At 35.1% G+C, this 113,215-nt stretch overlaps 1 protein-coding gene across 3 annotated transcripts; it reads left to right on the top strand.

Moving 5' to 3' along the window:
- Nucleotides 1-40,835: 40,835 nt before the first annotated feature.
- Nucleotides 40,836-110,266, top strand: LOC150099319 (uncharacterized). Of its 3 annotated transcripts, XR_016549341.1 has the most exons (8): nt 40,836-41,023; nt 78,813-78,971; nt 95,089-95,253; nt 95,591-95,725; nt 99,289-99,515; nt 100,554-100,986; nt 107,611-108,010; nt 108,987-110,266. XR_016549341.1 is itself a non-coding variant. In XM_090403606.1 (7 exons), the coding sequence occupies exons 2-6, from the start codon at nt 78,830-78,832 to the stop codon at nt 100,983-100,985; spliced, it is 1,101 nt and encodes a 366-aa protein (XP_090259732.1). In that variant the 5' UTR covers nt 40,836-41,023; nt 78,813-78,829; the 3' UTR covers nt 100,986; nt 107,611-110,266. The 3 variants fall into 3 exon arrangements, 2 of the variants coding, with proteins under 2 accessions (XP_090259732.1, XP_090259733.1); XM_090403606.1 differs by having other exon boundaries at nt 107,611-110,266; XM_090403607.1 differs by lacking the exons at nt 40,836-41,023; nt 78,813-78,971 and adding an exon at nt 87,856-88,167 and having other exon boundaries at nt 107,611-110,266.
- The last annotated feature ends 2,949 nt before the right edge of the window (nt 110,267-113,215 follow it).

Here is a 113,215-nt window from a genome sequence, read left to right as displayed (position 1 = left end):
ATCAAGTGAATGTTTCTAATCAAAGAAGATCAGAAGTCTATGGCAAACTAGAAGTGCGCAAAGCATTCGTTACTATGGGTATACAAGAAATCATTTTATGTTCCTCTGATTATAATTTCAGAAACTAAAAATAGAATATTTTTCAAAATTATCACTAATTGCTGCCGCCCACCACCAGCACATCAAAGAATTTCAGAGAGTAGTTGAAAAGGCTTATACACTACTTCTGCGCCATTGGGAATTATTTTATCTCTCGTCAATTTAGTACTACGTTCTTGTGTTAGTAGCAGTGAGAGGCTTTCAGTTCATTAGTATTCTGGAAACAAATAATTTTTTCTGGTATATTCTGAAGAAATATATATTTTTTAAGACAGAAAAAATAAATCCGAAGAGAATATGCAACAGACAGTTAAATAAAATTTTTAAATAAAAATAAATATGGAAGAAAGAAATAAATACCGATATGAAATTTATCATGTGAGAGTGGGATTACGAGCCCCCCCCCCCCCCAAAAGCCATTAAAATGCAGATAATAAAACTTCAGTTCTTCGGTATCTTACTTTATGCCACATGCATGTGCAATTTTTTTTTTTTATTTTTATTTTTTTTTTTTTTTTTTTAACATTATCATCGACTCCAGTTCTCAAAATCCTATCATCTCAATGTAGTTCGAGATGGTAAAGTTTTCTTTTCTGTTTTTTCCTGTCCTAAGAAAACCAATCATGAAATATTGACATCAATTATGGATTATTTGGCAGTAAAGCTGAAGCAGCTCAGGTTAAATGCGAGTATCCACTCACATCCCTATTATCACCCTGTCATCACCTCCATCTAAGACAGCATATATCGTCAGTTAATTCAACAATATTTCTAATCAACTACATGATGAAACACTGGAGATTTCTGAAATAAAACCTTTATGCCTCTGATTAGGAGTTAACACTGCTTAAGCGACTAATTTCATAAGACAACATTATCGTCAGCATATATATATGAAGATGTATATGCTGACGAACACCCTGTATATATATATATATATATATATATATATATACAGGGTGTTCGGGATAAATTTGACATATTTATAATTAATTATATTTTTCCGTAAGTTACATGTATTAACACACTTCTCTTCATTTAAAAGTTTGGACCCTTCTTCATTCATATACAAGATGTCAGAAAGGATGGATAGCTGGAACCCACCTGAATCATGGAAGAGAATAACTTGTATCATGATGATTCGTGCCCGCCATCAAAATAAGGATATTACGACTGCTGCCCAATGCTCCCTGAATACAGTAAAAACAATCAGGCATGAACTAGAGACTTGCAATGGTGACTACGAGGATGTAGCAAGAAGAAAGATCCCTAGCAGACGATCTGATTGCGTTCGTACAGCAGAATTCCTCGCAAATCTGCAGGAACAGGTGTTGAAGAACCCTGGCATTGGAATTCGGGCTTTGTTCGTGGAGTTGCTAACTGTAGTCAAGCCCTGGATAACAAGGGTAGCCAATGGTAGGCCGTATGTATGGCAGCAGGATTCGGCCCCTTGCCACACCTCTGGGAAAAGTCAAAAATGGTTGTCTGAAAATTTCTATGACTTCACCAGTCCAAATGTTTGGCCTCCAAACTCCCCAGACCTTAACCCCATGGATTATTTTGTATGGGGCGCAGTTGAAAAAGACACCAATCGCACTTCCAGTAATACAAAAGCCCAGTTAATGGATAAAATTAAAACAGTTTTTGCGGCCCTTCCCAGGGAGACTGTAGCATCAGCTTGTTCGAGGTTCCGAAGCAGAATTGAAGCTGTGATCGATGCTAATGGTGGTTATTTTGAGTAAATCTTGTTGATAGTATTGTAATTAACTCTGCCTGTAATGTTTTTTTGTCAATTCATTAAATTTAATAGATACAAAGAAGATTTTCTTTTTCCTTACGAAACTGTCAAATTTATCCCGAACACCCTGTATATATATATATATATATATATATATATATATATATATATATATATATATATATATATATATATATATATATATATATATATATATATATATATATATATATATTTATATTTATATTTTGAACAGCATTAACTGTTTCGGCTTAATGTCAAATAATTCAACCCATGTTGATAGTGAAATTGGTATCTCCAAATATAAGCGACATAAAAATTATATTGGAATTCTGGATATCATAATCAGAATATCAATATACTATTCGGCGTTCTTTAATTACTTTATTTTTTGTATAAAATAAAAATAAATAAGTAAAGCCGCGCACGCCGTTTATTCCCTACATGGAGTAGGTGTGGCCGATTTAGCCCTATCTAACTTTGAAGACTAAGGAAATTCAATCTCCACCGGTAGCCAGTCAGAGATAGCTGTCCTAAGACTATCACTAATTATAAACGGCATCCAGTAAAGAGAGGAAACAAGTGCTGCCGTCTCGTGTTCCCTATTCGATAGTGTTAACTAAAATAATGTGGGGTGTAGGGTTGATTTTTTTTGAGTTTACCAAACGAAAAATCCAGAGTTTCCACAGAAAACCCACATGCTCATCTCCAAGATTCAATAACTCGAGAACAGGTCGAAGAAATAGTTAGAAAAAGTGCCGAGAACGGCTTTCTTCTGGCTGCCTAGCGCTATAGAAGCAAACATCACTTCCACAGGGCTACACAGACCTCATATTGATTTATTATATAAATACATTTTACAATAAAGGTGATTAGTCGTGACCAACAGATGAATGAATCTGCAAATCATAACACAATTGCCACCAACTTAACAAATGGAACGATATATATACTTCGACAAATAACGTCCACCGAGCAGCTACTTTCCTAAGTACATCCATTTAACTTGAAGAGGACATAAATCGCAATTTTTCACTCCACATTACAGCTTTCCAACGATCTACTGTCCAATTACAGTGGAGTAGACAGTTTGCAATGAACCCGAAAGCTCTTTGACTTGTAAATGATGTCTCGCTTGCAGTCAGAAGTCTTTTAATCGAAACTGAGGGTATTTATTGTTTAACTACGTTCACTTAGGATTCTCTCAATCTTTCTTATAGGGAATCCACTAATGTACTACCCGAGACACGCATAATCCTTTTCGGCACCCTTCTATCCCTTTAGTCAGTTTATGTGGTCTGACTGGGTTTCTAGTACTGCAATTATACGAATTGACTGGACTGATGGTATATGACAACCTATGAGAGTGGTTGACTGGAAGGCATTTAATTAGAATCTCACGTTATTTCTAGTCTTATAAAGTTCTTTAGCATATACCATTGTCTTTATAACATTTTATAAACCGAATGTGTATAAAATTCAGTATACAAAAATATGTGGTGGAGTTGATAAAAGTTTCGAAATAATGTATTTTCCTCGCTCATCAAAAGAAAGAGTTTGAACCTGGAGTCCCTTTTCAAGATAAAAGAGGAGTGGTATCGACCACTTTTTTAAATGATTCTAATAAAACATAACTTGTATTAATTTAAAAGTAAGATTCTGGTTTATATAAAATATAAATAATTTCAATTTCCGAACAACTAAGACGAGGAATTTGTTAAATGCAGCAAATTCATGTAAACCATACAAGAAACTAAAGTGGAGAAATATATGTTATATTATACGTATTCGTCTAGAGATAGCTTTAGTTTGAATTTATTTTTAAAAAAATAAAGAATTCTGCTGTATTAAAATAGGCCACTCCCAAAATAAAATTAATCGAATTAACTTGTTTATTTTAACACCAGATTTATTTTTTTATTAGCTACAATAATCTTTACAGTAATTTTGAATTTCGATGGAATTTTCAAATAAAAAAAAGATAATTGAGTCGGAAATTTTGAAGGATATCAGAAATAAGAACATTATTTGAAAACCACTTTATTTACCTCAGTGAAAGGGTTTTAAAAATGACTTTAAGAATATTTTAATGAATTTTCAAAGTTACAAAAGGCTGCGTGATGTTGATTAACATCTAAAAATTGTTTTGGAAACAGAAAATATCAATCAAATGGTCTGTGGTTTATACCGGACAACAAAACGATCGTTATTCGCATGCCCTTGTGGTACGTAAATGTATAAAGACACTCACGCAACGGGTATCTGAGCAATATTAAATCCTTAACGACACTTTTTACACTAGCGTGTATTGTTGGTGAACCACTCACGTTCCTATAACACAGACACCTCTCATTATGCGGTTCTCTGTTGTGCCTTTGCCGAAGCAGCCAACTACAATCAATAACTTATTAGGCTACCGCAAAGAATGTTCCAAGCAAAAGCGTTATCAGAAGAGGAAAGTTATATGGCGTTGAGGAAATGGCTTTGATATGTCGCAGTAACATATCGGGAGAATGCGATGATCGCCCTCGTAGATCATGAGGTTATGGAAGTTAATATCAATTTAGGATTTCTTGAGACATGAGGTCATAGAGATAAGTCACTTCTCATGACGCAAGATGATCCGGTAATTGTGGTCTGTTGCAGAAGATCCCGAAGCTAATGTTTCTACTGTCATAACTCTTTCCGATATGTAATGCAAGTATCACGTGTTAATAGAACAGGTGAATCACTTATATTCTTCCCAAGAAATAGTTTAGTTTAAAATTTTATTGTAGTCCTCTCCAACACAATCTTTACCAATACAGCAAGTACTGGTCTAAACAAGTTATAAATTGCCATAGAAAAGTATTAGTGTCATATCTAGAAGATATGGAATCAAGGCACAATTTTTGAACATATATCTGAAAAACTTGCATTTAGGACATTGTAAGCTTTAAGTACACGTATAAAGGACCGAATTGATCATAAGGTTTAATGTATTTCTGTTATATTTGTAAACATATATTTGTAATTTGCTCTTATTTTAAATTCTTATAAGATTAGCTATAACTTTAGTGTTTTCTTTATATGTTTGCAATGATTAGTATTAAACGAATAAAAAAAATACTTGTAAAATACCACAAATAGGTTTCCAATTGATAGACTTTAATTTCAAAATTGTTTTTGGCAGTGGTGGCGCTGTGAGGAATTGCAATTTACCAGCAGATAGAATAAATAGTTTTGAGTTGTTTCACTGTTTGATTTACAGAATTGTTTTTGCCGGTGGTGGCGCTAGAGAAACTGCAATTTACAAGTTGACAGTTGTGTTCGTTTGGGATATGATTAAACAGAAAATGCTAAATAAATAAATAGAAATGCTAAGTCATTCACTAAAAGTGTCGGTCCTTTGATTATGCTGTTTCACCAGTAAATGAAAAAGTATGGAATTAAAATTAAAGACGGTTCCAATAGTATATTTTATCAGTCGAGATTTCGGTTTGAATCTTTTCACGTAAGAAATTCTTTGAAGTGAAAAATCGGGATAATCCAAAATTTTGTAGGACTTGTGCAATCTTAAATTTGAAGCAATTTTATTTAAATAGTTCTGACGTTTCTAGAAATTTCTGGATTTATATAAAAGAGTATGATAAAGCAGGTTCAGTGCGGTTGCAGTGCCCATTCTTAAAATAAAATGTTACTGAAGCCTATATGAATTCTCGTTACGATGGATGCTTCAAAACCGATAACGTATTAGTGTCATATACGGAAACTATCGACCAGTTGTTGGTTGCAGAAAAATTGCATCAGGGTGGCTGTTCCAGAAAAAACAAGTAGATGGAATAAAAATAAGAACAATGAGGGAATTCGGTGGGTTTTAAATTGAATGATGAACGCAGGTACGGTAGAACAGTTTCTAAAAATACCTATAGAAATAGATGCGCAGGAATAGATATTTTTCATTGGATAAAACCCATGAAAATATTCAAACTATTCGTTGGGACTTTTTCATATTCTCAATATTAGAAAGATATCATTATTATTTAAAATTATAAATTATTAAAAATATTCATAATATTTTTTCAGAGAAATGGAAGAATTATTGTCATGTTTTTATATTTAAAAAAATTCTCTAAATATTGTATGCGCAGTTGTACCAAGTCTAAACGTAAAAAACACACACAAAAAAAAACATGTTTTTATGATAGTTTTGCTATCTGAAACAAAACTTGTAGTTTTCATATTCACTTTGAAAACAAACCACAGGCGAAAAAAAAAACTTTTCTAAGTTAGTAGTGTTTACGATGGATGGCATAAAGAACTCAGGAAAATACAACTAACAGAAGCATGAAGCGAACGTGCAACACATACAGTTCGACTCAGTGAACTTCCATACATGACCTTAAAAGAATTGAAAAGGTAGCTGAAGGCACGCAGAATAGAAGTTTCCAATTCCTTCGCTTGAAAAAAAAATCGATTTTAGGGTTTAGAAATTCTTGTCGTTCGCCACTTTTTAATATATTTTAATATATATATTAAAACTGCCAAGTTATAAGAGATAAATAGTGATAAATGTATTAGTAAAACATAAATATTGATAAATTGATTCCTGCAACTAGATGTTGGCTTTTTTTTTTTTCTTTTTGTAACGATAATTCCATTCATATGAAAAGATAGAAATCGAGTGAGCTAAGGATAATACCATAGTTTTAGAGATATAGTAGTTTTAGCCATTTCAGGCTTATTTCATCAAAAACCTTCTCAATGGTAGTCAAACGTTTCCCACGCGGTGGTTCTCCCCACTTAGGGAACAGATCGAAGTCCGTGATTAATGTCCGGACTATACGAGGTGGTGTGAGGAAGCATAATATCAGATATTTCATGTGAGACATGTGGACTTCATCCGACTTGATTCAGATTCTTCCTCCATTTTGAAGTCTTATTTCATAGAACAGGAACAGTAGAAAACCAACACACGTTTTTATGAATCTAGCTTATGAGAGACGTGAAGGTGGAAACTATTACGTCATCCCACTGATCACGCTTGCGCAGTGTGTAGAACCTTGAAATAATCTACGTACTAACACAGCGACGTGTATTAACTCTCTTATCATTGCATTAATAGTTCATATATGTATACAGAGCTATTCATTTTGCAGAAATACTTGCTTTGCATCAATAAGGAAAGTCCTCAAAGATATGTTGACGGCTCTCTCAATAATGTTTAATGACTATCGACAGAAATAACTGCGCTTATCTCACATGACACTTTTGACTTCGCATCCTATAAAACTTGCTTTTAATAAGAATAAAATAGTGGGAATAATTGCACGAAGAACACAGGCCAAAACTATCTTGTCAGCAATTTAAACTTTTATCGACTTTTCTTACGTTGTTGTTGCATAAATTTTTCTAAAGACTGAGTGTGTGTGTGTGTGTGTGTGTGTGTGTGTGTGTGTGTGTGTGTGTGTGTGTGTGTGTGTGTGTGTGTGTGTGTGTGTGTGTGTGTGTGTGTGTCTTATGATAGGGTGATTAATCCTATCTGCCATGCTGATAAATTGCGTATGTTCTTCTGCTGGTTTGCTTGTTTTTTTTTTTTTTTGGAATGAAAAACCTGCTAACCCGTATGAGACCGACTAACTCACTTTCAGTTGAAAAGCCCTGATAAAGTTCCTCGCGTCACTGACGGGAATCGAACTCAGGTTTTCCAAATCGAAGGGAATGAGGACATGAAATTACCAATAACATTTCATTAATTAATTTAATTAATTTATTAATCTATAAAGCTTTATCCTCCTGTTTTTTTCAATTAAAAATTCCACCACAAATCTGCTGAATATAATTAATATTAATCTACATGTCGTAAATCGATGAGTGCGTAAATATGGAAAAAGAAGAAAAATCTGCCTTATTATGACCGGTCTGTGGTTATAAATGCAGAAAGGCTTTAAAAAGACACTCAGTCCAATATCTGTTCGACATTTTTAAACGAGGAGAAGTATAAAGGAGAAGTTTTTGAGCACCAAATGAAGGAGAATATTATTAAAGTAATGTAACAGTGCCTAATTTATAGTTCTTGTTCAAAACATGGCAGAAATTATTCTTTTCATAGTCAGAAAGTTACGTTGAAGATTTTTTTTTTTCGATTTATTTTACAGTGTTTGGAAGTAAACTGTATATTGGGCACACATAAAAAATAACTAAATAAAAAATGAACAGACGAATGATCAGAGCGCCATCTGCATGACTGACTTGACAAGAACATTAAAAAATAAATCCATGCACGAACTTGCGATAGTGTCATTATAGACAAAATGATAAATCAGTTGCAAATTAGTGCATCTGCAACGTCTGCCTATGCACTCAACCACACCAGAGTTCACCTATCTTAAGTTTAGATAAATGGTGTTTTAAAACACCAGACACAAGTGCTTATATACAAAAAAGAGAAAATCAATCCACCATTAGAAACCACAGAGCCAGCGTTAGATTTTTATGCCTATAAAAATCTATCGCTGTTTTCTATTTATGTTTTTCCTGTTTAGTATCTTCCTATTCCATCTACTCATGAATGAATGTTAATAATTTTACTTGGTCTGGTTGGCCAAGTGGATAGTGTTAATGCTATCCACCCAGTAAGTTCGCGGTACGAATCCTGTAGGATTTTCGATTATCTTAGACTTAAAAATCTCTTACTCAACTCCTATACTAATGTACTACAGGTTCACAATTGTTTGCGAGTAGGATTCATACTGAAAAAAAAAAATCTCCAAATCAGATTTCTTCAAAATCCATTAGTTACTTTAAGTCCTAAGGATAGATTTAATGTAAACAGATCGTTTCCACATTAGGGAATTATTATTATTTTATTTATTTATTTTTACATTAGAAAAGTTTAAACAACGAAGTTACTGAGAGACAGACAGACAGGTAACACCTTTTCCATAGAGAACATATTAAATAAAGCATGCGATCTACAATAATAACACGCAAATCCGCTCTATCTGAGTGATATACGAGCTTAAAATTCAATATTCAGAGATGAGAGTCAGTGACATTACAGAACAAAACAACAAAAAAACATGGTCATACACGAAACCTTCTCAATTTATAAATAGTGATGAATAAGATGCAGTTAAACTTCAAAAACATCTCGAAATCATATAAAAAAAAAATCTAGTCACTAATTTTTATTTGGAAAGATATCGATGGAATACATCATGTTAGTATTAGTAGATGAAGAATTTTGCCATCGCCAAAAGATATGCATAGAAAATACAATGGATAATTCACTAGATTGCGAAGCCATTTATTTATTACCTTCGATGGGATTCAAATCAACAGAATTAGGCAGCCAGGGAGTGCATGGAATGCTTACCTTGCTTTATGACAGTGCGAGGCTTGTGATACTTGGGGGGGGGGGGGGTTGTCTTGCTGGAAGAGCTCAGATCCATTGGACCACATTGTTGCCATGTAGGACAATGCGATACCTAGTCCGAAACAATCCTCATATCAAAGTGTGTTCGATGGGGGATAAGAGGACTCAATGATGTCCATGAGAACAATCTCCACAACCGCCATCGGAATACCTGCCTCTTTCTGACCAACTGGGCAGTATGGTTGGCCTGATACAGGATCGGTGGTCATAATGTTTCAGCTCATTAATGCAGATTCATATGTCGATTGCTCAGGGAATTTATCCCATGGATGATTAGAAGGAAAAGAATTAAAGACAAGTTTCACATGGTGCAAATGACATTTCTGAAAGTAATTAGAAATGATAATAGTTATTCCCAGAGATAAACATGCCTCTCTCTCTCTCTCCTATATTTCCACATGCCTGTTATTAATAAATAATGAATAATAATTCCTTTAGATTACCAAGACACAGTAAATTTTATGTTAAGACTTATATGGTATGGCCTTTCTTGAATTCATTTAAATCGAAATCGTCCATGATAACAATATTAATAAAATATTGATCTTACGTTTCCTTTGATTTTGAAAACTGGTCTGTTTTTAAAAGTATGCACACCCAAGAAGGCCCAAAAGAAATGAGGGAAAAAAATCGGGTATCTCAAACCACGTAATCAGGGAGCTCCAAATTTATCAATCTTAATGTGTTAAAATCGAAATAAGGCTTCGATTTTTCGTCTTGCCTCAGATTCCCAAATTTCCACACAGTTCAGAAGAGACTTCTCACTCAAATAAATGACATTGTTTACCATCTAATAATCGGCAGGGGTGACTCGTGCATAGGCACTGCGGAACTGCAGCAACCCCAATTTTTATCGATATATAAATATATTTATTAATTTACTTATATTAGCTTGTAATATTAAATTTTATCATCAACAATCCTTTACAATTCTCTTATTTTGTACAAAAAATAATAAAAATCCATCTTGTAGCACTTAGGAGGGCGAAGGACGCTAGCAGCACTGGGTTTACCACAGTGTCGCATCTCACTATGACGAGCGCAAGCATATGCACGTCATAGTGAGATGCGAGCTATTAGCGTAATGCGGCACTGTCCACCGCGCAGTTCCACTGTTGTTTATATGCAGTTTGCGCCAGTAGTAGAGTGTTCGTAGTGCTTATCGTGTTTACTCCATCTCTTTAAATATTTGGACATTACAGTTAAAGACATAACATTTGTTATAGCTTATATTTTAGAACATTATTGGGGTTATGATAATGGGTTTTATTTTTAAGTAATTTTGAATTATACTAAACTGCATAATTTTATCGATAATAAACAATATTTTTTCATGTTTAATTTTTTTTTTTCAATTTTTACCATAATTTTGATATTTTATCCAAACACTGTACTCACAGTGTGTATGTATATTTCGAAATTTGCAGTATCCCCACGATTTCAAGCCACGAGCCGCCAGTGATAATCGGTAAACAAAATATTGAAAGATCAACTAGTAAACAACACACAACACTGAGGAAGGTTGCCATTTTAACGGAGGGAAGGAAAGAATAATAATAAAAAAAAAGGGGGGGGTGGAAAGCGCTGTTTTCCTTGTTCGTTTAATACAGCCTTTCTGACTTTAGTTTCTAATCCGCAAGGCGCTCCGGAAAAGGTAGAGCAGACGTGATTAAGAGGGTGTAATTAAGATTATTTGGGCACTGATACAACACGCACACACACACACATACACACACACACTGTAAGTCATATTGAGGTGGAAAAAAAAGGTTGATGCTGGAGGTAATTAATGTGTGCTTTGAACTACACAGCACTGACTTGGGAGGATTAGCAAAGATTGGCGGATCGAACTTCTCTCTTTGTGACATGGCGAGAACGCTTCGTAATGGAAGTTTCTTGTTGATTCCTACCTCGATCGATTGACGGTATCGTACCGGTAGAGGTAAACAATAGATTATCCTTAATAATGCCTTTAAATTTTGTTTAGAGAGTAGGGTAAAAGACTATCGCTTTACCCCTTTTAAATACACACACACACACACACACACGCACGATGTTGAGAGGCAAATACTAGTCAAAAGTGGGCGTTTGGTTAGATTAGTTATGACCTTTTGTACACGAGTTACGACACTAGCGACCTGATTTCCTATTGGTTATTGTCAATCCGTTTGCCACCCACTTGGTTGCTAAAAATAAACAGCAAGCAGCTAACGGAATACTGGCCTTACAATTTGACATATCAATCGGTTGTTAACTGGCAAACATGTGCAGTTACGAATGCTAACTCGGAAAAGAAATCGATGAAAAATGAACCGAAAGAGAAATGAATATTTCATGCTATAAGTTGTTAATAATCTGCAGCTGAAACTATCGAACTAATAAGTTTTTTCAGAATCCTATATCACGGATTATTTTTCCTGCACTGCACCATCCAACACCGATTTTGAACTTATTGCATCCCCCCCCCCTTCTCTCTTAACACATTCTTGCGATGTATAAATCCTATAATAAAGTGGAGCAGCTGCCTACGTCGACTACAAAATCATAAGTAGTCTGTTTGTGTGCACCATACCGCTTCCGTAGTTTTATAACCAACGTCTTATGTTGCCTAGCAACAAGACAGCTTCTGCAATAACACGTCTGCAGGCTAGATCGCATGTCTGTTGCTTTAATTTATAAGCTGTCGTACTGCATGCTGCTTGGATTATTATTGTAACAATAGATTTCGTCTCTTATATGATGAACTAATGGATTTTAGGCAGAAAAGTTAATTCGGAACTTGTATGGGCTTTCGTAATTCATCGCCTGCGGTTTTTATGTTGTTGATAAAGGTATTAGGAATCAGATTACGAATATATGGGGCTTATGCTGGATCATTTATCACTCTGATCGTAAAGCAGAAATCTTATTTTAACGAGATATGAACTTGGGAATAAAGGTGTTAAGACCTATGCTATTTCCTGTATTTCTCCATGCATACACTAGAGGGCGCTTCTATAACAACAAGCAGTGAAATATATTAGAAAATTCATATATTAGAAGAAGCAAATATCAAGCTACTAATATTGAAAATGTGATCATAAACATAAATTGAAGAATATAATTAAAAAAAAAAAGGACGTGCAAGGACATAAACTTAAGAATTTAAAATTAGCGAGGCTCGCCTTAATGAAAATGAAAAGTAATGAAAAATTCGATGACCGATTTATTGAAATAAAAGCTGTTTTATGGGTCATTTTGAATATCTTATCACCATGGCAGTGTGTCCGGTACTTAATATAAAACAAGAGCTCAGAGATGCTGTTCATTGAGATCCATAAATTTGCTATTTTTAAAACTGTTATTTTGTGTCACGAGGTAATGCATTTTTATTGTTCTGACGTATTTAGTAGAAGTTGTTTACTATGCCGAGAATTATACATTTACGAGGAGTTTTATTTTCTATTTAACGAGTAGCAAATGAAAATTAATGTCATGTAAAGCTAATAAAAATATGTAAATGTTTTCTGGCTTCTATTCTTTGTAACTAAAGAATTATTTAAAAATAAATCAATAAATAAAATATGAAAAATAAAGAGTTAATTAAATATTACAAAATAATTTATGAAAAAAAATGAATATGACTGTGTATATTATTTTAGGGTCAGTTTTTTTTTTTTTTAATAAGCTTTTAAAAATTTATTAGATCATAATGGAATTATAATGAATATCGGTAAAATGCAGATACAAATAATCCTCTAACTTATTCATTTTTACTTCATTATTTGTTTTCTTTTCTTTTTTTTTTTTTTCTAATTACCTATTTGATAGCCACCGAAGATTGTACAAAAAAAAAAAAAAAAAAAAATCGAACCGCCTGTGTCCAGTAAAGTGCACTGAATTGATTTTCGTTTTCGAAACTTCAGTGAACTTTATTTTGTCTGGAAAAGAAACTTTATTTCTTAGAGAAAATACATTTATCACATCTGGGAATTGTTCTGTTGGATTAGTGCCAAAAATCCATTGTTAAATTCTGGCGAGCTTCGGATCCTTTAATTAAACAACACTCAATGAAGTAGTCACTAGCCGAAAAATGCATTTGATTTAGTGTTGCGTGTCAATTCCAATTTGTAAGCTTGATTTATTTGAGAAGTAGTGAGAAAGAGAAATGGGCCTGCATTTCTAAGGTAACAATACGACGGATAAAATTATCTGGCTTTTGTCACACAATAAATAACACTTTTCAGATACTGAATAAAATTCGTACACTTGATGAAAAGAAGAAATGACAGAGCAACACTTTTTGTTGCTGTATTATTTCGAACAGAATTTTTTTTAATACTGTTATTACAAATTTTCTGAATAAACTAATTTGAATAAATTAAATTAGCAAAATTATTAATTAATAAAATAATAAATTCATATTTTGGACCACATTATATGTGAGCACAGTCTTTTATTTTTGACAAGAATAAGAAACCCTAGCAGTTCATCTAATGGAAGTAGAATTGTTAAATTTATTTTTATTTATTTATTTTTACTTAAGTATTTTTTACTATATTCAGAAGAAATACTGAACCGACAGTTCAGTATTTAATCGAGTAATTTATTGGGCATCAAGTATTTCGAGTTCTAAATTCCAAATCTAATCCAAAATATTCAATAACTTAAGCTTTTTTTAATACATTATAATGAATTAGCCTGTGGAAGCCTGTGTAGCTCAGTGGATGTGGCGTTTGCACACCACCGCGCTTGGCCGCACAAAGGAAGACTTCATTTCGAGTCTAGTCTGCGACTAGAGGAAAATTTTCTAAGCCTTTTTTCGACCGGTTTTCCCGAGTTAGTCGATCTCTGGCACGGGCAAGCAGGTTTTTCCTCCCGGAAACTCGGGTTTTTCGTCCTGTAAACTCAAGAAAATCGACCGTAGAACCCACATTATTTCAGACATTAAATATATTGTGTTAGGGTTAGGGACCACGAGATGGCGGCACATTTGAGCCGTCTCTCTTCACTGCGTACCGCTTAATTAGTGATAGCTTTGGGCCATCTATCTCTGATTGGGTACCAGTGGAGATTGAACTGCCCACTCAGTCTCCAAAAGTTAGATAGGGCTAAATGGCCTCGCCTACTCCCGTATACGGGAATAAAAAGGCGTTAGCTGATTTTTTTTAATGAATTAGCACTAAAAATGCTAAAATTTGAAATAATTGTCACTTAATTGCTCATTTTTCGAGCTATTGTGACTCACGTCGTGATGATTTGAAAAGGAAGGGCGCTTTAAACAAGTCTGAACTTGTCTTGCATCAAAGAGTAATGTAACACGAATTAAGTTCTCACAATGATTTATAGAAAACTAAAAGAATCATGTAACAGATTATTACTTCTGGATAACAAATGTATCAAGGTTCGCTATAAAAAATATAACCTAAATAACCTAAATATAACCTAACCTAAATTAGAACTTTAATCTTTTGATCTTTCCAGCGCCTATGCCACCATTACTGCAAGATATTGTACTCCCACCGAGCGTGGCAATGTGCCAAGAATAGTCAATTCATGCTGAAGGGGAGAAAGAAATAAAGGATGTCCGAATTGGGGAACAACAAGCAAAATTACGTGCTTTATATGTACAATTTTCCGACTGTTGTACAAGCAAAATAGTTACCACTTTAAGAACTAGAATTTTCATAAACGAAAAGCTAATTTTCTGACGTATAATAATACACTCATCCCACGAAACACATTGATTACCCTAATATCAGAATGGACTCTCCTTCTGACATGTGCAAAAGTGTCGAAGGGTCTCGCATCTGTGGGGGTACAGTATGTGGTATTGAAAGATGACGAATCTTTCGCTTGCAGTGTGGATATTAAGGCTTTATCAAATGTATGCATTTATGAAGTTGTCAACAAACCTTATCTCATTGAACACATGTCAAAGATTTGAATTTAAAATAAGCAATACCATAAAGCTAAGAATACCAAGTAAATTGTTTAGTTCAGATAGGGAAGAAATAAACAAAGCATTATATGTAGAGTTATTCTTTTATTTTATTTTTATAAAATTTGAGTTATAAAAGAAGTTTGCAAATTTTAAGATAATTTTAAATAATTCAAATATATCTAAAATTTCAAAAAATATATTTTTCAAAATTCACATTTTTGAGAAACCATTTCGTTTTAAAAATAATTTTTATCTAAATTTTCGCATTGAATAAGATAGCGAACGTACCCAACAGATTAAGTCCGCTATAATGGTTGCATCCTACCAGAAACCTGTTCCCAAGCCTGATCGTTTGCCTGAGGACATTATGGACCTGATCAGAGAGAAGAGCAGAGCTAGGAAGAGATTTCATAACACTCGCGCACCTCAGGATAAGACAGTGCTTAACAGATTGAATGGAGCAGTAAGAGATGCACTTAAAACACATAGAAACGAAGTCTGGGATAAAAAGTTAGCCTCTATCTCACCTATTGATCACTCTATCTGGGGCCTACTGAGAAATATCAAAAATAAAACCAGATCCCTCCCCCCTATAATCTCAAACCAGGGCCTAGTCCACACAGATGCAGATAAGGCAGAAGCCATACTTAAAAATCTTGAGGATCAGTGCAAACCTTCTTATAACAACATCGATTTCAATCATCTGTACAAAATCCACAGACAGGTTAGGCACGCACTAAACCAGTGCCGATCATATTGCACCCGCATCACCTGTTGAATTATATGATATTATTAAAAAACTTAAGAACAATAAAGCTCCTGGACCAGACAGCATCTCAAACAGGGTGATCAAGCTGCTGCCTCGAAAAGCTATAGTGCATCTGACCAATATAATAAATGCAATCTTAAGACTTCACTATTTTCCTTCCACCTGGAAAATGGGTGATGTGATTCCTATACATAAGCCAGGCAAAGACCCACACTTACCGCAGAATTATCGTCCAATCAGTCTCATCTCCAATCTGGGTAAGGTTGCAGAGAAGGTCATCCTCTCACAACTCCAAACCTCAGTAAATGACCTAGACATCCTCCCTAAAGAACAGTTTGGATTTCGACAACACCATAGTACTACCCAGCAAATCCACAGAATTGTGGAATATATCACCACCAGCTACAACTGGCGCCAGTGCACAGGTGCGGTATTCCTAGACCTATCTAAAGCATTTGACAAAATCTGGCATTTTGGACTCGTGCACAAACTTATCTCAGCCGGTATCTCACTAAAAATGGTTCATCTAATCCGTTCATATCTTCAGAATAGATCAATGCAAGTTAAAATTAACGGTTCTACATCGTCCCAGCGCCATATCTTTGCTGGAGTGCCGCAGGGATCTCTACTGGCTCCATTGCTGTTTTCTGTATACATGTCAGACATCCCACACAATCCGATGACTTCCATTTTAGCACTGTATGCGGACGATACGGCAATACTAACCAGATCTCTCAGACCCCACTTCGTTACTAGAAAGCTTCAAGAAAATCTTCTAAAGCTGGAGGGTTGGTTCTCCAAGTGGAGATTGGAAGTCAATCCCCTGAAAAGCTCAGCGGTTCTCTTCTCAAAAAGGCCAATGTCTCCTGCTGGAGATGTGTTACTATTCAATACTAAAATTCCCTGGCAGAAAGAAACAAATTACCTGGGTGTGATTCTCGACAAAAAGCTATCTTTCAACCAACATATCAAGTCTGCATGTGCAAAAGCATCTAAAGCCATAGCTCAGATCTACCCGCTAATTAATAGAAATAGCAAACTCAGCAACAGAATCAAATTGCAGCTATACCAGATGTCGATTCGTCCTATAATCACCTATGCCTCTCCAGCCTGGAGCCACACCTCTAATACTAACATTATTAAGATACAGCGAGTGCAGAACAAGTGCTTGAGAATGATTTTGAACGCCCCGTGGTATGTTAGAAACAGCCAACTCCACAGAGACACAAATATTCCCTATATTCTCTCTTATCTACAATCCTTAGCTGCCAAATTTTTTCTAAAGACGTCCACACATCCCAACGATTTGGTTCAACAAGCTGCAGCATACGAGCCAACGGACATATTTAAATATAGAAGACCAAAAACTATATTAGCCTCCTATAGCGATACATAATCTCCATGCCCATTCAGGGCGAGCAAACTGCTCGTAAATTTTACCCTCACTGTAACCACGACAGATAGCGGGGAATATGAAAAGCATCTTGCTTCACCCCTAAAGACATAAATGTCAATTGTCAATGTCATAGCGAACGTCGAACAGGGTGGTAGGAATCGACCCTGAGATGTGGTGATTAATACCCTTGGAGGGTAATGGATGGCAATGCTGTGAACAGTGAAGTTCTAACTGAGGCTCGGCTATTGCTGTTACCCTCCTGCCATGATCAGAGCTTTAATATCTCAATAACACCTTATCCCCACACTGTCCTCTACAGATAACGGGGAATACGAAAAGCATTCTTGCTTCGTCCCTTTAAGCCAGTCCTTATAAGGACTGTAAGGATATTCATGTTTGACCGATGTTATTATTAAAACATAGATTGTCTCCTCTGAGGTTAATTTTTAAATTAAAGTAGTTTTTTTAAAAAATAGAAATAATTTAGTCTAAATTGGGTAGTCCTATGGAAATGCCATAGAGTTAGGACACCGGAAGACCATTACAGATTCGATGAGAACTTTTCCTAGGTCTTTCTTCAATTATTCTGAATTATCGTTATTATTATTATTATTTTGAATTTCAATTAAATAAACTGAATAATTTAGCCTATGTAAATTAAGAAAATAATCTATAACATCAGAATTATGAAAATTGAAACGTACACGGATATAAAAGATTGTCTTCTATCTATTTTTCCTAATTTATTTATTTTATTTATTTATTTTTTTTATCGAACCAGCACTCGAGTTGGTCGCTTTGTATTCCATTTTCCGATGATGACATACTTGTATAATTTCTCTATATAGTTATGGATTGCACACAAATCAGTCATGAACTTGCGATAAACACGTCTGGTAAGTTGAGATACTAAGTCAACTCATGCTGAAAGGTAAGACACTTGGTCAACAATCAATTACATTCAAAATATAAGAAATATTTGCCTTATTGGTATAAAATAATAACTCACGTTTATTATGCTTTCTTAAAATAAACTTTACCATTAAGTGAATGCTATTTTGTCATTACATTTTTAATTTTGATTTACACACCTATATTTATATCACTTATGGAAATTTCTAATGCTTAGTCCAAGGTTTATACAGTATTCGAGGCTGCTGAGATGCGGTGATTAATTCATTCAATCCAAAACCCCTTGGAGGGTAATGAATGGCAATGCTGTAGCCAATGAAGTTCTAACTGAGGCTCGGCTATTGCTGTTACCCTCCTGCCATGATCAGAGCTTTAATAGCTCAATAACACCTTATCCCTACATTGTCCTCTACAGATAACGGGGAAGATGAAAAGCATTCTTGCTTCGCCCCTTTAAGCCAGTCCTTATAAGGACTATACAGTATTCGAGACGATTTCAGTTTTGATTCCAGATAGCTATCGCGGATTAGGAGTTAAGATTAGGATTAGCTAAGTCGTATAAAGCCTAGTGAATGTAATATCGTTTAGTTTGACGAATAATGTCTTGAGATTTGGTTTAGATTCGGTAAGTAATTTTGTTCAGAAAAAGTTTAAGTCCAAAATTTTGCTACCTATGCTGGTAGATCGATTTGATCTACGGGATATTTACATTGGGCTCTAGGACCCATTTCTCAAACTTTATTCTAACAGAGTTATTACCTCCTATCAGACATGTCAAAACCCCTCAATGAAAGCATATTCGAAGAAGTTTACAGAGAATTCCTAAGATTAGGAAAACTATTGAGCGACAACTGGCCAGAGAAAGTAAAGCTGTTAGATACATCCCCCCCCCCCTACAGCAGTCACAGAGGATAGGATGGATGATTTAAATGATGGAAGTATGTTGACTGAATCAGAATTAAGACACTCTACGAACATAGAGGATGCTGCATCCCTAGATAATACTCCGCAGTTTTTGGAAACCAACACAGAATTCCAAACGGTCAAAAAGAAAAGGAAAATTTCCTCTACTACAGATACACCCAAAACAGCGGAGATAGAACCAGATAATGAACTTAAAGAAAGGGTACCCCCAGTCATCCTAAGGGCCAAGGAGCACTGGACGTCCGTTGCATCCGCACTGAAATCTTCAGATATCACCTTCATGAAAGCCACAAACACAGAAGAAGGGATACGCATACAGCCTAAAACGTCATCAGACTATAGAACAATAACCGAACTTCTAGACAACAACAATCTGCCATACCACACTTTTGCACTCAACAGTGAGAAAAATTTAAAAGTAGTATTAAGCGGAGTTAAAACATTACAAATAGAAGACCTCACTGCAGACCTCCAATTTAAGGAATTTAGCCCAATTAAAGTCAGCCGAATGCGGAGAGCTGATAAAACACCCTATCCCCTAATTCTGGTGGAAATAAGCAAAGACCCAAAACATATATACAATCCCCAAACCATCTGTGATCTAGTCATAAAAGTTGAGGCATTAAAACATAAATCAACTACAACCCAGTGTCATAGACGCCAGAAGATAGATGCCAGAATGCTGAATTTCATTGGTGAAATGTGGTGGCAAATATGCATCAAATGAATGCCATAAACTCCGCACACTTCCAGAACAGTGTTCAAACTGGAGGACCACACCCTGCAAACTATAGGGGTTGTAGAGCATTTCCCCAAAACCAAAAGATACAACTCAAAACCAGTAAATCTCTTCCAGAACGCACGTCCTCCCATCAAACCATAGTCTCCACAAGATGGACGATCGTATGCTGAAGTTACAAGATCAACCTGCCAAAAAGATCCAAAACCAAATCAGTCACAGCAAACCAATAATCCTACTTAACATAACACGCCACTTAGGTGAAATGCTTGCTGAACTCCAACAAACCAACCCAACTCAGGATGCCAAGGATATCATCTTAAGGTACACACACAATCACTTTTTATGGAAATTCTTAATGGATAAGTCTAAAAGAAAACCGAAATCGTTACAAATTGTTTCATGGAACGCAAATGGTTTATTTATCAAATTGCAAGAGTTTGCAGCAGAAACCCAAGTAGACATCATCCTCATAAATGAAACACATCTTCGCCCAAGTGACAAAATCAGAATCAACGGTTATAGCACTTACCGTACAGACAGATGCTTTGGTAGAGGTGGAGGCACTGCCATCTTTGTGAAAAGAAACATAAAACATAATTCAATAGCCGAACCCCAAACAGAAAACATGGAAACTACAGGAATAGAAATACATATGGAAAACACCAGCAGCATTACGATATATGCAGCCTACAACCCCCCCAAATAAAAAACTCCTTGAATCTGATTAGATGTGACACTAAATACAGGCAGAGCAGTGATTATAACCGGAGATTTTAATGCCAAACATTCAGTATGGAACAGCAGAAACTCAAATATTAACGGACGAATACTAAACTCTTACACCATTTCAAGAATATAACAGTAATAGGTCCCAATGAACCCACACATTACGGAGCAACCGGACGTCCTGATGTACTAGATATAGCTATATTAAAAAACATAGCTCACAGCTATCAGATTCCAGAAATCAACGACGTAAGTTCTGATCATAATAACCCCATCATATTATAACTAGGCACCATACAAGATTTAACGGAAAACACCACCACATTTATAAATTGGAAACAACTTCTCTCAGCCTTCCAGGAAAACCTTGGTCCAATACCGCATATAAAATCTGCCGAAGATATAGAAAAAGCAGTGAAAACTCTTGAAAAACAACTACTGACAGATATAACACAGGTAACAAATATAACCAAATGTGCACCATCAAATAAACTCCCAGAGGATATAAAACGTCTTATCCAAGAGCAAAACAGATTAAGAAGACAATATCAGAGAACAAGTAGGCCCAGCGGATAAACAAGCAGTCAATAGAGCAACAAACCAGGTTCGATATGCCCTAAAGGACCACCGTAACCAACTCTGGAATAACAAAATTCATCAATTAAACACAGAGGATCAATCAATATGGAAAATGATGAAATCACTCCGTTCAAAGCGTTTTACATTTCCTCCAATCCAAGATGAATCTAATGTTGTCTACAACGACAAGGAAAAAGCTGAAGCATTTGCTGACAGTTTAGAAAAACATTGCAGCCCCAATTATATCAAGATATAAATTTCATAAGTAAAATTCACACCCAAGTCCGTAAAATAACTCAAAATGCCTCACTCCAATCCAATAACAAATCCGTGATTTGTTATTGGATTGGAGTGATACACCAACAGAAATATATGAGATTTAAAGAAAACTAAATAACAAAAAGGCTCCGGGTCCAGATGGAATGACAAACAAGGTACTCAAGTTACTTCCCCGCAAAGGGGTTATGCATCTGGTAGCTATAATTAATGCCATCCTCCGGCTAAATTATTTCCCACAGCGATGGAAAATTGCCGACGTTTTCCTAATTCCCAAACCTGGAAAAAATACACAGTTTCCTGAAAATTACAGACCAATCAGCCTTCTTTCATGCATAGGGAAAATAGCCGAACGTGCTATTCTCACACGGGTTCAAGAGGCAACAGATATCAACCATGTCATTCAAGATGAACAATTCGGCTTTAGGAAATATCACTCCACAACGCTACAAATTTATAGAGTTATCGAACATATAACTCAAGGGTATGAATGGCACCAACACTCTGGTGCAGTTTTCCTGGACATCACTCAGTCATTTGATAGTGTGGCATCACGGACTAATTTTTAAACTACACGAAGTTGGTATTCCATTACCACTAGTTCTACTTATCAAATCATATCTAAATAACAGAAAATTTAAAATAAAACTCAAAGGGGTCAGATCCACAGAGAGGAGAATCACGGCCGGAGTCCCTCAAGGCTCTCTGCTATCTCCCCTGCCCTTCTCAATATACATGGCAGATCTCCCCAAACTGTCCACAGCTATTACCGCACTGTATGCCGATGACACAATCATTATAGCCAGATCCCTCCGTCCACACCTGGCCACAATCAAGCTGCAGAGAGAGCAGTCAATGAATTGGAGGATTGGTACACCAAGTGGCGTATCGCAATTAATCCAAACAAAAGCTCTGCAGTACTTTTCACAGACGTAAAGCAGAACCGAATACAAGCATACAAATGTTTGGTAAAATCATCCCTTGGCGCAATTCTACCAAATATCTGGGAGTTCATCTTGAGAGACGTCTAAACTTCAAGTCACATATGGATAGTGTCGCCACTAAGGCAAGTCAGACCATAGCACAGCTGTATCCACTTTTGAATAGGAACAGCTTCCTAAGCATAAGCAACAAAATCCTTCTTTTCAAATCGGTAATCAGACCGCAACTAACTTACGCCTCTCCAACCTGGGGTCACACGACTAAAAGCAACATCAACAGACTCCAGATAATACAGAATAAATGCCTAAGAATGGCATTTAATGCCCCATGGTTCGTCAGAAACATCCAGTTACATCAAGAAGCCAATCTTCCAGATATTAAGACCTACATGACAGGAATTGCGGAGAAATTCTTCACAATCACGGATAATCACCCAAATCATCTAGTTCGATAGGCAGCGGACTACAAGCCCTCAGATCATTTCAAACATAAATAAAAAAAACTGAAATCCTACATCGCAAAAGAAAGCTGATACAGCCTCAATGCTCACAATGAGCGGGTAAATTACCCATAATAATCTCATCATCCACAATCTAAAATCCAGATGAAGGGATAAAGAGTCAAGGACTCAGTCCATCAACCAATTAAGTTGAAAGTTCAAATACAGTATTCGAGCAAGCTAAACATCAGAATCAAACTGCTTTTATACCAGCTGACGATTCGTCCTATAGTTACTTATGCTTCTCCAGCCTGGAGCTACACCTCCACTACAAATATTATCAAACTGCAACAGATTCAGAACAAATGCTTGAGAATGATCCTAAACGCCCCCTGGTTCGTCAGAAATCATCAACTTCACCGAGATACAAATATTCCTTATATCTTCTCCTTCCTACAAACTTTAGCTGCAAAGTTCTTCCTAAAGACGTCCACTCATCCCAATGATCTAGTTCAGCAAGCTGCAGCCTATGAGCCTACGGATACATTCAAACACAAAAGACCAAAAGCCATTTTAACTTCCTTCAGTGATGTATAATCTCCATACAAATTCTGGGCGAGCAAACTGCTCATAATATTTTCCCTCACTCTGACCATAACAAACAATGGGGAATATGAAAAGCTTTTCGCTTCACCCCTTAAGTCATAAATGTCAATTGTCAATACAGTATTCGATTTCGGCAACGATTCGAGTCATATTTGGTCTGTTTTGTTGATTAGGAGTAAAACAGGACTAAATTTATACAATTATGGAAAATTGAGGCGTTCGTTCTTTTCAATAAACTACTAAAACGGTTTGAAAATAATGACCAGGATACACGAACTTGCGTTCCTTGACATCTGCTACTGAAGACGAAGAAATTTGTACAGATAACAAAAACGTGAACTTGGTAGTCTCTCCCCTAATGGAATTCCACCAGTTGGAAACACAAGATGAACGTATAAACAGAAGACCAAATATGAACTCTCTCACTAGATCAAATAATACGATCAAACTTCTGGATAAATTAAATCTACAGAAGCAGTGCAGTTCAGTATATGAAAACATAAATATCAACTTTATTTACAAGATTCACGAGTATGTCAGATCACAAAGTCAATCCACAAACAACAGGAAGCGATTAGTCCTCCTTCTTCAATTGAAGTAACACGTGTCATCAAATATCTTAATAACAGAAAAGCACTAGGCCAGGATGGGGTCACTAACAAAATCATCAAACTCCCACGCAAAGCTGTAATGCACCTTGTCAACATCATAAATGCAATGCCAAGATTTCAGTATATTCCTCCACCTTGGAAAATAATTATAATAATAATAATAATTTTTTTAAAATTCTGTAATAACATTTTATTTATCATCATACAGCGTATTTACATATATACACATATTTACATATTGCATATACTGTATATATTTACAGTGAATTTCATACGAATTTTTGGTGTTTTGTATTCCAAAATGCGTTAATAATAGTTACTATGGATGGTAATGTATAGTTGCAATTGGATAAGATTACATTTTTTTAACAGGATTTATAGTATAACAGTAAATTCTATATATTTTACAATTTTTGCTTTTTAATGTTTTTCGCTGTAATTACAGCACTTCAATGTAATACATAATTCTTTTTTGTTGTTGATCTCGGATTAGATGTAGTGTCTCTGCTTGCATCCTCGAAGCTTTTTAATGAGCTTATCTGAGGATGATACCAGTTAGATATATGTATTTTTTTTATTGATTTGATTGCTGTGTTGGAAGTAGGCAAATGTTTGGGAGGTCAAATGAATGATCTGAAAGGTCTGATCAGAGTGAGATTGCTGGTATATTCTGGTGTTATTGCATCTGTCTTGGTAGTTCACATTCATTTTTATTGTGGTCTTCTTTTTGAACTAATTAGGAGACTTTTTTTTTCACTGTGGCAGCCTTTCTGTCTTGTCTTCTGAGCTTTTAATTTGTATCAGCTTTGAGGTCTATGGCTTCCTCATGAATATCTTGGCATCTCTGATCCACAAAAATTGGTAATTTTGTTCTGTTTTTGCTTTTTTTTTGGCTTGGTACAACAGATTCTGGTTGAATGGTGTTAAATATTCGGAGTCCTTGTTGTCAAGTCCTTGGCAACTGGTTTTTTCTGTCTACTGGCTTTTGTGAGATTGTCTCTTGTGGACTTGCTTGTAAGACGAACTATGACTGGTGAAGGTCGTGGCAAGCTTTGTTTTTTGCTCTTCCTAGGAATCCGATTTACGGTCTGAATATCGTTGAGCTGTAGGGGAATGTCAATTGCATGGCCTAATTTCAAAATTATATCTAGGCTTTCTGTAGGTGCAGTTTCAGGAAGACCGTTTATGATAAGATCTTCTTTATGTTGTTGCGTTTTAAGCTGATTTAAACGTTTGTATTGTAGTTTTAGAGAATGAAGTTCTTGACAGAGTTCGGATGTCTCTTTCATCAAATTGTGTTGCCTATCATTTAGTGGGTTAATGCTGATTTTGATGACTTTTAATTTTGCAACACTTCTATCATTGCTAAATTATTATGTTTGGCCAAATCTTCATATTCGCTAGATTTTTGTGTTATTTGTTCGTTCTGTTTGTCGAAGAGGTCTTGCACAAGATCTACCAAGCTGGTTTTTATAATCTCTAGACCATTTTCTATTAGTATATTTAAAGAGTTGAAATTATAGGACTCACCTGCATTTTTTTTTTTTTTTTTTTTTTGTCTGTTCAGTTCGTCATCTGATTTTGCCTCCGGTATAATCGGCTGCGTCGTAGGTGGCTGTCTTAGGTGCGTTTCTTTGTTCCTTCTGCAGATTACACACTTCCATTCCTCGTGTGTTGCATTGGTTTTATGTTGCCAGGTTGTTTCTGAAAAGCCGGCACATTTTAAATGCAGAATCCTACTGCATTTCGTACAGGTTATTTGATTTCCGTCGGACGAAAAGTCCTCCAGGCATTTGATACACTTCATGACTCATCCTTCTCGAGCAATTTGTGGCGTGATTGTAAAGATGGCGACGTCCTTTGTTCTTCGCTCGTTGTTGACCGCGGTCCTCTCTGTTCACTTTTCAACACTTCCAAAATTTGGTTTCTTCTTAGCCGTTTTCGGTGAATTTTATATCACTGTCTTAGGCGTGACTGGTAGAGTTACTTGGGAACACTTTCAAATTAAAAACAGGAGTTGGAACCACTTTAAAACTATAAAAAACGGTATCACCGTTTTTTATAGTTTTAAACAGCGATATTTATATATCGCTGTTTAAAATCCCGTTCGCATGCCAATACAGCGGCCTTTATAATAATAATAATTATTATTATACTTATTATTATTATTATGTATAGAGATTATTCGAAATAATATTATGTATAGAGATTTAATTTTTATTGAATATTCACTCGAATAATTTGAAACTAATTACTGTCTTTTGAGAACACATTTTAATTTAAAACAAACAACGAAACAGCCAACTTAAACGACACATTTTTTCTGCAATTGTCTTCTGCTAACCAATATCGACTTGCGCTTTGCTCTGAAGTCACCTGCTTCATGATGACGCCATTGTACTAGTATGTGCAACTAGCGATATTGGCAGAAAGTCAATTGCTGTAAGTCACACGCCGTTTTATTGAATTCTTTTTCTTCTAATTTCTTTCTCTTCATTTAATAATATTTTAGTGAGACAGATGAATATAACTAGTGACATGCAGTCAAATAAAATCTTTATATTATCATTAAACATTCAGGGTAAAAAATGGAAAAATATTAAAGCAATAAAGCCGGTTTTTCTAGAAAAAATATCCAAGTAATTTTATAAAAAATTAAAATGAAAAAATAATTTTAATTAAAAATGCAAATTTTAATTTTTTTAAAATAGGCTTTCCTAAAACGTAATTTTTTTAATATATGCATATTAATCAATGATGAAAATAAATGTATAATCATCATAATAAATATTTTAATTTGTAATTGTAATCATATTCTTAAACCGTCTGATGAATTTTGGTATTGGTATTTTGGTATGAAATTATACTGAAATTATCTAACAAGTTTAATTTTAGTTCACAAAGGAAACTTTCATTAAAATGTACGCACAGACTGGTCTATTGAGGATAAGTTATTTATTATTCATTCTTAAGTTCAGTTAGTAATAATTTATGTAATTATTTTGTATGCATCCGTTTTCGTAACTTTTTTTAATGTTTCTTTAATTTCCCTGGTTATCTGTTAAATATTATCATGGGGAAGCTATCAGTCTACGAAGATAGTGAGACTTGTCGACAATAAAATTCCCTTTATTATTTTTACTCAATTAAATTTATTGTGAGAACAGCCCCAACAAGTTACTGCTATTATTGTAAATGTTGCTATAACGTTACGAAAATGACTAAAAGTTGTTTATTTTCTCGGTCTCTGAGATGTGTAAATTTTATTTAGAAAAAGTAAAAATATTTTTCTGGTATTTCTGGCTAGAATATTTAAATAACTTACATACATGAATTTCATTGGCCTTTACAAGACGATTTATAATCGATTGATTTCTTCTCCCCAAAGTATGAGCGACACGAGTGAACTTTGACCTTTACTAAATACTTTAAAGAAATCAACCTGCGGAACGAACTATAAATAACGTATGTATAAATATATTTTAATTTCTTTTTTCTCATAACGTTTCTTTTATTCGTTTTGTGTTTCCTTTAAAGGTGTGTTTGTGAATTACTTGTAATCACTGTAAATGGTCAGAATCATTAGAATTTCTCGACTAAGGCTAACCCAGATTAATGATGCATGTAATTATTATGGAAGCCATTGGCTATCGGTCCGTTTAAAGAAGCGAAATTCTAATCACGCCTTTGCAGTAAGGAGTTGTCGTTAAATTTCACAGGTAATTAACCTTTATCAGTGGCTAGCCATCATTAATGGGTCTTCTATGATATACATGCAGTGTTATGTCTTGGGTATTACTTCGATTAATGATCCAAGAATCTCCAAACGAATTCGAACATTGAGAAATTCGCTGGTTGTTTCCTGATTGGGTTAAGTATATTCCTCAGAGATTTGAAAGTGCACAAGGGAAAGGGTTCTAGTAATATTTGTTTTATTTATTTATTTATTTGTGTGTGTGTGTGTGTGTGTGTGTGTGTGTGTGTGTGTGTGTGTGTGTGTGTGTGTGTGTGTGTGTGTGTGTGTGTGTGTGTGTGTGTGTGTGTGTGTGTGTGTGTGTGTGTGTGTGTGTGTGTGTGTGTGTGTGTGTGTGTGTGTGTGTGTGTGTGTGTGTGTGTGTGTGTGTGTGTGTGTGAGTCACACATTAGGCACTTCAGATCCGTAACGGATACAAAATACGAAAATTGAGAAACGTAATATTCAAAATGAAAGTGCAAATCCTCTATAAATTAAGTGGCATTTATCCCTTTGAAATATATCCGTATTATCACCAGTTTGTAATAATATCAATGGCCGAATGCGTTAGTGTATCCAACAAGCTGAGGGCTTGAAACCTGCAATGGCATGAATGTTTGGAAACTCATTGAACTTATTTACGAGGAGATATCCCCCCGTAAATAAGTTCGCTGCTTACTAGAGGACTTAAGTGACTCGGGAAAAAAAAGTACCATGCTTGTCTCTCTACAACAAGATTTCCATCTATATAACCATTAGCCCACAAACAGTACTTATAATGTAGGTTAACAGCCTCGTGGGTAAGGTGCAATATTAGAGCCACTGGTTTAACAGACAGAGTTCGTGATGCTCTATTGGGCTAATGTCTGTAATCAGTGCATTCTAGTCAAGTTTTTCCGTTATTAACCAAAAACTATACTACAACTGCACCTGCAGTATGACATTGCACATTGTCTTCTTAAAAGAGACATGGATCTCTGCCGTAAAACTGATAAGCAACATTGCATTATCCAAGTTCGTTGTATTTTCATCGGTGTTCGTTTTTATTACCATAACCAAAGATCTGAGTACATACTAGGAAGTAACAGCTGCAGACTATAACTGTTCGTCCATCGAACTTCCCCATTGATATCATGTCTTTAGGAGTAAGGCATTCTCTAAGCATCTGCCACACTCACACTCGCTTATTTAATCAGAAAATGGTATTGCGTGATTCTCTGTTCCATATCACAGATATTCAACAAACTAGTCTCAGTGTTCTTTACACCAATGCCATCTACGCTGTCCATTGCCATGCCTGACCATTGGCTAATGGGCAACTAAATTTCTTGCAGAAACCAAGACCATGCAGCTCTTTATGTAGTAAGAACCCTTGTAGATTCTTTGAACTCGTGGATGATGTATTCCTTGTTAGCTTAATGACTTTTCCTGCATTTCTTGTTTGAGGTGGCGCTTTCATATTTCAATTAGCTGAGTGTGTTGTCTACAAGTGGATTTTGGTTGAAGAAAGGTTTAACAATGTCACGACCGTAGTGATATGTCCTCATACGATTCCATGTATCATTTATATACAGATGTACAGCCAAATCTAGGGATGGTAGCTGTTTATATACATAGCCGTATGAAATATGCGTGATGGGAGGAGTTATATAATCAGTACGTGTTCCAATACTGTGAGTATCTGTGTGTGACTCCCACACATGAAAGGTTGTAAACGCATGTGCGGATAACATTTTTTTAAAAATTAACATTATATATTTTTGGTATTTTTTTTTTTTTAGGAAAAACTCTGCTCCTCCCTTCTGAGACCAGCTAACTCATTTGTAGTTGAAAAGTCCTGATAAAGGTGCATGGCGTCCTAGAACCCAGATCTTTCCAAGGGCTTCGTTGATAGCGACTGAGCTATGTTGTAGCTATGAGATTTCATTAAAATACTAGTAGAAATATCAAGACAGTATTCAATACCCGTCTATTAAAAAATGGAACGTAAAAATGAAATAGGTCATTAATATATTTTCCAATGATTATATTTTGTCCAGTTGTACCACTGAAACTATTATGTAAAATGTAGATGATACTTGTATATCTTATATTTTGTTCCTGAATACATTTCTGCATATAATATGCGTACTACATTAAATGCAAAAGCGAATGATAAACAGCTGCTACCATAGTTTCATAATGTTCGTTCTGAATCGAAGTGGAGAGATTTTACATGTCAGACCACGAGGGTAGTCTGACAAGTTCTCAGCCTAACAATGAAAAAACGAATTCATAATTTCAAATTTATTTTTATTTCTCAACATAACCTCTCTTAAGACTAATACATTTATTCCAGCGATGATCCCGTCTTGTAGTGGTTCTCAGTAAGATCTGCCAAACACCCCTCTACAGTTGCAATCACCTCTTGACTCGAAGAAAAACGCTGACCAGCGAGGAAGAGTTTAGTTTTGGGAAGAAATAGAAGTCAGAGGGAGTCAAATCTGGTGAAATAGGGTGGATATTCCAACAATTCATAGTGCAGATCCCTTAATTTTCTCATTGCCAAAACACCTTTGTGGGCAGGTGCATTGTCCTGATGAAAGATGATTTTTTTTCTTCCGCAAACCGGCTCTTTTTTGTCTAATCTGGTTAAAAGATCGGAATGATATTTCCCGGTTATTATTTTACCCTTTTCAAGATAATTAATAAGCAAAATGCCTTTAGCATCCCAAAACACCGATGTCATGACCTTTCCTGCTGATGGAACCGACTTTGTTTTCTTTGGCGCTAAAAAACCGGCTTCTGTCCACTGTTTTAACTGTTGTTTGGATTCTGATATATAATGGGGAATCCATGTCTCATCCATAGTAATAAATCGAAGCACAAAATCAGTTTTGTTCTTGTTAAAACGCTCCAAGCACTGTTCAGAGATTTTCATAGGAGTGCTTTTTTGGTCTGTTGTAAGCAAGCTCGTCACCCACCATCTTGCGCAAAGCTTTTTCATTTGCAATTTTCATGTAAAATATATCCTACACGTTCTTCTTAAATGCCTATACTCTCAGCAATTTCACACATTCTGACTCGCCGGTCATCCCATACCATATCGTGCACTTGATCAATGATTTCTGGTGGTGTTACACTTTTTGAACATCCTTCACCTGGATCATCTTCAAGGCTGGTACGGCCACTTTTAACCTAGGCAGCCCATTTCTTAATTGCGGTAAACGAAGGAGAAGAGTTCCCATAAACGATTATGAACTTCTAATGAATTTCTTTTGGCGTTAAACCTTCGTTTACGAAGAATTTTATAACCTCACGATACTCAATTTTATCCATTTCAAGGAATACAGACAACACATTTGCTTCAGAGAGCTGCATAAAACATGTACCTGATAGTATGACTTGCAATTTTACATGGATGCTTAGGATAGATGTACCAACTTAGGGAAAAATCTCTTGTCGACAATGTTGCCATCTGTGGTCGAGGCCCAGAACTTTCAAGACAACCCTCATATATATATATCTTAGTACCTCCTTTTGTCTGATGATTTCAAGTACAGCAGTATCCTGTGAATATATGTCTGGATAAGGTGATAGCACCAGAGATCTGCAGTCATAAATACTTGCCCTTAGGGGATGCATTAGAGGAGTGACGTCACGGTTGCATTAATACGACGTGTCCCCTAATCAAGGGACTCTACCCATCCTACATCCTAAGGGACGAATGGGTTGAAGAAGTAAGTGGTAAGGTATCATTATGTTCATTGTGGTGTCTATATATTTAATACTGGTAAGTGTAAGCATTAATTTATTTTGTAAAGAATTTCGAGACATCAGTTTGGTGTGATGGGTTCCACCCCTGCTTAAAATATGCTGTCTAAAGAAAGAGAGAGAGAGAGAGAGAGTTTGCGAAACCTATAACACATAGCGCCGTGTCATTCGAGACTGTGGAGACAGCAATTATGATTCCAGTAGAAAATATTTTACTGATCCAATCAGACCAAACGATTCGAAACGATGCAAAATTATACCAACAATAAATATATAAATAAAATACAAACATGCATAAACCGAAGGCATCAAAGCATTTTTAATTATTGTCCCTGACTATTTCCATAATTGTCATCCTCGGTTTTGCTGTTCTATCAAATATTTCTGATTATTACATTTTTTTAAAACTCTTCATTAAAAGACATAAGTTAATGTGTTCATTTTTCTCCATTACTTTTTTTTTTGTGAACCCACCCACAATACCTTGTAAATACGTGTGAACTATGGATTAGATAAACTGGAAGCCTTATAGATCAAATATAGCCTCACACCAAAACCGTCTACCACTTAAATCCACAATCTTCTATATCACATTTGAATCTATACACAATTAATACAATAAAAATTCATCTTAACGTAATCAGAAACCATGATACGTCGCGTTATATCCAACATTAAGAATTAAAAAAACTCATCGTATTCTCCATATATATTTCGCAAATCAAATATTTAAAAAAAGATCATGTAAATATCGGTAATACATTTTAAGAGCATCTTCAATTTCACTCTAGACTCGATAACTCACAAGACAACAAAAGAATAAAAATAATAATAAAAAAAAAAAAAAGATTACTTTCTCAACGCTCAACAGTTTCTCAGTCCCACGTGCTGATGAGACGATCATTAGACTCTTGGAGAGTGACTTTGTTTCTATTTCCGAAAGCTGTGCCTTTAAAGTAAAGAAGGCCCCAAATTCTTTCAACGCCTTCATTTTTCGCCTAAACATTGATCCAAAACGTAATGAGAAGCAGTGCACGAGTTTGTCAGTAATCTCAGTGTTGTCAAGGCAACAGTACCGATGTTGTTTGATTTTCTAAAAAAAAAAAAAAAAAAAATCAAATAAGAAAAAAAAATGAGAAGCAAGGAAAAGGAAGATGTATTGAAGTATGAAATGCGGGTCTAGGCGTGTTTATAAATTTATGACAAATGGAAACGAAGCTTTGGTCGACTTCTGTTTATCTTCAACGAACATAGTAATGAGATTTATTTTGGGCAGAGAAAGTTTTATGATGGAGTAGCATTCAGATAAAACGGCGAGCACATTATATCTACTTCATATACATATCTTTCGCCTCGACGTAATCAATTTACGTAACATTTTCATTGAGATAAAATTTCGCCATCCGATATAGTGAGTAGATTAGATTTTATCGTCTTGCTGATTCGTAGCGCGGATAACTCTCTTACTTCTGTAAATAAAGAAATTTCATTACACCCCACGACAATTCGATAATTTTTTTTTTAAATTACTTAAACCAATTGCCTAAGTGACTAAAACAAACAATGAAAATTAAAGTAACCCTCCCAGTTCTGCGAGGTTTTCACAACGTGCAAGAGATATGAAATTATTCGCTATTTTATAAAATATTTATTCTATCAAAGCGTTCTTCAATACTAACGAGTTGAAATTAGCTCGTCGATGATTATAAGAATGAAGCTTTCAATGAAATATAAATTTAAGAACAACAACAAAAAAAGTCATTGAGTAATTAAGATTTTTTTAAAATTTAACATATTATGTTATGAACATTTCAGAATGCACAAATGAAAGATGAATAGTTAACGTAGTTTTCCGCTAGATGGCGATACTGAATTGACTATTACGTCATTTCAAACATGGCGTCTCTCCACTAGAAATTAAACGAAATGCTGTGCATTTGGGATTCAAGAATATCACATTAAGAGACATTTATCCGCAGATCGCTCTTCTATATGGTAAAAAAGGTGAGAAAACCTACGGACAATATTTCTGCTCACATCATCTTGATTATATGTATTTGTTCTTTTCTTTATGAAACCTATTATTATTATTATTATTATTATTACGGGCAACTCCAAGGAGTCATTAGACTCATCGAGGGAGGCCCCAAATCATATTCATCACAACTATTCGACATTCATACAGTATCTATCATACCTCGCCTTAAACTCATTCACTGTCACAGCATTCACCACAGACTCTGGCAGCCCATTCCACTCATTCACCACTCTAAAAGTAAAGAACCCAGCTCTAACACCTTTACTAACCACACTTTTACAAAGTTTCCATGGATGTTCCCTAGTCCTCCTACAACCAGCCCTGTTCTCAAAAATATCTTCTGAATTAATTTTATAGAAACCCTTCAGTAATTTGAATGTCTCAATCATATCTCCCCTCTTCCGCCTATCAACCAATTTTTGCAACCCACAAATCCTCAACCTGTTTTCATACGGTTCATTCCACAGACCTGCCATCATCTTGGTCACTCGCCTCTCGATCCTCTCAACCTCCTCCCCATCAAGAAGAAACCTAGGTGACCAAATCTGGGCACAGTAGTCGAGATGAGGTCTTATAAAGGCTAGGTACAGAGGTACAATAACTTGCTTGTCTCTGCTTGTCAAAGTATTTTTCAATAATCAAGTGAGTTGATGAGCTGATTTACCCACTTTTGCGATGCGCCCCCTAAACTTCAACTCCTTATCCACCAACACTCCTAAATCTCGTGCCTCATCAATTTCCTGGAGTACAGTTCCACCAATGTAGTAAACTGCTGCCAATCTTTTCACCCCGAAATGTATAACCTTATATTTTGCCACATGAAATTGACATCCATTCTCCTTAGCCCAGACCTCCAATCTATCCAAATCATCTTGAAAAATTTTGACATCATCTGCATTCACATTGCCCTACCCAACTTTGCATCATCCGCAAACAAATGAACTGTTCCTCTCAGATCCTTTCCCTATCATTAATGAACAAATTAAACAGCAGTGGTCCAAGAACAGATCCTTGTGGCACACCACTAGTCACAGGCCGTCTTGTGGACTCTACTCCTGAATAAATCACTCTCTGATATCTCTCCTTCAACCACCCTCCTATCCATCTCAGCAACCCTATATCCATCCCCATATACTGCAATTTACTGATTAGAATTCCATGTGGTATCCTGTCAAAGGCCTTAGCAAGGTCCAGTAGAATCACCGTAAACCCATTACCCTTATCCAGTTCAGCCGTCACTGTGTTATAATACGTGAGCAAGTTACTGAGGCATGACCTACCCTTCACAAAACCATGCTGTCCCCGAAACAGTATCCCATTTTCATCTATCCAATCTTGTATTTTCCTCTTGACTATTTTCTCCAAGACCTTGATAATGATTCCTGTTATGCAGATTGGCCGGTAATTTTCAACAGCAGCCTTGGAACCACCTTTATGCAGCGAACTATTTTCCCCTCTTTCCACCCCCTTGGGAGTGACCCAGACCCGAGACTCAAATTAAACAAAATGGTCAAGGACACTGACAATTTTTTAGCCGCTTCACTTACGGCACGAGCTGGTATACCATCCAATCCCAGATGTATTGACATTGAGGTTCTGTAATAGACTAGTTACCTCAACTTCATTCATCACAATTCCAGTATAAGCTGTTGGTTCTTCCATTCCTGCAATGTCACCGCCTGGATGATATACTCTTGCAAAGTGCTCGCTCAGTAATTCCACAATATCGACTGATTCGGTTACCTCCCTACCCTCAGCATTTTTTAAGATCATTCTACCATGAGCATTTTTCCTTTTACTTGCAACATATTGAAAAAACTGTTTGGGATTCTCTTTAGCCTGCATAGCCAATTTTCTTTTGTAATCTGCTTTTTCTTTTCTTACCACCCTTGTTACCATCCTGGCCTGAGCTTTATACTGTTCCTGTGCCTGCTGGTCACCTTTCTCCTTAAATTTCCTTCACAATTGTTTCTTTTTTGTAGCTCAAGCTTAATATCGTTATTCATCCATTTAACCCCTACTTGATTTCTTATTCGGACTCTTGGTATACAGTCAACCATTGCCTCCTGCAAACACTTTAACCACCTCCCATGCACTATCAACATCCCGCCCTTGCAGTTTTACATGTCATGACAATGAGTCAAGCACACTCCTAAGCTTGTCATACTTACCAGCCCCGTAATTCCACATGTACCCTGTCTTAATTGTAAATTCCACTCCTTTAGCCACCTCCCAAGTCATGACCTTATGGTCACTCTCACCAATTGGTGGCAACATGGTCATGTTCGCTACAGCCACATTCTCAGTTGCAATTACTAGGTCAAGCACTCTCTGCCCCCTGGTATTTTCCACTACATGCTGTCGCAGATAGTTGCCCTTAATAGTTGCATAAAATCCAATTCCTTCCTCCCATGTGCCCTCTTTTCTTTCCAGTCAATGTTACCATAATTGAAATCACCCATAATAATTACCCTTCTTCCACTCATTTCTTCTATTTGCCTATGCATACTATCCCCACCATCTATTCCATCACCTGGTCTATAGCAGCACCCAATTGTATATTTTGTACTGCTAGATTATATCTCACACCAAACAGCCTCAAATGTGCTCTTTTCTCTATCCTGCAGTTCAACATCTATACTCCTTGGCTGCAACCCATCAGCTAGCATCAATAACACTCCTTCCCCCCCCCCCCCCCTTTTTATTCTCCCTGTCACTCCTGAACACGCTATACCCATCGCATTCAATCCCACTAGCTTTATCATCTTCTGTTAGCCTGTTTCACTAATACCAACAACCTGTGGCCTGGAAGTGCCAACAAGGCCAAAAACTCTTCCTTCTTGTTCCTAATACTGCTGGCATTAGTGTACATGAATTGCAGAAGCCCATTAGTCCAATCCTTACTTTGATGCCTTATAATAACTATCCTATTCTGATTTGTTGCCCTTCGTACTCGCTCGGGCATATTATACTCATTCATACACTCAACTGCCTCCCTAAAGTCTGCATATCTACTCCCCCCCCTCTTAATAAATCTAGTTTCCCTGAGTCTGTACATCCACTTCCACTACATTCAGCAACACTTTCTCAAGTCTCCTTACACCATAACCATTCAAATGCAACCCATCCATCTTATATAGATTCCTTTCGCCCATCGAACTCACTCCACACATCCACAAATTCACACCACTCGTCATACATAACCCACGCATAAAGTCATTCTCAATTATGGCCCTCCTTCTAAACACTTCACTGTCATAGTAAAACACTCACCATCCTAACTCTCTCACTCTTCTCTTTTGCTACCTCAAGTAATTCGCTCACATCCTCTATCATTTCCATTTTGTCTTCTTTCAAATCATTTGTTCCTTCCACGATTATCATCTCTTTCACCCTCTGTTTTTGCACTCGAATAGATTCGCTGACGTCCTTTATGTTCGCACCCGGCTGGTACGATTTCGTCAAACTCTCAACTATCACACCTCTTAATAGCGAACCTATGTGGTCTCTCTCTCTTGATATCTCATATGCGACTGTTGATTTCGACACCAAGGTTAAGCAAGAAAATAATCCCTCCATCTTGATGTGCGACCTCGCTTTTCATTTAAAACTTTTCTGAATTATAATAGTTGAAGAACGATCATAAAAAGACTTCAGTTCGTAAGTAATAGAAGTAAAATATTTATTTACTATAATAATGGATTTATAATATTCTCTAAATAATGTTTTAAAAATGTTCCTATTTGAAATTTCAACCAAAGGAGCTCCCTCATCTTTACTACACCTTTTAAAAATAGCAATGTGAAATGACAAATAATCATTCATAGGAACTTCCATTTAATTTATTAAACTTTATACTGAGAGTGCAGTATTACACATACAAATCTTACCAGGCCGAAGCCTTTACAAGAGATCACCCGATTCCTGCACGAGGCATCCTAATGGTCATACGCTGATGGCAGCCCCAAGCCACCAGTGTACCCTGCAGAGACAGAATTTTAAAGTCTACATACGACAGTCCTAACCTAATGAAGAGAGATCTTTATAACTAGCTGAGCACCAAACTCCACAAAAAGAAATAGTAGCACTGGTGAAGTGAGGAGTTGCCCCAAACTCCTCTTGTATTAGTCTTACAAGGTCTTGGTTCTGCTTGTAGTATTGCACCTTGTGTTAAGATGGCTAGAGATGAGTGGGCGCCCAGTACCCACTAACTGGGCATCAATAAACAAACTTCTTTTTCTTTCTTAATTATCAAATCTGGTTTCCTTATGCTTACCTCTGTACGGAAGTGAGGTTCTACCATGGTCTCCCAACCCATCGTAAACGGTTGTTTAATACGGAGACCACGGCATCATGCCTCTGTACACAGATTCCATGTACTGAGAGATGTGAGATAGAGTTTCACTGTAGCGGCAGCCAGCCCTACAGTTAATGTCATCTCTACCCCAGCGAGCGAGCTGTACGGACCCTCGTGGGCAGGGCATTGATTCTAGTCCTAATAAGATCTACATATTCATATCTTAGTACCATCCCTAATCCACCGATGTCGAGGGGGCACCTTGTAATATTCACAAAGAGAAGCGCCATCGACAGAGCCATGAAATAGAGATGCCCATCTCTTAGGCTTTGCCGATGCTGTCACTATCTGGGAACCCTGGTACTGGGTCCAACCCCTTAGTGCTTCTGTAATCATCTTGAATAATAGAACTATGGAAAGCCTCCCCTGCAGATGGACGAGGAGGAAGCTTCAAGCTTTGCTAACCGGATGAAATGCAGTTGGAGAGATGAAATGCCGAGCCCTCCATCCTTCACTCTAGCATGAAAATATGCCATAGGCGGAGCCAAGATCTCACCGCAAAGCGAACTTCCTTATCCATTCGGTATAGTACCGAAACGACGTGTTTTTACGAGCACCAAATTGAGGTAATACCTCGAAAGTAAATAGACAGAATAAAGAACCTCTGCTGTGGCTTAAGAGGAGCTTTCCTCAAAAGAGTAAGTCCAGCGACCAAGGGTGAAGAGACAGGAGACAGAAGACCTTCCTTTTGGAGTGAAGAAGATACCCAAGTATCTCCACTCTTCCAGGATGGTCAAAGAATGTAATGACCTATCGTGCAGTGAAAACTCAATGTTTTCGACCTTAAGCTTCTTGTCACGGCCTGAAGGGACAAGGGCTAAAGAGCAGAACTTTTCTACATTGATATTAAAGCCTCTGACATGAAAGAAGTCAACTGCCCAGTCGAGGAGTTCCAGCAGACCTACTTTAGCAGAGGTCACGAGAATGAGGTCGTTGACAAAGGCTATCGCATTAAACGAGTGTGCATCAATATGGTTAAGAAGAGAGCGAAGAAACTCATCAATGATGCAATTAAAGAAGAGGGGATAGAGGATCACCCTGGCGAACTTTCCGAACAGCGGGAATAGAGGTCTCGCTGGATCCTGTAGTGATAAAAAAAGTACAGCTCCAATACCAGAGTAAAACTCTAATACATATGAAAGAAAGGGGGTCTGGATATCCTGCTATATCTGTATATAATGAGCATAAAAATACTTCAATTCGTAAGTTAAAAAAAAATCTAGTTTGCGATGAAATAATAATGTATTTATAATATACTCTATGTTTATGTTTTTAAATTTTTCCTATTTGGAATTTAAACTAAAATACCTCCCTCATCTTTCCTACACCTTTTAAAAATAGCAATGTTGAATCTTTTTAAAACTTCACACTTTTTATTTATTATTCATATTAGTCATACTCGTGTGGTGGCCGGGATAAGAATAGTCCCAATGTAGCTCAAGCATGTCATACGAGGCGACTAAAATGGGTACCCTGGGAGGGTAATGGATGGCAATTCTGTAGCCAATAAAGTTCTGACTGCGGCTATTGCTGTTACCCTCCTGCCATGATCAGAGTTTTAATAGCTCAATAACACCTTATCCCTACACTGTCCTCTACAGATACTTTTTATCTTCCCCGTCTACAGAGACGGGGAAGATAAAAAGCATTCTTGCTTCGCCCCTTTAAGCCAGTCCTTATAAGGACTATAAGATTTATTAGTCATTTCTGCTTTCTGCAAATAAATATAAATATTTTTGTAACGTCATCATAATGAAAAATCACCACCAATTTACAAGATTATGGGGGGGGGGGGAAGTAAACAAGAAAGATATACGAGTATGTTACTCTAACCCTTGCAACTGCTTACAAATGATTTGAGTTTTTAAAGAAAATCTTCGAAGTGATATAAAATCAGGACTGTCTTCCTCGTTGGAAATAAAGCCGCCACCCCCTCCTCGCGTAGATTTAAGTATGGATAGATGAGTTAATTTAAAAGTCATGAAATTTAATTATTTAGAGTGTATAACGTATCTTAAAAGATAAAGATGTGGTTTAGAAAATAAATAAATTTCAGAAATCCTTCCGAATAATTAAAATGACTGAATAATTATAAAGCAATGGCCATTCCCACTGATAAGTTCAGAAATAAGGACTGTTAAAATGAAAAAAATAAAATAAAATACAAAAATGAGATGCTTATGAACACATGAAGACTACAAAATTAGATCTCGTAAAATCTGAAAATAATAGGCGAGATATTTAGAGTTTAAACGAAGAGATCAAGGATATAGAAAGAATTTCACAAATCCCTTGGTCGGTAGCTTTATTCAACTGAATTCTCTATTCATCAATATAGTCTTTTATTATGTGAATTTCAACATATTTTAAACCTGTACTGCGATTTCTGAAGTGATTGTGTTTGGTCACAATTCCAGCAAATAAACAGGTGCGAATAGTTCAATATTTGATGCAATAAAAGCAAAGACAGGAAGGGAGAGAAAAAAAAAAGCAGACAAAATCGAATACCATTTCATGCTTATTCCAATCCACACAAAACTGTCAAAAGGAGAGAGAACACATTTTTGTGTTCACATTTCTTGGTTTGTGTCTGCTTCGAGGCTAACACCCAGTGTTGATAGATATCATTGTTAGTGCAGCCAGTTCGTTGAGGCACGACATTCATCCACAGCTCTCTTTCCTACTCACGCACCTACACAAACACACATACGCTGCAATTCCTATCGATCGTTTTAGCTCTATATGACGTAGATGCGTTTGCGCATACAGAACTTATCGTTCGAAACTTTATTTTTTTTTCTTTCTTTCCCCTCTCGGCTGCCCATGTTATTTGTTTGTTCCGAAGGGAGAAAAGAGGCACAAATCTCATTGCTCTCTTGCGACGTTCTCGACGTAGGCGGAGTTTGATAGTCAGAACCAGCCAGCGAGGTTGGAGGTAGCGGCTTTCTTCATCTCGACTCCAAGTCGTTCCGCACTTGCCAACGGCATCTTGAACAAAGAATTGTTACCAAGGTCTATCAGAGTAAGTAGGCTTAAATCTTTCTTAAAGCGTAGGTACTGGCCATTTGATGGCGCTGACAACAGTAATTAATAGTCAATATCATTACATCATTACGTGCTTGAATCAAATTACTGATATAATAATCATTCCAAAAGATTTTAAAGGTGTGGGAAAAGAAAACATATCTGTTTCTTAATATATATTATTTTTCCATATGGCAGGCTGAAAACATGATCTAAATATGATTTTCATAAGAATTTTTAAAGAATAAATAATTTTTTTGTGAATTATAGTAAAATACTTTAAAACCACAATGTTGTACAGCTGGAATTTTAAATGTTTATAATAATCAGCATAGATGATAAATGACTCAGATTTTGAGTCTGTTTTCTTATCGTAGTTTTCATAGTTAAAAATGTTTTCGAATGGATTGTAAATGAAGCAATTTAGTAGCTTTTTAATTTTTGAATTTGAAAAATATTCAAATATCTGGAGTCGATTGTTTTTAGACAGGGTAAAAGGTCTCCAAATTTGGCTTTCAGATACGTTTAAAGATATTTTAAATAAGTAACTAAAAAAAGGTAAATGGGAAAGGTTACTAGTATCAGTAAGGTTATTTATACTAAGTATGACTGAAGGGTTATTTATCTTTAGCTATTTGCACGTCAGCTGCGGTCTTATCACAAAGGCTTGCGTGTCCTCTTTGCTTCCTGTCCAATATCATAGCCGACGAGCATCCCCCATTTGACAAGGGGGATGAATCTTATTCCCGAATCATATAGGTGACACAGAGGAAGACTTGTTATCATCACGTGACCACGAAGAGATACTTAAGCTATAACAGGTTTTATCCTTTTCAGTGAAGTTCAATGGGAAGTGTAGGATGCTCCGGATGACAGATGATGCTGTTGATTCTCGCACACGGCTTATCTTGGTTGTCTTCTTCTCTCTGCAGATTTATCAGTTTCTTTCACTAATGTTCGCCTTCTTTCAAGGTTCCATTAATTTCCTTAATGCTTGTAATTGTTCTCCTATCATTAATCTTTCTGGCTTACTCTTTCTATCACTTCTCCAGCTTTATTTGAGGAAACTCGGTGGGTTTATCAATCTCCAAATTTCTCTGTTCTCTCTTTCATACAGAGAGAGCTTTATTTTTAATCGCTAGTTCCTTTTCGTGAACATCTTTTCATGATGCTATTGGTATTTTTATATATTTTTGGTCTCAAATTGCTTTTCCTATATCTATCTGGTTTGTGTGTGTGTGTGTGTGTGTGTGTGTGTGTGTGTGTGTGTGTGTGTGTGTGTGTGTGTGTGTGTGTGTGTGTGTGTGTTCTTCTTTTTATACTATCTTTCTGAACTAGTAAACGACAGAATAGGGGAAAATACATCGACTGTTCCTCAAAAAATCCTCCTGTAACAAGGTTTTTTTTCGAAGAATGACAAAAAGAAAGGAACATATGGAAGATAATCCTGAAATAAAAAGACTTTTTAGAAATTTAGAAAAAAAGAAAATCACTGGAGTGTTATAATCACTTGGAGACCTGGCCTAAATATGTTCAAACCTTAACAAGAAAGGCTGATCAGTGAGACATTGTTCAAACTCTTCTTATCTTTTATTTATTTATTTATTATTATTTTTATTTATTTTTTTTTTATCAAACTGAAAAGTATTTAGTTGTGGGTATGTGAACATGTGATGATAATGGCATTGGAGGATATACCTCTACTCTCTGCAAGTAATATTTAAGTCCTTTAACACTTGAAATCAACAGAAGGACTGAAGATATTGGAATGGAGTCAACTTTAATAGCGCGTATACTGTCAGCGCCATCGTGAATTATTATCATTGTTGAATGTTTCATGTAGGAAATTCCAGGCCATGTTATTACAGTGGCATAACAACATGGTCTTCTAAAGTGTTTCTAGATTTTCTGACAGCATTAGAAAAAAAAGTGATAGAAAAAATATGAATGCCAAACCAAAAATATATCGAAGATGACCCTGATGATCTCGACGAGCTACTCTTGGACGAGTAATAAGCATCTATGTGCGATGTCCATAAACTACGTTGTAATGCTTGCGTCATCAGTTTTATCGATTCAAACCTTCGCTGATAAAAATATCACATGACGTCAACGAAATATAAACACATATTTCGCTGAAAAAAGAATAGTGTCACATTTTGATAACCAGTTATCGTTTCTAGTTTTCTACTTGGTTGGTGGTTAGTCTATTCATTCGCCAATTAATAGGCAGTGAGTTCGAATCCCTCGATGGGCATGGATGTTTGTGATTGTCTTTACGCAAGAGATAATTTTCATTGTTTTTGGACTCCGTAAAAAATACAAATAATATATAAAATAAATAATGAAAAAAAACAAAGAAAGTCCTTAGCCAGCCCATGGTACAAAAAATAGCAGGCTTCTTCAGGTTCAAGTTGGACGCTACAACATCTGAATAGCAAAAATGGAGACATGAAATATATTAAATAAAGATATATTAAATCATTTTCTCAGCTGTTAAGAAGTGAGGAAAACTATATATGGTGTCCGCAGTTTATTTTGATCCACACTTCTCATCCGAAAGTATGCATATTACGTCTTTTTTTGACACATTTTTATTTGGTAATATTTTTCGATTCTCTTTTTTTTTTTTTTTTTCATTTCGAAACTACCACAGATAATAACAAAATTTATTTACTATTTTATTTACTATTTACACGAACATTTGATGCAATGCGTAAGTGAAAGTTAAAAGCACGCAATAGCAGAAGACAATCTTCAAAAATGACACTAGCGATGTTCCGACTACATACGATAGGTGGCGTGAGTGTATGCTCGAGTCACCTATCGTTTTTGCTTTTTTTTATTATGCGTAAAATGTTTTTCTATCGTAATGTTTTTTTTTTTTTTTTTCAAACGTTACATACTTGAAATTACCCCCCCCCCCCCACCTTTCTTGGTAATGGAATGATGGTAATCTAAAAGAAATAAAACTAATTACTATAAACGATTAAAATACTATTATCGAAAGTTGATTGATTGAGTAGTTATTTCTTTCCTTTTAATAAATCCCATAAAGCATAGCGATAGATAACTAAACATCCATCCACGTACGCGGAAAGTAGTTCTAATAACTAACCCTAAAATTAGGGCAACTCAAAAACAAATAGCTTGAATATGTTAGCTTATTTTTTTGCTGTCTTGCATTTTTTAATGATGTGGATTAATTAAGTAGAGTTATTTGTATAATTTTATTATTGCGGATTTATTTGTTTTATTTTGTTTTCCTTAAATAAACCTGTGGTTTGCAAATCATAGTTTGGGTAGTAATTTTATAACAAACAATATTTCCACATTTACGATAGGTTTCTTGGATTTTTTTTTTAAAACGGTCTTCGATATTTGAAGATCAAAAGAAAAATAATTATTATATTCGTGCTCTGATCAGATGTACTAAATGACATAACTTTTTCTCCAAAACCATTTAAGGTTTTGGAGGTATGGACTATAAGATAAAAAGCACGCTCTTTTTTTCTTGAGGCCGAGTAACTTAGATCTGCCAGAAAAAGAATTGTAAAAAATTCCTTCATTTTTTTCATTATTAATTGGTATTTTACATGGTTTTTTCTTTCTTTCCGTTTTACTATTACACGTAGATTCACGCGGTACCATGCAGGCTTTCGAAACCAGATCTGATGGAATAGGTTGGTTGGTTGGTCCTTATTCCGGTCGTCTCCATGTCAGTATATTGCGTTTGTTCTGGTTTGCTTGTTTTGCGGGAAACACACGCGTTTCAGGAAGAAAAAATGTTTTCACCTCCCCCGTATGAGACCAGCTGACTCAGTTGTAGATGAAAATCCTTAATAAAGATTCTTCTAGAATCTTTATTAAGGATTTTCAAAAATCCTTAATAAAGGATTTTCATTTTTACAAAGGATTTTCATTTTGAAAGAATCTTAATAAAGATTCTTTCAATCCCCACCTCTAGGGGGGGATTGAAACCTAGGTCTTTCCAACTAAAGTGGATCCTCCAAACCTACTGTGGCCCACATGTACGAGTATATTGTCATACTTGTACTGTAAGTGTATTGATTTTATTGCATTGTATCTATTAAATTACTGCAAGGGAAAATTACACCCACACAGGAGTTAGCAAGGGAAAGTGCTCCCGAGTCTTCGACCATTTATTTCTTAACCATCAAATCATGACGCTTACACACACACACACACACACACACACACACACATACACGTGAATGTGTGTGTGTGTGTGTGTGTGTGTGTGTGTGTGTGTGTGTGTGTGTGTGTGTGTGTGTGTGTGTGTGTGTGTGTGTGTGTGTGTGTGTGTGTGTGTGTGTGCGTGCGTGCGTGCGCGCGCGCGTCATGATTTGATGGTTAAGAAATGAAGCGGCGAGGAGATTAGAGAGTATGTCATATGGCAACCGCGTGTGTTCGCCGGCAGGTTTGTTAATTCTTTAAGAGTAAAAATTCCGTCACATGCATATGGAACTCATCTTCAGTTGAGAGTTTAGTTCCATTCTACCTGAAATAACAAACCTATGTCTTTTTTTTTTAATCCAAGGGCATAGTCGTTCTTCTGTTAACTGTATTATAGAGCACAATGCAGCACACTGCCTTTAATCGAAATACAAGACAAAGAAAACAATCAGTTTGGGAATAAAGTAAATGCATTTCAGAATGATAAATGCCTTTTATTTTTTTTGCATAGTTATTCTTACAAAGCTGTTTGCACTGGTTGTTATTCCCACATCTTGCAGTCAAAGAGCTATGCGATGCTCACAACCCCCAACTGTTCAGTCTAGCGATAAAGCAAATGGCAGTAGCTATTAATATTAACAGCGATAATACAAACATGAGGTGATCTTCTATCTAAGAGTATTAACAACTAGGCTATCCTCGAGCCAAGAGCTCAGAGATGTCCCGTTCGACATGCTGTTAATCCCCTTTGTTTGTTTTTCTGGTAATCGCTTTGCCATATAAATGTTTCCCCTTGAACGTCACTCAAGTTTGGTTGCGTTCAGAAAAAAAAGTCTCCACCATCACTTGTGACGTCTTTATTCCAACGTAGCCTCTTGAGATTGACCTTCTTAACCTTGAGGCTCGTCCTTAGATCTTTCTTGCTAAGTACTTTTTTTTGTGTGAGTTGCTTTTGCTGTTCAGTTTCCTTGGGGATTTTTAGTGACAGTGACAACGTTCTCTCTTCTCTTGCACATCAAACAACATAATACAAATGACAGTAAAAATCAGATTGACATTTCTTTTCCAATTTTACTTTCTGGATGTTGCGATCTGAAACTTTGAAGTAGAGGTATTGTCTTCTGGTATTACTTTTCTATTTCGAAATCTGTTTACGCTATCGCTCTAGTTTAGTTATTGTTACATTTTACTGTTTTTCATCTTGTTTTATTCCACTTATAGAGTATTCCAACACACGCTTAGCTTATTTTTATTATTATATGCTTTTCTGTTCACAGATTGTGGGTTGGACGCACTGTGACCAGGATACCGGTGAAACCTTTTAAGTGGCAATCATTGGTCGGTGAAACCATCCCTTCTGTTTATTGAAGGTCTGTAATGGCTTAATTTTGCTGTTTGGTCTCTAAATCAAATACCTGGATTATTTAAATTTTCGTCCAATGCGAACGGTTGTAGGCCTATAGTAGATTAGTACAGTGGGTGGGATAAGAGTTACATAATCCGGATACCATGCTCGATAGATAAATAGAATTTGTTCCAGCTACTTCAGATGTCCAATAAGAGAAGATCTCAAGTTCGTTTTCCATGTAGACTCATACTTAATTTCGAGTAAAAGAAATCTTCAATTGACGACTGAGAGCCTTTGGACTGCTTTGCTGACTGTCAGGGGCGAATTCTCCATGCTTGCTGCTCAAGCTCATTAATTGAGAAAGAAGTAATATTTATTTGTTAATAAATGCATGCATTTATAAGAATTCCATTTAGGCTTTTATTTTTGTAGACAGAAGACGTCTTAAGCTTGCGCGGCAATAATTGAGTTTTGCGTTGTGTATCGAAGGCCGATGCTTGCTCGTCTAGTCAAAGCTACCTTGGCTTGCTCGGTTGTGGGAGCTTCCAGGTCCTCGCTACAGCACTGTGATTTCATGCGCGCGCAAAGCCATTTCACGTCGTCTCACTCTGTTGCTTAAACACAGGCCATACGCAGTCAACGTAGCTCTATCCAGTGAGCTTCAGCCAGCCTTTATAAGTGTGCGTGTTGCTTGGGAAAATAAAGTTACAACCAACTTTTTATGACGATGTTATTGACCAGTTCATAAAGAAGAACCGTAGGGTAGAATTTTGTATTCAAGTAGCTAAATTGAAAAAGATAGAATATCATTTGTAAAATAAATGTTTTATTTGTATGACTAAATGTACATAAATTTCTAAATATGTAGTTTTAAATGGTCAGTAATTTATTATTACGCTAATCAGACTTCAATCACACCACTCACTCCCTGAATGATAACAACAGCAAGCGTGAATTTCAAGACCAGCATTAGCCCCTGCTGACTGTAACCATAAAACTCCAAAATATTTAGTACAGCGATTATGTCCGTTTTTTTTTCGTGTAGTGATTTTTTTAAAAGAAAACATGAAGGACAATTCCTGAAAAAAAAAATACGTGCATGTATTATCCTCCGTATACCTAAGCCTTGTTAATTTATTCTTGATCTTTTCGTGAGGGGCATATTCGGAAAGTGCCCACAACTGATCAGAATAACCATAAAATCTTCTCTATCGGTCACCTCTCTAAGTTGGCCTTTTGTTTTTTATAGCCTATCAACACATAGGCTTACGAAACCATAGATGTAGTTGTAAATCAGGGAAAATATATTTTTAAAAGATCCTTTTAAATTAGATACTTGAGAGATTATTTTAAAACATTATTTATAACATCTGGTAACATCACCCAAACCTCACGGATTTTTTAAGAAATTAGGGATTTGGAATCTTTACCTAAATGTGTTGATTCATCTTAACACTAGTTTTATTGTTATTCCTTAAATTATGCAAATTATGTGCTATCCACTGTACTAAACATTTGAATAGCTGAGATTGCTTTTAGAATAAAACGTCACTAAAGATGCTGTCATTGGCCACAGCAGTTGATGAAATGATGAGACAATGGATACTTCCTCACCTGATAATGATGCTTCCTCTTTCTGGGGAAGTACTCACGATTATTATTAATACTCCATACTTTTAGATATTGATAATCATAATCACTTTTTTTTCATCAGTGCTACTCCTATAAAGCATGTATGGAAGAATATCAGAAACACTTGAAATAAAAGTTACCTGCAAATAATTTTAAAATTATTTTGCAGTAATAAATATAATTAACGTATAATATTCAAACCAAGGCTCAGTTTTCTGGTCTCAAAATAGGAGTCGAATTTCTTTTCCTTGAACAGTTTTAACCTCCTGAAATATTCAGACATCTTGGTCGTCTTGAATTATTTCCTTTAAAATTGTGTCTGTTCTTCTGGTTTGTGTGTTTAGTTTGTAAGCTGCAAAACCTAAGTTTCCAGGAGGAAAAATGTGCCATCTCCGTATGAAATCCTTCCACTATAAAGAGTTAAAGGTTCTTTGTATACCAAGAAGGGATTCGAACTCCGATCTTTCCAACCAAACGACATCATCGTCACAGACTAAGCTATCGTAGCTCCAAATAGATATTTGGTAGATATTTGCCAATTGCGCGTTCTCTGAGTGTGTCCACATTCGGGAATAAAAACTCAAGCTTTATGGAAGATGACAGACCAATTGAGAATATCACTTGGAAATATCATTTCGTCGAACTACGTTCAGGAGGCCTACTAAAATAATCAGCGAAATTCATTATATTTATTGCTGTATTAATTACAGGAGACTGTCAGTGGCTTATAAAATCCTCTCAGATTAATAGCATTAAAAATAAAAGTATAAGTCCTAAAAAGAAGATAAAGTAGTAAATTAATTCGATCGATTTTACTTCCCTTTTTAACCCTCTCGTAGTTCTCTGTTTTAACGAAGGAAGAAAACACACATGATGGACTTAGGTGATTTTCGTCAATAGCATGAGAAATACTGATATGAAATAAAATACTATTTTCAACGGAAGGCAGAGCCTGTCCTGTCGGAAGGATAAAATAAAACTTGAATTTTAAGATGCCTCGGAAATTACCTAGAACTGAAACTGTTGGCTTCTGGTTCACAGATATCTTAGATTACACTATTAGAGGGTAGATGGTTTGCTTATGTGAGTTGTTTTCATTATATTGTATAATGGATATTGCATAATTTTTTGTGTGGGGAACTGGAGATGTGCATTTCTATCATATTTCAAAACATTTATGTTTGTTTAGTACTTCAATTTTACAATAATCCTTAATATCATAAAATTAGCTGAGCTTTCCCTATAAATCCCTGCCCAGCAAACCTTACTTTATCAAAGAAAGCAAAATATAGGGTAGCATTATCTGAAACTGTTCCATATTTTAGGTGGTAGATGAATTTCTTTGTCAGGTGTGACACCACAGTCTCACACACGAGCGCCTGATGTGGTTTGAAATAGTTCCATGTTTGGTCTCCAGAGAAGGATTTTCGCACTATGTAAAAATAAATAAAAATACAATATATATATATATAATTAATAAAAATAGAAGAAACGGTTCTGTCTACCCAAATCTAAAAATTTTTGTGGGCGAGAGTTACATAAAAATATAGTAGGCTTACTTCATAGAGCAGATAATTATTTCAGTATACTTGAAAAATATTTCGCTAGTGGAAGATGCACTTTTTGTCCATACTCCACAAATCTTGCAGTAAGTCCTACTAGATTTTAAATGGGCTCCTTAAATGTTTCTGGGATCCTTAATCGTATGAAGATTATATAGTTTCTTTCGTGGTGTGATATTTATGCCACTGCATTGGAATAAAGGTAAATATCATTCAAATATACAGACGCAGTTAACAGACAACAATATTGTGTAGTGTAGACAGTGGAGTGTAGTGTTGTGGTTGAGTGTTTTGTAGCCTACGACGAGTCCTTGTATTCTATATAATAATAATAATAATAATAAAGGACGAAAAGTGCATCTTCCACTAGCGAAGTATTTTTCAAGTATACTGAAATAATTATCTGCTCTATGAAAACTAGAAAACTAATGACTATACATCATGGATTACATCCACGAAGTGATGTTGATCGGTTGTACCTACCGAGGAGAATAGGTGGATGGGGTCTGCTGCAAGTGAGACAGACTGTGGAAGAAGAAGAAATTAGTTTAAGAAGTTACATCGACAAAATCTCTGAGCAAATGGGTCAAGCAATTACACAAGAGGACTTTCTAAAAGCAACAGGAAACAAATCCGATTACAAAAAGGAACAACAAAATAACCGATATGTGCGGTGGAAAAATAAACCCTTGCATGGCCAATTTCTTCGAGATACTGAGGACAAAATTGACGTGAACAAGACGCGGCAATGGCTGCAATATGGATACATAAAAAAAGAAACAGAAAGATTTATTCTAGCCGCTCAAGAACACGCATTACAAACTAATGCAATGAAAGCAAAAATTTTAAACATCGATAATAACAGCAAATGCAGATTATGCGATCAGAAAGATGAGATTGTAGAACATCTAATCAGTGCTTGCAGCAAAATACCTTAAACTGACTATAAATACCGCCATGATCAAGTGGCTAAAATAATTCATTGACGTGTATGCAAAAAATATGGCTTTCCTACTCTGATAACTGGTGGCAGCATAAAATAGAGACTGTATTGGAAAACGAAACAGCAAAAATTCTCTGTGACTTTAGAATACAAACTGATCGGCATTTAGAATACAATAGACCTGACATCACAATTATCGAACATCAACAGGTTTGGATTATCGATATCGCAGCACCCAGTGATAACAACATCAACAACAAAGAACAGGAAAAAATTACTAAATATCGAGATCTGGCAATCGAAGTTGTCCGACTGTGGCTTAAACACACCAAACTCATCTCCCAATAGTTATTGGTGCACTTGGTGCAATTTCAAAGAAGCTATCCAACTATTTACAGCAATTAAACATCAACGAAGTGACCTCATATGATCTACAAAATACAGCATTACTTGGAACAGTCCATATTTTACGACGTTCCTGACGGACTATTCTTAGATTCTTGGGTAGAATCTGAATTTTTCTGTATACCACCAGTCAAATGTTTGTTTATATGATATCTTGTTTTGGCTGTGTATCAATTATTTGAATAAAATAAAAATAATTTCTTTTAATTAATTCACAGCCTTTTATAGAAGGTGGAAGATTAGGGCAACTTGCTGAGAAGTTAAAACTGATAGCATGTAAGCTCATGAATGAACCTCTTGCTTTTTTTATTATTATTATTATTATTATTATTATTATTATTATCATTATTATTACATCTCCGTGGAATATGAAGATCTCCAGGGAAGCTACAGTTCACTGCACCACACTACTCAATCGACTGTCTACCTACACTACGCATTTGTCAGTTAATCGTATGTGTGTCTTCCTTCCGGTTTGTTTGTTTAAAATAATAGATTTCTATATTAAAATTATAAATAATTGAAATTAAAAAATAAAATGAATGCAATTTTATTAAAAATTATACTAAAATTTAAAATTTAAAAAATAAAAAAAAAACATTAAAACTAAAATAAAAAATAATAACCAAATTAAAACTAAAAAGTCCTTGCTTATAGAAGATCTATTGCAAGCGGTTTTTTCACAGTTTTGGCTACTTTCATTTCGAACCCAATTCCTTAGTAAACATACAAAAGACCGAGTTCTTGTCCGATGGAATCCCTCGAATGATTCCATCAGAAACTCTTTCTCATAGTTTATTAGAGGGTTGCAGTTTTGTTCTATAAAAATCCAATGTGCAAGCGAGTTGTTTTTATTAAATTTTCACTGACTCTGGAATATGTATTTTGATTAGCGTTTTCATGCTAGTGAAACAGTTCACGCGCATTTTACAAAGACTCCTCTATGCCTTTACCATATCCTCTATGCCTAGCGCACTGTCTATAGATTCTCTTATCAGCGCCTATAATGCCTCCCACCTGAAAGCGTAAACCAAGACATTGCAGTAGCAGATTCTGGTCGCTGTAATGTCTAAAACATTCCGACTTTTCAATATTTCGTAAACAGATTCGTTATTATATTCGTTTGCACTCATTGGATTTAGTGACATCGTTATTTAGTTGTGTATTCCGTGAAATATTAAGATTCGGTAGAATTCATGTCTCCAACTCAATATTAAATTGTCCAATCTCTTAATATCTTTGTTGCAATTCTCATTACTGTGTGTTCAGCAATGTTAGTTTCTACGTCAGCTGTTTCTGTATGCTTTGAACCAACCAGGAGACTTAATGAGACGTCAACTATTCACCGAACGGGAGGGGGTGGCGATGGTAATAAAATCGAAAGCTGTCTAATGAATAATTTCCTGTCAAGTTTTTATCGCCGTGAAGTTTCGAGGCGAACGTGATTATTAATGATCAGAGAGAAAGCATCATTTGGATGCGATGAGCTGGCAGGAAAAGAGAGATTGGACTCATTCCAGTCTAAATGTGTTTAGCTGAACTTGATGAATTTTGCTCCATCGAATGCAGTGCGTGCATTAAAGAGAGAGAGAGAGAGAGACGGGAGAAGAGAAAGAAAGTAAAATAAGGAACGGGAAAAATGGAGACAATAAGAGAAAATAATAAAAAGGAACAAATAAAAAGTATAAGAAATGAGAACGTTTACAAGAATGAAAGAGAATAGGGGAGAAAGATAGAAAGAGAAAAACTAAGAAAAACAATAAAGAGAGAAAGAAAGAGAATTACGAGAGAAAGAAAGAACGAGATTAAAAAATTTTTATTTGCCCACAATTGTCTGTGAATTGCATTATTAATTGTATTTTATTAATTTCCATCAATTACAGATGAATTGAAATATTAATTATGTTAATTAACCACGAATAGAATTATTCATTCGTATTACGAAGATATCTGGAAGTTGATTATCATCACTAAACCAGCTTCTGATTACATTTTCTTTTTGTTCATAATGTATTACTGTATTTTTTAAAAAACAAACATGAACTTTATTTTGACAAATAAGCTCGCATACTTGGAATTAGTATGATGCACTAATTAAAAAACAGAAGAGAGATTATGTTACGGAATTCGTAGCGAGAGTGGTGTTTTCAAACGAAATCATTCTACTGTAATTATAATACTCCAAAAGCTCTTACCGATGCAGCGACTTAATTAACAATCGAACTCCCTTCTATAACGAGAAAAATTTTTAATTGTAAACTTATCCTTAATGCGTTCCACAAGAATCGTTTAAAAAAAACTTTGTTGTTCGCCATGTTCTTTTCTCATTTCGTAAAGGAAATTGTTCAAATCAGTGTCTTTTGGTGCACGGGAGCAAGCGAAAGAGGAAGGAGATAACAATTAACATTTTAACGAACTCTTTTCTTGATTTTATTAGGAGGAAGGAAGGTTAGTGTTTGCATGACAATACTACAGATTTACAATCATTTGGTCATCGGTTGACAATCCGATACTCATAAGTTATATGGATATTTTTGACTACACAAATCAACTCTTCTAATAATAAAAAAATTATGATTTGTCGTTAATAAATCATAATTAAATAACAAAACATTTTCACCGTAAAGATGTTTTAGTGGTGGTGGTGTGTGTGAGAGAGAGAGAAAGAGAGAGAGAGAGAGAGAGAGAATACATATTTATATTTACCCAGGTTAAGTATAATCTCTCTTTTGGTATTAGCTCTTTCTTAGCTCTGCCTATTTATGTTTTCTCAAAACGAACATTTTATTTATTTAGTTTCTTCTCAGGTAGGAATTTTTTTTCTACAATAAAAGAAGTTTTCCTTGCTGTAAAATACTCAAGCAGCGATTTTAGGAAAGCGCTATTATTTTCTATTCGTTAAATAATAAAAAAAAGGTCAGTAATGGCGTCTCTGCCGAATATTACATCATGCCAAGAAATACCATTCGACAAGCATGACGAACTTTACCGGTCGATGAAGACTTAACGTCACTACATTTATTCTTCAGCGATATAACTACAAAGGAAGAATGATTGATGACAAGCCAATAGCATAAATCTTGCCGAATGCAGTACATATAAGACCACTTGACGTATTTTTTTTTTTAGGTCTCCAGCAAGCAGGACATAGAGTTGCTGTTCCTTGGAGTATTGACATTGGGGAAAATATCCCTGCAGATGTACACGAAAGGACTTACAGACTTCTCAGGGTTTTTATTATTACGTGGTGGTGGAACGTACAGTCGCTCATTTAGTTTACTATTTAAAGGTCTTCAAACATTTAAAGCAGTCAAATATTTATTCAGTCACTTCTTCTCGCAATATGTTTCCTTCATTTTCAAAACAAGACATTTATTATTAAACAGAATACTACCGAAAGTTAAACTAAGAAATATTATCTTCCTGATTTAAGGACAAAAATATTTTTTTGCCCTCCAATTACCTTTGATCTTTCTCATAACATCCCCTTTTAATGATCCCTTAGTATCTGCTTTTCAGTAGAAGACCAAAGAAAGCAGCGCTAGCATCTCTTAACTTTTATCCATACCAAAATTAATTTAGTCCAAACAGTTTTTTTCGTGTCTAGTTAACTCTTGAAAATATTGCGTAAATTACCGATCGTATGTCAATCAAATCTTGTTATCCACTAGTCCAGACTTTCCCTCGATCTCCTACACTTTCTATTCACGCAGAGTTTCAATAACAAACTCTCCTAGAAGAAGCTTTATAACTGAGTCAGCCTTGTTATCCTTTCGTGGCAGGAGTTACCAAGCAACCACGAAGGCAGAAAGAAAGACAGAGACACGTCAAGATCAGCCATGTGCAATAAAGATACAGCACGTCAGCATTCACAAACAGGTCTAATAATTACAATTTCAGACAGTATTTCAATAAACAGTGCATGACAACTCGGTAATCTGTTTATCTACTGAGCATGATAAACAGCTCGTTATGAACCTGGAAATGTTTATGGAATACTTTATTAATTTCCATAAAATCTTGACAGGAGTGGCTATCACGAGGCATAAAGATGCGATGCTTTAACAGTTTAGCTGTTAAATAAATGTTTAAGTTTCTGAAATGGGTTTTATCTTAAATAATGTGAGTTATAACTTATTCTTCTGAGATATTTTAAGTTATGTTTATATTCAGTATACACTATCTGATCAAAAATATACGGACATCCCTTCGTAGTAATTGATATGGCTGTAAACATTACAACTATGATTCATACAGGTATAACCAGAAAGCACACCGTCTTGCAATCTTCATAAACCAACATTGACAGTAAAATGGGAAGTTTGAAGAGCGCAGTGACTCTTTTGACATGGAATTAGCAGCAACTCAGTTCTGAAATTTTCTGATATGCCGCAGCTGTCCCGATCAACTGTAAGTGACGATATCGTGAAGTGAAAACTCCTAGGAGCAACAAAAGTACAATCGGGACCTGGTAAGCCACAGAAAGTTATAGAATTCAGAGAGCTCAGTAGTCCTGAGCTCTTCAGCACTCAGGACCACTGCGAGCTGAAGCGCTTAGAGCGAAAATTGCTTGTCCTCAGTTGAACCACTCATTACCGCCTTCAGAAGTGGCTCTGCAAGCAACAGTAGTCCGACATCTTTTGTATTGAGCTGAAGAATATGGGTTTCCATGGCCGCGCGACCGCACATAAGCCTAACATCAACAAAGCCCACACCACGCGTCGGATGGAGTGATGTAAAACTCGTTATTATTGGACTCTTGGGCAGTGGAACCGCATTCTCTTGATCGATGAGTCTGGTTTACCATCTGGGAGTCCGACAGAATAGTTGAAGAGAAAGACCAAGAATTTCCTATATAAATAACTGAACAATAAGTGGAACTAAAACCTTAAAGAAATAAAAACGAGAGCACAGGATAGGACATTATGACACTGCTACGAACAACTAATCTTCAGATTGATGCATCGGAGAAGCCCAACAGAGAAGTCTGGGTTTGACGGATGCCAGGAAATTGCTACCTGCCTGAATGTCTTGCGCCAATCATGGAGTTTACTGGAAGAGGCATCATGATTCAGGTTGGGGGCTCTTAGTTCCTGTGACGGGGATCTTGATGCTATCGCCTATATTGATATGGTAGACAGTTCGGTGCTTCCAAATTATATTGTTTCAACCATTCTTATACAAACTCGAGGTCTGTGTAAGAATGGTTCCTTGGGAAAGGTGAAGAAGTTGACTGACCTGCACAGAATTCTGGTCTCAATCCCGTCGAATACCTGCAGAATGAATTGGAATGCCGAATTACAAGCCAGGCAGAGCATTAGTGAAGTCAATCAACTTCGGTGATTGACTTCACTAATGCTCTTTTGGGAAAATAGAAGGGAATTACCACAGAAACGTTCCAAAATCTAGTGGAACGTCTTCTCAGAAGATTGGAGACTACTATGGCAACAAAGGGTGGACCAACTCCACATTCATGTCTTGCATATTATTAGAGTAAAAATTGGAATGAGCAGATGTCCGAATACATTTTTATTTAAAGAAAAAAATAAAGATTTTGAAATAAAGGTAAATTTTATTGCTCAAGAATTCTATTTCAACTGTTAACTAAAAGTGAATGATTTTATTTTTGATTTCCTGTTTCTTTATAAAGCAAATAAAGGATATAATCATCGCTATCCTTTTTTTTTCAATGATGTCAGTTTTTCTCCTTTTATTATTATTATTTTTTTAACGTATATCATTCTCTTAGACCAACGCATCTTCTTCTGCTGCTAGCATGTTTTTCCTTCACTCCTTTATGGCTTCGTGCTTGCTTTTATCTGTTCATGAGTGCACGTCTCTAGTTGAAAGTGAATGCGTCGAAGTTGGTGCAATTAATTAAATGCCTCGTGTCCAACAAAGGGCCTTCTTTGTTCGAGGTGTCATCCCAAAGCGTGCAAGGTTTCGCTTTCCGTAGGGGTGTATTGTTCAGCCAGTTGAACAGAGTTGCTTAAGGATGACTGCGTTCTCAAAGCGTTCTATTTATAGAAAGAAGAGAATGAGTTGTAAAGATGATGCATCAAAAAAGTACGATAGAATTATAAAGGTATCATGCATGATGAGAAGAAAGAGAAATGAGATATTATTGGCAGAATTAGTCAAATTCATAATTTGACTTGATAGTTTGTGTTAAATTTCAGAACTGTAGCGTTATCACTCATATCGTAACAATTTTATACTTAAGTTATATGCATCTTTATGGGACATAAATTTACAGTCAACTTTGAGGGTGATTTTTGAGGGTGATTTTTGTTATTTTTCTAAGCAAAACCGAGTTAGCCAATTTGAAACAGAAGTTCTCGCGTATTTCTTTCAACATGACCAAAGAATATTTGCCCTTGACAAATATAACCTGCTGATTCAGGAGTTTCGATTACTCTAATATCCATACACTTTTTGGCAAATTCGTTTTAACAAATACCAATTACTAGGATACGATTTTGATAATTTCATGATTTGGATAAAAATAATAATAAATAAATCTCTTGACACATTTTATTTTGAACGGTAGTATGTTGAGGTCTTTTAGCTCTAACGAACTTTAGGAAGATCGGTGAGCAGCCAGCCTCCACCGTTAGTGATTACTGCTAGCTGAGTTCAAGACTCTCGATGATTTCATTTGTGTCAGGGAACTAAGTATGGCCAATTGTTACCATCTCGTGGTCCTAAAGATATATATTATTGTCCGATAGGATGAATTTTACGGTCTTTTTGAATTGCGAGGTTAAAACCCGAGTTTCGGGTTGGGAAAAAATACGGAATCCTGATTTGGGCGTGAACTTGATAATTTCAGGATTTGAAAATCCTAAAATAAATTAAAATAGAAAAATCGACGAGTGATTGTTCATAAATTTTTTATTAAATGCCTCCTCCCTTCGAAACAAGTATTTTTATTAAAAAAAAAATAATTCCATCCTTTTAATATATTTTACTTTGTCTTTTAAGATTTATAAATGTCAAGAAACGGTTGACGTCTGTATATATTGCGTTATGGGAACAATAAAAGCACTTTATCATGCTGTATATAAAATTTCGCGCTGTTGACAATAGTTAATTTTTATCCTAAAAGAGATTCCTGCATGGAATTGTAACTGATGGAGACTCCTTGCGGCGAGCTTTTGCCTTCTAATGAAAAAATCACGCCTACATATAATCCATTCTATTGCGTTCTATGTATTTCATTGTTAAAGCAATCCGATGCAAAGGTCAACCCTGTTTATGTTGTGTTTTTGTTTGTAATCCCAGTATTTTGCCGTAAGGGCTAAGGCTAAGTTAATTAACTTAGATGTCTCAGGTTTAGAATAAACTTGGTAGTCCTATTACCGTAGTCTATAACATCTATCGAATCTTAATGTAAAAAAAGATTTTTTTTTCATAAATACATTCACACGATTTTGCATAATAGGGTTTTGTATCTATGAACTAAAATGATACAAAAGCGGTTGATAATTTTTAATAAATATTTAAATTGAAATATCATTCAAATCCTTCAAGTGAGATCAGTTTTTTTATGTTCATACACATGGAGAACAGTAATATGGACAAATCGTCATACGAACTACTAACTGCAAACCATGTTTTTAAAAGAAATAGGCTTAAAAGCAATCAGCTATCTAAGCAAACATGCATCCAGGGATGCAGAATAATCACACAGAATAATGTATAGGTGAAATAATATATCAGCAGAGATTTTGTGAATGAGTTATGGCCAACAAACCATCCATAACAACCAGTAATGCTTAGCGATGATTGTAATGGTTCGGATTCTGCACGGATGATTGAATTAGCCTTAGTTAAGAGGAATGAGGGTATAGCTCATTACTACACGAACTGAGACTAAATTGTTCTTCCATTATTATTAAGTATCCGATGTAATACGCGCCCCGCAATGCACTTAAAAGATCCTTGAAAGCAGCAGGAACAATAAAATTGTCTGTTGACTCCAGTTCATCAGAAACTGACCTCACTGTCACTTTCAATACTATGAATTATTCTACGAGAAAGAAGGTTTTTTTTCCATTGCATAAAAACCTTATTACTTTTCACATAGGAAAAGTAATAAGGTTTATTTCTCATGCCAAAATCCTCAGATAATATCCGATGACTGTTTTCAGCAATCATTTAATTCAAAACTATTACAAGCACAAATATGTCGGATCTACAAATTAGAAGGAAATTTGAAGATGCTAACCCCCCCCCCCCAGGCAGCTACATTAAACGACTGTTTGCATTGCACAAGTCAATATGTGTGTATTTAGAATACTATTAAGCATAGACAGGGTGCAAAAATCTTCTGAATATCATTAATTCTAATCAAAGTATAAAACTGACCCACCCACTCCACTCTGCATCACACATGAAGTCTTTTACTACTTTAAAAGTGCTCCTAATTGATACTTCTAGTTCAACCGAAATCGCATCCATAATTCTTTCATTTGAAATTTGCCCACATAAGTGGATCTATACATATGCTAACTCCAAACCTATTAAACTAGCTTCTTTAACGTAATTTGCATTTTTTGTAAAGTCCTTCCACTTCTTTTTTTCCTTCATCTGCGGTAGCTCCTTTGGTAACGATGATCTTTGCTTTGAATCCCATCTTGAATGGAAAGAACCCTTTATATTGGCTTTTAAATTGAAGTCAATCTCCTACGAGAGTGAAGTTTCGCCTATGAATTAGCAAATATTGTCGATAAGTTTATTCTTTGTTCCTACAACATTCAAACGACTTAACACTGTAATAAAGATTCTGAAATCCATCGTGTCCTAGATTGAACGTATAATTATCCCTAAGGCCTCCCCCCACTACCAATAATGTGTTTTCTTTTTCGAGTCTTTTAGCAGGAATTTATATAAGAACCGAATTCTTTAAAATGTTAACAATTCCTTCTCTTTTTTTTTTATCAGAGTATTATTAACCAGAAATTAAAAAGAGTTTTTTTAAACTAAGTTCTTTAAAGTGAGGAGTAGCTCAATAATATTTTAACAAAAAAAAAGTAATTTTATCTAAGCGTGCTCCATTCCTTTAAAAACTCGTTATTAAAAAACGAAACTCAAATCTTCAAAAAAAAAAAAAATGCAAATTCCCTTGAAAAAGCGATTCAAGAAAACTAGCCGTCCACGGACGCTAAAAATTCCTTACGAATATATTAAAGAAATTTCCATTTTCTCGGCACAAAAGACTTCTTTTGTGTCTCACTCACTATTACGATATTATCGGATTTTAATCGGTGAAGGGGAGGGGGGGGGAACCGGCTCATTATACATGGCTGACATTCTGGAAGGAAAATCGAATCAGGGAAAGAATAAGTGTTACGGAAGAAACATTTTACGAAGTTATTGAGCACGACGTTGTTATGAATATCTAGGGAACGTGCTGAGATTTTGGCTTGACTTAATTATTTTGTTTGATACCCGAATCGTTCAGGTAAAAAAAAAGTTCGTCCATTGCAGAAGACTGTTTCTGACAGCCACATTAAATCTACAGCCACGTCTGTATAGCTGACTCCCCAGTAACAACAAAGTAGGCCTAGAAAGGCTTGTATTATAAATGAGTAGAAAGAAAATGGATGTAAACTCGCTTCTTAAGTACGAGACGGTGTTTATCATGTAAATGGTGGAATGATCTATGGCTTTAGCCTGAAGAATAGCCAGAGATAAAATGGGATTCTGAAAAGCGCACACTAATAAGTGTTTACGAGATAATAAGATGAAAAATGAACTTTTAAGAACTTTATTTATGCAAAATGGACAGTAAAAAATTAGAGGGAAGTTACGTAATATTAATCTCGTGTAGTTTAAGCTGTCTCTCTTATCTTACAGGTCTAAACAACTATTAGGAACTATAAAGACAAAAAAGTATTCCATCCTGAAGATTACGGTAACTGTAATCTAAATGAATCAACATTTTTTAGAAGCACTGATATAAACGCACATTTTTATGCCGATGGGCGATTGTAACGCCAACAGACACCTGATCTCTGAAATAATGAGGTATTTAAAGTGGTAAATATCAAATTACTCGAACTACTAAAAGGCAGTAAATTTTAAGAGAAGATGAAAGTCAGTATGTTGTTTGCTGTTGTCTACAATCGTGATTAATCTTGAATGTTGTCTTGTGAGCCTTTAAACTTAATAATGTAAAATTTCACGTAGATTATTATTATTAATAATAAATTTAGTTTAATCCTTTATCCAAGTGTAAGCAAATGAAGTTTGCGCCTGAAGTATTTTCAGGACTGAGGCAACTCGTAGTAACGGTGGACCAAGCTAATATCACTCCTTGTCTCAGTATCTCCCATAATGCAAAGCACATCTCCTTGCGGACATGTATACTGCTATGCATTAAGGGAAGGGACCCAGACAGGTTTCGACCTTTATTGAGGTCTCGTCAGTGGGAGCCAGACCCAGAAGTGGTGATACTAAGGCAGAAGCAATGGAGAGGTCATATTTACTTATACGAGTTGCCAAAAGGTGTACCGCCTTATTATTAAATTACTCTGGATTTAGAGAAAGATGTTGGAAGTTTATTTTCCACTTGGTTAGACTATAATAAATTTAGTTTAATCCTTTATCCAAATGTAAGCAAACAAAGTTTGCGCCTGAAGTATCTTCAGTACCGAGGCAACTCGTAGTAAAGGTGGACTAAGCTGTCATCACTCCTTGTCTCAGTATCTCCCATATAGCAACTCGTATAAGTAAATATGACCTCTCCATTGCTTCTGCCTTAGTATCACCACTTCTGGGTCTGGCTCCCACTGACGAGGCCTCAATAAAGGTTGAAATCGGTCTGGGTAGTGGCGCTTCCCTTAATGCATAGCATTATACATGTCTGCAAGCAGATGTGTTTTGCATTATGGGAGATACTGAGACAAGGAGTGATGAGAGCTTGGTCCACCTTTACTACGAGTTGCCTCAGTCCTGAAGATACTTCAGGTGCAAAATTTGTTTGCTTACACTTGGATAAAGGATTAAACTAAATTTATTATAGTCAAATCAAGTGGAAAATAAATTTCCAATATTATTATTATTATTATTATTATTATTATTGGTAGTAGTAGTAGTAGGATGCTATTTATTAAACTCAAAAATCTACGTGTTATATTTCTGAATAATTTTGAGTCAGTTTCATTTTTAGTTTATTTTTATTTTTATATAATATACCATCTTTAATTTAATAAATTTTATGGTCAAAAGGTAATTGTTACAGGAACGTAAGCAAAATAAATGTCGCGTAATAACTGCAAAGAAAGAATTTTAAAATTCCTTCACAATGCCTAAGTACCAGGGCGCTTAGACCACTTAACAATCCGCAGAGGCCTGCAGGTAATAAAAAAAACACACTAAGGAAACGAGAAAGATAATAGACTAAGTGGAACTCACGAGCAACCACAACGCTATAAATGGTACACATTAACAACGGTAGAGTCAGATGAAATCCTTTTACTGAATGACAAAGAAAAAACAAACAAAAACTGAGCTGAGTTCGTTTTTACATTCACAATAAAAGCATTACCTCTAAAATAATAAAGTTACAGAATAAGCTATCCATTTTTTTAATTTGTATTTTGTCAGAAAACTTTCTCCTATATTAGCTAATTTTGGAAAGTTACTTTTGCCAAATCTACAAAGTTTTAGTTTCTAATGTTTGTAGTATTTTCGTTGATTAGCGACCTCTAACGGAAATAAATGGAGAGCGAATATAAATTCCAAAATAAATTAAAAATATGTTGACAGACGATTTTAGAGCGCAGGTTGTTTTTAAATCATTATATATTGGTATTATAATAATTACAAAATACAATTTATGTAGCAGAGCCCTATAATTATATAGCACGGCCTATTAAATTATATACTCGTAATTTAAATTATATGGCATGATATATTTTTAAATCACGAGACAAGCATGGCATATGATGTTATATGCAATAATTAGCTGGATGAGCTAATTATGCTATTTTTATTAATTATTTAATATTTATAAATATTTATAAATAAATATGTATCACCGTCCTTTACATTTATTTAGGATTCCATGTATCTACTAGCACACACACACACCAATAACATTATTTTACCAAATTGATATCATTTTACCTTGATAGGACATATAGAAACAATAATTTCAAAGAATTGTTACTTGCGATGATTTCTTTGTCCCAGAAATCCATACCTTTAATCATTCTCTTGCCATTTTTTACGAAGGCTTATTGATTACGTGAAACTAAATTAAATTTTGGTATCTACTGGTCTGTATTAGTTTGATATTCTTGACAGTTTTCTATTCTACTGGAGTATGGCACTTGGTTTTCTTGGTTTGTCGATTCAGTCCACGTTCCTGTTTTATAGATTGGTGTAAGGGCATGAGCTGCTGATTGTATTTGGGCCGTGTTTAAAATATTGAGTTGAGAAAGATTGTGTCACTTAACCTTAAGTGGTTTTTCTTGGTTTTCATTGATCTTCCCTTGGAGCTTTTCGTATTGGCTTCGGATATGCACTTCTTCTGGCATAATGAACGAGAGGTCATCGACTATGAAAGAAATAGATTGTCGATTGTGTACAAGATTCAGGAAATGAAAAATTGCCGTTCTAAACATAATACCAAACAAGAAACTTTTTTGTTTACTTGGGTTAACCAATAACTATTGAGTACCTAAAGATATTCTGTGCTTACTGAAGACAGCTTCATTTCTCTTCCAGAACATTCTATCGAGAAACTTCGGAGTTCTTAGTTCTTTTCTTTCTTTTTGATGTGTACTTTTTAGTACTGTAGTGCATATAAGATTACATTTGTCTCGTCATCCATTTTTAAGCAAATAATTAGTTTTACTTTGGATGACAACGGATTTCTCTCTCTCTCTCTCTCTCTCTCTCTCTCTCTCTCTCTCTATATATATATATATATATATATATATATATATATATATATATATATATATATATATATATAAAGAATTGAATGACTAGAACCGAGATTTAAGTAAAAAGGTTTTTATATAAAAGCATGACTAGTTTCGGCTTGTAATAGCCTTCATCAGGTGACAATATAAAAGAAAGAAAAAACACTAAAACACTGAAGCTTAAATAAACTATGAACATCATAGAGAGTCTCTATACATAATTGACACTAAATCGTTGTGGTTGTATTTAAAGCTGTTCTTTCGTTAGTTGTATTGTTGGGAAAGTGCGTGCTAGTAGCATCACATGAACGCCAGTACATGATTACAGCTGAATGGGACTATCTGGGAGGTTGTAGCTCAAGTTTTTATTTAGATGAACAGGATTGAAGATGATTTCTCTAGATTCCACGATTTTTCTCTCTAGTTCGTCACTGCAACGGAAGATGTTAGTAGATTTTTCCCAGCAGACTTTGCGATTTTGGTTTTCATCATTAGGATTAGCCGAGAAAAGGATATGACTTGATAATGCACGGGTTCGCTGTCTCTTGTAAGTAATGTCCATCATGTGTTCTTCCATACGCAATTCGACAGATTTGTCTGTCTGCCCAAAATAAGGAATATCATAATCACACAATATTTTATATACACTAGGGTATTTGAGTTGATGATGACAAGGTTCGCTTCTGGATGACCCAAATGAACTTCTTACAGAAATAAACCATCTCAAAACTTCTTTCGAAGTTAATGGATATTCCAAGAGAATCATTGAAAGATTCCTTCTCAATCCTCCTAGACATCACTCAGAACAAATAGATTCAAAGGCAATATATCTATTCCTTACATAAGTACAGTTTCACATAAATTAGCAAAAGTTCTAAGAAAATACAATATCAGAACCTTGTTCACTCCACTTCCAAAGATCCGTTCCTTAATTAGCCACCCAAAACCTTGTCATCATCAAGTTAAATACCCTGGTGTATATAAAATATTGTGTGATTGTGATATTCCTTATTTTGGACAGACAGACAAATCTGTCGAATTGCGTATGGAAGAACACATGAGGGACATTACTTACAAGAGACAGCGAGCGAATGCATTATCAAGTCATATTCTTTTCTCGGCTAATTTTAATGATGAAAACCAAAGTCACAAAGTCTGCTGGGAAAAAAACTACAAACATCTTCTGTTGCAATGATGAACTAGAGAGAAAAATCGTGGAATCTAAGGAAATCATCTTCAATCCTGTTCATCTAAATAATAACTTGAGCTACAACCTCCCAGATAGTCATTCAGCTGTAATCATGTACTGGCGTTCACGAGAAGCTACTAGCACGCACTTTCCCAACAATACAACTAACGAAAGAACAGCTTTAAATACAACCACAACGATTTAGTGTCAATTATGTATAGAGACTCTGTATGATGTTCATAGTTTATTTAAGCTTCAGTGTTTTAGTGATTTTTCTTTTTTCTTTCTTTTATAATCTCACCTGATGAAGGCTGTTAAGCGGAAACTAGTCGTGTTTTTATATAAAAACCCTTTTACTTAAATCTCGGTTCTAGTCATTCAATTCTTTCTAAAAGTTATAAAACAATGAGATGACATGGTTTATTTAAAAAGATACTACTAGTTTACTAGTTTCGTTGAACGGATCAACTTCTTCAGGTATCACAATCAAAGAAATATACAAAAAATAACAGACACTTAAAAATTGCCTTAACAGAACTAGTCCAAAAAATAATAGTACATTTTGAGAACAGTAATGCGAGCTTGAGTTCCAAATAAAAGTTGACCACGTGCTGTCACGAGTGCGCCAGTATTGAACAGAGGCAATGTGTGCGTCAGAAAGATTGAAATATAGGGAGTTATTGATATGGGAAGAATTTAAGGCAATTTCTCTGGATTCGACAATCTTTCTTTCAAGTTCATCATAGCACACATGGATATTAGAAGTTTGTGTCCAGTCCACAATGTGTTGGCGGCGTTCATCTGAGCTAACGAAGAAAATAACGTGGCTAGAGAGAGCGCTGGCTCTAGTCCTGTTGTAGGAAATATCTCTACGGTGTTCTTCCAGACGAAGAAGGATGGATTTAGCAGTTTGGTCGTAGTAGGGCTTTCCACAATTACATAAGGTCTTGTAGACTCCTGGAAACTGAGTTGGAAGATGTTTCTCGTTAGGTTTACTAAGTATGGATCGAAGTTTTGGGAGTGTAGTGAAGCAAGTTCTGAAGTTAAATTTCTTGAGAATTTTAGCTAGTTTTGGTGAAAGAGAGCTGATGTAAGGCAAAGGAATAAAGTCTCTGGGGGAAGAGGGATCTTCAGAAGCAGTTGAGTGACGGAGAGAAAGAAAATTTGCAATCTTATTAGGAGAGAAACCATTATTGATAAAAGTATTTTTAAGAAAAAGGAGTTCATTTTCAATTTCTGTTTCTTCTGTTAGTAAAGATTTGGCCCGGTGTGCTAAGGCAGAAATATTACCAAATTTTTGCGGAGGGTAGTGATGGGAGGAAGCATGAAAGTATCTGTCAGTAGATTTTCTAAAACTTGAAATTTTAATACTTTCAGAACATTTGGTATGCTTCAGATCTAGAAAGGAGAGGCAGTCATCGGATTACAGTTCGAAGGTAAAAGAGATTTTTTTCATGAAACTTGTTTAGGTGGTCCAAAACTAAATTGAGGTTGTTGACACCGTCTTCCCAGATGAGGAATATATCGTCTATATAACGATACCAAAATTTTGGTTTAAGGGGAAGGAGTTAATAGCGTTTTCTTCAAAATCGTTAAGAAATATATCTGCGCGAATCGGAGAGAGAGAGAGAGAGAGAGTGGGCTGCCCATGGCTAGACCTAAGTTTTGAATGTAGATCTTATTGTCATATTTGAAGTATCCTGACTTTATGCAATGGAAGAGTCAAGCAAAGAGTTTTTTGGATAATTTGTTCTTAAGAAGATTGCGGACTTCTTGAGCAGGAACATTTGAAGATTTTCACATGAACACGTAACGATATATTCCTCATCTGGGAAGACGGTGTCAACAACCTCAATTTAGTTTTGGACCACCTAAACAAGTTTCATGAAAAAATATCTTTTACCTTCGAACTGGAATCAGATGACTGCTTTCCCTTTCTAGATCTGAAGCGTACCAAATGTTCTGAAAGTATTAAAATCTCAAGTTTCAGAAAACCTACTGATACTGGCAGATTCCATCATGCTTCTTCCCATCACTACCCTCCGCAAAAATTTGGTATTACTTTCACTTTAGCACACCGGGCCAAATCTTTACTAACAGAAGAAACAGAAAATTGAAAATGAACTCCTTTTTCTTAAAAAGACTTTTATCAATAATGGTTTCTCTTCTAATAAGATTGAAAAATTTCTTTCTCTCCCTCACTCAACTGCTTCTGAAGATCCCTCTTCCCCCAGAGCCTTTATTCCTTTGCCTTACATCAGCTCTCTTTCACCAAAACTAGCTAAAATTCTCACGAAATTTAACTTCAGAACTTGCTTCACTACGCTCCCAAAACTTCGATCCATACTTAGTAAACCTAACGAGAAACATCTTCCAACTCAGTTTCCAGGAGTCTACAAGACGTTATGTAATTGTGGAAAGCCCTACTACGACCAAACTGCTAAATCCATCCTTCTTCGTCTGGAAGAACACCGTAGAGATATTTCCAACAACAGAGTTAGAGCCAGCGCTCTCTCTCTAGCCACGTTCTTTTCTCCGTTAACTCAGATGAACGCCGCCAACACATTGTAAACTGGACACAAACTTCTAATATCCATGTGTGCTATGATGAACTTGAAAGAAAGATTGTCAAGTCCAGAGAAATTGCCTTAGATTCCTCCCATATCAAAAACTCCCTACGTTTCAATCTTTCTGACGCACACATTGCCTCTGTTCATTACTGGCGCACTCGTGACAGCACGTAGTCAACTTTTATTTGGAACTCAAGCTCGCATTACTGTTCTCAAAATGTACTATTATTTTTTGGACTAGTACTGTTGAGGCAATTTTTAAGTCCCTGTTATTTTTTGTATATTTCTTTGATTGTGATACCTGAAGAAGTTGATCCGTTCAATGAAACTAGTAAACTAGTAGTATCTTTTTAAATAAACCATGTCATCTCATTATCTCTCGATATCAGTCATTTAAAATAATTTATAATATTTTCTACCGAGTACAAATGAATGTTCAGAATATATATATAATAAACTTGGTTTTAATCCTTTTTCCCAAGTAAGCAAACAGAAAGGAAGTCAAATTTCCACCTGAAGTATTTTAAAGTCTAAGGCAACTCGTGGTAAAGGTGGAGTAAGCTTTAATGGCATTCCCTTAGTATCTTTAACTACAATATTTAGTATCTTAGTATTGCTTGGTATCTTTAACGTATAGTATACCCAAGGTAAAAAAACTTTCTACATCTTTCTCTCATCCTGAGAGTTTCATTTAATAAGGTCAAGAACCTTGTAACAACTTGTATAGGTAAAATTTATAAGTTCTGCATTACTTCAACCTTGGCACTCAGGGTCTGGCTCCCACTGACGAGACCTTAATAAAGGTCGAAACCGGTCTGGGTAGTGGCCCTTCCTTTAATGCATAGCATTATACGTGTCCGCAAGGAGATGTGTTTTGCATTATGGGAGATACTAAGGGAAAGTGATCAGAGCTCCACCTTTACCACGAGTTGCCTCAGACTTGAACTATTTCAGGCGCAAACTTGACTTACCTGCTTGTTTGCTTACTTGGGAAAAAGGATTAAAACCAAGTTTATAAAATTGCTTGGTATCTTTAACGTATCGTATATACCCACGTGAAAAACTTTCTACACACACACACACACACACACACACACACACACATATATATATATATATATATATATTTAGGATATATATATATATATATATATATATATATATATATATATATATATATATATATATATATATATATATATATTTATATATATATATATATATATTTATTTACGGATTTCTCTCTCTCTCTCTCTCTCTCTCTCTCTCTCTATATATATATATATATATATATATATATATATATATATATAGAGAGAGAGAGAGAGAGAGAGAGAGAGAGAGAGAGAGAGAGAGAGAAATCCGTCGTCATCTTGGATCACATACTTTGGGAAACAGACAAGTTGTTAAAAGAATCCTGTCTGATCCGAGTTAATCAGCCTCCGATGAGGGGGTTCAAATAGTTTTATTCTCCAAGAAACTCAAAAAAGAACACAGTTTATTTTTAAAAAGGTTTGTTTAAAAAGTTTATACTATTTCGAGAATGAGAGCCTCCTTAGCTTAGTCGGTTTTCACGAAGCTCTTTACTTTGAAAATTACGTTGGAATCCCCGTTGATTTGTTATAGAACGCGCCACCAGTTGGTTTGTGTAGATTGCAAAGAATTTTTATCAGAGCTTTTCAGTGGAAGGCGAGTTCGTCGATTTCATACGGAGATAGGGGTTTTTCCTTCCGCATCTAGGCAAACCTACCAGGAGTACGCTCGCCATTTATACACAAAAATATATATTTAGGCATAAAACTAATCACTTTATCCTAAAATTATGATTAAAAGCCAATCTGAGCAGATCGGTGGGCCTTGTATCGGGAATTATTATTATTATTATTATTATTATTATTATTATTATTATTATTATTTCAAGAATATGAAGATGAAAAGTAATCGAACCTTCTTTTATGTTAAAGATTTCAATATTACGAGGATTAAAGATATTCGGAACGCTACGACTGTTTGGTGTTAATGTTATGTTAAGCAAATCATAGTCTATATTCCAGTTATGAGTCAGCAGTTTGAATTGAAGGAGGTACAGATAACTTGATGTTAAATCAGGCGTGAGATAAAGGTGCACTGTGTTATTCGTCATCCATATGGATAGCATTATGAAAGTGGCATTAGACCAGATATCAAAAGTGGAAATGCTAATCTCAGTAAATCGTTTTATTCAAATGATGTTGCACTACTAAATAAACCCAGTACAAGTCTGGAGGATTCCTTAACTAATTTGAATAACTGTTGTAACAAATTTCATATGAAAATCAGCAATAAAGAAACAAAGATTACGAAAATAGACAGAACTGAAAACATTAGCTTCATCCTGAATGGGAAACCTATAGAACAAGTAAAATTTTCAACTATTTAGTCAGAATGTTTTAGTGAAAATGGTAAATTTTGTGAAGACGGTAAAACAAACAACAGAATAAGCACGGATGGTATGCGATGAATCAACTGAATACATTTATATGGAATAACAGAAAAATTATTCATAAAATGAAGCGACTGTATAAGCACAATGATCGAATCACTTTTAAATCAGAGTTGGGTTAGAAATAAAACAGTCAGTCAAAGACTGTAGACCACAGATATGAGAGTTCCGAGGAAGATTAGTAGAGTGAACAGATGACATCAATGGCAGTATCATATTAAAAATGAAGATATTAGGAAAGAACTGGACATTGTTAGCATTCTGCAAAATTAGATCATGTAAAAATAAATAAAAAATAGAATAAAGTATAAAATTCATAAATCAAACAAGACAGAAAAAAAAATCCTTATCCTACGCGGTACTACGTAATATAGGTTTACAGCCTATCGTGGGCAGGAGACGCATGAAAAATTCAGAAATGTAGGGGTAGATCTGATGTCAGGTGATATGGTCACTTAAACACAGAATGTAGAGGAAATATTAGCAAGGTAGTTGTATTATGCCAATATGACAGGGAAAAGACCCACAGGAAGACCGAGATCTAGGTGCATTGATGCATCCAGAAGTGCCTTAGAAGACTGAAATATAAGATCTGACTATATCGGAGTCCTGATAATAAAATACCAATGTGGAGGAAGATTGTTGGTAGTAAGTTAATAGTAATGTAAAAGTTTCATGTAGTACTTTCACTGTATCCTACACTGTTGAGAGAGAGAGAGAGAGAGAGAGAGAGAGAGAGAGAGAGAGAGAGAGAGAGAGAGAGAGAAAGCAACGATTGACCTGTTTCGGTATTCATGAACATGATGTACTTAATAATGCAGTAACATCAACTAAAGCAATAACTTATAAAAAATTCTGCTAGTTATGGTTCACTACAGAAAATAACAACAATAGACAGGACAGGTATTAAACAACAGTACCGATGTGCCTTTGATTTATTTACTTTTTAACTATTGACAGAAATAATAATAGCATTCTACACAATGTTACCATTCTATGAAGGTTAACAATGAAACTAAGCCAATTATAAATCTGAACGTTGACATGCAATACAGTAATTTCCTTTATATGAAAGGAGGCTTCACGGCATGACACTATTACATACAGTGAAGCGACATTCACAGGGGTTCCTTATGAGATTGCTCATTCTACCTTACTAACGCCGGATTCTAATAACATTCACAGTACGAAGCCAGGTCACTAAATAATAATAATAAAAAAAAAGTTACGTATAAAAATCCTCTGAGTTGGTTAATAATGTAAATCTCACATGTTATATGGTAGAGGAGGAAAATTATGAGTATTTCATCTTCCAAAATATTTTTTTTTCCCTTTCGAGGCTCTAATCTAATAAAATATGAAGTGAAATATTTCTTTCGCGTCACTAAACCTCGTTATTCGCTATTTATATTTAAATATGCCAAGAATGTTTTTAAATAAACATGGAAATAACTTCTCAAAATTCTTAACATGTACCAAGTAAAGCTACACATAGGAGGTGTATATATATATGCAGTACGCATGCTCCGTAAACAAATCGATATCTAACATTATACACCAACTGAGAATCGGTGCCTGCATCCTGATAGTCGAAATAGGACAGTTTTGGTAGTCACGTTTGAATTTGCTTAATCGGGAAAGAGGGAGCATCGGGATAAAGAGTAACTTGTTTTTCCAGTCAATGATTGTGCATTTTCTTAATACTTGTATGGAGAATTACTTTACATTTATAATTAAATTCAGTATTGAAACTAGATATCTAATTCAGTTAGTGTAGAAAGATACTTCTGTTCAAACAAAAGATGTTCAATGGAATTTTATTTATTTATTTTTTTTAAACTTGAAATTGTTTTTGGTGATAACGTTTATATGAGTGAATAATATATAATACATAATATCTAGTGACAATTATTTTATGGTTGATAGCATCTCACCCTTTAGAAATGTCTTACCCCAGAAGGCATTCTAAAAATTATGGCACAGTTTTGCTTCTGTCGATTCTATGTTTCTGTATGGAAATAAGAGATTGGAATAAATCCTACTCTGTTCCGAACTAATACAAGATTTTTCCCCATTGCTAATTCACTGATATCATCACTTTATCATGAGTGTATATGGACTCAAAGCAACATCTGTATATTGGTATTATTGTCCGTGCCAAACTTATGTCATCGTACAGGTTCTGTGCATTTTTTTTTCAGGGAAAAACAAACTTCCTCCACAAATTAAAATTCTATAAGTCCTATAATTTCTAGGATTGCAGTTATTTGATTTATTCGATTAGAATAGGATAAAATTGTAGTAAATAAGATTGGTTTTCTGGATATTCTGTTCTGTCAATTATAAAAATAGATTCCATCGATTTTTATAAAAAAAATATTTGTTAGGCATTAAAATAGCCCACCTGTGACTTGCATTTCAGTCCAATCTGATTTCTTCATCATTTCTAAAGGTGTAAAAAAAAATCTCCTCAAAGAAAGTCTAATTTAACCTTCGCCCGTTTACCATTTCTTTCCGGTGCTACTTACTGACCTATTGATACTTTAAATCGTATTTCAAGTTAGAGTATCTTGCTTCAACCTCCTACCCGCCACCTTTTTCCCACCCCACAGTTTCTTCTATACAATCCGAGATCCGTAATCCAACAGTCATTTATCTCCCAAAACCACGACACGTGCCACGTATCCATACCAGAAAGCTACAAAAGATAAAATCAATATATGTCTCTTCTACCAAGTTCCAATACAAGACTCAGAAGCTGGTGGTTGTTAAAACTAGCCAAGCTTAAAGATTGCAGACGGCGAGAGAGTTTCAAAATACAAAAACTTTCTTAGATAAAAGCCTTCTTTCATTCATCTCACTGGATGTGATTTCTTCCTCATTGACTTTGGAAGATCTTCTATCAATTGAAGCGATCTCATGCTATCTAACTGAACTAAAACTTCCAAAATTAAACAAAAAAAAATAAACGAATGAAAAGGAAAGATTATCGCGAAGTCAGAAATAAACCCTAAGATTTTGTATCTGTTGAAAATTCTGTTGAAAATAAAATGGTAGAAAGAGAAAGTAACGCTAAAGGATAATAAACGTAAAAAGGAAGGAGAAATTGATACAAGCGAGAGAGAGAGAGAGAGAGAGAGAGAGAGAGAGAGAGACGATTCGGAGTTTACAGATAAATGGGAAAGTCATTCCAAAATAGTTGATGATTTATTACCAACACATTCTGTCTATTCCTAAAAAATACTCAGTTTGTTTTTCTGTCATAATTTAAAAAGAAATAATATACACCCATATTTTGTAGTGAACCTATCACTACAAAATACGCAATTTAATTCGATCAATGATAACAGTAAAAAAAATATATTTTTTACTAGAGATTACCGGTTATCATAGGATACTATGAGATTGATATACCTTTACGTCGGATGAATACATTCTGGGTCAGTTGGTCTTCTGTTGACATTTAATTATTACTTCCTGGTTACCATGACAACTTCGTGTCTATCATATATATGCAGTAAATATGTCGATTTCTAGCTGCATGCTGTGTTTCTGCTTCAAGGTCGAATAATGTCACTTGCTTAAATACAACTGGATTTTTTTCTCTCTTCCCAACGCTTTCGATTATTTGTGAACTCATTTGCGAGAAAGTAGACCCTAAAAATAAAACAACGATTAAAAGAAATGTGAATAATTCCCAAATAATAAAAGACACAAATACATGAATATCAGTATATTAGAGAGAGGTTACTGTTTAGATTAAAATATTTATACAAAACTATAAAGATCTGGGTATCTATTTTGAACTTCACGCTACTTTTTTTTTTAATCATGATAAAGGACAATTTTAAAAGCGAACGATTATTCAATCTATAGCCATCAGAAAGACAGCGGAAAAGTTAAGAAGGAAACAAACATTTAAAAATGTAATAATACATATGAATACTTGTGATATAAAATTGAGGAAAATAGAAAAAAAATCCTTAGCCCACTTACAGTACAAAATGTGTGTAAGTTAGCAAAAATAATCTTTCATGGATGGAAACAACACGCAAAAAAATTCTAATATTTAGAAATACGTGAGAGAGTTTAAAAATACTATTTAGAGGGAATGAAGGGAAAAAATTGGGGGGGGGGTGAACATTGAATGAGAGGGAACGGGTTATGCACCTATTCTGGAGAATGGCGGAGGAAATACTGATGCAGTTTTCTGATAAATAATAATAATAATAATAATTTTATTATTATTATTATTATATTAATTTATCAGACCAAATCTGAGCACAGATGTTGTCTTATCAAGGCCTGTAAAAAGACAAAATGACTTCCTAATGATTGCGAATGTCACTATAAAATACATCGACATCATCATCATCATCATGAAATTCCTGATATATACCCTCAAGAGATGTACTATAAAATGCATGAGCTGAAAATGAAAGCTAAATAGAGATTAATTGGACTTGGTGAGAATAGAGTTATATTGATCAACCTAACTGATCTTTTATGCACGCAGTGATTATGTGAAAGATAATCTTCTATGAGGTATATTGGTATTATTATTACTCGAGTAAATCTCTTGACCTCTCTCTCTGCTGAGATTTTTTGATTACATATACTGGTATCCAAAAGCTAAGGACAAACTACATTTTTACCTGTATATGAAAATATTTTCATGACTACAGCCAAATATGGACATAAATTGATTGCCAACATACTAATCAATTATATTACATAAAAATGGTATACATTTTGTACAAATTAAATTGCAATATGCTTTAAGCAAAAGTTACAAATTTCCTAAGGACGTAGTTAAGTTATTAATGTACAGTGCTTACAGAAAACTATGGCGAGAGACAATTCAGTATGGAATATGTCTACCCCGAACTGCGATGTGGTTCTCACAATGTCGTACCATGCTTAGCACCAAGCGATTCAGTTCTTGAGGCAAACTGGCCCATTCCTCCTTCGAAGCAAAGATCAGGCTTCGTTTGTTTTCTGGAAGGGAATTTAGAGCAGCAATGCGTCTCCCTATTGCTCCACAAACGTATTTTATGGGATTGAGATCTGAGTGTATGTGCTGGCCACTCGATTCGATTAATATCCGCGGTCTCCACTGCTCGTGTATGATGTGGTGTGACATTGTCATCCACGCAAATGAATTCTTTGCCTACAGCACCACGGAAGAATCTAACAAATCTAACATGACGTTGAATAACTTCGTTGTAATATCGTTCACTAGTCATAGTAACCTTTTTTTCAGCACTTGTAGCTCGGTGCGTCCATTAAGCATAATGTCTCCCCACATTATGACCCCAGCACTGCTGTATCTATCCCTTTCAAGAACATTCTCGCGATGTTAAGCAGTACCACTTTCACGCCAGATCAAGTGTCGTCTAGAATCGAAGGAAAGACTAAAATGAGTCATCTGTAAAGAGTACATTAGCCCATTGGTGTTTCAATCAGTTTTTATGGATGTAACACCATAAAACGTGCTTTACAATTAACTGTTTATAAAGGGACGCAGATTACAGGCGTTTGGATGTATACTTGCAGACGTCGAAATATCCGCTTATCCGTGCTTGAATTGAGTCGACTTGCAAGCTGACCTGCCGTGCTGCGTCTATTATGTTTTGCTATTATAACCAAAATATATCTTCATGCTCTGTGTTAGAGCGAGGATGACCCCCTAGCAAACGTCTGTCGTTCCAACGAAACTCTGTCCAGAGCCTGGATACAACGTTATGCGAGATTCCAAATTCTTCAGCCGTATCAGTAATTCTGCGGCCTTCTTGAAGCTTTCCAATAATTCTTCCCCAGGTGAAATTATCCAGATGATGTCCTTAGAGACATTACAAAACATCCAAGTTGGCAACTTTATTCCTTCAATGAAAACACAATTCGCTTAGCGCAGCCTTTTGCCTTTCATCCTGTTGAGTGCTACCACGTGATCCCTTTGCGTACGATTCAAAAATTTGATTATGTACTCGTTTTCTGCTGCTAGAAATCGTCAGTTATACAAATCACCACAAGCCGATTCGTCTGAATTTGCGATTGCAATCTTCAAAAATAGTGTTCGTCCCTAGGTTTTGTATTTGTGCGAGACAGTTGTATAATATAAGGTGATGAAATGCAATTTATTTGATGAGACAGACAACAAGAACTACAAAATGATGGATGGTTGTAGTTTATTGTTGAATTAGAGGAGAGAAAATAGGACAGCGAGGTGAGAGGTCCATGTATTATCCATGTTATTCTTTTTGTATTCAAAGGCTTGTCTGCAAGATCCCGAAAATGAAAGTTTGTCTGTTTGCAGAATATTTGTCGCAAGTCCTGCAAAAACTTTAAGTTTTGCAAGATTAAAACAAACAAACAAATATTCACCATGATTTCGTATGAAACTGGCTGTCTAGGTGATTTAGTGGCTTCCTTTATAAAAGGTTCCAAAAGGAATCACTATAAGGATATTGCTAGTATCCTGAACACGATCGAACCAAATACTTTTGGTTAGAAATAGCAAATGTAGTAACCTCCTCGCAAATACACAGACGCTCTTATGTAAATAAAGACGTTATGCAAATATCAAATATAAATAGTGAACATTTGTTTATTCAGGAATGGTTTTAATAGTTAATAGTTATTATTTCATTTGCGAAGTATACTTTGCATTCTTTTATTTTGAGTAAGTTGCTATTTTATCTTTTGTTAATTTTAAATTTGAAATAAAACAAAATTTCAATTTATATGTTTCGAATATATGTTTAATATTTAATTATATATTTAATATATGTTTCGAATATAAATATAAATATTATTTTTTTTGTTTCACGTTTTGAATAATATATTATAAAATGCATATAACCGAAAGGTGAAATATTTTTAACAACCATTAACAACCTAAGTTTGGAATATAATGCCTTATATTGATTAAAATGTATTTTCTTTCCTGGAGCTCGTCTATTTAACTTGCCTGAGGTGAGTGGGAAGAAGCGGAGACTACTTATTCTGCCCTTTAATATCAAAGGTCACAGAATCAGCAGTGAGCCAATTTCAGTAATGCGAAATTAATAAGTCTTGTTGAAATTATCATCAGCCCGGTTGTCTATTTGAATGATTACTGCACTTCACGTCGAGATTAATAGTTGATATTATTTCATCGTTCATCCTTAGGCAAAGCACGAGGGATAGAGTTTCAAATTAATAACTGGCGCTCAGAGATTATTATTATTATTCAGTGATGGCTTGCGATATCGGGAATAGCATTGAAGATAAAACTGTAATTAAAAATAAAACAGGAAATTTCAAGAAAGGCTGAGTTAGATGGTCTCAAACAAAGGCATCATTTTTTTTCCCTTCCAGAATTCCATTTTATCATTCATACTAGCGCTATATTGGCATCATAACCTAAGTTCTTTCTAGTCGTAGTTCTAATCAATTATTGACGTACATAAATGTCTGGATGTAAACTTACATCAATCTTAAATTCCATGCGCAAAACATAAAATATAATTTAAAAATAGTTTTGTTTTTATGACAATGAAATATTTTGCGCACGCTCTGTGCGTGCCTTGTATAATTTCACTCTTGGCATAATGCCAAGAAGTAGTGAGGAAACTGATGGTATTGAATTGGAAATTTCGTATAATGTATTTGTCGAATCCGAATGAAAATCGAATTTGGAGGATTACAACTTTTTAAATGCATAAAAATAATTCCCATTAATTAAATTATTTTTTTTATTTTTAATTGAATTTTTAAGATATTTGTAAGATCGACTATTCGACGTAAATGTTCGTGAACTAATTTCGAAGGAAAGTGTCATAAGATATGTAAGGACTGGGAAGTAACGAAGCTGTAAAACAACCGTTATCGATTTGGTCAGAAAAGTCCTGCATAAATAAAGCAGAATGAGCAGGAGCATTGTCGTGATGAAGAAACCATTGCAGAAATTTTAACAAAATTGTGGTTCGCAAACCAACTCTTGGGAATAATTCATAATGTACAATTATTTCCTGAATGTAAAAAAATAGGATTAAGACTGGAAATTGCTTACTGTTCTTCTAGGGAAGAGACAAATGACTGGCTCTTCAAGTGAGAAGGCTGTTGTTTGGTGTCCGAATCTTATCCCTAAATCGACGTTTAGTTTTATTCCAAAAGTAACTTGATATTTAGTATTTCCTTGTGGAAGAACGGCCCAACATCCATCGTAATCAATAGATCTTACTCCACGTTTAAACTTGTAAAAGTAATCAAATGTTTTATCCATGCTCATTGTTTCTTCTGGGAAAATAAGTTCCAACACCTCGAAATCTGGAGGTAAGTTCTGAAGTAATGACATCTGGCGGTAAGTTCTGAAATTTTTGGATCACATATCATAGATATCCTAGTCTAAGAAGGAGGGGAAGAGAGAAAACTCAAAAGATGCTATTTATAGTGAAAGATGAAAGAATAAAACAATACCCACTTGAATCCATTGTTGTTCATCAAAAAATAATTGTGGTGACCTTTTTCTTTTTCATAGCTGTTCATCACCAGCTCATGATGTCGAAGTGGTGGTTATTTTCGGTAGGATTTCTGTACATCATTCTCGTAGTAGCTTCAGCACCTGCAGATTCAAATGGGGAAAACAAAAATGAAGCTGTAAAGTCAGATAACGAGGATAATTCAGTCAGTGAAAAAGGTAAACAAAATATATGATTTTATTTTATGTTCAAGAAGTTATTAAAGTGTAGTAGCTAATCATATGATGTACTTTTAACTAAATAGTGAATGCTATTAATTAAAAATAACAATTACTCTTAAATTTCAATTAGGAAGAAAGGTTAGGATGCACTAATTTTATTAATTTTCTCTGCAGCTAATAATTTAAATAAAAGTGATCCAAACAACTAAATAAATGGAAGGCATTTTTGTTAAGTTCAGGAATTATTTGAGAACGTAACACAGCCTTAAGGAACCTAGAACATTAAGAAGCAAAAACAGTACAAGTAATGGCTTTATTTTCGTGCTTAGAGAATTGTTCAACTCTGTTCTCTTTCATATTTCATCATTTCGATTCGGTCCCTTAAATAGTGTTTAACACTCGGTACAAAACAAACATCAGACTTCACCTCCACAGATAATTGAATTTTTGCCCACATTGCTACAGCTGTGGGCCTCTAATCTTTCCCATATATTCATACATGAATATGTAAATGAACATTCGTTCCGCATAGAAAATGGCAGCGTATCATAATCTTTTTCGTATTCTTCAATTTATGTATGTGCATTTTAAATCAGTAGAATGTGTCTCGTATCTGTTTTTATCAAATTGCAAGCGGTAAAAAAGAACAGTATTAAAAATAATCATTTGGACTATTACCACACGTACATGGTGAAGGCGTTTTTAGTAGCCCAGGTGGGGATATCTATGAGATTTGAAAAATTTTAACATAAGGTACTGTTGTTTTGTGTTTCCAAACTCGAATTACTTCCGTGTTTTTCTATTATTATTATTTTCAAACGGATGAATCCGACCAACGAAAGGCTGCATACCTATAGTACGTAATCATGACCGTAAGTAAGCTAAAGATTTTTCTATTTTTATTAATTTTATACTTTTTTTATATCTGTATCTATTTTTTAACATAATTCCGAACCTCTAGAGACGAAACATGTAACGCCACGGCCTTGCGGTGGTGTCACATCGGGCGGTGGAATTCATCTTCCGCCCAAAGACATTCACAAACATCCACACTGATAGGATTCGGAATCCACAATTGATTGGAGAGCGAGATACGCTGACCATTCGGCCAACCAAGCCAGCAAAGGGATTTGAAGTTCCTGATTATGTTAATAATCCTACACATCTACTGTGAAAGTTCTAAATGTAAAAACTCTTAACTAGAACTGCTGTAACTATTACATAATGTCTTAAAATGTTGCAGCTATTTAAATGAGATGGCAATAAGTCATCATTATAACGGAACTGTGACTGGCTAACTGAGTATTTTCAACATGCAGCCAGTGCACATGGACGGCAGTCTTGTAAAAAATCCGGTCTGATGACCATGTTACTTGCGTAGAGATGGTAGTCAAGCTGAATATTCAGCTAAAAGAAAGTCTCGCCCATTGAGAATGTTACAGACATTCTAAATTGCTAGATGGAATCTACCAGTAACATGCAACTAACAACGACACGAGTGTAGGTTTGGAAGCAAGGAGCCTTCGGATGATAGTATCTGCGTTCAAGTGGGTGTGGTAATGGGAAAATATCGTTACTGTAGTCGATTCCAATGTGGAATGGTAGCAGGAACTAAACGGGTCAGCAAGACTGTTTTAGGAATTTGCTCTGCTGGGATGTCCATGTGCTGTAGTGTCTCGGGTAAATCGAGGTGTGATAAACAGAAAACATTAAATCAACATTAGGAGTGTATCCGGAAGTAGCTGATCGATGCAAGAATTGGACAAAGAATTGACTAACAAGAGTACCACGCCCGTGTTGAGCTCTTTAATATAACTTGCCTTGTTACCTAGCAAGTGTCCATAAATAGTTACAGGAACTTGATACCTTGAAGTACCTTTACTTCAACGAATGGATTTCCTTCATCCCTCGGATCTCAATTCTAGTGAACATTTCTGAGATGCAGCGCACGGAGATGTTTGCGACAAGGATCGATTGCCAACAAATCTGATGGAACTGAAAGAATAGATCACGTTCGCTTGGGGATCGGCTACCTATGGAGCGTTACTGGAAGCTTTGGCATTGATGTCCCAAATTATCAAGCTGCCCAACACGCTATTAGAAGGTATCACTAAGGACTTGATCACTCAATGTAAAGTGTTCCAAACGAGGCACATTTCACCATTAAAACCAATACAATTTTCGAAGTTAAAGAACAACTGATTCATTATTATATTATCTACAGTATATTCCCATAGACCAGAGAGAGATTATCGTATTGTGTGTGTGTGTTTTCACTGAAGACTTATTGTTATCGGTCTTTTTATAAAATGATTCACAGTAACAACAACTTAGCACTTGTTCAAACAGATTCTATAATTCATTTTTATAAAATTCCACTAATGCTTAGAAAACCAGAATTTTTTAAAATAATAAGTAACAATATATTCCGATGTTTGTTTACTAGGATGCAACACAACTTTTTGTCAAAACAATTTGGATAATTTATGGATTTAAAAAAAAAAAAACACTCAATTGTCTTTCAAGAAGGACACATCCTTTCAAGAATGTGGCATATTTTCTAAGTATTTTCAACCAAAACTGAGTTAACTAGCCTTAAAACGAGGTAGGATTTTTATTTTCTTCAGACTTGTCTTTCCAGAGTCCTAATTTACATAATCAACAAGGATAGCATCCATAAAAGGCTTTACAAAGTTTATCGTAAACATTGTAAAGGCTGTATGCAATTTTTCATTCATACATAGGTCGATATCTTCTATACTAGTGATTAAATCAAATTAAAAAAAACTTGAACTGCTACATAATAATAATATAAATAATTCATTTAGGTATTCTGAGTATTCATTCATACATATCGTAATAGATGGATTTTTATATTAGCTGGTCTCGTGCTTTTTGCTTGAAAGGAATTCTGCAACACTTGATGTGGAGTTTAGCATGTTTAGCCCGTGTAGAAGGAAGTCTGGATAAAACTCCAAGGTGTTTGGAAAATACGCTTTGTTTGGAGACAGTTGAAGCGAAGTACTATGCGTGACCTTTCTGGGGTTCTTTTATAATTATCATTTATATTTTGGTGCGGTTTATTATAATTCAATTGTAGAAGTAGTCGTCAGAGAACATGGGTCTTGTTGCACTTTAACAGAGAGTGCAGCATCTGGCTTTGTGTCTACAGGCTGTGAATGCCGTTTGTGTAGATACAGTGATAAGCGCTAAAACATGTCATCTAACGAACAGAACATACAGGAGAGGAATATTAAGTTCGTCTTAAGTTCATTCCAATGATGCCACTCTGTATCTTCATTAACTTCGGCAATATTTCCTCTTCTTTGGTCTTTTCTGGGCCTTTACGACCTAAAATCTCTACGGAGATCTTTGCCAATATTTTTCATCATTCATTTGTCTCGTCTTACAGAGAAGTGTATTTGCTGAAATTGTGGCACCACATAAGCCACCAATTGGTATGCTTCGATAAGAGAGAGCATTACTCTAGATAGGAACCTATTTTGCAAAGTATCATCAGTTCTTTAGCTAGCTAGCTAACTATAAATAGGACACTACCACCGAACAAGTGATCCTTTCCTTTTTGGTTCCTCTACGGACATCCCACAAACACCGGAACGTATCGCAATCAATGCCTCACAGAATTTTCCCTGAAAAGCATTTCACAAAGAAAGCATAAAGCCCCCTTCACACGTGTCTTCATCCCCAGCTGTAGCCGAGATCCAATTTACGAAGTCCTTCGCGCGTGGGAAGAAACATCCCATGCAACATTAGTGCGATGTGTTTCGCAACACACGCCAACTCAGATGCGATGCCGGAAGAATCGATCGAATGCTAGAAGGCATTGAGGGAGTGGCGAGTGTTGAACAGCCGCGTGGGTGGAAAAGGTGAAGAGACATAAGTGGTAGCATGCCTTGGAGCACAAACAGTTAAGGGTACATAGGGAGGGGTCTGTTCATTTACGCACGTATTATTTTAGTAACCTGGATAACTGATCGATAGAGCGAAAAGAGAAAGTTTTTGTTGTATATATAACGAGTGTCTCTTTATGAATGCAAAGTATAGTAGAGACTTAAATGCAGCCTTTTAGTGTAAACCTTTTAATACATCCCAGATATTTCTACATCTTCAAACTTCAATGAAATATCATCCATTATCCAAAGACTTTCACCTATATTCACAGTTAGACTCGAACCTTTGGATATTGTGTATATGGACAGGACAGGAAAAATTTACTTCTGTTAATTATATGATCAGTAATCCTCAGGTAAAACAAAATTTAATATAATAATGTGTGAGATCCAAAATTACACCTTCCGTACTGGTTTTAGCAGCGGTGGCTCGTGCATAGGCACTGCGGAACTACAGCATCCTCCCCAATTTTTCTCGCTATATAAATATATTTATTAATTTATTTATATTTGCTCGTAATATTTAATTTTATCATCCACAATCCTATATAATTCTCTTATTTTGTATTAAAAATGATAAAAATCCATCTTGTAGCACTCAGGAGGGAGAAGGACCTAGCAGCAATGTGTTTACCACAGTGTCATATTGCTACGCGCGCAAGCATATGCACTTCATAGTTGAGACGCGAGCGATTAGCGTAATGCGGCACTGTCCGTCGCGCAGTTCCACTGTTGTTTATACGCAGTTTGCCCCAGTAGTAGAGTGTTCGTATTGCTTATCGTGTTTACTCCGTCTCTTTAAATATTTGGACATTCCAATTAAAGGATTTAATTGTAATGTCCAAAAATTGTAAATCCATTCCTTTAATTACAATTAAAGGAATGGGTTTTATTTTAAAGTAATTTTGAATTATACCAAACTGTATAATTTTATCGATAATAAACAATATTTTTTCATGTTTAATTTTTTTTAAATTTTTACCATAATTTTGATATTTTATCCAAACATGTATACACTGTACTTACAGTGTGTACGTATATTTCGATGCAGCACTCCCACTATTTCAAGCCACGAGCCGCCACTGGGAGTCAATTCTAAAAGCAAATGAGTTATTTTTTTCCCTGCTTTTAGTATATCTACTAAATATAGTAATACTATCAGGCACATTTGTATTTTTGAACAAATTAAAAAAAAAATGAATGTGATCGATATCTAGTGGGAGTCTAGTTATGAATGGGATAGTATATCAGAAGTATATTTTAAAAAATATTTTCAAAAACTTTAAAATATTTTAAAGTAATGTGGATTAATATTTTCTTAGTAAGTGTAAGCCTAGAAACATAAAAACATTACCGATAGTAAATTTAATGGCCTATAAAATGATTATGTGTGAAGAACAGAATACACCTTAAAGTGTTGAAAATGTCAATTTGATAATTGTAATAAACATATCTTTGATTGGACACTGTCAGAGAAATCTTGATTGTCATTGTACTATAGGACTGAAATGAGTTGATTTTTTTTATTACAGCAATCAAATTATTTGAGTGTGCGTTCTTTTGACCAGCTTGCGCCTTGACAAGCATTTTTATATGCAAAACCAGACCGAGTACATTTTTAGTACTTCATATTTGGGATTATGGACACTCATCACAGATTTCATGTGTTATTTAAGGAATTTACTGCAGGATAATCAGTTTATTAGCAACGATAAAATTTCAAATAATAATGTTGTTCAATTGTAAATATATTAAAAATAACCTTCGTGTTTACCTCACACATCTATAGCTGACAAAGGTAACAGCAAATGTCCGTCTAAAATCATTGATGGATCTGTGGAGGAGGGATGATCTTCCCAGCCCTAAAAAGAAACAAATGTTTCAATTTTTCACATAAACACACAAAAATATAAACTAAACAGTAAATCAAAATATTTTGACCACTCTGATTATTTCACAATTAGTTATTCTTCATCGCCATGTGGCAACCGTATCTCAACTTTCACGGTAATATTGAAAGTGTGTGAGACAAGAGACGACCTAATAGACTTCGAAAAAGAAATATGATTGCAGGATATCAATTGACGCGTTGGTACGCAGGGTTTCCAGACTACGTAAAAAATTAAAAAAAAAATAAAAATAAATTATAAAAATTAATAAAAAATATCTTATTAAATACATACAGATATATATATACCGATATATACAGATATATATCAGTGTTAGAATTATATTAATCCCGTTAAAGAATTTCATTTAATAGAAGTCAACATTGCAGTCTATACTTATATATCATAGCTTAAGTCAGACTTGCCATACATCTGATTATAATCAACATCCAAATCAGATGAATATTAAATTATTTAAAAAAATAAATAACTAATATTTGAAGGAATAAACAGCTTTAGCGGATTTATTTTATTTACGTGCTATTTCTGTGCACCAGAGATCATTTTTTTCTCATTCTTAAAAAAAAAAAAAGAAATATATAAACAATTAATTATTTATTATAACATTATAGTTCCATCTTTTACATTTGCAAATATGCTTGTTATTAATTTACCTCAGAGGGCGCCACCATTCTACTTATCTTTTGGTTTTTGTAGCAAGTGAAAATGACATAAATATGGGTTAAAAGGTTTCCAGCTTATGTACACGACAATGGAATCACACACCTCTGCAGCTACATCAAAATAGCATTACAGAAATTATTCAGTGCAATTATGCAACTTTTCAAATATGCATAGATGCGAATTAGCTTTTTTGATATTGTACGAAGTTACAATATCAAAAGTTACGAAAGGCAATATCATTTTTAGGATTAAAAGTTTGCTTCAGAATGGCGATGTTACTCTTTGTGAGTGAAACGAAATAAATGTAAGTTGCTATTTTGTCGAATTTTGTCAAAAATGTGCATACCTTTTCGTGTCTTTTTTTTTAAGGATTTCTTCTTCACACAGACAACAACCTTTATTTCCATCCATTAATAAATAAATAAATAAGGGTCAAACAAATATCAGAATGACTATGAACTCTTTTTTTTTCAGAATTTCGACGCAAAACAATAGCTGTTATTATTTCTTCCTTGATATCCAAAGAAATTTGTCTTATGATGACTCAATTCGTCCGTTCCCAAAATAAAACAATAAACAATAAAATCAGCTCCAATCTTTTCCCAATGGTTTGAGGGACATACGTTCTTCCGAGTACCACAAGGAAGTGGTGGATTAGAAAGAACAACACGTGCTTATTGGTTGAAAAGACCTGGATTCGAATCCCATCAAATGTCTCGTGATCTTTGATTGGGATGAGATAATACCTTTGGTCAAACACCAACTAACTGTAACTCAGTTAGCCGGTCTTTGATCAGAGGTTTTCCTCAGAAGTTAGGATATTTTTCTTCTCAAAAACGGACGAAACAGTCGACGAATATTGCTATATTTTAATTTCATTAATCCAAGCCTGTTCTCAAAAGTCAAAAAAAAAAAGTATCAAGAAAGAATAAGACTAAATAATTAAACAACACCATTTTGAAAGAAGTTAAAATGCAAGATAAAATGTTACAGTTAAAATGCAAGAGAAAGCTTTTACAGTATTTATGAACCGTAATATTCTGTCTGTGCACAAGTACGCATGAAGAAGGAAACTGTCGCTTAAAAAAAAATAATAAAAAAAACGTGTTTTAATAATTAAGGAATAAAAAACAAATCACACTGGATATTATAATGCATTTCTAAATTTTCTTTAGTAGTTTCATAAAAAAAAGGCATTAATTTAGTTTACACACTGCAAATAATAGCCGGATAATAATAATACTTACATATTCTCTTCAAGTTTTTTTTTTTTTTTTTGAAACTACAACAAAATTGGACGCAGTCCAACATTTGTAGAACGAGCATTTGCAGGAAAATAGACTGTCGCTTTGTTTGCATTTTAGTAGTTTACAGCGCCAGTTTTTGTGTGCAAATGCCAGTAGCTGTTTTACAAAACAAAACAACAAAATACTCGTTCGTGAGCTTCTAATTAGATTACAAGCTGCACGTCTGTTGGTTGCCTTTCAGCCTACCTTGTAATGAGGCAGTTTCTAGCGAATTCTAGTCCTTTGCAGCTGTTCTAAAAATTGCTTACTATAATAACCAGTTTCCATTCAGGTTCGTTTTCTTTCTGGCAAATCTCTATTCTCTAGATCCTCAAATGATTTGCATTTTTTTTATTATTGCCAATCTATCTTTCGTTAGACAACTTCCCTCTTCTTAAACTCCCAAATTGATAATTTAAGTCTGTTCATAAGTGTTGTTCATTTGACGGACTGCACTTATTCATTTCTTCTTCCAAAGTACACACGTTCTTTAAATAAAATCTTTTTTTTTTTTTTTTTTTTTTTGCGTAAGCAATTTTCGTTCGCTGAAATAATAAGAATGGTGAACGCTGACGAAATGAGAGAGAACACGCTGATTAATATTTTTTTCATTCAATGCGCGAGAAGTGGTAGTGACGTCAAACCATGGCTGTCATTCAAAGAACGTCACGTGAAGCTAATGTTAAATGGCACGCATACAAGAAGCAGATTCCAAAAGGTGGAAAAATGATAGTGAATGATGACGTCATTGAAGCCAGGTCAATATTTATAATGGATAGATAGCGATAAGAGAACGACTAGAGCAGGTTAAAAATAGATTTTAGTAGCAAATATATATTCGGAATTTGCAAATATATATCCGTTTTTTTTTAATGAAGCAAGGAAATGAAATATAAATATAACTGAATAGGGATACTACCTAGATAGATTAGCAATATTATTATTATTATTATTATTATTACAGTAATAGAAGCGAGTCCTCTCCATTACAAAAATATGAAATGTTTATTTTCAAGGCAATTTCTTATCTATGTACTCGCAAGAGCTGGTGATGTTAGCGCCCTCTATTAATTAACATTCTCTTTATCTCTTATTGAGTCGACAGGTTTAACTTTTCAGTTAAGAGAGCTATTTTTTGCTGAAATCCTCTATTGTGGCTGTCAGAAATGAACAAAAATTTTAGTAATTGTTCACATCAACCTTGATAGTTTTTTTATTCTTTTTTCTTTTCTTTTATAAGAAATATCCTCGTGTTAGATGTTTTTCTAGTTCACGATTATAATGAGTGTACTGTGATTTACAATCACATAAAGAAGATATTGAAATAATAAGGAATACAGCTAGCGAGTGTTACCGAAAGATGTTAAAAGAAAATCTCTCAAGTTCCGTGTAATAAAAGACCAAAATGCTTTATCTATATTGGGTAAGCTTCCAGAATTTTCTGACTGTGGATTTTATATATCTTTTCCTGATTTCCTCTGTTTGGGTCATTTTGTTTTGTGTGGATCATTATCGTGTGTTTGATGAATGAAGGTTGAAGTGGGATGACGCCCTTTCTGTGTTAAATGTAAGTCGTATAATGAAGGCGAGAGGAGTGTGAGGAGATATTTTTCGAAACAAATAATTCTCTCAGACATGATTAACGGGGTTCAATAAGAAAGTGAAAATAGAATAGAATAAACACGCCATATGTTTCTACTAGTAATTTATAATCTCCTGTCTTCGGAGGTAATAAATTTTTCTCTGTGTGATAGATTTATAAATTCAAGAGTATTTATCATTCACTGCCAGATTCGAATAACTTCAAGGAAGCAAAAAAAAAAAAAGGATGAATTTATGATAAGTAGTGGTAGTTCACGATCCTACTTCTAAGCAGGATCGTGCATAGGCACTGCGGAACTGCAGCACCCCCAATTTTTCTCGCTATATAAATATATTTATTAATTTATTTATATTTGCTTGTAATATTTAATTTTATCACCAACAATCCTATACAATTCTCTTATTTCGTATAAAAAATAATAAAAATCCATCTTGTAGCACTTAGGAGGGTGAAGGACGCTAGCAGCACTGTGTTTACCACAGTGTGATATTGCTACGCGCGCAGTTCCACTGTTGTTTATATGCGCATATGCGCCAGTAGTAGAGTGTTCGTAGTGCTTATCGTGTTTACTCCGTCTCTTTAAATATTTGGACATTACAATTAAAGGATTCTTCTTCTTCTATTACGCGTTATTCCCGCTTCCCATGCAGGGTCCGCGTGTTACTTTAGATGCGACTTCTTGTTAGTACTACTCCCAACCGACCCGTCGCCTGGTCTGCCGCTGGGGGGGGATATATTTTTGACTGTAGAGGCGTATGTTCATGGGGCCGGTTTGCCTGTTTGCGGGATGAAAAACGCCAGATAAACTGGCGGAAAAAACCCTACTGACCGCGCTCAAGACCGGCTAACTTGGCTATGCCTGAGGAAGATCCTCAAATTCCTCACGTCTACAACGGGAATCGAACCTGGGACACTCCTTCCCCAGGCATATGGTTGCGAGGCGCAAAGCCACTAGGCTAACCGCGCGGGTACAATTAAAGGATTTAATTGTAATTCGATAATGAACAATATTTTTTCATGAAACAAAACAAGAAGAATATATTTTATTTTGAAGTAATTTTGAATTATAATACCAAACTGTATAATTTTATCGATAATAAACAATATTTTTTTTTATGTTTAATTTTTTCTTTTTTTTTTACCATAATTTTGATATTTTATCCAAACACGTATACTTACAGTATGTATGTATATTTCGAAAGTTGCAGCACCCCCACGATTTCAAGCCACGAGCCGCCACTGCTTCTGAGAGTGACTTGGTAGCTCATCCGGCATCGACAATGCCCTGTGGTTGGAAAGACCTAGGGTTTGAATCCTGTTTGGGATGTAAAGTACCTTTATAAGAATTTATTCATCTGAAGGGTGATTTATTCAGTCTCATACGCAGGTGACCGTAAAAATAGCAAAACGGCCAGACGAATACAAGTAATTAGCAGGCAAAATACACGATTATCGTAAGCTAATTTGTTTCGCGGTTCCGAAAAGTTCCAGATTTTGAGATAAGTGGCAACTAGTAGTGGTAGAGCTCATAGAAAACCATAACATAAATAGTTATCGTTTCTTACCAGGATTTAGGAAAAAATAATTTAAAAAACAATTTAACATTGTGCCTGTCTTAGATAGATGGCAGCAATAGTATGATTTATATCACTATAATTCTATGAATGAATCGGTGAGATACAATCCATATTTTTGCATTACTGTTTTTTAAACGATCGTTATTTAAAGAAAAAAAAATGAGCTAAGTGATTCATGTCTCGCTTTTCAAATTTAAAATCAACAACTTCTAACTGCCTCTATTTCAAACAGAAACAATATTCCTGTGATTTAGATCCTTTTCATTTTCGGATGTTTGTAAATTCTAATTGTTTGGATAAGTTTAGAGTCATCATACTTTAATTCCCAATTCGAACTAGCTTCAAGAAGGTTGAAAAACTGTTTAACAGAAGACCCCAACAGTAACGATTTTTTTTCTCCTTTTCGGACACGGAATCAATCATTTAACACCCGAGTTTTAGACAACTACACACGAGCTTGGGCTATTTCCAATATTTTTCCGTACTAGACTTAAAGCCACACTAAACTATAAAAACTCAGTTTCAATGAGATCCAAGAAAGTCTAAAAACTGCAAGAGAAAACGGTTTCTTTAAAAAAAAAAATTCTGCAGCATAGACGGAGCTGTCTTTTACCGAATGCACCAAGGATGAGGGATACTATTCATTTATTCAATATATTGCAGCCGCTAGAATGGAGCAACTTTTGAAACGTCTCAGTAATATTTATGAGAGGATCAGAGTAAAATTTCCATAGTTGTTGGCACATTCAAGATGGCAACAGATGTTGCAGGAAAAAAAAATTGCTGAATCAGGAGTTTTCTAAAGCGGTGAATGTTTGGGAGATTCGAAAGAGAATTCCAGAATGTAATACAACATCTTGACACTTGTTTTTTTTTATATTTTAATCATCGTGAATAATAGCGTCTCACGTAGAAACTAAGCCATAATAAAAGAAATGGTAAATGCTGACAATGCAGCTTTAGAATTCGGGCGAATATATTGATAAAGAAGCACCTGCATTCGCTGGCGATTTGCTTAGTCAGTACAATAAGTGCAGAAGGAGGACCCTAAGTGATATTAGGCCCTTCGTCCTCAAAAATCTTAAAGAAGGTTCGAGATTTAGTCTAAGAAACGCTTGTCACCAGGTTAAGTTAGCTTTGCTGATAAAAAAAAAAGGCCTAATAAAGTCTAGAAATCCAGTCATAAATGAATTTTGAAAACCAGTTTTTTATTATTATTTTATTTAACTAGCGACGTCTCTATACCTGAGTTCTCAGAGGTAGTTACTCGATCGTGGTTTATGATAATAAAAATCTCTGTACATAACAAGAATCACCAAAAGTGTATAAGAGTTACCGAAAATATGACATTACAAAAGTTGATACGATGTGATACAATGTCGTATCCTTTTCTCTGATATTGGAGAGATGGTCCTGCATTCATCGTGGGTTAGTCTGATATCTCTGCTGTCTGATGAGTCCCGGTAAACCGGGACTTATCAGACAGCTTATCTCTATTGTCTCTATTGTCTGATGACTGTCTCTATTGTCTATTATCTCTATTGTCTGATGAGTCCCGGTAAACCGGGACTCATCAGACAATAGAGATAAGTTCTCTTTATCAGGGCTCCATGTCACATGGCACCAGTTTTGACGAACTCTGCACTGCTGTGCAGAGTTCGTCAAAACTGGTTCTTTGCGTAGAGTCAACTTGAATGGTGCCTTCTTAACATACCCCGGTTGGAAATGCTTTCACTTGTGGTCGCAGCCCCCCTCAAGAATCAGTCGGTGACTAGACATCGTAGAATTTCGTCTTGCTGTCAGCGCCAGATAGCGGTATGTTCTGGTTCAAGTAGCCCTCGGTCTACTTGGGCCAGTTCTTCTTGTAATGGTTCCTGACTCCTGAAATGGCATCCATAGTGCGAAAACGATACTTCGTAACACATTAAGCCAATGTGTCACTTTCGCCTGCCAAGTTGCCCGGGTTCAAGTCCTCAAAAGGCCAAGAATCTCAAGGAGTCATTTAAACGATAATGACTTGCCATCCTGAAGCGACTGAAGATGTAGCTAACTTATAGAAGAAGCTAAAAAATGGAAACGAACTTTGATCGAACTCGTATTTTTATAGCCATGAGTAATCTGCATGTGGACATGTTGAGTTGAAGATTTATTTCTATTGGATACTTGGAATTTGCATACCAGAACATATGAAATATTCGCTTTCGGAGACACTGTTAAAAAGGAAATATTTAGAAAAAAAAATAACAGTTTATTCTGTTAATTTTGTTGATGGGAGAAAGAGAGAGAAAATCCTTTCTTGCTAGAAAACTTTAAGGTTCAGAAAATACAAAAGAAAAGCACCAATCCGTAATTTCAACTATGCCCTAATGATCACTTTTAAAAGACAAGAAAACTAAACCTTCTTTTTATCTTTTCTTTCTTATTTGCAATCCTCTTTAAAACTCCGTGTCTGAAAATGCGTTTCTTGTGTGGAATGGTACTTAGTGTCACGTCAGCGTTTAACGACGCTTGAGAATCCTTCTGACAACACACACACACACACACACACACACACACACACACACACACACACACACACACACACACACACACACACACACACACACACACACACACACACACACACACACACACACAGAGAGAGAGAGAGAGAGAGAGAGAGAGAGAAAGAAAGAGAGAGAGAGAGATACAAAACAACAACACGAACCGTACAGAGCTTTTCAAGTAAGATAAGTCTACACAGCGCAGTTCAATTCGAAGCCCATTGTTTGTCCTTTTTTTGTAAGTTGTGTTTGCTCAAAAATCACCCTTCGTATCTTCGAAAGCATTTCAGTTTTCACATAAAGCTCGCAATTTTATTTTTAGTCCGTTTCTTTATATACTTTTAGGTAAATATATATAAACCATGAACGTAAAGCAAATATATAATACTTTGTGATGTGTATATCTTGTTTATCTATTTTACTATCATACAATCACATACGTTACCATAGATACGTTAGTATTAAACAATATGACGTATCATATAAACAAGTGGATTCCCCGCCCCTCTAATCAATATTTTATATGTTTTGTGTCAATTTGAACCCGGATTGTAGTGAATGCGTCGTGCCTTGGTAAATATACTTAAAACGTGATGTCTAATTGATTTGATTTAGTAAACACAAAAATCGACTGGTTCTACTTATGTTTTATATTTATACTTGTCATTCATTTTTCTAAGAAAATTCATTTTTAAAATATATTCTTTCTAGGAGTCTCAGATCGCGATGTACCTTTTTTTTTTTTTTTTTTGTAATCATTGCTGTATATTGATGCACAAGAGTTGAAGAATATCTATGAGTTGAAGAATATCTCATTGTCTAATATGTTTCTTTGTTCTTTTCGAAACTTCATTTATTAATTCACAACACTTCTATTTCGTACTCTCTGAAAACTGGTGCACATATTTCTTATTGTTGCAGCTATAATTGCAATTTCAAAGCAAATTACAATAAAACAGTTATGAAAACTGATCTGTCTAAAACAAATTGCACTCTGGTTAGCACTGGTTTTGATTTGCTAAGTAATGCGGTTTCGTTATATTTTTAGTGTGAATGCAGTCCGCTAGCTATACTGAGAATGCTAAAATCTCAGCAAACGGTATGTTTCCCAATCACGACAAAAAAGAGTAACGAAAGACTACAATAAGAAATTAAACTATTTACTTTGGAATGAAAACGGGGTATTGAGTGTAAAAGTATTGACTTATTCGCCATTCAAATACATCATTCATTTCCAAGAGCTAAAGCTAGAAGACTGTTTATTAGTTCATGAACTATGGATTGTAAATAGCTTTTAGTTCGTTCCACGTGGCATGAAAAGATTTCTGCAATGCACTCGTATACAAATGTTAGCACTGATATGCCAATTGTGGTGAAATAAAGAGAAGCAATGTTAAGTCACGAGATGAAAAGTTATTGTTTATATTTTAGAAGTATTACGTACGCAGTAATCTGGTTTACTTATTTATAAATAACATCATTTTGAAAAAGACTAAATGTTCAGTTCGATTTTAAAACCAGAACATTAAGTACTACGTATAGATTAAGGGCAAGATAGTCCGCGAGATCTACTCCAGAAACAAAATAGGGTTTTTAGTATTTAAGTCGGTAACGAGGAAGTGGCTTTCTTACATCGCGTTAGACGATACTAATGCTTAGTACCTCGAGCTGGAAATGGAATATCAAAGTATCGAATGTCATTATCAAGGGTCAACTCTGGGAATAAAAAAATTCAGGGAAAATCTAAGCAAACATGAAAATGATGTTTACTGTTGCCTATGGATGTGCCTATGGAGGATATTCTTCTTTACCATGATCTTTTGTAACAGTAAATGCACAGTATTCATTTCTTCATGATCATATCCAACTTAAAATGCATCGCAGATGAAGATATTCAAAACATTGGAGCACTCACCCAACCTTGAAATGAATCTATAACTCCGAGTTTCTTCACTAAAATAGCTTGGTAGGAACAGGCATCTGCAACACAAACAGGACATCTTACACAGCTGTTCTACAGTTGAAATTTACACTTTACCACACATTAGGAGAACGATAATACTAATAAGTGGCGATTATATTGAACTCATGCACGATAATTGTAATAAGAAATTTGCTTGTTCCGCCATTACTCTTTTGCATTCGTATAAGTAGGAGATAAATCAGCAAGTTATGTATTTATAATTTGCTGATCGGTCAGAATGCACTACCTATTTAAATGAGGTCTATATTCTCTGTCCTTTGTCAAGTGATTTTTTACAGTTATTCTGGATTTTTACGGTTACAAAAACATCAGTGGGAGACTAGCTAACAAACTATTTAATTAATATTTTGTTCAATAGTTAAGAGATGGTGTCAATAGTTAGCTTTGAGTCTATCAATTATTATGTGAGTTTTTTAAGGTACTAAAATATTTTAATTTTTATCTACTTTTTCTTAGTCATGGTATGGTGTTGTGTTGGGTCCGAAGTCAAAACCAAAGTCAACTAGTTCACTTGAATTCGCGTATAAACCATAGAAATCATTCCGGTAGAGGGAGTGCATTATATATAGAATTTATCTAATTTTTTTAAACCGAAGTAAATAACCTATTTTGTGATATCATTTGATTTTGATTGCAGATAAGAGGTCCCAAGAAGACATCATGTTTGGGAATCAACAGAACAAACCTGCTGGTATGGTAGACGACATGTTATCATTTCCAGATAGGAAAGAAAGCAGTGATGGCGACAGTAACGACTCTAGTGGAACTTCAGAAAACGCCACTCAGCACGAAGCAAGTAAAGGTAAGAAATTTTACTTGTGTTTCATTAAGTCTTCACTTTGATCTGTTATTAAATATTATCTGGTGATTGTCCTCATTGTCTCTGACTCTATTTGATTTGCAAATGTCGACTTGGTACCGACCAATCAGTATGACCGCAATGATAAATTATCATTTTTGTTGTCGTTCATAGATGGCGCAACTAGTCATTCCGTTTTGTGAAATCATGTCTACGTAATAAGCATGTTTAAACGAATGCGTGCATGCTAATTACAGTGGTGTTTCCATTTCAATGATCTGATTTTCATATTCACTGTCCTTATTGAGAATAAATTGTTCATACGATGATTTGTCTGTAGGTCAAGAAGAGAGCAAGAAAGTACAGAGAGAAACTTCTAAGGCCAAATATGATGAAGACGGCAGGTTTGATTATTATGATTATTTAGATGATTCAAACTTTCGCCTAGGTGATGATGGATACGATGGTCAGTCAGGTAAGAAACACGAAAGAAGAGTTTTAGAAACATTTTCGTTTGCTATACAAATTTTCTGACTATAGAAAAACGTTTAATTTAAAAAAGAGAAGGGGTTGGGAAGTAGCTACAATCTATAGAAGGTGCAGCTAAGCCTTTCTACTCTGCCAATAATGGGTTAGCACGCGCACCTGATCTACACACTATTGAAATTATTCAACCCGAACAGCGTGGAAGGTCCTCTATCCAAAAGCATCGGCTCCATGGGGATAATTTCCTACCTTGATTATTTTAGGCCAGGTTAACTCTACCGGGTTATCGCAGTATAAGTGCTAAATATTCTGATATAATCGATAACATGAAGAAAACCAATGACTCTCTCTCTCTCTCTCTCTCTCTCTCTCTCTCTCTTTCTCATCGAATAACTAATAACTTCTCCCTTGTGGAAGAATAGCTATAAATTAGAGTCTATGCCTTCACTTGGAGGTGAAGGCATAGACGCATCCAAGTTCGCGTCCGTATTTCCGTGTGTCAATTTTTAAAAATGGACCAAGCTCGAAGAAGAGGAAACCTTCGGACAGCTGTCCACTTTATGGGTATAAATGCACGGGATCGAATTAGAGATACGTATGACAGTCAGGACAAAATAATTCGTTCTAGATCGGTTCTGTCGAATTTTTTAGAATTATAATATGCTCAGTATTAGTAATCCATCAGCAAGTTGTGAATATTTTCACCTCACTGAACAATTACTTTATCGTTTCTTAGTTAAATAAAGCTGTATTCCTTATCCACTATTTTATTGGTGTTTTCTCTTTCATGTCAACATTAGCGACATCAACAGGACAGAGTGTACTGTATTCCTTAAAAGTATTTTTTTTTTTTTTTTTTTGACTCTGGGAAGAAATTTTTCACAGGTGATAGTGTTAGTAATAGTTTAACTCGGCTAGCTCTTGATTTGTAATTTTATTAAAGAACTGTTCATCTTATGAAACACATCCGTAGGCAGTTGGTGAAACGAAAGGATAACGTACACTTCGATCGGAAAAGACCCGAGACTGATACTAGTCATGACGAGAGGAATCTGTAATTGTATAAACTTTTTTAATTGGAAAGTGAGTTCGTTGATCTCATACAAAGGTAGCAATGTTTTTAAATTCCATAAACTCGAGTTTTTTCATCCCTTATACAAGCAAATCACCTAAACAACATGCGCAATTTGTGTGTGTGTGGATTAATTGGAAATAGTGAGTTGTGCGACGTAGAGTGACCCCCCCTCTCTTAATTTAACGTCAATTTAGTTATACATCCCCTAAGAATATATTAGTGATCTTAAAATAAAAGAAAGGGGCGCTGTCATCGTTCCTCGTCCATTAATCTTTGTTATTCTTCAAAGAACGATAATCCCTGATTTTCCTATTTTATAGGAAACATTCGTTTTCCTATAAAATAGTTCTGAGGGGAAAAACACAATAAGGTCGTAATCGCATATTTCATGACAAATGAGAAACTCAAGTATTTAGTAATAAGTAATAGCCAGTCGCAGTATTTACAGATTTACTTACAGACATGCTATTTAGATTTGGAAATGGTTGCCATCATTCAGCTATCGCTATAGTAAAGTCAAGGCTATCAATTAATCAACGCTTTCAGGGGTAAGATTACGGTAAACAAGTGTCGCCATCTCGTGGCCTAAACTCAAACAGGAAGCGTTAAAGATTTTTCTTTAAGTGGCGATTGCGATGGCCACTGGTCTTCTGCATTCCGGGTTGACCCCCAATTGCAGAACTTTAAAAACCTCCACCATGAAATTAAACTATAACACTTTTATATGTAAACTTATTCGTTAAAAATAAACTCTGTTCGACGTGTCCTTCAGGAAAGCGAGGTGACAGACACCTGTTACATCGTGTGGCCATGCTATGTATAATAAACCAAAAAATAAATGTGCAAAATGAGAAAAAATATTTCATAATAAGTCCTATTTTTAAATATGTACTTGAAATTAAAATAATTTAGAATTTTGTGGAAAAAAAACATTTTTTTTAATATCATTTCAAAAGTAATCATTTTGATGAGTGTTTCTGAATGGTGGTCTGCTAATATCATATTAGTGTTATAAGGAAAATTTATTATTATTATTATTATTATTATATAGGAGGCCACATACTACACACACCAGCTATCATACTTATTCTTGAATTCATTCACACTGCTTGTACTCACAACATCCAATGGCAATCCATTCCGATCACCCACCACCCTCTGAGAGAAAAATCTGGCTCTTACACCCTTCTTGGCAGCCTTCAATCTCAGCTTCCAAGGATGCCCTCTCGTCCTTTTCCCACCCTCCATAAATTGAAAAATCCCATCAATTGAAATCTTATATGATCCCATCAATTGAAATCTTATATTATGTGGAATACTGATTATGAAATCTTCATAATCAGTATTCCACAATCCTGATATCATTTTTAACACTCTCCTTTGTACTCTCTCTAATATATCAGAATCACATCGGAAACCAGGAAACCAGACCTGCGCACTATAGTCCAAGTGAGGTTTTATCAAGGCCTTGTAAAGAGGCAAAATAACATCCTTATCTTTACATGTAAACGTTCGTTTGAGCATTTCGCTCTGGAAAAGCATTTTTTTACATCACACTAATGCGGCGATGCCATGTTTGGTCTGTAAAACAGGGTTACCAGATAGATCATCGAATTAATTGACCCATAGTGCTTGTGTAGGTGCTACTTTACATTTTAGAAAAGATCATGTTTTTGTTCAGTCGATCACGAAATTTCACATCTATCCAACCCATTAAAAAAATAAAAGGCTCAAACTCAACACGAAGAACACGCTCTACATAAGCTCATGAAGGATTTTTTTTCCCGAACACCGAATGATTTTGACATTTAAAAAAAAAAGGTTTTCCGATAATTAGCCGTAAGATCTTATCTATCCGAACTCAAATAGGCCCATTGCGTGACCTGCTAATGCACAAGTTCCTTTTAATAAACTCGATTATTAAGTTTTTCTTATCCATATCATGAAAATGCATTAATTTGAAATATTAACTTAAACCTGTTCCGATCTTACTTAACACACTTATAGAAATGTGAAGTTTAATAAAAGTAAAAAATAAAATAAAGCAACTTTTCAAAAGTTCAAGAGCCATATCTAATGTTATAGAATTTAAATAGGTCGCATTTTAATTATTAATTTGTAAAAAATTAATTACTAATTAATTTTTTACAAACTTAATTTCAAAGTAGATTTTTATGCTTTGAATTAATATTATTTTGTAACACGTAGAATAAAAAAATACCATAATACATAAATTGCCATAATAAATCTACACTAAAAATTGCAAGTGGCGCTTCGAGTCACAAAAGCGCTTAGGATTTGCGTGTTATACTGTTTAGTTCATAATATTCACAAATATTTCTGTCTCGCATAAAAGCAACACAGGATACTTAGCTTCTTAATTTACAATTTATGAGTTATGAAATAAAAATACTTCCATGAAAATTTAACAACCGTACCTACGCTAATTACTAAAATCATTTCTTTTTCTCTTGCAGAAGACTCTGAATATCAATATGACGATGGGAACGCTCTCTACCGACGAAAACGAAATTTACAGCCACACAGACGTACGCTTCGAAATAGCCTGGAAGAACTATTAGTCAATGGGAAGCGATTACCTCGTAGAGCAATGAGAATGAAGAGGGAAGTTGATGTTGAAGACCTTCTAGCAATGCTTGCAGCTGATCAGGAACGCAATGGACACTTTTACGACAATGAAGAAGTAAGATAAAGATTTTTTTCTTATATAATTAGAATTACATAAGATATTTATTTTATACATTGGAATCGCCACATTTCAGGTTTTTATGATTTCCTTGCTAACGATTGAATTACACTTAATTTTATTATCAATTTCTTGACATATTTTTGAATACAACCGAGTTTTATTTTAGACTAATTTTTTATTTTAGTAATTCTATGATCTAACAAAATACAAGTTCTAAAACAATATCAAAAACAGCAAGGCTTATTTGGCAATGTTTTAAAACAAGTTTTAAAACTTAGAATATGTCATGCATGATAATCTGGCGCATGAATATTTTGATGTTTCATTCCTGAAACAAATAATGGACTTTACTAAGATAATAAGCCGAAAGGATTTCGACCCGAGTTTCGTACCCGGGTATAAAATAAAACGGGATTTACCATCCCCTCTTTCAATTAAATAATGGACTTTGTTTTCTGTGTTGAAATTTGGAAGACGCCTTCGTCTAGTAATAGACAGAAAAGACTGAATAGGAGTTTATTACTTTTGGTATTTTGTTTTCCATGTTAAACGAACTGGGTTAATTCTAATCATAATTTTTAAAATGTTTTATTACATTCCTATTTTCGAGTAAAGTTTAATGCCATGTCAAGGCCAAGTAACTTGGCTACTTTGCAACTTAATTAATACCTAAAAGGACGAGTCAATTTCATGTTTGTTTGTTTTTTCTGGACAATTTGAGGATTGAAAAACCTGTTTCAGGAAGGAAAACTGCCACCTCCGTATAAGATCGGCTAACTCACCTTCAACTGAAAAGTCGCGATGAAGGTTCTTTGCTCCCTAGCGAGGATTCAAACTCAGGTATATCCAACCACGGGCATCGTCAAAATCGACTAAAATTCCCAAATAAAAATGATCTAACTCTAAAGATATATGAACTACAGTTTTGATTTAAGAACACCGCCCATATAAATCACCCATAATTCATTAAATTTTATGAATGTTTTTAATAATCATACTGATTATATGTATACACTTCCTTTTGTCTTCCAGATACCTAAAAGTTATAGAAATTTTGAGGATCTTTCAGAAGGGGGCGAACCTGAATTACGTTATCCCTACAATCTCATGGATAACAATGATGACGCCGTTGCTGCAACCAAACTCTTGGAAGATCTTCCTGTTGACGATCGCGTAGCATTTCCATATGGGGCCGAAACAGCCACTAGAGAACCCATCCCTAGCTGGATGCTGAATCGTCAGATAAGTCCATTTTCCCGTCGTTCCTCGTACTTTTATCCTCAAGATTATCGTCATGTATTGATCCCCGGACAGAAGAGGGATAGAGGATTACAAAGGTGGGGCAAATTTGTACAGCGTCCTCTATCTGTGGATAATGAAGATGATCTGCAGAGGCTTTACGAGTTGGCTAGTCTACTCGAGGAGGTTCCAGAGCCTGAGAAACCTTACTGGAATGGCGCATAAGGTGATTTGTAAATTGTAATAACACGTTAATGTTCTTATTTGAGAAATTTTAGTATTAATATGTTATATGTGAGATATACAGTGGTTGGCAAACTAATGGAAAGACTTGTTATGCATACATATTTCTATATTCATATGGTGTTGGAACCACTTTTTGCCTTCGGTTACAGCCTAAGCTGCTCTTCTTTAAATGGACTCAAATAAGTTTTCAATAGTTTCTGGTGGAATTTTGTACCATTCTTCTTGAAGAACATCTTCAAGTTATTTTAACGCCCTAACAGGCCATGACGCTATGGACGTTCAGCAAAATCTGGATACGATTCTGTAACACCTATTGAATAACATGGATAAGAAGTGCAATTGGGTCTCACTATTTCATCAACCATGGCCGGTAGAGAGGTTAAAGACATTGAAGTTGGGAATCTGTTTCTTATTCTAGTCTCCAAAACTGACTAGGTTCAATAATGCTGAAATGTGATGATTGTGTTGCCCAGAGAAGATGCCGAAGTTCATTCTCATGTTCTTCAAATCACAGTGGAATATTGGATTGTTATTTGGAAATAAAGTTTGGATCATGGGATGCACTTGATTACTCAAAACGTAAAAATAGTTACTTCCAGTAATTCTGCCATGAAGAGTAATAATGGAATAAACAGAATACCACGTTATTGCTGCCCAGACCATCACAGAACTAGTCCAGTGCTTTGCTGTTGGAAACACACATTCCGAACTGTAGGCTTCCTTGGGTGTTCTCTTCAGTTTTCTGGGTATTCTTTTCAGTAATCACAGGATTAACAATTGCAGTTCTACTGTGAATATTGGATTTATGAATCTGACGCCAAATAGTTTGTGTAGAAACAGATTCCGCAAGATGAATATTCAGTTCAACTGTTACCTGTAAAGCAGCGGTTCTGTGATTTTTCAAAATAATCCTTCTCAATTTCCCACGACCTCTTTCTGTCATTTTTGATTTTCTTCTACTGTTTATTTTCGATGATGTTGTCTTGCCATGATCTGTATATGCCAACATAACCTTAGAAACTGTCGATCTCGATATATTTATTAATAATATGGCAGTTTGTGTCACTGATGCTCCAATTAAACGCGCACCAACGATTTGTCACCTTTCAAAGTCGGACAAGTCTCCATTTTCCGATTTTTTAACACGAATTGTCACTCAGTACAATCACTAATGCATCGTGCTTGAGAATTATGGAATGTAAACAAAACAAAACAAGAACATTCAGGACTGCCATCACAAGCTTTTTCAATAATGCCAACGCAAACAAATTATATTCCTAAATATCTTAGTGTGTCCATTATTTTGTCCAGCCTCTATATGTGTGTCATATCAAAAAAGTCGTCTTTAGTCTGAACTATCATGCATATTTATTTTATTTTTGTTTTTATGTAGATTTTTCCGCAAAAGCTTGCATACTTATAGTATACTACTACGTAGTATTGCAGCTAAAAGATTTCTTAATATTATATTTCAATTTTTAATTTATTTTTTTACACACATACACACACACGCGTGCGCGCGTGTGTGTGTGTGTGCTACTCAGAAAGAATTCAGAACACATCCTCATGGGCAAGAGGCATCGTACTATATAACGAGTCACGTGTTCGTTGCCAGTATGATGCAGTGCAAATATGTTCGAATGAAATGGCTGTGAGAAGGGAACTGACGGAGTTTGAAATATGTGTTTTGATAGGATGCCATGTCGCAAGCCCATTCGTTCGGCAAATTGTTGACAAATTAGGCAATCCTAGGTCAACTATCAGTGATACTATACTGAGATGGAAGCGCAGGGAGTCAACTGCAGGTGCTACCCACAGTAGGCGATACACCACTCTCACCGAAAGTGACTATAGGCTGCCGCGAAGGATTATATGTAAAAACTGCCATTCATTGGAAGACACGTTGAATACGGAATTTCGGGTGTCGAATGGAACATTAATCTGCGCAAAAACGTTCGGAACCGATGGTTACAACATGGGTTTCCATGGTAGGACCGCAATATGCAAGCCCCACATTAACCGAACTAACATGCAGCGTCGTCTTGAGTGGTGCAAATAGCGTGTACAGTGGGACGTGGAAGCTTGGAAAGGTGAGTTAGGGAGCGAGAAATCACTCTACACCCACTGCCGATCGGATGGATGGGTGAAGGTGAGGAGGATGCCCAGTGAACGTCTCTTACCAGAGTGCGTAATCACAACTATGACATTTTGAGGTGGCAGTGTAATGGTATGCTCCTGTTTTTCCTGGTTTGGCCTCAGAACTCTGTTTGTGGTGCCGCGAACATTGAACTCTAAAAGGTATCTGAACGTTGTGGATAATGCAATGCTTCCTACTTTGTGTGCCGTTTCTACAGAACTATCTGACCATTGTTTCTTATAGCAAGGCAATGCAACGTGTCAAGACTCCAGCTGTAACTGCGTTGTCTGTGGACATGAATTTCACCACACTTGACTGGCCTCAGCAGAATCCTAATCTGAACCCTATTTAACATCTGTGAGATGAACTGGAGAGTTGGGTGACGTCCGCCTTACAACAGTCCAGGACTTTATTACATGCTAACAGGAAGAATGGTCGAAAATTCTGATTGATAGTTATCGAACTCTTGTGGAAAGTATGCCCCGTACGATTGCTGTACTTATCCCAGCGAAAGGAGATCTTATATCTTATTAAGGTGGGGGTAAGGCTGTTTGTTTATCAAAATATGGCGTCCATTGACTTCTTCCCAAGCAGTGAGTATTAATATTTAATAGAATTATTAATTAGATTCTATACCTTTCCTTTATTTACTGTGATTGGTTCGAGTTGATTTCACAGTTTCTTTTTCTAAAACCTAAGTTATTCCAAACTTTTTCTTACCATACCAACTTCCTGCTAAGAAAAAGCAGTTTTCCTTGCAGTCCTTTGAATTTTCAATCCCATGCCAAAATATATTGAACCAATGAGACGAAATTCCACAGTGAGTAGTAACTCACGAATAATAGTGCTTCTTTTACAGTTCATTGATACTTTCCACATTCCACCCGTCTTACTCGTCGATGGACATCTCCCAATGTCCAGTATTGTTAGCATAGTTCACTCCGCTTTTGAACTTGGTAAACCAACAAATTGTGCTTGCTATTATATTATATATATACATCCGATTTTTCAGGGACCACTGTTAATTCAAACCTATCTCAGTAATCTGTAAATAAAGTAAGTATTTTTTTTTATATCCTCTCTCACAGTATTTTACAATCAGCCATTCCACCCCACCAAGTCCCACGAAAGTGATTGTAGAGTACTACCAGTTGAAAGTACCCATGCAGTATCCTGTGTTTTAGACTGTTCTCGGCGTGCTGTAGTTCGGATCATCCCAGAGTAGAAGGATACCAGAGAAAACAGCAGTCGCTGGGCCAATGGCGGACACCCATACTTCATTGATGTTAATGGTGAATGCAGGTTGTCCCACCTTGTGCACGCCCATGGAAGAAAAACCGAGGAATGGCTGACCATGGAATTTAACCAGAGGATGAATAAAAATGTTTCTCAGACTACTATCCAACGTACCCTCCTTCGTATGAGCTATCGAAGTTGGCACCCAGTGAAGGTACCCACGCTTATCGTAGTATCGATGACTAGGTTTACATTTTGCGCCAGAGAGAGAGAGAAACGTGACTGAACCGCTGAAGACCGGGGGAAAAGTTAGAAAGTAGAGGATAGTATGTTATGGGGATGTTTTCCTGAGAATCTCTTGGAACTCTGAAACCAGTTGATAGTACTATGAATGCTACTGAGTACCACGCATTTTGTCTGATCAACCACTCTCGAACGATACGACATGGTACAGCATACTATCCTGCCAGAACACACTCGTCCCGTTTGGGAGTCACATGAAAAACTTAATGAACAAATTAAGAATGCCAACTAATGTGCTAAGAATTGCTTAAAAATATTCAATACAATGAAGAATTCTACCAGTGTTACAGCTGTCATTTTCATGATGGCTGATGATATTCAGAATCGTGAACTAAAAACCCTTTTTCAAAAGAGATGGAAGTCAGGATTTGAAGGACGATGAATTAACAACTTACCACCTCCAGCGACTGAGGTGTTGCTGAATCAGTTCACCTGTATGCGTCTAGGTTGGATTGTCATCAATGAAGAACGCTTCAGAGTACAACTAACGTGGACATTTGTTGTAACAGTATCTTGGTATGAGGATTGTTCTTATGGACATCACTGGATCCTTTGAACCTTGACTTCCAATTCATATCTGAGGGATTGTTTCATATCACGTATTGCTCTACATGGTCACAATATGGCTCGATGATATCATAAATAATTTTATCTTGGTTTCAATGGCACCATACGCGGTAGAAAATTTGTCCGAAGTGGTTGAAGTTTTCCACTGACCAAAGCTTGTTGAATGATTAATATTGATCTGTTTGTGTTTGAACCACTCCCACCATCACCACAGTGGCTGCCGTACAGATAGCTCCACTCTTCAACCAGTAGTCTGTGGTTTGGAATCTCGCTGTGGGCATAATTATTTGTAAACATTTAAAGGTGGAAAATGATTACATTTCCCAGTAATAGACAACCACCACCCTGCTTATTAGAGGCTCAAAGTAGCTTGAAAAAGTTCTCCAAAGCAGGGTATCCGGGATTATCCCCTTAGTCTAACGTAACACTGTCGTTTCTGTTACATGATAGGATTACAAACTTTCTTCGGTGAGATTCGCATGAAAATATCGTCCAACGTAATAAATATTTCTCCATATCTACAAGAATCATCAATAAGTATTACTTGAAGTGTGTTATTCTGTAAACACAAATCCACAACACTTTTCTGACATCCCTCTTACGTGGACACAGAAGATTATGTAACTTGAAAACGTAACTGCCAGTGTAGTGTCATTACCTCACGGAAACAAATTATGAAAAACCTGCTAAGGATTTGTATAATATGTAAGATAACATATAGCATACAGTCAGGAGCCAAACATTGTGACCACTTACCTGGTGGCGCGTTGGGCTTCCTTTGGCTGAGATAACCGTTTACTCAGTCTTGACATTAATTTTACTAGATCAGGAAGATCTCGTGGGTTATCCTGAAATAATTAGACAGAATAACTTCCAGGGATCAGCAACCCAGCGAGGCACTGTCGACCGGTGGATGCTGTTTCCCACACGATTCCACAAGTGTTCGACGGGATTCAGATCAGAAGACTTAGTCAGCCAAGGGAGTATGTGGAATGTTTGGATATGCTCTTCGAATGCTTGCACAGTGCGAGCCATGTGACATGGGGCTTGTCTAGCTGGAAGAATCCTCACATGAGTGTATATAACATACTCCTATATGCTTATAATATATAATTTTTGTATATATTTTCATATATTGATAACATATTAAGTAAAGTTTTTAACAAAATCATATTATAAATTCATATAAATAGCATTAACCGCTCTATGATAGTACTGGTTTCTATGAATCCAACTTAGTTGGTTGTGACAGGCTATTGAGGCAGACGCATTGAAAGAATGTGACATAAATAATATCCTAATTAGAAAATCTAATGCAATTATCATCATCTTCTTCTTGGGGAAGATACCAGGAATAATTTCTCACAAAATATTCCAACACCAGTTCTTGGTCTGCATTTTACTTTCACCACTGTAAATGAAGTATATCCAATATTTTATTTATTTATTGTCTGTCCAGCTTATTCTAGGTCTTTTTTCAAGTTCCTAGAATAAGTCTTCAAAGGCCTACATTACGAGCTTATTAGATCTGCTATGACTAAGCCAGCGATGTTGTTTATTTCAAATTTTTGTTATAATGTTATAACAAATGGACGATATCTAGAAGAACAAGAAAAAGAATCGAATCTTTGCCTCATATCTGAATTTGTGATAGTGTATGATACTTTTTGAATACATCTATGGCAACTTATGAAATGCATGCATCCTCTTTTCGTCTTCTTTTAAAAGGTGTGTTTCACTGCCATAGAAGAGTATTGAATTAACAGATGTGTTCATTTATCTGATTCTGTTATCTGACCATACTGGATATATGGACAGATCAATAGTAGATTTATTGACATTTTTTAAGCGATATTGCTTTTGTAATTTTTGTTCTGATATCCTGTCTTGATCTCACATCTTTATTAAGAATAATGCTTAAGTATGTGAACTTGTCAGGTTCAACTACAGCGTTTCCTTCTGGATAAGAAGCAAATACGTTTGCATTGTTTTTAATTTTTGGATATTTAAGATGTATTTTTTGAGTATGATACACATGTATCTTTGTGGTGATTTCATCAAGTTCTAATTTGTTCTCTGCTAGAAGATTGTATTCGAAAGATCAACAAACCCACTAATTTATTATTTATTAAATATATATTATTTATTTAATATTAAATTTATTTAATAATTAATAAATAATATAGATTTACAAATTATTTGTTTATTAATTTTATATTAGAAATTCAAATAATTAACATTCTGGTAAACTGGTGATATAATGTTTGGAATTTACACGCATTAAGTTAATTAAAATTCATGAATTTCCTAAATTTATATTATAAATTAAAGTAATTAATAAAATATTTATCTTTAATGCAGGAAGCAGACGATTTGAACATAATCATCCAAACTAGTAGTGGAACGCACGCAGCGCTACCTGTTGTCTTTTTGTTGTCGATAATGTGCACCGATGTTTAATTTTTTCGCCCAGTGCTGATTTCTTTTATCTTTCAACATTTGCAGTTTTTTAAAACCAATGGTGGAGAATATGCAATTTTAGAAAAGAAAGGACCAGAGTATTTGTATAAATAACTTCAAATGCAGCTTAATATGACAAGAAGTTTGTTTCATGTTGTGGGATCTTTCTATAGTTACGAAAGTTAGATCTACAGTTATGTTTAACACTCATTAAAGAAAGGAAATGACATAAAGCAACCTACTGTCTGAATATTCAAGTGGTAATTCGAAATATGCTTTCTAGAGAACATTTCCGTTACAGGTAATTCATAATTTTATATTTTGAGTACGATACCGCATTATTTTATTTTAATTATTAAGCAGATTGCAAATGAGAATACAAAACGATTTTTAATGCTAAATAATATTTAAATTTTTAAAAAAGTGCGAATTGCAAGTACTTAGATTTTGTTTCGTAAGAATTAAAATACTTCCTTAGCTTTAATCATGATAGGTTAATTCGAAATTAAATCTAGATATTTAATTAAGCATACGTAAGAAGTGATGTTTCATTTTTCATCATATAAAACTGGCATTTGATATACAGATTTATGCATTGTATTCATTTAGTGCTAGCTCTACTATCCGCGTTTTTAATTCTTCATACTCTACATGCGAAAGTTATGGTCCCGTTCGAGAAATTTTTGATAAAGATTTATATCTATTAACATTTGCTAGCTTACATGAGGCTAATATGTGGATGTGCGTTGTCAACAAACATTGCATATCAAGATAGTTGTTTTTCATACGTATTGTGGTATTTCCGTAATAACCACTGGAATATTACTTTTTCTTTATGTAAACAATTCTCAATGCGGCATATCTCTCTCTCTCTCTCTCTCTCTCTGATATTTTGCAAATTATTATCATTTTGTTTCAATATTTCTTTATTTATAATTATAGCAAATTAATAAGTTTTGAAAGTAACAGTGAATATAGCAAAACGCTTTTTATTAAATTTGTTAGTAATTTTTAATTAACGTTTCTAATTAAAAGCACGTTTTAATTAAAATGTTTAGATGTTAAATTTATGTAAACTTATTATGTGCAGTATCTTAAAACTTAGGAATACATATCTTTAACCAGTCGTATATCACTCTTCGGTTAGAATTAGATAGAATTTTGATATTTTGTGAAAGGTAGCACATTGAGAGGGATAAATGGGGTTGTCTGTACTCCGAAGTAATTTTCCTGCTTGTATAAAAGAAGCTAGAGTTCCCCCTCCTCTCTCTTTTCAGACTTCCCTCTACACCCCTTGTGCATAACTGTACTGTACAGACGTATTTGATGTTAGACTTAATTACAGATGAAGCCAAGAACAAGATTATATGGATGGGGTATCTCTCTGGTGATCAACAGAATTTCTCGACGCATCCTGTAGGTTGGAAATGTAATCTTAGTTGAGTGATAGTCTTAAAAGACTATAAATATTATGAGAATACCTTGCTGTATTTTACAGAGTTTTAAGTCATTTTGCGATATAAATAGTGATATCGGGTGTTCATCTATGTTTGGTTGTATTTTTTATATCAAAATATTGGCTGCCTGAATTTGTCATAGGGAAACTTAATTTATACAAATTGGGTGCAAAACATAATTTAACCCACATGTTGTACTTTAATATAATTTTAACTAATATGAGCACATCAAATTTGTACAGACTACAACGTTCCGGTTGCTTCATTATGGTCCGAATAACTGCAGTAATATTTCGGCAGCGTGAATCTGACTGGACTTGATAAACACATTGTTTAAAAACGCTGATTACAATAAAATTTATATTGATGGACCTTCAGAGATAATTTCTAACAGGTTGGGTCATTTTCTGACAAATGAAATAAAGAAATGACAGTATATAAAATACAATTCATTATTATATTAAACTTTAATGAAAATTTTATTAAGTACATCAAAGAGACTCTGGCAGTATTTGAAAAAAGGGATAATGAATAAAATTCATTATTATCTTAATAAATAAGGGATAATGGATAAGGGATAATCTTAATAAAAAAAAAAGATAATGAATAATAATCGGTCATTAGAACACAACCGACACAATTATTCATCTACTTGCAAATTAAGTACGATGTCACCATGCTGACCCTTCTGGGTTTCATACGGATACCCATGTCTCCATTGATATCATGTAATCGACTGCAAACGCCTGATAGGATGTTATTCCTTGTATATTTTGTTGGAAAAGGAAAAATGTAACATATATCAGCAAATGATCGGGTCTGAGAAGAAAGATATTTAATAATTCCTTGTCAGTTCTCTGTGGTGCTATGTAACCAAATAAGTTTATCAAAAGTGCTACTACAATTACAGACAAGAAATCAAATTTCTTAATGCAAGCTTGTTTGTATCTCTGTATAAACCAAGGATGTAAAGTTTCTACTAAATTTTCCGTTATGAAAATTATAGAATCAACTAACCCGTAATGGGTTTTTTGTGCACAAATGGTATGAGAACCCTCATTGTCTGTATGTTTGTGACCAAATAAAGGATCTCCAATTGATTTAGTGTGCATTTCATGGAATCTGTTTATTTTTATTTACTACAAAGACACACTGCTAAGTGCTGCCATTCTTAGAATTCACAAAAATACCCAGAAAATTTCATTTTATAGTCTCAGAAGACTTTTCAAATTATTATTTTCATCACACTGAAATTAATTCTAATATACGACACTTTACATGAACAAAGCCTGATATTCTCTTGTTTACACGGGTCAAGAGTATAAAACCAGTCTCTAGTTGGTAGTCGCTCTTCACACATATTTTATTAGTTCTCGTTGCTTGTATCAACCCTGTACAACACTAATATTGACAAGAATGTATCACGATGGTAGTATGGGTCCCACTAGTGACAAGATCAAGATAAGATAAGGAATCATGGCGTGGTTTGTTGTTCATTTGATGACGTCATTGTGGGCATGACGTCATGAGATTGGAATGTTTGGAATTTCCCTGTGGGGATATGTGTCAGTGAGGTGAGTTCTTGTGTTTTGGTTCGCGTATGGAATTATGGGTGATGGTAGAGATAAGGATTCGTGTTGTGATTGGTGGTGCAGTTCTGACAAGATCGAGATCAAGATAAGATAAGGAATCGTGAGGTGTGTGTGTGTTGTTATGAGATGTAGATAAGTGACGTCATTTGTTAGTTGTAAATAAGTGACTTTTTTTGAATGGAAAAGCGAGATATATTAGTGGATAAGGAATCGTGTCGTGAGTGGTGGGACACTTCTGACAAGAATCAAGATAAGATAAGGAATAGTAACATGAATGTTTGGTGTTATCAGATGAAGAAACGTGACGTCATTTGTTAGTTGTAAATAAGTGACTTTTTTTGAATGGAAAAGCGAGATATATTAGTGGATAAGGAATCGTGTCGTGAGTGGTGGGACACTTCTGACAAGAATCAAGATAAGATAAGAAATCGTAACATGAATGTTTGGTGTTATCGGATGAAGAAACGTGACGTCATTTGTTAGTTGTAAATAATTGACGTTATTGTTTTGAATGTAAAGGAAGATATATTAGTGGACAAGGAATCGTGTCATGATTGATGGGACACTTCTGACAAGATCAAGATAAGATAAGGAATTGTGACGTGAATGTTTGTTATTATAGAGTTTGGAATGCTTGAAATTTCGCTGGGCCCTCATCTGTCAGGGACATCACGTGGTGTGTTTCGTGATATTTAGAGATAAGAATCATGTCATTATTTGTTTGCGAATTTCTGAGGAACATATGTCTCTCAGTGATATCACATGGTGTTTTGGTTTGCCTATGGAATTGTGGGTGGTGTTTTTGAGATAAGATATCTTGGAATTTTCCCAGGGTGACACACATCCGTCATTGTCGTCATATTTTGTGTTCGGTTGTCTATAGATGGGTGTACTGATTTTCCATTACATTTTGGGGTATTTCTTTCCTGTTAAAGGGTGGGAATCCTTAGAGAAAGTCGTTATGGCGGCAGTGTTTCGAGTTTTTCTGAATAATTTAATTATATACTGGTGTCTCTTAAATACACACTTTTTTTCATAGCTCATCCGTATTTTCTTCTATGTTCATATTCTAATTCAAGTTCATATTTTATTCATAATTCACCCGAATATTTTGATTTGTCTAAATTAAGATCTTAAAGTTCAATAAATAAATAAACAAATCTTGTGTGAATTCACGGTGATGCCAAAAGTGATCTTACTTAAACAGACATAATACACAAACGACACTGTTTGTTCTTTTAAGTTTACACGGCGACAGTATTTCGAGCTTTTCTGAATAATTTAAGTATATGCTGGCGTCTCTACGGCATTTTAAAATAAATAAATTCAAATAAACCGACAGTTAAATGGATTACAAAACCGTTCGTATGTATTCTAGAAATTCTAATGATAATTTAAAATTACTTACAGCTTTCCAGAATGGCTCTTCTAAATACAAATATTCCAAAATAAATATTCCAGAAGAGTTGAATTTTATATCCACACCACAACACAAACACAAAAACCACAAAGTTTTTGTGTTTGTGTTGTGGTGTGGTGTGGAATGTGTTGTGAAAAAAACGAAATTTCTGTAAATACTGTAACCAGAAATAGTTGAGTGCTTCTTCCTTTAGATTTCAGCCTGTAGGATAATGCTATGTTATTGTCATGAGAAATATCCCCCAACGAGCGGTTACTACAAATCGCGGTTTTCAAAGATCTTTCATGAAGATGACATGAGTCACATCCATAAATTGCGGTATTGTTCAAAAGGTATCACTTTGCCAAGTTTGGATCTTTCTCAAATACTTACATATGAATAAATGATTAGCATTCATAGGATTGTGATGACACATATCCTAAAGTATTCATTCTTCATTCCCATAGGAAATGAAGGAAATGAAATTATTGCTGTAGGCAATTAATGCTTACATTTATTTTTTTAAAACCTATATTGATATTGACTATTAATTTTACCTGTGCTTCTTTGTGCTCTTAACCTATTTTTGTAACTGAAATTTATTTATTTTATTTATTTTTTTCTTTAGCATTAGTAATTTTAAGTAACAGTTATGTGACAACGTATTGAACTCGCCGTACTGTTTTCTTTTAGAAATTTCTTTTGCCAACATAACAAATAAATAGTTATTTCTTATTATTTCAAATGAATATTAGCTCTGTAATATATATTTTGTTAATTTCTATGTTACCTTTTATTGGACTGTAATGTTATTAATAAATTGTATTTACTGAATCTAACATACAGAAATTTTTAAATAAAGTGAAAATTAAATAAAGTGAAAAAGACAGGTATCTACATATATAATAAATAAAATGTCGCTTTTCAGGTGAAATATTCTCCACTAAAATTCTGCCCATTAATTGAATACCCATTTCCTTTTCCTTTCGAGAGTTGACACAGTTTCATTCAAAAGTCTCTGGTTAGTTAGCGGCATGAAATTTTACAAGGAGAAAAAA

This window comes from Typopeltis vanoorti, chromosome 14, assembly GCF_054136105.1.
Source record: "Typopeltis vanoorti isolate ZY-2024b chromosome 14, IOZ_Tvanoo_1.0, whole genome shotgun sequence".
Classification (NCBI taxonomy): Eukaryota; Metazoa; Arthropoda; class Arachnida; order Uropygi; family Thelyphonidae; genus Typopeltis; species Typopeltis vanoorti.
This window is presented reverse-complemented; position numbering and strand designations above follow the sequence as displayed.

Bases quoted from the DNA above. Each gene is read 5' to 3' on its own strand.
- LOC150099319 (XM_090403606.1), top strand. From the start codon at position 78,830: ATGATGTCGAAGTGGTGGTTATTTTCGGTAGGATTTCTGTACATCATT. The intron at 95,726-99,288 runs GTAAGAAACACG...TTTCTCTTGCAG, and splicing joins TGGATACGATGGTCAGTCAG to AAGACTCTGAATATCAATAT. The intron at 99,516-100,553 runs GTAAGATAAAGA...TTTGTCTTCCAG, and splicing joins ACTTTTACGACAATGAAGAA to ATACCTAAAAGTTATAGAAA.